At 43.3% G+C, this 123,502-nt stretch overlaps 1 protein-coding gene across 2 annotated transcripts; it reads left to right on the forward strand.

The window, feature by feature from the left end:
* Nucleotides 1–22,240: 22,240 nt before the first annotated feature.
* On the forward strand, nucleotides 22,241–121,571 carry SLC49A3 (solute carrier family 49 member 3). Of its 2 annotated transcripts, XM_069767665.1 has the most exons (10): nucleotides 22,241–22,659; nucleotides 32,119–32,277; nucleotides 80,892–81,114; nucleotides 81,211–81,287; nucleotides 81,376–81,513; nucleotides 87,983–88,099; nucleotides 104,344–104,496; nucleotides 105,966–106,123; nucleotides 107,753–107,865; nucleotides 119,526–121,571. In XM_069767665.1, exons 1-10 carry the CDS (start codon nucleotides 22,486–22,488, stop codon nucleotides 119,663–119,665), a joined length of 1,452 nt encoding a protein of 483 aa, XP_069623766.1. In that variant the 5' UTR covers nucleotides 22,241–22,485; the 3' UTR covers nucleotides 119,666–121,571. The 2 variants fall into 2 exon arrangements, with proteins under 2 accessions (XP_069623766.1, XP_069623767.1); XM_069767666.1 differs by lacking the exon at nucleotides 87,983–88,099 and having other exon boundaries at nucleotides 22,258–22,659; nucleotides 119,526–119,800.
* The last annotated feature ends 1,931 nt before the right edge of the window (nucleotides 121,572–123,502 follow it).

The raw sequence follows: 123,502 nt of genomic DNA on the forward strand, positions 1-123,502 counted from the left end.
CTGGAATGGAAACCCCCACTTACAGTGGGGCAAAAAAGTATTTAGTCAGTCAGCAATAGTGCAAGTTCCACCACTTAATAAGATAAGAGGCGTCTGTAATTTACATCATAGGTAGACCTCAACTATGGGAGACAAACTGAGAAAAAAAAATCCAGAAAATCACATTGTCTGTTTTTTTAACATTTTATTTGCATATTATGGTGGAAAATAAGTATTTGGTCAGAAACAAACAATCAAGATTTCTGGCTCTCACAGACCTGTAACTTCTTCTTTAAGAGTCTCCTCTTTCCTCCACTCATTACCTGTAGTAATGGCACCTATTTAAACTTGTTATCAGTATAAAAAGACACCTGTGCACACCCTCAAACAGTCTGACTCCAAACTCCACTATGGTGAAGACCAAAGAGCTGTCAAAGGACACCAGAAACCAAATTGTAGGCCTGCACCAGGCTGGGAAGACTGAATCTGCAATAGCCAACCAGCTTGGAGTGAAGAAATCAACAGTGGGAGCAATAATTAGAAAATGGAAGACATACTAGACCACTGATAATCTCCCTCGATCTGGGGCTCCACGCAAAATCCCACCCCGTGGGGTCAGAATGATCACAAGAACGGTGAGCAAAAATCCCAGAACCACGCGGGGGGACCTAGTGAATGAACTGCAGAGAACTGGGACCAATGTAACAAGGCCTACCATAAGTAAAACACTATGCCACCATGGACTCAGATCCTGCAGTGCCAGACGTGTCCCACTGCTTAAGCCAGTACATGTCCGGGCCCGTCTGAAGTTTGCTAGAGAGCATTTGGATGATCCAGAGGAGTTTTGGGAGAATGTCCTATGGTCTGATGAAACCAAACTGGAACTGTTTGGTAGAAACACAACTTGTCGTGTTTGGAGAAAAAAGAATACTGAGTTGCATCCATCAAACACCATACCTACTGTAAAGCATTGTGGTGGAAATATCATGCTTTGGGGCTGTTTCTCTGCAAAGGGGCCAGGACGACTGATCCGGTTACATGAAAGAATGAATGGGGCCATGTATCATGAGATTTTGAGTGCAAACCTCCTTCCATCAGCAAGGGCATTGAAGATGAAACGTGGCTGGGTCTTTCAACATGACAATGATCCAAAGCATACCGCCAGGGCAATGAAGGAGTGGCTTCGTAAGAAGCATTTCAAGGTCCTGGAGTGGCCTAGCCAGTCTCGAGATCTCAACCCTATAGAAAACCTTTGGAGGGAGTTGAAAGTCCGTGTTGCCAAGCGAAAAGCCAAAAACATCACTGCTCTAGAGGAGATCTGCATGGAGGAATGGGCAAACATACGAACAACAGTGTGTGGCAACCTTGTGAAGACTTACAGAAAACGTTTGACCTCTGTCATTGCCAACAAAGGATATATTAAAAAGTATTGAGATGAAATTTTGTTTCTGACTAAATACTTATTTTCCACCATAATATGCAAATAAAATGATAAAAAAAACAGACAATGTGATTTTCTGGATTTTTTTTTTTCTCAGTTTGTCTCCCATAGTTGAGGTCTACCTATGATGTAAATTACAGACGCCTTTCATCTTTTTAAGTGGTGGAACTTGCACTATTGCTGACTGACTAAATACTTTTTTGCCCCACTGTATATGGGATGTCTCTTTCTTTGAGGAGTGATAATAGAGGCCGAAGTGCTCTTCTGAGCGGTAGTGTACGTCTAGATAAGTCTGAAAGTAGTAAGACTTGGGATCCACAGTAATTAATGGTGCCTTTCTGTCTGGCCGCCAGCATGATAGCTTCCTTGACTTTGTAGTAATGTACTCTGCAGATGACGTCTTTAGGTCTTGATTCCGATGTCGGTTTGGGTCCAAGAGATCTGTGTATACGGTCAAATTCTGTTGAGCCCGCCCCTTCATCATTCAATATTTCCAGGAACAGTTTTTGAACTGTGGAGTCTAGCTCAGATGGGCTCACAGATTCAGGGAGGCCACGAATTCTAATGTTGTTTCGCCTATTGCGGTTTTCTAGGTCTTCCATTCCTGTCGTACACTCCTCCAATCTCAAAGCGTGGCTAGTGATCACCTCTCTGTGAGTTTAGAACTCTTGTAAGATAATTTCTTGGCACTTCTCCACGTCTTCTACTCGAGATGTAAATTTTGATTTTAGAGCGTGCAGTTCTTTTTTGTAGGAATTTTCAATGCGGCAGCCAAAAATTTCCAGGTCTTTTTTTTTTATGGGGAGCTTTCTAATAAATTTTGCTCAAGTCATTTACAGTCATGTCGTCTGAAAATTCACTATTGTCATTCCCCTCCTCTGTTGTTCTTTCTGTTGATCCCTGAGAAGCTGAAGGATCATGTAATAAAGAATAGTCATTTGAGGTCTTAATGGAAGATTTTGATCTTGTGCTCCTGTGCTGGCTGTTTGTATTTAGGAAACGATCCATATTGTCAGAATGAGTTGCAGAATCCGAAGGTGGACCAGTACGTCTTTTGGATTTGCCCATATACCTCAGCTGGTCTTATTGGTTAATATATATGGCTGTGGGGGGACTTGTGAGGCAAAAATAGCTACATCATATGGCCAGTTCCTCCTACAGCAAACACCTCTCCCCAAATAGGATCCCCCACTCAGGTAGGGATATGGCCTGGAATTGTGTGTAGTCCGAGCAAAGCAACTGGTATGTAGTTATTTTCTGGTGAGTACCTGTCCGTCTATATAATGGCGGTGTTTGGCACCAAAAAGAGAGTCGGGGGGGGGGGGGGGGTAAGGGGGGAAATCAAGGCAAGATCTCTGCAGCTTTGCCAAGGAACGGTCCCCAGGCACTTCACCTGGGGTAGGTTGGTAAAGTATGTTGTAGCACACCGTGAGGGGACGATAGAGAGTGGGAACAGGGGTATGCTTCAGGCAGCCCGGTTCACGAGCAGCCAGTTCCCAGCGGCTCCTGCACTAAGATGGCCGCCGCAGCAGATAGTGTCCACCACCTGTCCCGCCGGCACTCCCACACTCACCGGGATCGTTCCATGCTGTGCCGTGTTCTCCCTCCCTGCCTCACGTGTCGGCGCCGATCCCGTGCTCCCTTCCTCCTCCGCTGGCAGGAGGATCATCTCCGGGGATCAGCAGGAGAGCAGCAATGGCGTCTCTTCCTCCGGGTGCTGCGCACACTATCTGGCGTCCCGCTGCTGCAAGATTTTCCTCGGAGCAGGCCCCGGGTGGAGGCAGGTGAGAAACCTAGTGGTCACCGGTCCTGGCGCGTGTTTTCCAGTGGTTAGGCGTGCGTTTAGGGTCTTGGGTGAACAGGGTCTCAGGAGCTCCTTCCAGACACGTCTGCTCGGTGTGAGGTCCAGGCTCTTCCTCTGGAGATTTTGATAATTGTTTACTCTTGCATAGCTATATTTCGTGTGTGCTCTCAACCTCTCTTTTATGGGTACAATATTTAATTTTTTCGCCATTGATTTAACATATGATCTTTTTTTCCTGATTGTTTCCCTCCATTAAGCATCTTGATAGGTATATTTTGGGCATCTATAATCAATTATGGTTTTAGACTGCATCATTTAGCATTAGTATGCACATACATCAGAGAAATATGTAACTGCGTTTTATTTTTTTTTTTAGATCATATGTACACATACATTCTAATTTGCCTATCTGCCAATTAGATCGTAGATCTATTACCTCTTGTTGACAGTAGAGTTGCCTGTTTTATCACGGATGAGTGTGTAGAGTTATACATATGCACACTGTGAAACGTAATGCGCTCCACTGGGCACACAGTCCCTTTTGGGACAGGAACTAGACAGAAGATGGAGGGAGCAGGAGCTGTGCCGCCGTCAAGGTAAGACAGCCGTGCACAACTCCCAGAAAGCTCCCGGACACCAGCATCGACGTGATGGGGCCCAGATGGACATAAGCACATAAGTGGGGCCCAGAACCTGAGGGCCCCTCTGTGAACTGCTGTTCACTAGGCCCCATACAGAAGTGAAGGCAGTAATGCCCTGATGGCGGCCCTGAGTGTGTATACACTGTCTGTATGCCGTATGTATATATAATGTATGTCTCTATGCAGTGTTTATTTGTACTGTGTGTCTGTATTCCGTATATGTATATACTGTCTATGTATGCATGCAGTGTGTGTATATACTGTACTATGTATGAAGTGTGTGTGTGTTGTGACAGGGTCACTGGTGTCGTACATGAGGGCAGATGTGTCACAAAGGTTGCTTTTCTGTGTGATGTGAAAGCCATAAGTGTTTTCTCCAGCATGATATATGCTGAGAGCAATCCAGTTGCTATATGGGCATGGCTTTTATGGTGGGTAGGTCAGAGATGGGTGAGACGCCTACCCACTATATCTCCACCTCCAGGGTGTGGCTGGAGGGAGTTAAATGTCCAGCTAGTTTTTTTTTCCTCTGCCTGTGTGTGGAGAAAGGAAGCCTCCAGAGCCCTTGTGAGAGCTGCCATATGCGTTGTCCTAGAAGTAATGGGCAGGACTGTATATGAACTGATTATTTTCTTTTGAGCCGGGCAGGCTGTTTTTCTGTTACCATTTTGGGTTTTTGGTTACTGATACAATAAACCACCCAAAGACTTTAACCCCACGTGAGTCTGTGTCTACCTTGAGTAGAAGCTAAGCGTGTCGCAGCTACGCGTGTCAACCCCTCACAATGTATATACTATGTGTGTATACACTGTATGTCTGCATGCAGTGTGTCTATGTATAGTCCGAAACTTTTGGCACCCTTGAAATTGTTCCAGAAAATGCAGTATTTCTCCCAGAAAATTATTGCAATTACACATGTTTTGTTATACACATTTATTTCCTTTATGTGTATTGGAACAACACATACAACTGAGGAAAAAAAGACAAATTTGACATAATTTCACACAAAACCCCCAAAATGGGCCAGACAAAATTGTTGACATCCTCAAATTAATGTTTGGCTGCACACCCTTTGGAATAAGTAACTGTAATCAATCTGTAAAGTAGTGAGAAGGTACTATGGGCACCTACTCGATCCTTCAAACTAGGGTCACCCTCAGGGGTGAACCTAGCCTCTCTGCCGCCTGAGGTGAACTGCAAAACGGCACCCTCCCATAATAAATTATTAAAATCGGTAGAAATTAATCTGATTCTTATGGTATGTGTGTGTATATAGTGAGATATTTATGGTTCATCCTCATTCATTTTTGGTTTTCTGTTCATTGCTTAATATCACTTCAGTGGACTCAATGTGACCTTTGATTTGTCTTCATACCCAGATTTGTAAGTTTACGCTCTATATGAATAAGATAGTTGGAGGAAAATGAGGGTGTAGAATTTGCTGGCCTATATTTTATGGAATTGCCATACTGTGATTCTCAGTGTCAGGTCCATTATTACCTGGAACATTCTGTTATTTCCTTGCATTACCAGAACGCACCGATACGTGTTGCCTGGCCTACAGTCATCGTTGGAGCCGAGTTGGAGAGATCATTCTGATCTCTAAGGCTACGTTTACATTAGCGTTGCGCGCCGCTGCGTCGGCGACGCTTCACACGACGCACAAAAAAACGCACGCAAAAACGCTGCGTTTTGCGACGCGTGCGTCGTTTTTTGACGAAAATCGGACGCACGAAAAATGCAACTTGTTGCATTTTCTTGCGTCCGACGCTAGCGTCGGAAACGACGCACGTGTCGGAAAACGCAACAAAAAAACGCACGCGTCCCCCATGTTAAACATAGGGGCGCGTCGCCGCTGCGTCGCCGCTGCGTCGCCGACGCAACAGCGACGCACATTAGCGGAACGCTAATGTGAACGTAGCCTTTGCTCACCAGCCCATTGAGGTTTCCATGTTTAGTAAACGCAAAAAATCATCATGTATCTACTTTTTATCTCAGTCATTCCTTAATACATGACTTCCACAACTTTAAAATATATTTTATGTGTTTCCTTGTTGGGCTTTTCTATATTTATGATTGATTCAATGATTGATAGAAATAAAATCTGTTACGGTCATGGACAAAGGTGCATGACTTGATACAAAGGAGAGCTCCTCGCCATGATACACCACGTACATGTGTGATCATCACCTCTTCAAGATACATTGTCATCTTCTGAAAGTAACCAATGTCCCACAACCCTAAACAGCTTTTCAACACTTTCAATTCTCTACTCCGTCCCCCCGCACCTCCTCCCTCCCCCCTCATTTCTGCTGATGACTTCGCCTCTTTCTTTAAACAGAAGATCGATACGATCAGAGAAAGCTTTGGCCCACAGCGCCCACTGCCCCTCTTAGCTCCTCAACCCTGCTCCTCCAAAACCAGCTTCTCCACCATGACAGAAGATCAGCTCTCCACCCTCCTGTCAAGATCACACCTCACCACCTGCACGCTTGACCCGCTCCCATCCCACCTCATCCCTAACCTTTCCACGGTCTTCATCCCAACCCTAACGCACCTCTTCAACCTCTCACTCACAACAGGTGTCTTTCCCTCATCCTTCAAGCATGCCAAGATCACACCCATCCTCAAAAAGCCCTCCCTCGACCCATCCTCTGTGTCTAGCTATCGCCCGATATCTCTTCTCCCTTATGCCTCCAAATTGCTGGAGCAACACGTCCATCTTCAACTGTCCTCCCACTTCTCCTCCTGCTCCCTCTTTGATCGGTTACAATCAGGCTTCCGTTCCCATCACTCAGCTGAAACTGCCCTAACTAAAGTCACCAATGACCTACTAACTGCCAGGAGCAAGCGACACTACTCTGTCCTCCTTTTCCTGGACTTGTCTTCTGCCTTTGACACTGTAGACCACTCCCTTTTGCTACAAATCCTCTCATCCCTTGGCATCACAGACTTGGCCCTTTCCTGGATCTCGTCATATCTGACAGACCGAACATTCAGTGTCTCCCTCCCCCACACCACCTCCTCACTTCGCCCTTGTCAGTCGGTGTTCCTCAAGGCTCTGTTCTAGGACCCCTTCTCCATCTACACTTTCGGCCTGGGACAGCTCATAGAATCCCACGGTATGCAGTACCATCTCTACGCTGACGACACGCAGATCTACCTCTCCGGACCTGACCTCTCCTCCTTGCTTACCAAAATCCCGCACTGTCTGTCTGCCATTTCAGCCTTCTTTTCTGCTCGCTTTCTACAACTGAACATGGACAAAACAGAATTCATCATCTTTCCCCCATCTCACTCTACCCCTCCACCAGACCTATCCATCAATGTCAATGGCTGCTCACTATCCCCAGTCCCACACGCCCGGTGCCTCGGGGTGATCCTCGACTCTGCCCTCTCTTTCAAGCCACATATCCAAGCCCTTGCCTCCTCCTGTCGTCTCAAACTCAAAAATATTTCCCGGATCCGTGCTTTCCTTGACCGCAACACTGCAAAAACGCTAGTGCATGCCCTTATCATCTCCCGCCTCGACTACTGCAACCTCCTACTCTCTGGACTCCCCTCTAGCACTCTGGCACCACTCCAATCCATCCTACACTCTGCTGCCCGACTAATCCACCTGTCCCCCCGCTATTCCCCAGCCTCTCCCCTGTGTCAAGCCCTTCACTGGCTTCCTATCGCCCAGAGACTCCAGTTCAAAACCCTCACACTGACATACAAAGCCATCCACAACCTGTCTCCTCCATACATCTGTGACATGGTCTCCCGGTACCTACCTACACGCGACCTCCGATCCTCCCAAGACCTCCTTCTCTACTCCCCTCTCATCTCTTCTTCCCATAACCGCATCCAAGACTTCTCCCGTGCTTCCCCCATACTCTGGAACTCTCTACCCCAACACATCAGACTTGCGCCTACCATAGAAACCTTCAAAAAGAACCTGAAGACTCATCTCTTCCGACAAGCCTACAGCCTGCAGTGATCCTCAACCTACTGAACAGCCGTACAGCCAGCTCTTCCCTCTCCTAGTGTATCCTCACCCACCCCCTGCAGACTGTGAGCCCTCGCGGGCAGGGTCCTCCCTCCTTATGTACTCGTGTGCCTTGTTATCTGCTCATGTTTAATGTATTTGTCTATATTTGCCCCGTATTCACATGTAAAGCGCCATGGAATAAATGGCGCTATAAAAATGTATAATAATAATAATAAAAATTCATACAGATTTATATCTCTCCTGTAAAAATTTGTGCAATAATGGACCTTTTAATTTAAAGAAATAGAGAAAAAGGTGTCCGAACAGAAGTATGTCAGCGCCATCACTGCACATACAAGAACCACACAGAAGAATCCAGAACAAGGGTCATTAATGGAAATGGCAGCCTTGGCACAAGCATACAGAAACACAATGACGGCTGCAGAGCTGTGGTCCTGTAGGCAGACACAGTCCTGAATCCTTATAGCACAGGAGGCAGCACTGATTTCCAACCTTTTATCTCTGGCACACGCCTACAAAACTCTGGGCAGCTCCAATGTGGCCGCTGCCTGGCACGAACTAGTCAGACATGTCCACCATGCAGCACCGTCCACACACCACATGCAACAACCTGCAGTCTGAGCATCAACAAGCCGCCACTGCACTAAGCTGGTAAAATGGTGCGTCTTCCCCAACAGACCTCATTCTCTTAGCCAATCACAAACGCCACACACAGGGCTGTCCGGAGTTAATAGCAGAGGCCTTCCAATTAGGTTCAGCGAGGGATGTGGGAGCAGGAAGTGGGATGAGCGCCACTGACCAACCGCTGATCGGGAGAAACATGTCTGGATGCCTGTATGTACTGAGGGACGGCATTGGATGTGATGTGTAAGTTATGACCAATCAGTCCTGCAGCAGAGGCGTATGTGAAAGGGACAATGCATCCTGCATCAGAGGCGTACATAGAAATCATGGGGCCCCATAGCAGTTCTAATTGGGCTCCCCCACATAGATACATATCTCACAACTCTGCAACCCTTACAAAGTAATTCTCCTCCTATTGAAGTCCCTACATTCTTTTTTAATTGCCCCATGAAGTATGATGCCAACAAAAGTGCCCCACAAAGACTGTATAATCACGCACAGTGAATTCTTCCTCAGCACCCTCCACAAATACTGTATGATGATCCTACTGTACCCCCTCAACTACTCTAATACAGTATGATCCCCAACTGTGACCCTTACACAGCCCTCCATGTAGTATAATGGACCTACATACAGTATAATGTCCCCTACACCTCTTCACACTGTATAATGGCCCCCAACACAGTAATCAAATAGCCCTCTATAATGTATAAATGCTGACTCATAGCCCTCCAAGTATTGTCATGGCTTCCATATAGTATAGTTGGCTCCATATAATATAATGCACCATCCATAGTCCTCCACATAGTATAATGCACCCCATAGTCCTCCTTATAATATATTGCACCCCCATAGTCCTCTATATAGTATATTGCACCCCATAGTCCCCCATATAGTACAATGCACCCCCATAGCCCTCATATACTATAATGCACCCCCATAGTCCAACATATAGTATAATGCACCCCCATAGTCCACCATATAGTATAATGCACCCCCATGCAGCAGGAATTTCAGTTCCCAGGGTTAAAGTGGTATCAATATAGACGGGTTCAGCATGCATTTCAGGCACAAAAGAGGAGAGGGCTTATAGTGATTCAGACGGATCTCATGTTGGACTTTATATTAAATAACAATGGAACAAAGGGGGCAATATCGGAAGTATACGGGGATCTACTGCACACCTTTCTAGTAGATCACCCTATTAAGGCCAGAGAGAAGTGGGAGGCTGAACTGGGGGACATAGACGATGATAGATGGGAGTCTATTTTAGAATACGTACCCAAATTGTCGATGAGTGAACCTGGGAGATTGTCGCAACTGTATGTGGTAAATAGGGCCTATAGGACACCTGACATGTTATTTAAAGCTGGGTTGAGACCTGATTCTGAGTGCCCTAGATGCTCTCAGTCTCGGGCGGGTATACTGCACATGATATGGCTTTGTCCCAGACTCTTTTCGTATTGGGTTGTAGTGCTGAACCAAATTGGGGTGATTTATGGGTGTTCGATTCCCAGGGATCCAGTGGTTTGTGTACTTGGGTATGTGGAGGAAATCTTGGCCGACGAAACTGCAAAAATGGCAATTGCTAGATTACTGTTCATTGCGAGGAAAGTGATTGCAAGGTATTGGATTAGGGAGGAACCTCCAACCAGACGAGAGTTTATTGCGCAAGCGAATCATATTGTCCAGCTCGAAAAAAAAGTATATATAATAAGAGGAATAGGATGGGTTTTTTTCCGAAGCTATGGCAGCCATGGCTGGATGGGAATAAATTGAGGGACTGTGGTAAACGATGCTAATGGTATAACATGTCTGTAATGTGTAATATCTTCTTTCCAAGAGTTTTGTATGGTTGGTGTTGGTCTTCTGAGGGGAGGGGAGGGAGGGGTTATTTTCTTGTTAATCAAAAACACGAATGTACTTTTTTATATGAGTGGATACCATTTATTATGCTCAATAAAAATCTATCTGATTTAAAAAAATAATGCACCCCCATAATTCTCCATATAGTATAACGCAACCCCATAGTCTTCCATATAGTATAATGCATCCCGTAGTTTTCAATATAGTCCTCCATATATTATCATGCCCTGCCTCATAGTCTTCCATCAGTCTCCTCAGCGTGTGTCTGCCGCACTGCACGGCTCAGTACAGGGGCGCTCAGTGATGACGTTTTTCTCTCCTCGTCGTGCTGAGCTGCAGAGGTTAGACAGCGGCGTCCAGCATCTGGAAGAATTCATTCACACTATAGAAGCAGGCGTGGCATCCACGGGGGGGCCCGTGCTGCCACTAGGCCCCTTGCGGATGCTGCCCTCTGTTTACCAGCAGGTTGAGGTGCCTGAGGCAACCAATTCAGGTCGCCCCTGATTCATGATAGGTGCGCCCCTGTCTCCCAGATGCCTAGAGATTAGCAAATCCCACTGAAACCTGCTGGATTTGATGAGGCCGAGGTGTGAGGAGGGTGAAATCGAGGTATGGAGAGGAATGAAAAGAGGCAGAGGCGGATATACCATGGATGCTGCCTGTGCAGCTGCACAGCAGCAAAAGAGGCAAGGGGGTCCATGTTTATGTCCAAATCAGGAGGAATTGTGCATTATGAAGAGTTATTGGGTTCTAAAGACCCCTTATATTGTTCTTGTGGGGCGCCCCCCAGGCGCAGGGCAATGGAGTACTCGGTACTGGGTCCTTCAGTTCCCTCGGCTGGGATGTCACGGTGGCCCGACCCGGTCCGTGGCCCTGCTAAGGGGCGCCCAATTAAAAGGTGATATAAGTTTGTCAAGTGTTCGTGATGCCACCTGTGGTATTCGGTCAGGGTGACCGACGCTGCTTAGGGGTCTGCTGGGGTGATGTTATGGCAGCTAGATGGTATACCTTCCCACAGGTGAAGTATATCCCCAGGGCTTCCCAGTAGTGTAGATGGTGATGGTGGATGGTGCAAGGCGCGGTGAATAACGAGGACACAATGGGTGCAGTTTCTTTACCTTTACTGAAGGCTTCAGCATCCACAGTCCAGGGTGCCGGATGACAGGGTAGGCAGAGTCCGGCCGGTCTGATGGCAATTCCAGAGTCCCCTTGTCCAGGTGGAAGTCAGTAGCCTTCCCCTTGCGCACAGTAACGTAGTAGGTCCCTACGTGCATTAGCTCCCATAGGGTCCTCACTCTTGTTACTCTTCTCTCGGTCCCCCAGATGGATAGGACCAACCCGTATGACGGTGGTGGCCTGAGGCTATTTTATAGGGACCCTAGCGTCGCCCTTCCTCCGCGTTGCCACCTTGTCTGCTTAGGTTCTTAGGTCGGGCAGCCAACTTGAAATCGACTGTCCTGCCAGTCTCTGAAGTAAAGCGTAGAGTCTATTACTCCCTCGGTGTTCTGGCTACTGGATCTGCGCACAGTGGGAGGCAGCCTGCTCCTAGCTAGTCTCCCACTGGTGTTAAACTCCTGTTGCTACGACTTCGGTGCTCACTCACTACGACACACTTCCTTTCTTGTCCTTTCTTAGGAGTCTGCCGCAATCAGGTGCAGGCACAGCTCCGTATTCTTCTTTCCTTCCTGGGCCGAGCCCAGTCTGCTCCTCTCCTCCTCTCTCCAGTCAGAACTGACCTTCTGCCTCGCTTCCTAACCAAACCCCCAGTTTTACCCAAGTGTGAGGAGTAGCCTAATAGATAGCACCCTTAGCTCCCCCTGGTGGCTGGCGTGTGAAATGTGTGTGTGGCTGTGATACCTGGCAGGGTGAGCTCCTTTGGTGCCATCAGACGTAACATCGCTCCCCCTGGTGGAAGAACGATATTACTGCAATGACCAGGACTCTGGGGCGCTGCACTCCTCCCCGTTAAATCCAGCACTCCCGGGCTGGGAAAAGAACACAACAATTACAGTTTAGTAAAAGACATGCAAAATTTTTGATATGCTTTAAACAAATAAATTAACAGTGCTTCCCTTTATGGGAGGTGAGAACACTTGAACGTTACAAAAAAGAACATATTTACATTATGCATATTATAAAAGAGAACAGTTACTAACTTACTATGAAATACAATTACCCATACAGGTATTCTATCTTACTAAGTGCACGTACCCTCTAAGGGTATACTATCATTAACCCTTAATGTGCAATTTTAACCTTTTCTTTATTCTTTTTCCTAACATGCAGGACTATCTGTCTACCCCCACGGGTCTACTGCATTTTTCTTCATAAAACCTTACTTTTATCTAAAGTACGTCATTAACATTCTATCATTTACTAACTTTCTAGCTACATACTATCTGCTATGTAAACATTATCAAAGTGCAACAAGTAAACATTCCCTTTAAGAGGAAAAATCAGTCTTTTCTGAGGTAGCGCAAACAATCAACAAGTCACTAATAAACTTTAAGACAAGAGAAACTTTCACGTCGTCATCAGGAACAGTTTCTTCGCAAAGTCTTCTTTCTTTGTAAAACCAGTAGAGAGCACCTTTAAGAAGGTGCAAACTATTTACAGAGGACAGTTCGGGAACCATTCACCGTCCATGATTCCAATGTTCTTTTAAAACCATGATGAACTGGAACAAGGTAGGGATCCTGGGTAAACTAAGGGATCCCTTTAAGAGTTAACCCTAAACGGGTTTAAAGCAGCAAAAGCAGGAAACAGTTAACTATGTACATATTCGGGGTTTCGAGGTTTCCTGAAGTTCTGGCGGTAGTACCGGTGGGGGTAGCCCTGTTGGGTACTGGCAGCTACCAGGTGCTACATGAGGGACTCCTTCACTCTCGGTGGAAGCATGAGCACCCACAAAGTTCCGCTCGGGCTCAGGTGAAGCACGGGCCATCGCGGGCGTTAGTTCCGTAATCACCACAGTGGTAGCTGGATATACAATAGGGGTGATGTTCATCTGCAGGACCCTCGGTGGTTCAGCAGTGGTAGCAATCGGGGTCATTTCTTTAACACTAGGTGGCGCTGTCAATGGCGCGCACCTCTTAACATTTCGGGCATACCAACCTTTGTTCCCCCAATGACGGGTGTAAGTCATCGGGTCCCTGGGGTGCAAGTCTCGGTCTGGATGCCCCCTTCCAAGATGCGACTCCACTTCGCATCTGTCAACCCGAACTTGAAATCGACTGTCCTGCCAGTCTCTGAAGTAAAGCGTAGAGTCTATTACTCCCTCGGTGTTCCGGCTACCGGATCTGGGCGCAGTGGGAAGCAGCCTGCTCCTAGCTGGTCTCCCACTGGTGTTAAACTCCTGTTGCTACGATTTTGGTGCTCACTCACTATGACACACTTCCTTTCTTGTCCTTCCTTATGAGTCTGCCGCAATCAGGTGCAGGCACAGCTCCGTATCCTTCTTTGCTTCCTGGGCCGAGCCCAGTCTGCTCCTCTCCTCTTCTCCTCTCTCCAGTCAGAACTGACCTTCTGCCTCGCTTCCTAACCAAACCCCCAGTTTTACCCAAGTGTGAGGAGTGGCCTAATAGATAGAACCCTTAGCTCCCCCTGGTGGCTGGCGTGTGAAATATGTGTGTGGGTGTCAGGTACGGACTGGGGCTGAAATTCAGCCCTGGCATTTGAAATCACACAGGCCCATGTTGTCCCTGTCCCCAAGCACCAGATGGGATATATTACTAATATTACCCTGGATGGAGGTAAGTAAGATTTACAAGACCAATATTTCTAATGATACCCGTGGCCTGCTGAGGTAAGTGACGGAGTCAGCGACTTTGTGCTCCTTCACAACTCTTAACAGTATGGTATCTTGAGAATACCGATTTTATTTACAATGTAGCAGACAATGCGGCCCACGACCTGACTGGCCCTTCTGGCATTTGCCAGAATTGCCAGGTGGCCAGTCCAGCCCTGGTGGCTGTGATACCTGGCTGGGTGAGCTCCTTTGGTGCTATCAAACGTAACATCGCTCCCCCTGGTGGAATAACAACATTACTGCAACGACCAGGACTCTGGGGCGCTGCACTTGCATAGGACCCGCTTCTGTCTGTGTCCGCTCCTGAAAAGGGGTGTTTCTATGGGTAACATTTTTGGTGGCAAATGTGGAGACACAATCTCTTACCTCTTAGGATGGTTTCACACTTGCATATTTTTCTATGCGTGTGAATCCATCACAAGCTGGATGTCCATGGATCAGTTTTCGGCCCCATTGAGTTTCAAGGCATCCAGGTGTCACCGTTTTGCCCTGGATCTGTGTGGATCCATGGCAAAATGTATTTTTTACGTAGACAAAATCTGCATTGAGATGCATTTTTGGTCTCCATTAAAAGTAACGTGATGCCGTGGATCCACACGGATCCTTAGCACCATGTGAAAATTTACAACAGGTACCTATGGACACGGAAACAGCCGGACAGGTACAGACCCCGGCGGATCTGTACTTCCGGGCTACAATGCACGAACTGTGCATGCACAGGGACACAGCTCTAAATGACACGCACCCTGGGGAGGGTCTGTCATTACAGATTTTACAGATCAATGAAAGATACGCAAATGGATGCCGCTTGCAGCATCTAGTTTGTTTAGTGCGTGGGTTTTCCTGTATGCCCACGGATTAAAAAATATGCAAGTGTGAAACCAGCCTTAGTTGTTTGATCTAAAATGTTGGTAAGTATGGGTTGGAAAAGTTACTATAAAAGTACAAATGTGCAAAACTACACAGCCTGCTCCACAGAACCAGCACTTGCAGTATCTGTTTATAAAGCTGGTTTGCTGGAATCTTCTCGCCTTTCTTCTCTGATCCATTCAGAGCGGTAATTTGGATAAAATGACCCGTGGGATTCTAGTGCAGGGGCATTTGGTAATCACACACAAATCAATGGTATACACTGTATACTGCACATACCGCACTGTACCCTACATAAATGGCCAGTATGTGAGCTGAAAAGTTATCTGAAGTTGTACTGAGGGCAGGAGCTGGTGTTATGCTTGGTCACCATGTTCTGTGAGCAATCTGTCCCTTCACAAAGCTGCCAGTCAGTGTCAGACTGAAGAACACTGGGCCCACCAGAGGATTTGATTTTGAGGGCCCACCTTTCTCCCCCACTAAAGAGCTCCATAGCAGCTGCAAGGTTTGCAAAATGAACTCTCCTGAAGAAGAAGCCAGGGCCCACCGGAGGATTCTCCGGTTCTCTGGTGGGCCAGTCCAACCCTGCTGTCAGTGCATGGTGTGTGAGGTAACACAACCATGGGGACTCATCACTACAGAGGAGAATAGAAGAGGGAGCATCTTCTGAAGGTCAGGTATGTGATGAACAACACAGACACAGTCACTTGCTTCAGAGAGGTAGATGGCCTATCACACTTGTGGAGCTGGAGGGGGTGGAGGAGCCAGAGCCAACTGAAGTTTGCATTAAAAGTAAAAGTAGTCAGGCAGCCTCCTCCCCGTCCTCCCTCCCAAGTTCTCGCAGCTCTTCACTGTTATCTTCTTCTTCTCACACAGTGACTCACACTGACAAACAGGATTGCCAGATCCACATTATCTGACTGCAGGGCGGCTGCTGCCCTCTTTCTCCCTGACACTTGAGGCCAAATGCTCAACTGGCCTCATTATAGGTGTGCCCTTGAGCTCTACCCTCACCTATTGTATCCTCACCCATCCCTTGTAGATTGTGAGCCATCGTGGGCAAGGTCCTCACTCCTCCTGTACCAGTCGTGATTTGTATTGTTTAAGATTATTGTACTTGTTTTTATTATGTATACCCCTCCTCACATGTAAAGCGCCATGGAATAAATGGCGCTATAATAATAATAAATAATAATATTAATAATAATAGTAGGGATGAGTGAGCACTAAATTGCTCTGCTTTTTTGCTCGATCCGAGCAATTACTAATATTAGCACGTGCATTTCAAGTAACAAGTTTAATGGGAATCAATGGGAAAGCTGAGATTTTCTCCGACAGACGCTGTAAAGAGGTCTGGGGGGGGGGGGGCAGTGAAAATGTTCAAATGGATGGGAAAAGTGCTGAATGGAAGAACAGCATGGGGAAGAACCTGGAAGTATCTCTGACTGCCAAATAGCTGCAGAGAACAATGGTGCCACACTTTTACTCCACTTTAAGGACTGACAATAAAACATTCCAAACCAAAACCAACAAGAAATTGCATCTTACAGGAAAAAAAAGTTAAACATTTTTCCTCTATAATGACTTGTATATAAGGCAAAATGTAAAGGATTTAACAAAAATGTAATTTAAGTAAACCAAAACTGATTTTTTTAAGATTAGAAAATAGGAAATTTCTGTTTAATTTATGACGGAAGAAAGAACTGCCAAAAATTAGGGACTCAGTTACACCCTGTATTAGATATAAAGAAGGGCCTCTTACACATTCTGTTCAAATTGTCAAGTATTGGTCTCCTAGACTCATAAAGGCTATGCACTTTTGAGGGTTATATACCAAAGAAATGCACTCCAGACCATGAAATATTCTATGGGTGAGCAATATAATTCTGATAAGGGTATCAGTTGAGTAGAATTTCTGCACCATTTCTGCATCTTTTGGTAGGAAAAACGCAGCTGCAAAAACGCACATTTTTGGAGCATTTTTGTCCTGCGTTTTTGAGTGAAGTAAATTGTAAAAAAACACAGTGCAAAAACCCATAGAGATTTAACATGCTGCCGATTATTTTCTGCACCAAATTTTCAAGTCAAGAATACTCAACGTGCGCATGACACGTCAGGCATCTCGGTAACTTTGCTGGCATCAGGTTTTGCTTCAGGTTTCGTCACAAATCTGTGCAACAAAAATGCAGCAATTCTGCAATGAGTGCACACAGCCAAAATTTTGGAACAATTCTGTTAAGGGTTGTATGCAAACGAAATGTACCCAAGAATATTTATTACTCTATGGATGAGCAATATAATACCGATATATTTTAAAACAAGTTTTTTGAGGCTTTTATAGCAACAATACGAACTCAAGAAGATGTAATACCCTATGGGTGAGCAATATGATTCCAATAAATTTGGAACAAGTTTTTGAGGGTTATAAACCAACTAAATGTACTCGACAACATGGTATGGGCTATAGGTGAGCATTATAATACCGATAAATTTTAAACAATTTTTTTGAGGCTTTTGTAGCAACAAAATGTAACAAAGAAAATGTAATACCGTATGGGTGAGCAATAACGAAATGTACTCCAGAACACAGAACAATCTATAGATGAGTACTATAATAACCATACATTTTTTAACACGTTTTTTGAGGCTTTTATAGCAACAAAATGTACCCAACAAGATGTAATAACCTATGGATGAGCAATATAATACCAATAAATTTTGAAGACTTTTTTGAGAGTTATATACCAAGGAAATGTACTCTAGACCATGGAATAGTCTATGGGTGATCAATATAGTAACGATAACATTTTGAAGAAGTTTTTTAGGTTTATATACCAACAAAATGTACCCAAGAGCACGTAATACTGTATGGCTGAGAAATGTAAATAGGCAACATTTTTAAATGGTTTTTTTTTTTGTGCTATATATCACTAAAATGTACCCCTGAACATGGAATAGTGTATGGGTAAGAAATGTGAACAAACAAGCAATTTTAAAATGCTTTTTTCTACTGTTATATGCCACCAAAATGTGACATAAAGCACATAATATTGTATGTATGAGTAATCTAATTCTGAACTATTTTTTTACGCTTTTTGTAAGTTTTACATACCATCATAATGCAGCAATACACTTGTTAAACTGTATTCATGAGTTGTTGAATCCATGAAAAATTTTCGAAAGAAAATAATTTGTAAGTGTAGTTGATGTATTTCTAAAGATATAAAGGCTTTGAAGAAAGTGCAAAGCCAGACAGAAATTATGAGGAGGGCCATCCATAGTCCCCTGAAAGGCAATAACTGGCGGGCCTCATTAAAATATTGAATATTATAAACACTTTATGTGCTGCTGTCATCTGGTTGTGTGGAAAAGTGTGGGCTAATCCAGGCTTTGATAATTTTTAGGAGAGTGAGCCTGTCTGCATTTTCAGTTGACAGGCAATATGTGTCAAGTCCCATACAACATCCACCTCCTCATTGTTACCCAATCCCCGTTGAGCAGATGATATGAGGCTGGGCTGGCTACAATCTTGCTGTGTTATGTCTTCCTCCATCCCCAGATGATCCATATGCAAAGTTTCATGTTTAATTGTGAGAAGCGACTGTTTAAATAGGCAAAGAAGTGTGATAGTTGCGCTGACTATGACATCATCAATGCTGCCTTTTCCATGAGAATCATCTTGGCCAAAAAAGTACTAGTTGTTCACCCTGCTAGACCCACGCTACAAGGAGAACTTTGCATTTCTTCTTCCTGAGGTGGATAGGTCTTCTAAAATTCTGCTATACCAGAAGGTCATTGTGGAAAATATGTTAAAAAAATTCCCAACAGACAATGCTAATGGAAGTGGGCAATCTTCTTTGCCCAACCAAGTACGAGATGCTAGGAAGACACACAGCAGAGGCAGGGGTACATTGACTAAGGCATGGGCAATTTCATGACAGCAGCCCAGGGCCTGATGACCGGGTACTTTTGACAAGAAGAGAAAAGTTTTTAAAATGGTCAAGCAATACCAGACTGACCAAACCAGCATACTCTCTAGTTCCGCTGTGACTTTCAACTACAGGGTCTCAAAGCTGGACACCTGGCATGAGCTGTCCCTCTATGCCTTGGAGATGTTGTACTGTGATGGCGCTATCATCTTGTCTAAGCGCGTTTTTAGAGCCGCCGGGGGGTCATAACAGACAGGCGCTTTCACCTGTCAGAGAATGCAGTCAGGCTCACTCTCATAAAAATGAATAAAGCATGGGTTAGCCCACACTTTTCCACCCACACCACTAGATGACAGCAGCACATAAAGTTGTTGTAATATTCAATATTTTAAAGAGGCCTGAAAGTTGTTGCCTTTGAGGGGGTCTAAGGATGACCCTAATCATATTTTCTGTCTAGCTTTGCACTTTCTGAAAAACCTTTATGACAGTATAAGTACATCAACTAAACTTTCAAAACATTTTTGATAAAAATGTTCTTATGGATTCAATGAGTCATCCATACAGTTTAACAAGTTTATTGTTGCATTATGGTGGGATGTAAAACGTACAAAAAGCGTACAAAAATAGTTCAGGATTAAATTACTCATTCATACAGTATTGCATGCTTTGTGGTATATAACAGTAGAAAAAGCGTTTGAAATTTTTCGTTGTTTTTCTTCACATTTCTTACCCATACACTAATCCGTGTTCTGTGGCACATTTTTGTGATATACAGTATATAAGACTAAAAAAAAGTTAAAAAATTTACCTAGACTAAAGTTCTCAGCAATACGTGTTCCTGAGTACATGTCATTGGTATATAACCCTCCAAAAAACGTTTTCAAAATGTTATTGTTATTATACTACTCACCCATAGTCTATTCCTTGGTCTGGAGTACATTTTGTTGCTTATAAACCTCAAAAAACTTGTTCAAAAATGTATCAGTATTATATTGCTCATCCACAGGGTATTACAAATTCTTGAGTAAATTTTATTGCTATAAAAGCCTAAAAAAATGTGAGCAAACATTTATCAGTATTATATTGCTCATCCATAGAGTAGTAACTCTTCTTGGGTAGATTTCGTTGCCATGAAAGCTTCAAAAAATTGTCCAAAATTTATTGGTATTATAATGCTCATCTATAGAATATTCTGCGGTCTGGAGTACATTTACTGGCAATATAACCCTCCAAAACTTGTATCTGTATCATATTGCTTACCCGTAGACTATTCTGTGGTCTGGAGTCCATGTCGTTGGTATATAACCCTCAAAAACTTGTTAAAAATGTATTGGTATTATATTACTCATCTATAGACTGTTCCGTGGTCCGTAGTACATTTCATTGCTATATAAGCCTCCAAAAACTTGTTCAAAATTTTAGACTGTGTGTACACGTTGCGGATTTGGTGTATTTTTGTTGTGCTTATTCGGTGCAGATTTGTGACAAAACCAGAAGCCAGCAAAGTGAATGAGAAACCGGAAGTGTTATGCACACGTTAAGTATTTTTGACTGATAGATTTGGTGAAGAAAATAATCTGCTGCTTGTCAGTTCTCTGTGCGTTTTTGTCCTGCATTTTTTCACCATTGATTTCACTAAAATAAACCAAAAACACTGGGCAAAAAAAAAGCACCAAAAACGCACAAAAAACGTGCGTTTTGCAGCTGCGTTTTTCCTGCCAGGAGATGCTAAAATGGCATTTTGGTTTACTTAAAATATATTTTTTTACATCCTTTTTAAATTATACAGGGAAAATGTTACTTAACATTGTCATTACTGTAAAATGCAATTTCTCATTGGTTTGGAATGATTTATTGTCAGTCTTTAACCCCTTCACGACCAGAGGTATTTTTGTTTTTGCGTTTTTGTTTTTTGCTCCCTTTCTTCTCAGAGCCATAACTTTTTTATTTTTTGGTCAATATGGCTGTGTGAGAGATTGTTTTTTTGCAGGAAAAGTTGTACTGGAAAACGGGAAAAAAATCCAAGTGCGGTGAAATTGCAAAAAAAAGTGCAATTCCACAGTTATTTTTTTTTTTTTACCATGTTCCCTAAAAAATAAAAGTAACCTTCCAATATGATTCTCCAGGTTATTACGAGTTCATAAATACCAAACATGTCAAGGTTCTTTTTTTATCTAAGTGGTGAAAAAAATCCAAAATAGTGTCACCATTTTTTGTGATCTGGGGCTGTGTGAGGGCTTATTTTTTGCGCAACAAGCTGACATTTTGATCACCTGTTAGTGCATTTTATTGCAATGTGGAGACCAAAAAAATGCAGTTCTGACGTTTTGAATTTTTTTCTTGTAATGTCATTTAGTGATCGGGTAATTTTTTTTTACATATTTATAGATCAGGCGATTCTGAACGTGCCGATACCAAATATGTGTATATTTTCTTTCATACTGTGTTTTGTTGGCAGAGACCGTCAAATCACCAAGAATTAACACAATATGAGAATCTTGCCAAATCTGATACTTCTGGGAGTCAAATGATGGCAGGGCCAGTGGAGGAGCGAATGGGACCCATGGGTCAGATACAGACAGATAACGAGAAAGACAAAGAGACAGGGAAATACAGAGAGAGACCAGGAGAAGGTGAAGAGGGAAAGAAGAAAAAGAAAGAAAGAAAGAAAGAAAGAAAGAGAGAAAGAAAGGAAAAAGAATGAAAGAAAGCAAGATGAAAAAGAGAAAGAAAGAAAGAAGAAAAAAGAAAGAAAGAAAGAAGAAAAAGAAAGAAACAAGGAAAGAAAGAAGAAAAAGAAAGAAAGAAGAAAAAGACAGAAAGAGAAAGAAAGAAAGAAAGAAAGAAAGAAGAAAAAAGAAAGAAACAAGGAATGAAAGAAAGAAGAAAAAGAAAGAGAAGAAAAACACAGAAAGGGAAAGAAAGAAAGAAAGAAAGAAAGAAAGAAAGAAAGAAAGAAAGAAAGAAAGAAAGAAAGAAAGAAGAAGAAGAAAAAGAAACAAAGAAGAAAAAAAGAAACAAAGAAGAAAAGAAATAAGAAAAAAAAACAAAGAAAAAAAAGAAATAAGAAAAAGAAACAAAGAAAAAGAAACAAAGAAAGAAAAAGAAATAAGAAACAGAAAAAAAGACAGATGAAAAAGAAAGAAAGAAAGAAAGAAAGAAGAAAATGATAGAAAGAAAAAGAAATAAAGAGAAAGAAAGAAAGCCGAAGCAGCTGCCGTCCTCCATACTGCACAGCAGGGTGTGAGGAAAGCCTGCCTAGTTTCCGTGTCTGTGCTGGGGGCAGGACTGAGCCGGTGTCATCATGAGGCTCCGGTCACAGCCATTACACGGTGATTTCACGGTGTGTGTGTGGATTTCCCGCTTCCTAGTCAGAGCCGGGGTGCGGAGGGCGGACAGATCAGTGAGGGCACAGTCTCCGGTGACTCCCTGGCGGCGGCCTCTGTGCCCGGCATCACTGAGGGCGAACTTGGTGACTGTTACATTGGGCATGTGTTACTTCCGTGGGCGATAGACCCCTAGGAGAGGCATGGCTGAGGCTGGCATCCACCATGAGCCGGTGCACAATGCCCATGACGTTGCTGAAGAAGATCCCAGCTGCGAGCGGTGCCAGGCACTGGGGCAGCTCAGCCAGGTCAGGCTGTACAACAAGAGGTGGTTCGTCCTGGCTGTAGTGTGTTTGCTCAACTCCTCTAACGCCATGGTAAGTGCTTGTGAGGACGTGCTCCATGTACACTTGTGGTGACAGAGTATCACTGATTCCTTATGTCACCTTCTCAAGAGGTTCTGCAGCAGCAAGTTTATATATGAAATTGTGTCCATTAACAAAACTATGTATATCAGTATAACCATGGCAGCTTTACTACTGCTTTACTTATATGCTATATTTATAAATAAAATAATATACTGTATATACTATAACAATACACCGACACTGTATATAGTATAAGGATGTATACCACACAATACACTGATACTGTATATACTATAACAATACACCGACACTGTATATAGTATAAGGATGTATACCACACAATACACTGATACTGTATATACTATAACAATACACCGACACTGTATATAGTATAAGGATGTATACCACACAATACACTGATACTGTATATACTATAACAATACACCGACACTGTATATAGTATAAGGATGTATACCACACAATACACTGATACTGTATATACTATAACAATACACCGACACTGTATATAGTATAACGATGTATACCACACAATACACTGATACTGTATATACTATAACAATACACCGACACTGTATATAGTATAAGGATGTATACCACACAATACACTGATACTGTATATACTATAACAATACACCGACACTGTATATAGTATAAGGATGTATACCACACAATACACTGATACTGTATATACTATAACAATACACCGACACTGTATATAGTATAACGATGTATACCACACAATACACTGATACTGTATATACTATAACAATACACCGACACTGTATATAGTATAACGATGTATACCACACAATACACTGATACTGTATATACTATAACAATACACCGACACTGTATATAGTATAAGGATGTATACCACACAATACACTGATACTGTATATACTATAACAATACACCGACACTGTATATAGTATAAGGATGTATACCACACAATACACTGATACTGTATATACTATAACAATACACCGACACTGTATATAGTATAACGATGTATACCACACAATACACTGATACTGTATATACTATAACAATACACCGACACTGTATATAGTATAAGGATGTATACCACACAATACACTGATACTGTATATACTATAACAATACACCGACACTGTATATAGTATAAGGATGTATACCACACAATACACTGATACTGTATATACTATAACAATACACCGACACTGTATATAGTATAACGATGTATACCACACAATACACTGATACTGTATATACTATAACAATACACCGACACTGTATATAGTATAAGGATGTATACCACACAATACACTGATACTGTATATACTATAACAATACACCGACACTGTATATAGTATAAGGATGTATACCACACAATACACTGATACTGTATATACTATAACAATACACCGACACTGTATATAGTATAACGATGTATACCACACAATACACTGATACTGTATATACTATAACAATACACCGACACTGTATATAGTATAACGATGTATACCACACAATACACTGATACTGTATATACTATAACAATACACCGACACTGTATATAGTATAAGGATGTATACCACACAATACACTGATACTGTATATACTATAACAATACACCGACACTGTATATAGTATAACGATGTATACCACACAATACACTGATACTGTATATACTATAACAATACACCGACACTGTATATAGTATAAGGATGTATACCACACAATACACTGATACTGTATATACTATAACAATACACCGACACTGTATATAGTATAACGATGTATACCACACAATACACTGATACTGTATATACTATAACAATACACCGACACTGTATATAGTATAACGATGTATACCACACAATACACTGATACTGTATATACTATAACAATACACCGACACTGTATATAGTATAACGATGTATACCACACAATACACTGATACTGTATATACTATAACAATACACCGACACTGTATATAGTATAAGGATGTATACCACACAATACACTGATACTGTATATACTATAACAATACACCGACACTGTATATAGTATAACGATGTATACCACACAATACACTGATACTGTATATACTATAACAATACACCGACACTGTATATAGTATAACGATGTATACCACACAATACACTGATACTGTATATACTATAACAATACACCGACACTGTATATAGTATAACGATGAATACCACACAATACACTGATACTGTATATACTATAACAATACACCGACACTGTATATAGTATAACGATGTATACCACACAATACACTGATACTGTATATACTATAACAATACACCGACACTGTATATAGTATAACGATGTATACCACACAATACACTGATACTGTATATACTATAACAATACACCGACACTGTATATAGTATAACGATGTATACCACACAATACACTGATACTGTATATACTATAACAATACACCGACACTGTATATAGTATAACTATGTATACCACACAATACCCCGACACTGTATATAGTATAACTATGTATACTACACAATACCCCGACACTGTATACAGTATAACGATGTATATCACACAATACACTGATACTGTATATACTATAACAATACACCGACACTGTATATAGTATAACGATGTATACCACACAATACACTGATACTGTATATACTATAACAATACACCGACACTGTATATAGTATAACGATGTATACCACACAATACACTGATACTGTATATACTATAACAATACACCGACACTGTATATAGTATAACTATGTATACCACACAATACCCCGACACTGTATATAGTATAACGATGTATACCACACAATACACTGATACTGTATATACTATAACAATACACCGACACTGTATATAGTATAACTATGTATACCACACAATACCCCGACACTGTATATAGTATAACGATGTATACCACACAATACACTGATACTGTATATACTATAACAATACACCGACACTGTATATAGTATAACTATGTATACCACACAATACCCCGACACTGTATATAGTATAACGATGTATACCACACAATACACTGATACTGTATATACTATAACAATACACCGACACTGTATATAGTATAACTATGTATACCACACAATACCCCGACACTGTATATAGTATAACGATGTATACCACACAATACACTGATACTGTATATACTATAACAATACACCGACACTGTATATAGTATAACGATGTATACCACACAATACCCCGACACTGTATATAGTATAACGATGTATACCACACAATACACTGATACTGTATATACTATAACAATACACCGACACTGTATATAGTATAACTATGTATACCACACAATACCCCGACACTGTATACAGTATAACGATGTATATCACACAATACACTGATACTGTATATACTATAACAATACACCGACACTGTATATAGTATAACAATGTATACCACACAATAGCCCGACACTGTATATAGTATAACGATGTATATCACACAATACACTGATACTGTATATACTATAACAATACACCGACACTGTATATAGTATAACTATGTATACCACACAATACCCCGACACTGTATATAGTATAACGATGTATACCACACAATACACTGATACTGTATATACTATAACAATACACCGACACTGTATATAGTATAACTATGTATACCACACAATACCCCGACACTGTATATAGTATAACGATGTATATCACACAATACACTGATACTGTATATACTATAACAATACACCGACACTGTATATAGTATAACTATGTATACCACACAATACCCCGACACTGTATATAGTATAACGATGTATACCACACAATACACTGATACTGTATATACTATAACAATACACCGACACTGTATATAGTATAACTATGTATACCACACAATACACTGATACTGTATATACTATAACAATACACCGACACTGTATATAGTATAACTATGTATACCACACAATACACTGATACTGTATATACTATAACAATACACCGACACTGTATATAGTATAACTATGTATACCACACAATACAGCGGCACTGTATAAAGTATAACTATGTATACCACACAATACACTGATACTGTATAAACTATAACAATACACCGACACTGTATATAGTATAACTATGTATACCACACAATACAGCGGCACTGTATAAAGTATAACTATGTATACCACACAATACACTGGCACTGTAGATAGTATAACGATGTATACCACACAATACACTGGCACTGTAGATAGTATAACTATGTATGCCACACGATACACTGGCACTGTATATAGTATAACTATGTATACCACACAATACACTGGCACTGTATATAGTATAACTATGTATACCACACAATACACTGGCACTGTATATAGTATAACTATGTATACCACACAATACACCGGCACTGTATATAGTATAACTATGTATACCACACAATACACCGGCACTGTATATAGTATAACTATGTATACCACACAATACACCGGCACTGTATATAGTATAACTATGTATACCACACAATACACTGGCACTGTATATAGTATAACTATGTATACCACACAATACACTGGCACTGTATATAGTATAACTATGTATACCACACAATACACCGGCACTGTATATAGTATAACTATGTATACCACACAATACACTGGCACTGTATATAGTATAACTATGTATACCACACAATACACCGGTACTGCATATAGTTTAACTGTATACCACACAATACACCAGTATGTACTGTATTTAGTATGACTATGAATACCACAAATACACCGATACTGTATATAGCGCCAACATATTCCGCAGCGCTTTATAAATATGTATACCACACAATACACCGATACTTGTATATAGTATAACTATGTATACCACACAATACACCTGCACTGTATATAGTATAACTATATATACCACACAATACACCGGCACTGTATATAGTATAACTATGTATACCACATAATACACCGGTACTGAACACAGTGTGACTATGTATACCACACAATACCGGTACAATGTATAGCATAACTATGTATACCACACAATACACCAGTATAATATATACTTTAACTATGTATACCACACAATACACCGCCACTGTATATACAGTAGTATATCTATATATACCACACAATACACTGGTACTTTATATAGTGTAACTGTATACCACACAATATACCAGTTATGTATATAGTATAATTATGCATACCACAATATACTGGTACTGTATATGGTATAACTATGTATACTACACAATGCACCTGTACTGTATACAGTATAACTATATATACCACACAATACACCGGTACTGTATATAGTATATACCGTATTAGTATCTGGTGATTACCCTCTAATAGCAGACCTTTTTATCATGCATGCATTTACAGTATATACTCATGCATACGCCGACCTGAGTATAAGCCAAGGCACCTAATTTTGCCATGAAAAACTGGGAAAGGTTATTGACTCGAGTATAAGCCGGGTATGCATTGTCCCCTCATCCCTATCCTGGAATGCATGGTTCCTCATCCCCATCCTTGTATGCATGGCTCTTCATCTCCATCCTTGTCTGCATGGCTCCATATCCCCGTGCTTGTCTGCATGGCTTCCCATTCCCATCCCTGTCCTTGTCTGAATGGCTCCCCATCTCTGTCCTTGTCTGCATGGCATCTCATCCCCGTTTTTGTCTGCATGGCTCCCCATCCCTGTCCTTGTCTGCATGGCTCCCCATCCCCGTATTTTTCTGCATGGCTCCCCACCTCTGTCCTTATCTGCATGGCTCCCCATCCTTGTCTTCATAGCTCCCAATCCCTGTCCTTGTCTGCATGGCTCCCCATCCCCGTCCTTGTCTGCATGGCTCCCCATTCCCGTCCTTGTCTGCATGGCTCCCCATCCCCGTCCTTGTCTACATAGCTCCCCATCCTTGTCTGCATGGCTCCCCATGCCTGGCCTTGTTTGCATGGCTTTCAATCCCTGTCCTTATATGCATAACTCCCCTGTCCTTGTCTGCATGGCTCCCCATCCTTGTCTTCATAGCTCCCCATCCCCATCCTTGTCTGCATGGCTCCCCATCCCCGTTCTTGTCTGCATGGCTCCCCATCCCCGTCCTTGTCTGCATGGCTCCCCATCCCTGTCCTTGTCTGCATGGCTCCCTATTCCCATCCTTGTCTGCATGGCTCCCCATCCCCGTCCTTGTCTGCATGGCTCCCCATCCCCGTCCTTGTCTGCATGGCTCCCCATCCCCGTCCTTGTCTACATAGCTCCCCATCCTTGTCTGCATGGCTCCCCATGCCTGGCCTTGTTTGCATGGCTTTCAATCCCTGTCCTTATATGCATGACTCCCCCGTCCTTGTATGCATGGCTCCCCATCCCTGTCCTTATATGCATGGCTCCCCATCCTTGTATGCATTGCTCCCTGTCCCTATCCTTGTATGCGTGGCTCCTTATCCCCGTCCTTGTATGCATGGCTCCCCGTCCCTGTCCTTGTATGCATGACTCCTTAAAAAAACATCCTACTTACCTTCCCTGCGCGCCCCCACTGCATCTCGTTCCGATGCCAGCAGATCTACTGGCCGAGCGATCACATGTCCCCACAATTAAGGTAATGAATATGCACCTCTCCCCACGCCCACGCGAAAATGGGTCTTCCAAATGGAAAATGACCCAAAGCATACTGCCAAAATAGTAACAAAGTGGCTTAAGGATAGCAAAGTCAATATTTTGGAGTGGCCATCACAGAGCCCTGATCTCAATCCTATTGAAACTTTATGGGAAAAGCTGAAAAGGCAGGTGCGAGGAAGGTGACCTGCAAACCTGAATCAGTTCCACCTTTTTTGTCAGGAGTAATGGGCCCAAATTCCAACCAACTATTGTGAGAAGCTTGTGGAAGGATATCCTCAACATTTGTCCCAAGTCATTCAGGTTAAGGGCAATGGTGCAAAATACTAATGAAATGTTTGTACACTTTTGACTTTGCAGTAAGTGATAAAAATGCTTTAAAATATTCTCTCTCTCATTATTCTGGCATTTGGCATAGTGAGTCTGAAAATGACACTACGGGCGTGTTCAGATGAGCATACAATCAGTCTTTGTGCTTTATAAAAAAACTAGCTATTGAACCCGTTCTACGCCCGGGTGGCGAGCATTTATATTGGTATATGGTCTCCATCCTGGTATGTGCTGCTCCATCCTGCATCCTCATCCTGTCATGTGCTGCTCCATCCTGCCATGTGCTGCTCCCATCCTGCGCCCCATCCTGTCATGTGCTGCTCCCATCCTGCGCCCCCATTCTGACATATGCTGCTCCCATCCTGCGCCCCCATTCTGACGTGCTGCACCCATCCTTCGCCCCCATTCTGACGTGCTGCACCCATCCTTCGCCTCCATTCTGACATGTGCTGCACCCATCCTGCGCCTCCATTCTGACATGTGCTACACCCATCCTACGCCTCTATTCTGACATGTGCTGCACCCATCCTGCGCCTCCATTCTGTCATGTGCTGCTCCCATCCTGCGCCCCCGTTCTGTCATGTGCTGCTCCATCCTGCACCCGCGTTCTGTCTTGTGCTGCTTCCATCCTGCACCCCCGTTCTGTCATGTGCTGCTTCCATCCTGCACCCACGTTCTGTCATGTGCTGCCCTATTCTGTCATGTGCTGCTCCCATCCTGCACCCCCGTTCTGTCATGAGCTGCTGCCATCCTGCACCCCCGTTCTGTCATGTGCTGCTGCCATCCTGCGCCCCGTTCTGTCATGTGCTGCTGCCATCCTGCGCCCCCGTTCTGTCATGTGCTGCTGCCATCCTGCGCCCGCGTTCTGTCATGTGCTGCTCCCATCCTGCGCCCCCGTTCTGTCATGTGCTGCTCCCATCCTGCGCCACCGTTCTGTAATTTGCTGCTCCCATCCATATGCCCCATACGCTGCTCCATAAAGGTTTATGGCCCCCATAAGATGCTCCATAGTATATGCCCCCGTACACTGCTCCATTATGGTTGATGGCCCCATAAGATGCTCCATAGTATATGCCCCCTTACACTGCTCCATTATGATTGATGGCCCCATAAGATGCTCCATAGTATATGTCCCCGTACACTGCTCCATTATGGTTGATGGCCCCCATAAGATGCTCCATATTATATGCCCCCGTACACTGCTCCATTATGGTTGATGGCCCCCATAAGATGCTCCATAATATATGCCCCGTATGCTGCTGTGATATATAAAAAAAAAAATACCATACTCACCTATCGTCGCTGGGCGCTGAGTGCTGGGGGGCCTGAGCAGGCGGGGACACCGACACGCTGTGGGGGTCAGGTGCAGGTATCGCAGCCAGCTCAGGCCCCCCAGCACTTGCTATACTCACCTGTTTGTCCCGTTCCAGCGCTGCCCGCCTCTTCTTTCGGCTCCTCTGGCTGTGACTGTTCAGTCAGAGGGCGGCGCGCATTAAGCGCGTCATCGCGCCCTCTGAACTGTGAACGTCACAGGCAGAGGACCGGGACACGGAGCCGCACGCAGCGCTGGAACGGGGGACAGGTGAATATACTTACCCTCCTGGCGCGTCCCTGCCTCTCCTTTGGAGATCGCGGTGTGCGTTCAATGTTTACGCATACCGCGATCTCCTGGGAGCATCACTCTGTGCGGTCCAGACTGCGCCGGCGCTTGGGCTTGCGCAGTCTATAAAGGCTTAGGACAGAGTGACGCTCCCAGCGTTATATTATAGATATGAACCTGTCGGAAAAATATTGGTTCAAAGAAGACAAAATAGGAATCAGTGTAAAATTGCTGTTTCTCCTAGATGCATATCAGTGGGGTTTAACTTTTCCATAGTTACATTTTTGTATTCTTTGGCTTGGGGCGGTAAAAATGAATGAAAGTAGACATTTTTACATATCACTGTTCTGTCCATGTCTCTTCACTGCTGTTTTCGTTGACAGGCTGCAGCGGTGACAGCATACATGACAGCTACAGACAATCACTGGACCCAGTAGTCTTGTGATCTACACATTGACACGACTTCTGAGCCCAGTAGTATCTATTAGATTTCTTATGTGGTCTATGAAGCGTGTGTCATGTACTATGTCCTCTACTTCTTCCTCTTTTTTTTTGCCTCGTTAGCATGTTTTCTAATTTGTTGGTTAACTTTTCTGCTTAAACTTGATAAAGGAATCCAACTTCTCTTCTACGTAAATGCTTGGTCTCATCTTGTTGCAGATCACTGACTTTTTTATGACAGTCTGTAATGTTCTCATTGGAATCCTTTCTTACAACTGTATAATTCGCAGTCTCAATGAGCCCTTGTCTGGGTTGTCAACTTTTCCGGTGTCTTTTCAGTAAGCTATAAGGGATTTATCTCGTCGTCAGAGCTTTTCTTTTGCTATTTTGTTTGTTATTTCAGGATCAGTTATAAAGTATAACATTTCTTCTTTGTTTCAGTTGTGGATCAGCTTTGCTCCCGTTGCCGATTTGGCTGCCGTTAATTTAAAGTGTTCTCTGGATACAATCAACTACTTGTCCCTTGTGTACCTAATTATATCGATACCATTCGGCTTTATTGCTTCCTGGCTGCTGGACACATTGGGCCTGAACTATGCTGTAAGTTCTTTTTAAATGTTCTTTTTATACCTGCGAATCACTTTAAGGCCTTATTCCGATTTTCATCCATTATTTTTCTCTCTTATTTGTTCATTTTTATTATCAGTGTGACGATCGTTTTTCTCATATGCAAATAAAAAATTTCCAATCTTCGATCCATCAGGCCTCATTCAGACATCTATTTTTAATGAACGAGTGCTATCCATGATTTCAACGGATGACACTCATACGTGTGATATTGAATGTGCCCGTTCATATGTGCGTGATTTTTCATTCATTTTTTTTTGGCAATACAAGTCAGTGGGTCAATTAAAAAGAACAGATAGGGCTCAGATGCCATCCAAGTACTGTGCGTTTTTCACTGGCCGATGTATAAGAAAAGATAGAGAATCCTTTTTACTACTGTTTAGTTGCTCTCCTGATGAAACTTGTACCAAAGTGTGGTGGGAAACTGACACACTGACCAAACTGGTAAAAACAGTGATAAAACTCCGAAGTTTTTTATTTGTACAAGAAAAATCACTGACGCTTGAAGGAGCCCTTAAACAGTTAAAAAAAGCACAGCAAAAATGATGACATCCGTGTGCTATCCGTTTTTGGTTTGAATGGGTGATTTTGATTCTCAAATTTTATCAAAATCAGACGTTTATAAAATAAAGAAATATTGTTATTTTTATGCTGCTTTGCTTATATAGCAGCAACATATTCCACAGTGCTTTACAGACATTATTGTCACTGTCCCCATTGGGGCTCACAAACTATGTTCCCTATCAGTATGTCTTCTGAGTGTGGGAAGCCAGAGAACCTGGAGGAAACCCACGCAAACACGAGGAGAGCATGCAAACTGCTTGCAGATGTTGTCCTTGGTGGGATAGGAAACCAGGACCCCATGGCTGCGATGCAACAGTGCTGACCACTGAGCCACCGTGCCATGTTAATGTGCCCACATACTATATTTTGTATGTCACACAGACATATCACATACTAAAGGGGCATGAATTATGTCATTTACTTTAGCCCCTTCATGACTTTGGGATTTTCCCTTTTTCCTTGTTTGTTTTTCGCTCCCCTCCTTCCCAGAGCCATAACTTTTTTATTTTTCCGTCAATATGGCCATGTGAGGGCTTATTTTTTGCGGGACGAGTTGTACTTTTGAATGACACCATTGTTTTACCATGTTGTGTACTAGAAAATGGGGAAAAAATTCCAAGTGTGGTGAAATTGCAAAAAAAGTGCAATCCCACGCTGGTTTTTTGTTTGGCTTTTTTGCTAGGTACACTAAATGCTAAAACTGACTTGCCATTGTGATTCTCCACGTCATTACAAGTTCATAGACACCAAACATGTCTAGGTTCTCTTTTATCTAAGTGGTGAAAAAAAAAATCTAAACTTTGGTAAAAAAAAAAAAATTGCTCCATTTTCCGATACGCGTAGCGTCTCCATTTTTCGGGATATTGGGTTGGGTGAGGGCTTATTTTTTGCGTGCCGAGCTGACTTTTTTAATGATACCACGATTGTGCAGATATGTTCTTTTGATCGCCCGTTATTGCATTTTAATGCAATGTCGCAGTGACCAAAAAAACGTAATTCTGGCATTTCGAATTTTTTTCTTGCTACGCCATTTAGTGATCAGGTTAATCATTTTTTTTCATAGATCGGGCGATTCTGAATGCGGCGATACTAAATATGTGTAGGTTTGATTTTTGTTTCTATTTTAATTTGAATGGGGCGAAAGGGGGGTGATTTAAACTTTTATATTTTTTTTTATTTTTTCTCACATTTTTTTTTACTTTTTTTTTAACTTTTGCCATGCTTCAATAGCCTTCATGGAAGGCTAGAAGCTGGCACAACTTAATCGGCTCAGCTACACGGGAGCGATCATCAGATCGCTCCTATGTAGCTGAAATCCTGCATTGCTATGAGCACCGACCACAGGGTGGCGCTCACAGGAATCCGGCATCAGCAACCATAGAGGTCTCAAGGACCTCTATGATTACTATACAGACGCATCGCTGACCCCCGATCATGTGACGGGGGTTGGCGATGCGCTCATTTCCAGCCGCGTGGCCTCAAGCGCCGGTTAAATGCCGCTGTCAGCGTTTGACAGCGGCATTTAACTAGTTAATAGTGGCGGGTGGATCGCGATTCCACCCGTCGCTATTGTGGGCACATGTTAGCTGTTCAAAACAGCTGACATGTCCCGGCTTTGATGCGGGCTCAGCGCCGGAGCCCGCATCAAAGTGGGGGTTCTGACCTCGGACGTACTATCCTATCCGAGGTCAGAAAGGGGTTAATGGGAGATTCAGCTGAATAGTATGCTGATGTTAAAGGGAACCTGTCACCTGATTTTGGCGGGACAGGTTTGCGGTCATATGGGCGGGGTTTTCGGGTGTTTGATTCACCCTTTCCTTACCCGCTGGCTGCATGCTGGCTGCAATATTGGGTTGAAGTTCATGCTGTGTCCTCCGAAGTACACGCCTGCGCAAGGTAGAGTAGAGTAGCAGCCAAATCCGCAGTCATCTCCAACTCTGCCAGGAGGGCTCTGTGGCTGAAGTCCTGGAGTGGCGACATCACATCCAAAGCGAAACTTTGTGCCATTCCGTTTCAGGGTCGCTATTTGTTCGGTCAGGCCCTTGATGATATATTAGACAAGGCCACAGACAAAAAGGCACTACCCGAACAGAGGAATCCAAAAAAGAGGTTTTTTTCGTCGTTCAAAGGATCAGACCTCTCAAAGAGATTTCAAAGGCAAGGGCAAATCAGGCCGCTGGAGCTATCCTAAAGGGGGGAAGGGAAGAAATATACTTGTTCCCCAAACCCAGCAAACCCCTGATAAACAGTGACTACTCCCAGGGAGTCGGGGGTCGGCTCTCGAGCTTTATCGGCCAATGGCGGTCCATCTCCTCAAACCCGTGGGTACTCAATACCATTCAGTACGGGTTAAAGCTGGAGTTCGAGAGCCCTCCCCCTTGCCTCCTAAGGGTTACCTCTTTACAAAATCTCCATCCACGGGACGCATTTTTCTCTGTCCTTCAGGAATTACTCAGGACAGGAGTAATTTCCCCAGTACCTCAACAGGAGATAGGCGAGGGTCACTATTCTCGCCTGTTTCTAATCAGAAAGCCTTCAGGGAAGCACAGGATAATTATCAATTTGAAACCCCTAAATCGGGTAATTACATACAAAAGATTCAAGATGGAATCTATAAGATCTGCAATTCCCCTGATAGGTCAGGACTGGGTGATGGCTACAGTGGATTTGAGGGACGCATATTATCACGTCCCCATCCATCACAAATTCTGAAAATTCCTAATGTTTGCAATTTCCCAGAACAAACTGATCACACATTATCAGTTCAATGCCCTCCCATTCTGAATCTCGTCGGCACCTCGCGTGTTCACAAAGATCATGACGGAGGCAGTGATTTTCATACGACTTCAGGGGATTTGCATTATGCCATATCTAGATGACCTGCTCATTGTCGCTCCATCTACTTCCCGTCTAAGCACGGATGTGGCAAGGAGCCTATAAATCCTGGAATCCTTGGGGTGGATCCCGAACCGAGAAAAATTGGACCTGCTTCCTTCCACAAAGAATACATTCCTAGGGGTCCTTCTGAATTCAGAGTTAAGAAATCCCTTTCTGCCCAGGGAGCGACAGCTAGATCTGGTGCAGAAGATAACAAAATACAGAACCCCGAAGGCTCCCAGTCTGAGACATTCCATGTCCATTCTGGGGTCCCTAACATCCTGTATCCAGATAGTATCTTGGGCCCAGGCCCACGCAAGAGTCCTTCAGACACATGTATTGTCATCTTGGGACAGACAGCAGAGCTCCATATCCAAAAAAGTCCTCCTCCCCAACCATGTCAGGATATCTCTGGCATGGTGGCTGTGTCTCCGGAACCTTCAACAGGGTCAGCTGGGACCAGATCCCACTGAAGATACTTACATCAGATGCCAGTCGGAGGGGATGGGGAGCCATAGTAGAGAAATCTCACTTCCAGGGCATATGGTCTCCAGACACCAGAGCCTGCTCATCAAACTTCAGAGAACTGAAGGCGGTGGAAGAGGCCTTAAAAGCCGCATCAACTCTTGTCCAAGGTCACCATGTCAAAATTTACTCTGACAACATGACCACGGTAGCGTACCTCCGTCATCAGGGGGGCACGAGGTTCGAAAGATTAAAATCTCTGGCTGCAAGAATTTTTTCCTGGGCAGAAAGAAACCTCTTATCCATCATGGCAGTCCATCTAAAGGGGTCTGCCAATACCCAGGCAGACTTTCTCAGCAGAAGGGATATACATCTGGGAGAATGGTGCCTGGATCAGGAAGTATTCCTCTCCCTAGTTTCTCGATGGGGGATCTCGGATGTAGACTTATTCGCCAATAGCCAGAATACCAAACTGCAAACATTTTTTTCCTTAAACATGACAGACAGAGGGCTGGGCATGGATGCTTTCTCACACCCCTGGGAGTTCAGCCTTGCTTATGCTTTCCCTCCGATCCCGGTTCTGTCAAAGATGCTGCAGAAGATCCGATCCAAGCTGGTCACTACAATTCTGATTGCCCCCATGTGGCCGGGAAGGAGTTGGTACAGCGCACTGTTGGACATGGCCCAGGAGGGTCCAATACGATTACCTCAGAAGAGCAACCTTCTTCTTCAGGGTCCTTTATTTCATTCGAACCTACACAGGTTGAACCTGGCGGCATGACTACTGAAGCCGAAATTCTAAGAGCAAGAGGTCTTTCCTATGATGTAATTCAGACTCTTCAGAGAAGTAGGAAACCCGTAATTAATGCCATCTACGGCAAAATTTGGAAGAAATTCTCTTCTTGGTGTTCTCCGAGTATTCCTGACCCATTCCATCCGGATGTTGCCCAGATCTTAAACTTCCTCCAGAGATGTCTGGAGTTAGGGCTTAGAACTAGTACCTTAAAAGTTCAGGTTTCAGAGCTTAGTTCATTTTTTGACCAGAACTTAGCCAACCACCGTTGGATAAAACGCTTCATGACTTCAGCCAGTAGAATCCGTCCGAGAGTCCGTAATTGTGTTCCTCCTTGGGACCTACATCTGGTACTAAATAGTCTAACACAAGGTCCATTCAAGCCTTTATCAGAAACTTGCTTAAAGGTTCTCACACTCAAAACTGTCTGTCAAGTGGCTATTACTTCCGCTAGACGGGTAGGAGAACTACAAGCACTATCCATGCAAGAGCCTTATTTAAGGGTAACAACGGACAGTATAATCCTTCGTCTAGACCCTACATTTTTACCTAAGGTAACATCAGATTTTCATAGAGGTCAGGACATAATGCTGCCCTCATTCTGCCCAAATCCTTCCAACAGAAAGGAAGAGTCCTTCCACACCCTGGACGTCCGAAGGGCGGTCTTTTATTACCTTCAACAGACGAGTTGGAGGATTGATCGAAGCACTCTGGAAGGAATAAGGGCAAAAAGGCGGCAAAGAACACAATTGCCAATTGGATCAAGCAAGCCATAGTTCTAGCATACTCGTCTCAGAACTTATCTCCTCCTTCATCACTAAAAGCCCACTCTACACGGTCAGTGTATCATGGGCAGAGAGAGGAGACGCATCTATGGAGCAGATATGCAGAGCCGCCACCTGGTCTTCGGTTCACACGTTCACCAGGCACTACAGACTAGACTATAACAGGGATTTATCATTCGGCAAAAGAGTTCTGCAGGCTGTTGTCCCCCCCTAAGAAATTATTTGTTGGTACTACTCCTGTACCGCTGTCGTGGAAGGTGACTACAGAAAATAGAATTAGTCTTACCGGTAATTCGGTTTCTAGGAACCTTCCACGACAGCACTAATTTCCCTCCCTATCTGATACTTGAGTGGTAACTATACATGCTACTGTGTCCAGAAAAAAACACTGGTGGTTGCAGGAAAGGGAGGGTATTTAACCTCTTTGTGTTTCCTGTCCTCCATTGGGGCGGGGAGACATCCTCCTGTACCGCTGTCGTGGGAGGTTCCTAGAAACCGAATTACCGGTAAGACTAATTCTATTTTTGGTCTGAATGAAATTTTTTGTGAAAGTAAAATGTTTATTATTTTTTAAACATTCCAAAAATTTCTGTGAAGCACCTGAAGGGTTAATAAACTTCTTAAATGTGGTTTTGAATACCTTGAGGGGTGCAGTTTTTAGAATGGTGTCACTTTTGGGTATTTTCCATCATATAGACCCCTCAAAGTGACTTCAAATGTGAGGTGGTTCCTTAAAAAAATGGTGTTGTAAAAATGAGAAATTGCTGTTTAACTTTTAACCCTTATAACTTCTTAACAAAAAAAATGTTGGTTCCAAAATTGTGCTGATGTAAAGCAGAAATGTGGGAAATGTTACTTATTAAGTATTTTGTGTGACATATCTCTGTGATTTAACCCCTTCCCAACTTGTGACACAGCATATGCGTCACGAAAGTTGGTGCCAATCTGACCTGTGACGCATATGCTGCGTCACAGAATGATCGCTCTCCAGCAGGTCGGGTGAAAGGGTTAACTCAAATTTCACCCGACCTGCAGGGACAGGGTGAGTGGTACTTGAGCCCAGGGGGGTGGCTTCGCCCCCCCCCCCCCCCCCCATGGCTATGATCTCCTTCACTTTCAATCAGAGCAATCGTAATATTTCACCAATGAAAATTGGTGAAATATTAAAAACCAGCCATGGCCGATGCTGCAATATCATCGGCCATGGCTGGAGACTGCAATCTGCCACCGCCACCGATATCCTCCACTCCATCCTCCGTCCTGTCCTCTGATGTGCTCCGCTCCCCTCCGTCCTCCCGTCCGCTCACCCCCGCGGTCTGATCTCACCCCCATGGTCCGATCTCACCCCCACTTACCTACCAAGCTCCGGTGTCTCTCCCAGTGTCCGTCCATCTTCTCCATGGGCGCCACCATCTTCCAAAATGGCCAGCAGATTCATTCCAGGTATATTTTGATCACTGTGATAGAACCTTTTTCTATCACAGTGATCAAAATAAAAAAAATAGTAAATAAACCCCCCTTTATCACCCCCATAGGTAGGGAAAATAATGAAATAAAGAAAATATATTTACTTTTATTTTTCCACTAGGGTTAGGGTTAAAACTAGGGTTAGGGTTGCAATTAGGGTTAGGGTTAGAATTAGGGTTAGGGTTGCAATTAGGGTTAGGGTTAGAATTAGGGTTAGGGTTGCAATTAGGGTTAGGGTTGCAATTAAGGTTAGGGTTAGAATTAGGGTTAGGGTTGCAATTAGGGTTAGAATTAGGGCTAGGGTTAGGGTTGCAATTAGGGTTAGAATTAGGGTTAGGGTTAGAATTAGGCTATGTGCACATGGTGCGGATTTGGCTGTGGATCCTGTTGTGAATTCTGTGGCTGAATTCACTCCTGTGGTCACAAGTGGTACTGCAGCTTCTGAGCTTCCTCCCTCAGGTGTTCTGGTGAGCTCGTTGGCTGCTTTGTTATTTAACTCCACCTGATTCTGTCTTCCTTGCTCCTTGTCAATGTTCCAGTGTTGGATCTGAGCTTCTGGATCGTTCCTGTGGCCTGCTGCTCTGCTTAGATAAGTGCTTCTTTGCTTTTGTTGCTGTTTTTTCTGTCCAGCTTGTCTATTCGTTTTTGCTGGAAGCTCTGAGACGCAAAGGGTGTACCGCCGTGCCGTTAGTTCGGCACGGTGGGTCTTTTTGCCCCCTTTGCGTGGTTTTTTGCTTTAGGGTTTTTTGTAGACTGCAAAGTTCTCTTTGCTATCCTAGCTCTATCTAGAATATCGGGCCTCACTTTGCTGAATCTATTTCATCCCTACGTTTTGTCTTTTCATCTTGCTAACAGTCATTATATGTGGGGGGCTGCCTTTTCCTTTGGGGTATTTCTCTGAGGCAAGTCAGGCTTGTATTTCTATCTTCAGGCTAGTCAGTTCCTCAGGCTGTGCCGAGTTGCATAGGTAGTGTCAGGCGCAATCCACAGCTGCCTTAAGGGTACCGTCACACAGTGGCATTTTGATCGCTACGACGGCACTATTTGTGACGTTCCAGCGATATATCCGTGACGTTCCAGTGATCTCGCTGTGTGTGACACTCTCCTGCGATCAGGGACCCCGCTGAGAATCGTATGTCGTAGCAGATCGTTTGAAACTTTCTTTCGTCGTCTAGTGTCCCGCTGTGGCGGCATGATCGCATGGTGTAACAAAGGTGTGCACGATATTGTATACGATGTGCGTATAGTAACCAACGGCTTCTACATCGCACATACGTCATGAAATTATCGCTCCAGCGTCGTACATTGCAAAGTGTGACAGCAGTCTACGACGCTGGAGCGATATTGTTACGATGCTGGAGCATCACGGATCGTGCCGTCGTAGCGATCAAAATGCCACTGTGTGACGGTACCCTTAGTTGTGTTTAGGATAGGTTCAGGTATTGCGGTCTACAGAGATTCCACGTCTCAGAGCTCGTTCTATTGTTTTTGGGTTATTATCAGATCACTGTATGTGCTCTGATTGCTGGCACACTGTGTCACTGGATTGCCTACATAACAGTACAAGGAGCCAAACTAATGATTCTCAATAGAGGGAGAAAAGAAGTTCTGACATCATTTTTTTTTCTCAGCTCTGTGTTCAGTCTTTTTTTCCCCTAGACATTTGGGTGTTTCAGGACACAGGTGTGGACATGGATATTCAGGGTCTGTGCTCTTCAATGGATAATCTCGTTACAAATGTACAAAGGATTCAAGATACTATTGATCAGAAATCTATGTTAGAACCAAGAATTCCTATTCCTGATTTGTTTTTTGGTGATAGAACTAAGTTTCTTAGTTTCAAAAATAATTGTAAGCTATTTCTGGCCTTGAAACCTCATTCTTCTGGTAATCCTGTTCAACAGGTTTTGATTATTATTTCTTTTTTGCGCGGCGACCCTCAGGACTGGGTATTTTCTCTTGCGCCAGGAGACCCTGCATTGAGTAATGTCAATGCGTTTTTCCTGGCGCTCGGATTACTGTACGATGAGCCTAATTCAGTGGATCAGGCTGAGAAAAATTTGCTGGCTTTGTGCCAGGGTCAGGATGATATAGAAGTATATTGTCAGAAATTTAGGAAGTGGTCAGTACTCACTCTGTGGAATGAATCTGCGCTGGCAGCTTTGTTCAGAAAGGGTCTCTCTGAGGCTCTTAAGGATGTCATGGTGGGTTTTCCTATGCCTGCTGGTTTGAATGAGTCTATGTCTTTGGCCATTCAGATCGGTCGACGCTTGCGCGAGCGTAAATCTGTGCACCATTTGGCGGTATTATCTGAGATTAAACCTGAGCCTATGCAGTGCGATAGGACTATGACCAGACTTGAACGGCGAGAACACAGACGTCTGAATGGGCTGTGTTTCTACTGTGGTGATTCCACTCATGCTATTTCTGATTGTCCTAAGCGCACTAAGCGGTTCGATAGGTCTGCCGTCATTGGTACTGTACAGTCCAAATTCCTTCTGTCCATTACCTTGATATGCTCTTTGTCATCGTATTCTGTCATGGCGTTTGTGGATTCAGGCGCTGCCCTGAATCTGATGGATTTGGATTATGCTAAACGTTGTGGGTTTTTCTTGGAGCCTTTGCGGTGTCCTATTCCGCTGAGAGGAATTGATGCCACACCTTTGGCCAAGAATAAACCTCAGTACTGGGCCCAGCTGACCATGTGCATGGCTCCTGCACATCAGGAAGTTATTCGCTTTCTGGTGCTACATAATCTGCATGATGTGGTCGTGTTGGGGTTGCCATGGCTGCAAACCCATAATCCAGTTTTGGATTGGAACTCTATGTCGGTATCCAGCTGGGGTTGTCAGGGGGTACATGGTGATGTTCCATTTTTGTCAATTTCGTCATCCACTCCTTCTGAGGTCCCAGAGTTCTTGTCTGATTATCAGGATGTATTTGAGGAGCCCAAGTCCGATGCCCTACCTCCGCATAGGGATTGTGATTGTGCTATCAATTTGATTCCTGGTAGTAAATTCCCTAAAGGTCGATTATTTAATTTATCCGTGCCTGAACACGCCGCTATGCGCAGTTATGTGAAGGAATCCCTGGAGAAGGGACATATTCGCCCATCATCATCACCACTGGGAGCAGGGTTCTTTTTTGTAGCCAAGAAGGATAGTTCGCTGAGACCGTGTATTGATTACCGCCTTCTTAATAAGATCACTGTTAAATTTCAGTATCCCTTGCCATTGTTATCTGACTTGTTTGCTCGGATTAAGGGGGCTAGTTGGTTCACTAAGATAGATCTTCGTGGTGCGTATAATCTGGTGAGAATCAGGCAAGGAGATGAATGGAAAACTGCATTTAATACGCCCGAGGGTCATTTTGAGTATCTAGTGATGCCGTTCGGACTTGCCAATGCTCCATCTGTGTTTCAGTCTTTTTTATGCATGACATCTTCCGTGAGTATCTGGATAAATTCCTGATTGTTTACTTGGATGACATTTTGATCTTCTCAGATGATTGGGAGTCTCATGTGAAGCAGGTCAGAATGGTTTTCCAGGTCCTGCGTGCTAATTCTTTGTTTGTGAAGGGATCAAAGTGTCTCTTCGGTGTGCAGAAAGTTTCATTTTTGGGGTTCATCTTTTCCCCTTCTACTATCGAGATGGATCCGGTTAAGGTCCAAGCCATCCAGGATTGGACTCAGCCGACATCTCTGAAAAGTCTGCAAAAGTTCCTGGGCTTTGCTAATTTTTATCGTCACTTCATCTGTAATTTTTCTAGCATTGCCAAACCATTGACCGATTTGACCAAGAAGGGTGCTGATTTGGTTAATTGGTCTTCTGCTGCTGTGGAAGCTTTTCAGGAGTTGAAGCGTCGTTTTTGTTCTGCCCCTGTATTGTGTCAACCAGATGTTTCTCTTCCGTTCCAGGTCGAGGTTGATGCTTCTGAGATTGGAGCAGGGGCGGTTTTGTCACAGAGAGGTTCTGGTTGCTCAGTGTTGAAACCATGTGCTTTCTTTTCCAGGAAGTTTACGGCTGCTGAGCGTAATTATGATGTGGGCAACCGAGAATTGCTGGCCATGAAGTGGGTATTCGAGGAGTGGCGTCATTGGCTTGAAGGAGCTAAGCATCGCGTGGTGGTATTGACTGATCATAAGAACCTTACTTATCTCGAGTCTGCCAAGCGCTTGAATCCTAGACAGGCCCGTTGGTCGTTATTTTTTGCCCGCTTCGATTTTGTGATTTCGTACCTTCCGGGCTCTAAAAATGTGAAGGCGGATGCTCTGTCTAGGAGTTTTGTGCCCGACTCTCTGGGTTTATCTGAGCCGGCGAGTATCCTCAAGGAAGGAGTCATTGTGTCTGCCATCTCCCCTGATTTGCGGCGAGTGTTGCAAAAATTTCAGGCGAATAAACCTGATCGTTGTCCGGCGGAGAAACTGTTCGTCCCTGATAGGTGGACTAGTAAAGTTATCTCTGAACTTCATTGTTCGGTCTTGGCTGGTCATCCTGGAATCTTTGGTACCAGAGAGTTAGTGGCTAGATCCTTCTGGTGGCCATCTCTGTCACGGGATGTACGTACTTTTGTGCAGTCCTGTGGGATTTGTGCTAGGGCTAAGCCCTGCTGTTCACGTGCCAGTGGGTTGCTTTTGCCCTTGCCGGTCCCAAAGAGGCCTTGGACACATATTTCGATGGATTTCATTTCTGACCTTCCCGTTTCTCAAAAGATGTCAGTCATTTGGGTGGTCTGTGATCGCTTTTCTAAAATGGTCCATCTGGTGCCCTTGGTTAAATTGCCTTCCTCCTCTGATTTGGTGCCTTTGTTCTTCCAGCATGTGGTTCGTTTGCATGGCATTCCTGAGAATATTGTTTCTGACAGAGGTTCCCAGTTTGTTTCAAGGTTTTGGCGAGCCTTTTGTGGTAGGATGGGCATTGACCTATCTTTTTCCTCGGCTTTCCATCCTCAGACTAATGGCCAGACCGAACGAACCAATCAGACCTTGGAAACATATCTGAGATGTTTTGTTTCTGCTGACCAGGATGATTGGGTGTCCTTTTTGCCAAGTTGGCTGAGTTCGCCCTTAATAATCGGGCCAGCTCGGCTACCTTGGTCTCTCCATTTTTCTGCAATTCTGGGTTCCATCCTCGTTTCTCTTCAGGACAGGTTGAGTCTTCGGACTGTCCTGGTGTGGATTCTGTGGTGGACAGGTTGCAGCAGATCTGGACTCAGGTAGTGGACAATTTGACCTTGTCCCAGGAGAAGGCTCAACTTTTCGCTAATCGCAGACGCCGTGTGGGTCCCCGACTTCGTGTTGGGGATCTGGTTTGGTAATCTTCTCGTCATATTCCTATGAAGGTTTCCTCTCCTAAATTTAAACCTCGTTTTATTGGTCCGTATAGGATTTCTGAGATTCTCAATCCTGTGTCTTTTCGTCTGACCCTCCCAGACTCCTTTTCCATACATAATGTATTCCATAGGTCGTTGTTGCGGAGATACGTGGCACCTATGGTTCCATCTGTTGAGCCTCCTGCCCCAGTTTTGGTGGAGGGGGAATTGGAGTATATTGTGGAGAAAATTTTGGATTCTCGTGTTTCTAGACGGAAACTCCAGTATCTGGTTAAATGGAAGGGTTATGCTCAGGAAGATAATTCCTGGGTTTTTGCCTCTGATGTCCATGCTCCAGATCTTGTTCGTGCCTTTCATGTGGCTCATCCTGGTCGGCCTGGGGGCTCTGGTGAGGGTTCGGTGACCCCTCCTCAAGGGGGGGGTACTGTTGTGAATTCTGTGGCTGAATTCACTCCTGTGGTCACAAGTGGTACTGCAGCTTCTGAGCTTCCTCCCTCAGGTGTTCTGGTGAGCTCGTTGGCTGCTTTGTTATTTAACTCCACCTGATTCTGTCTTCCTTGCTCCTTGTCAATGTTCCAGTGTTGGATCTGAGCTTCTGGATCGTTCCTGTGGCCTGCTGCTCTGCTTAGATAAGTGCTTCTTTGCTTTTGTTGCTGTTTTTTCTGTCCAGCTTGTCTATTCGTTTTTGCTGGAAGCTCTGAGACGCAAAGGGTGTACCGCCGTGCCGTTAGTTCGGCACGGTGGGTCTTTTTGCCCCCTTTGCGTGGTTTTTTGCTTTAGGGTTTTTTGTAGACTGCAAAGTTCTCTTTGCTATCCTCGCTCTATCTAGAATATCGGGCCTCACTTTGCTGAATCTATTTCATCCCTACGTTTTGTCTTTTCATCTTGCTAACAGTCATTATATGTGGGGGGCTGCCTTTTCCTTTGGGGTATTTCTCTGAGGCAAGTCAGGCTTGTATTTCTATCTTCAGGCTAGTCAGTTCCTCAGGCTGTGCCGAGTTGCATAGGTAGTGTCAGGCGCAATCCACAGCTGCCTTTAGTTGTGTTTAGGATAGGTTCAGGTATTGCGGTCTACAGAGATTCCACGTCTCAGAGCTCGTTCTATTGTTTTTGGGTTATTATCAGATCACTGTATGTGCTCTGATTGCTGGCACACTGTGTCACTGGATTGCCTACATAACAGGATCCTGTTGTGAATTCTGTGGCAGAGCTCCCTCCTGTGGTCTCAAGTGGTACTTCGGCTGATTCTCTCTATGAGCTTCCGTTTGTGGAGGAAAGTGGTACTGCGGCTTCTGAGTTTCCTTCCTCAGGTGATGTGGTGAAGTCGTTAGGTGCTGCTCTATTTAACTCCACCTAGTGCTTTGATCCTGGCTTCCAGTCAATGTTCTAGTATTGGACTTGCTTCCTCCTGGATCGTTCCTGTGGCCTGCTGCTCTGCATAGCTAAGTTCCGCTTTTGTTATTTTTGTTTGCTGTTTTTTCTGTCCAGCTTGCTTATTTGGTTTTTTCTTGCTTGCTGGAAGCTCTGGGACGCAGAGGGTGTACCTCCGTACCGTTAGTCGGTACGGAGGGTCTTTTTGCCCCTTTGCGTGGTTGTTTGTAGGGTTTGTGTTGACCGCAAAGTTACCTTTCCTATCCTCGCTCTGTTCAGAAAGTCGGGCCTCACTTTGCTAAATCTATTTCATCTCTGCGTTTGTCTTTTCATCTTACTCACAGTCATTATATGTGGGGGGCTGCCTTTTCCTTTGGGGTATTTCTCTGAGGCAAGGTAGGCTTATTTTCTATCTTCAGGCTAGCTAGTTTCTCAGGCTGTGCCGAGTTGCATAGGGAGCGTTAGGCGCAATCCACGGCTGCCTTTAGTGTGGTTGGAGAGGATTAGGGATTGCGGTCAGCAGAGTTCCCACGTCTCAGAGCTCGTTCTGTGTTTTTGGGTTATTGTCAGGTCACTGTATGTGCTCTGACTTCTATGTCCATTGTGGTACTGAATTACCTAATCATAACAGTACTGGAAGCCATAAGTACTAATGATTCTCAATAGAGGGAAAAAAGAAGTTCTGAGACCATTTTTTTTTCTCTGCACTGTGTTTTGCCTTTTTTTTCCCCTAGACATTTGGGTGGTTCAGGACACAGGTGTAGCGATGGACATTAAAGGTCTGTCTTCATGTGTGGATCAGCTCACGGCAAGAGTACAAAATATTCAAGACTTTGTGGTTCAGAATTCTATGTTGGAACCAAGAATTCCTATTCCTGATTTGTTTTTTGGAGATAGAACTAAATTTCTGAGTTTCAAAAATAATTGTAAACTATTTCTGGCTTTGAAACCTTGCTCCTCTGGTGACCCAGTTCAACAAGTTAGGATCATAATTTCTTTTTTACGTGGTGACCCTCAGGACTGGGCATTTTCTCTTGTGCCAGGAGATCCTGCATTGTGTAATATTGATGCGTTTTTCCTGGCGCTCGGATTGCTGTACGATGAACCTAATTCAGTGGATCAGGCAGAGAAAAATTTGCTGGCTCTGTGTCAGGGTCAGGATGAGATAGAGGTATATTGTCAAAAATTTAGAAAGTGGTCCGTACTCACTCAATGGAATGAAGGTGTGCTCGCAGCTATTTTCAGAAAGGGTCTCTCTGAAGCCCTTAAGGATGTCATGGTGGGATTTCCTATGCCTGCTGGTCTGAATGAGTCTATGTCTTTGGCCATTCAGATCGGTCGACGCTTGCGTGAGCGTAAATCTGTGCACCATTTGGCGGTATTATCTGAGCATAAACCTGAGCCTATGCAGTGCGATAGGACTTTGACCAGAGTTGAACGGCAAGAACACAGACGTCAGAATGGGCTGTGTTTCTACTGTGGTGATTCCACTCATGCTATCTCTGATTGTCCTAAGCGCACTAAGCGGTTCGCTAGGTCTGCCACCATTGGTACGGTACAGTCAAAATTTCTTTTGTCCGTTACCTTGATCTGCTCTTTGTCATCTTATTCTGTCATGGCATTTGTGGATTCAGGCGCTGCCCTGAATTTGATGGACTTGGAGTATGCTAGGCGATGTGGGTTTTTCTTGGAGCCCTTGCAGTGTCCTATTCCATTGAGAGGAATTGATGCTACGCTTTTGGCCAAGAATAAGCCTCAGTACTGGACCCAGCTGACCATGTGCATGGCTCCTGCACATCAGGAGGTTATTCGCTTTCTGGTGTTGCATAATCTGCATGATGTGGTCGTGTTGGGGTTGCCATGGCTACAAGTCCATAATCCAGTATTAGATTGGAAATCCATGTCTGTGTCCAGCTGGGGTTGTCAGGGGGTACATGCTGATATCCCATTTCTGTCTATTTCGTCATCCACCCCTTCTGAGGTCCCAGAGTTCTTGTCTGATTACCGGGATGTATTTGATGAGCCCAAGTCCGATACCCTACCTCCGCATAGGGATTGTGATTGTGCTATCGATTTGATTCCTGGTAGTAAATTCCCAAAAGGTCGACTGTTTAATTTATCTGTGCCTGAGCACGCCGCTATGCGGAGTTACGTGAAGGAGTCCTTGGAGAAGGGGCACATTCGCCCGTCATCGTCGCCATTAGGAGCGGGGTTCTTTTTTGTGGCCAAGAAGGATGGTTCGCTGAGACCTTGTATAGATTACCGCCTTCTAAATAAGATCACGGTTAAATTTCAGTACCCCTTGCCGCTGTTATCTGATTTGTTTGCTCGGATTAAGGGGGCTAGTTGGTTTACCAAGATATATCTTCGTGGTGCTTATAATCTTGTGCGTATTAAACGAGGCGATGAATGGAAAACTGCATTTAATACGCCCGAGGGCCATTTTGAGTACCAAGTAATGCCATTCGGACTTGCCAATGCTCCATCAGTGTTTCAGTCCTTTATGCATGACATCTTCCGAGAGTACCTGGATAAATTCCTGATTGTATACTTGGATGATATTTTGGTCTTCTCGGATGATTGGGAATCTCATGTGAAGCAGGTCAGAACGGTGTTTCAGGTCCTGCGTGCTAATTCTTTGTTTGTGAAGGGATCAAAGTGTCTCTTTGGTGTTCAGAAGATTTCATTTTTGGGGTTCATTTTTTCCCCTTCTACTATCGAGATGGACCCTGTTAAGGTCCAAGCCATCCATGATTGGACTCAGCCGACATCTCTGAAAAGTCTGCAAAAGTTCCTGGGCTTTGCTAATTTTTATCGTCGCTTCATCTGCAATTTTTCTAGTATTGCTAAACCATTGACCGATCTGACCAAGAAGGGTGCTGATGTAGTCAATTGGTCTTCTGCTGCTGTGGAAGCTTTTCAAGAGTTGAAGCGTCGTTTTTCTTCTGCCCCTGTGTTGTGTCAACCAGATGTTTCGCTTCCATTCCAGGTCGAGGTTGATGCTTCTGAGATTGGAGCGGGGGCTGTTTTGTCGCAGAGAAGTTCTGATTGCTCGGTGATGAAACCATGCGCCTTCTTTTCCAGGAAGTTTTCGCCTGCTGAGCGAAATTATGATGTTGGCAATCGAGAGTTGCTGGCCATGAAGTGGGCATTCGAGGAGTGGCGTCATTGGCTTGAAGGAGCTAAGCATCGCGTGGTGGTGTTGACTGATCATAAGAACTTGACTTATCTCGAGTCTGCCAAGCGGTTGAATCCTAGACAGGCTCGTTGGTCGCTGTTTTTTGCCCGTTTTGACTTTGTGGTTTCGTACCTTCCGGGCTCTAAGAATGTGAAGGCGGATGCCCTGTCTAGGAGTTTTGTGCCCGACTCTCTGGGTTTATCTGAGCCGGCGGGTATTCTCAAAGAGGGAGTAATTGTGTCCGCCATCTCCCCTGATTTGCGGCGTGTGCTGCAAAAATTTCAGGCTAATAAACCTGATCGTTGCCCAGCGGAGAAACTGTTTGTCCCTGATAGGTGGACGAATAAAGTTATCTCTGAGGTTCATTGTTCGGTCTTGGCTGGTCGTCCTGGAATCTTTGTTACCAGAGAGTTAGTGGCTAGATCCTTTTGGTGGCCATCTCTGTCGCGGGATGTGCGTTCTTTTGTGCAGTCCTGTGGGATTTGTGCTCGGGCTAAGCCCTGCTGTTCTCGTGCCAGTGGGTTGCTTTTGCCCTTGCCGGTCCCGAAGAGGCCTTGGACACATATCTCTATGGATTTTATTTCAGATCTTCCAGTCTCTCAAAAAATGTCAGTCATTTAGGTGGTTTGTGATCGCTTCTCTAAGATGGTCCATTTGGTACCCTTGTCTAAATTACCTTCCTCCTCTGATTTAGTGCCATTGTTCTTCCAGCATGTGGTTCGTTTACATGGCATTCCAGAGAATATCGTTTCTGACAGAGGTTCCCAGTTTGTTTCGAGGTTTTGGCGAGCTTTTTGTGCTAGGATGGGCATTGACTTGTCTTTTTCCTCGGCTTTCCATCCTCAGACCAATGGCCAGACCGAACGAACCAATCAGACCTTGGAAACATATCTGAGATGCTTTGTTTCTGCTGATCAGGATGACTGGGTGTCCTTTTTGCCTTTGGCTGAGTTCGCCCTTAATAATCGGGCCAGCTCGGCTACCTTGGTTTCGCTGTTTTTCTGCAACTCAGGGTTCCATCCTCGTTTCTCTTCAGGGCAGGTTGAGTCTTCGGACTGTCCTGGTGTGGATACTGTGGTGGACAGGTTGCAGCAGATTTGGACTCATGTAGTGGACAATTTGACCTTGTCCCAGGAGAAGGCTCAACGTTTCGCTAATCGCAGACGCTGTGTGGGTCCCCGACTTCGTGTTGGGGATTTGGTTTGGTTGTCTTCTCGTCATATTCCTATGAAGGTTTCCTCTCCTAAGTTTAAACCTCGTTTCATTGGTCCGTATAGGATTTCTGAGGTTCTTAATCCTGTGTCTTTTTGTTTGACCCTTCCTTCTTTTTCCATCCATAACGTATTCCATAGGTCATTGTTGCGGAGATACGTGACACCTATGGTTCCATCTGTTGATCCTCCTGCTCCGGTTTTGGTGGAGGGGAAGTTGGAGTATATTGTGGAGAAGATTTTGGATTCTCGTGTTTCAAGACGGAAACTCCAGTATCTGGTTAAGTGGAAGGGTTATGCTCAGGAAGATAATTCCTGGGTCTTTGCCTCTGATGTCCATGCTCCCGATCTTGTTCGTGCCTTTCATATGGCTCATCCTGGTCGTCCTGGGGGCTCTGGTGAGGGTTCGGTGACCCCTCCTCAAGGGGGGGGGTACTGTTGTGAATTCTGTGGCAGAGCTCCCTCCTGTGGTCACAAGTGGTACTTCGGCTGATTCTCTCTATGAGCTTCCGTTGGTGGAGGAAAGTGGTACTGCGGCTTCTGAGTTTCCTTCCTCAGGTGATGTGGTGAAGTCGTTAGGTGCTGCTCTATTTAACTCCACCTAGTGCTTTGATCCTGGCTTCCAGTCAGTGTTCTAGTATTGGACTTGCTTCCTCCTGGATCGTTCCTGTGGCCTGCTGCTCTGCATAGCTAAGTTCCGCTTTTGTTATTTTTGTTTGCTGTTTTTTCTGTCCAGCTTGCTTATTTGGTTTTTTCTTGCTTGCTGGAAGCTCTGGGACGCAGAGGGTGTACCTCCGTACCGTTAGTCGGTACGGAGGGTCTTTTTGCCCCTTTGCGTGGTTGTTTGTAGGGTTTTTTGTTGACCGCAAAGTTACCTTTCCTATCCTCGCTCTGTTCAGAAAGTCGGGCCTCACTTTGCTAAATCTATTTCATCTCTGCGTTTGTCTTTTCATCTTACTCACAGTCATTATATGTGGGGGGCTGCCTTTTCCTTTGGGGTATTTCTCTGAGGCAAGGTAGGCTTATTTTCTATCTTCAGGCTAGCTAGTTTCTCAGGCTGTGCCGAGTTGCATAGGGAGCGTTAGGTGCAATCCACGGCTGCCTTTAGTGTGGTTGGAGAGGATTAGGGATTGCGGTCAGCAGAGTTCCCACGTCTCAGAGCTCGTTCTGTGTTTTTGGGTTATTGTCAGGTCACTGTATGTGCTCTGACTTCTATGTCCATTGTGGTACTGAATTACCTAATCATAACAGGATCCTCAGCGGATTGGCCACTGCGGATTTGTAGCAGTTTTCAATCACATTTACAGTACCTTGTAAACCTGTGGAAAACCTAATCCACTGTGCCCATGGTGCGGCAAATACCGTGCGGAAACGCTGCGTTGTATTTTCCGCAGCATGTCAATTCCTTGTGCGGATTCCACAGCGTTTTACAACTGTTCCTCAATAGGAATCCGCAGGTGAAATCCACACAAAAAACACTGGAAATATGCGGTAAAACACACTGTGCTTTACCTGCGGATTTTTCAAAAACGGTGTGAAAAAATCCTCACACGAATCCGCAGCGTGGGCACATAGCCTTAGGGTTAGGGTTGGAATTAGATTTGGGGTTTGAATTAGGGTTAGGGTTGGAAATAGGGTTAAGATTAGGGTTATGGGTGTGCTGGGGTTTGGGGTTAGGCTTGTGGTTAGGGTTATGGTTAGGGTTGGGATTAGGGTTAGGGATATGTTGGGTTTAGGGTTGTGGTTAGGGTTAGGGCTGGGATTAGGGTTAGGGGTGTGTTTGGGCTAGGGTTGTGGTTAGGGGTGTGTTGGGGTTAGGGTTGTGAATAGGGTTATGGCTAGAGTTGGATTAGGGTTAGGGGTGTGTTAGGGTTAGTGTTGGAGTTAGAATTGAGGGGTTTCCACTGTTTAGGCACATCAGGGGTCTCCAAACGCGACATGGAGCCACCATTGATTCCAGCCAATCTTGCGTTCAAAAAGTCAAATGGTGCTCCCTCCCTTCCGAACCCCGACGTGCGCCCAAACAGTGGTTTACCCAAACATATGGGGCATAAGCATACTCGGGAAAAATTGCCCAACAACTTTGGGGGTCTAATTTCTCCTGTTACCCTTGTGAAAATAAAAAATTGCTTGCTGAAAAATAATTTTTTAGGAAAGAAAAATGATCTTTTATTTTCACAGCTCTGCGTTATAAACTTCTGTGAAGCACTTGGGGGTTCAAAGTGCTCACTAGACATCTAGATAAGTTCCTTGGGGGGGTCTAGTTTCCAAAATGGTGTAACTTGTGGGGGTTTCCACTGTTTAGGCACATCAGGGGCTCTCCAAACGCGACATGGCGTCCGATCTCCAGTCAATTTTGCATTGAAAAGTCAAATGGCGCTCCTTCCCTTCCGAGCTCTGCCATGCTCCTAAACAGTGGTTTATCCCTACATATGGGGTATCAGGGTACTCAGGAGAAATTGTGCAATAACTTTTAAGGTCCAATTTCTCCCGCTACCCCTGGTAAAATAAAAACTTGGGGGCAAAATTATCACTTTTGTGAAAAAACTATGATTTTTTCCTTTTAATAATGGGGTCACTTGTGGGGGGTTTCTACTGTTTAGGCACATCAGGGGCTCTGCATACGTAACATGATGCCCGCAGACCATTCTATCAAAGTCTGCATTCCAAAACGTCACTACTTCCCTTCCGAGCCCCGACGTGTGCCCAAACAGTGGTTCCCCCCACATATGGGGTATCAGCGTACTCAGGTCAAACTGGACAACAACTTTTGGGGTCCAATTTCTCTTGTTACCCTTGTGAAAATAAAAATTGTGGGCTAAAAAATATTTGAGGAAAGTAAAATTATTTTTTATTTTCACAGCTCTGCGTTATAAACTTCTGTGAAGCACTTGGGGGCTCAAAGTGCTCACCGCACATATAGATTAGTTCCTTTGGGGGTCTAGTTTCCAAAATGGGGTCACTTGTGGGGGTGCTCCAATGTTTAGGCACACAGGGGCTCTCCAAACGGGGCATGGTGTCCTCTAACGATTGGAGCTATTTTTTCATTTAAAAGTCAAATGGCGCTCCTTCCCTTCCAAGCCTTGCCGTGTGCCCAAACAGTGGTTTACCCCCACATGTGAGGTATCGGTGTACTCAGGAGAAATTGCCCAACAAATTTTATTATCCGTTTTATCCTGTTGCTCATGTGAAAATGGAAAAATTGAGGCTAAAAGAATTTTTTTGTGAAAAAAAAGTACTTTTTCATTTTTACGGATCAATTTGTGAAGCACCTGGGGGTTCAAAGTGCTCACTATGCATCTAGATAAGTTCCTTAGGGGGTCTAGTTTCCAAAATAGGGTCACTTGTGGGGGATCTCCAATCTTTAGGCACACAGGGGCTCTCCAAACGCGGCATGGTGTCTGCTAAAGATTGGAGCCAATTTTTTTATTCAAAAAGTCAAATGGCGCTCCTTCCCTTCTGAGCCCTGTCGTGCGCCCAAACAGTGGTTACCCCCACATCTGGGGTATTGGTGTACTCAGGACAAATTGTACAATAACTTTCAGGGTCCAGTTTCTCCTTTTAGCTTTGGGAAAATAAAAAAAATGTTGCTAAAAGATAATTTTTGTGACTAAAAAGTTAAATGTAAATTTTTTCCTTCCATGTTGCTTCTGTTGCTGTGAAGTACCTGAAGGGTTAATAAACTTCTTGAATGTGGTTTTTAGCATCTTGGGGGGTGCAGTTTTTAGAATGGTGTCACTTTTGGGTATTTTCATCTATATAGACCAGGGGTGTCAAACTGCATTCCTCGAGGGCTGCAACCAGGTCATGTTTTCAGGATTTCCTTGTACTGCACAGGTGATAATTTAATCACCTACACACATAATGATTGCAGCACCTTGTGCAATGCTAAGGAAATCTTGAAAACACGCATGGTTTGCAGCCCTCGAGGAATGCGGTTTGACACCCCTGATATAGACCCCTCAAACTGACTTCAAATGTGAGGTGGTCCCTAAAAAAAATGGTTTTGTAAATTCTGTTGTAAAAATGAGAAATCGCTGGTGAAATTTTAACCCTTATAACTTCCTAGTAAAAAAAATAGTTTTGTTTCCAAAATTGTGCTGATGTAAAGTAGACATGTGGATAATTTTATGTATTAACTATTTTGTGTCACATAACTCTCTGGTTTAACAGAATAAAAATTCCAAATTTGAAAATTGCGAAATTTTCAAAATTTTCACCAAATTTCCATTTTTTTCACAAATAAACACAAAAAATATCAACCTAAATTTACCACTAACATGAAGCCAAATATGTAACGAAAAAACAATCTCAGAACCGCTAGGATCCGTTTGAAGCGTTCCTGAGTTATTACCTCATAAAGGGACACTGGTCAGAATTGCAAAAAATGGCAAGGTCTTTAAGGTCAAAATAGGGGTTAACGGCATGAAAATTCAAATATGGAAAATTAAAAAATTTGCAAAATATTCACCATATTTCCGTTTTTTTCACAAATGAACGCAAGTAATATCAAAGAAATTTTACCATTAACATGAAGTACAATATGTCAGGAGAAAACAGTGTTAGAATCACCGGGATCCATTGATGCGTTCCAGAGTTACTTCATAATGGTCAGAGTGGTCAGAATTGTAAAAACTGGCCTGTTCATTAACGTGCAAACCACCTTCGGGGGTAAAGAGGTTAATGCAGGTAACAAGTTGATTAGGAGCGTCTAAGGCTGTACGCATACGATGCGGATTTAGTGTGGATCCGCAGCGGATTTTTCCACGCAGAAACGCTGCAGTTCTGCAAAGTGATTTACGGTACAATGTAAATCAATAGAGAGAAAAAAAAGGCTGTGCTAATGGTGCGAAAAAATCCGCATGAAATCCGCTGCGGGTCAAAAGAAGTAGCATGCTACTTCTTTTGTGTGGAACTGCAGCGTTTCTGACCCCTTCCATTATAGAAATCCGCAGGGGTAAAAAACGCAGAAAATCTGCACAAAATCCGCATCAATTCCGCAGCAAAAACGCACAAAATCCGCAGCAAATCCGCACCTGCGTTTTCTGCCAGGAAATGCAGATTTTGTGCGGAAAATTCTGCACCCAAATCTGCAATGTGTGCACATAGCCTAATTGTTCTGTAGGAGCCAGAACTCTAAATGGTTGATAGGGGATCAAATACTTATTTCTCACTGCAAAATGCAAATACATTTAAATAATTTATACAATGTGATTTTCTGGATTTTATTATTGATATTCTATCTCTCAATGTTAAAATTAACCTACCCTTAACGTTATAGACTGTTCATGTTTGTCAGTGGGGAAAACTTACAAAATCAGCAATGGATCAAATACTTATTTCCCCCACTGTATATGTGGTCAACTACATTTTTGGGGGAAATAAATAAACAATCTGATATAATGTGGATAAATCGTAGTAAGTTGAAGATGAAATAATCTCTAAAAAGCCCAAGGTTAAAGATGATACATTTCTTTTGTATTTTAACCCCTTTCTGACATTTGTCATAATATGTTCCTGTGCCCTGGGCCTCTCTGACAAGGGACGTATTAGTACTGCATGGTGATCCCCCGCGCCTATGGGCTGTGTGCGAGCGGGTGTCAGCTGATTCTGACAAACACCACTCCTGGCACTTTAGCCCCCTAAATGCAGGGATCGAAAGCTGCTGCATCCCCATGCTGTACAAGTAATCAGCCTGCTAAAAATGATAGTCAGGTATTGGGATGAAGTAAAAAAATTTTTAAAAATGTAAAAATTTTAAATATATATACAAATATAAAAAAATATAAAAAAAATAATAAAAAATCAAAAGATATTGTATCTATAAATAAATATTTGTATGAAAAAATATAAACAATACAAGTACATATATTTGGTATCACTGCTTCCGCAACGACCCGATCTATAAAACTGTCCCACTAGTTCACCCCTTTAGTGAGCACCATAAAAAATTTAAATTAAAAACAAGGCAAAAAACAATGCTTTATCATTATACCGCTGAACAAAAAGTGGAATAAATCGAGATCAGAAAGACAGATGTAAATAAACATGGTAACTCTGAAAATGTAATCTTGTCCCACAAAAAACAAGTTGCCATACAGCTCCATCAGCGGAAAAATAAAAAAGTTACAGCTCTCAGAATTAAGCAATGGCAAAAATAATAATTTTTTTATAAAGTTTTTATTGTTTAAAAGCGCTACAACAAAAAAAATATATAAATGGGGGTATTGCTGTAATCGTACTGACCCGAAGAATAAACCTGCTTGATCAATTTTCCCACACATGAAACGGGATAACCCTCCCCAATTAAAAGAAATTCCTGAATTGCTGGTTTTTGTTCATTATGCCTTGCAAAAAATCAGTACAGAAAGCGATCAAAAAATGTCATGTGCCCAAATATGGTACCAGTAAAAACATCAACTCGTCCCTCAAAAAACAAGCCCTCACGTGACTGTGTGGGCCAAAATATAGAAATATTATGGCTCTCAAAATGTGGTGATGCAAAAACAATTTTTTGCAATAAAAAGTGTCTTTTTGTGTGGTACAGCAGCCAAACATAAAAACCCGATATAAATCTGGTATCACTGTAATCGCACCGACCTGAAGAATAAAGTCATCTAATCACTTATATTATACCTCATGAGGAACAGCGTAAAAAATAAATAAAGCCAATTATTCAACTTCATGTTGATTTTTTTCCGTTTTGCATCCCAAAGATCGCAGTAAGGCTCAGCGCACATTTATCCTGTGCGCTACGCTGAGCGCTTACACCAGAGTTTCCATGTAAATCTCTGAAATATGTCTTTTGGAAGGTTCCCCATAATGAGGCAGATGGAGGCACTGTGGACGCCATCTGACCTGTGATCTGGCAGTGTCCATCTTTTTAGGATTGCATAAAAGTGCACTGCTGAACAGAGGCCAGACGGAGTCCAGAGTCCAGAGTAACTGTGCTGCCTAATTATAGTGAATGAATCTCTCGGAGGTTTCATCTGAATCACGTAACTCAGAGATTTAGATGGAAACCCCAAAGTAAGTGGTCAGCATAGAGCGCCGGATAAATGTCATCCCAGACATGTAAAATATTCCTAATAAAAGCTGGAACTCAATCCACAAAAAAAAACAAGCCTTCACTTAGATCTGTCATCTGTTAATGAAAATATAGGAGGCTTCCTTGTTACTGGTAGCACAAAACAAGCGAAAATGGCTCCTCACCACATATAGCATCCACATGTTTGACATTTCAGAAGCCATGGTAGCCCACCTAACTTAGGAGTTCATGTCTCCAGAAGCACGGCTTGGGCATAACATACTGGCAACTACAGCATACTGGTTACTATAGCATACTGATCACTACAACGGCAGTTTGCAATTTTCACTCGGCAACATTCATTGCTGCTTGTTTCTGGAAAATACCCATAGAGTCAAAATCGTCACTACTCCTGTAGATAGATTCCCCAAGAGTATAGTTTGCAAAATGGGGTTGCTTCTCTAGCAATTAGGGTGTTCCGTATATGGAGTCCGCAAACTATTCTAGAAACACCTGTGCTCCAGGAGGCAAATAGCGCTCCGTTCTTCCCAAGTGTCTTCGTATGGCTAAGTAGTACTGTACAGCCGCATATGGGGTATTGCCACATAGAAATTGTGGGACAAATTTTGGTGCCATTTTTACCCATTGAAAATGTAAAATCTGGGGCTAAAACTAAATTTTGTTGGTAAAATTTTTTTCTTCCCAATGGTATAAAATTTTGTGACACACCCGTAGTGTCAATATGATCACTGCACCCCTAGATGAATTCATTGAGAGGTGTAGTTTCTAAAATGGGGTCACTTATGGGGGGTTCTGTTGTTCTGGCACCTCATAGACTCTGCCAGTGGGTCATGGCACCCACAAACCATAGCAGTAAAATCTGGCGCTCCTTGCCTTCTGAGCTTTGCACTGTGTCTGAAAAATATTTCCCTATTATATGTAGGATATTGGCGCACTCAGGAAAAAATGGACCTCAGTTTTTTGTAAAAAAAATTTCCTATTAGCCCTTAGAAAAATTTAAAACTTGGAGCTAAAACAACATTTTGATGGTAAAAATGTAATTTATTCTTTCTTCATTGCTCAGTGGTATAAAATTCTGTGAGGCACAATGTGGTGTTAATATGATCACTGCACCACTAGATGAATTCACTGGTGAGTAGTTTGTCAAATTAATTCACATATAGGGGGTTTCTGCTGTTCTGACACCTCAGGGGCTCTGCCAATGTGACATGACACCCCCAAACCATTCTAGCAAAATCCAAACTCCAATATGGTGTCTCTTCCCTTCTGAGCTTTGCACTGTGCCTCAAAAGTTGTATTCCCCCACATACGGGGTATCGGCGTACAAATTGTATGATGCAATTTTTCCTATTACCCTTATGAAAATGCAAAATTTGGGGCCAAAATAACATTTTTGTGGGAAAAATGTGCCTTTATTTTTCATGACTCAACATTATAAACTTTTGTGAAGCACCTGGGGGTTCAAGGTGCTCACCACACATCTAGATCAGTTCCCTGAGGGGTCTAGTTTACAAAATGTTTAGGCATTTCACACGTTGCTTCATCAGGGAGTGAAGCAACGTGTGAAACGCGCGTTGGAGTGCAGGGTGCCGGTGCCAGCATACGCAGCATGAACTCCGGTCAGTATCACCTATCTTTACAATTTATCTAGTGTATATTTTTGCTACTGACAATGCTCCTTATGATGATGATTGCTGACCATACTTTTGGTGTGGGTCTCAGGGATAGCAGTGAAGCAGTAATATAATAACAATTAAGCAAAAATACATGTGCACTGCAGTTTATATTTATTCAGAGTATTGTGGATTGGCTTTCCCTGCTTTCTTAGTGTCTCACACCATAGGATTCAAATGCTTTGCAAATGCATTTGATAATTACTGGTGGTGTTGTGTATGCTGACCTTTTTCCTTTTTTTACTATGTCTAATCAAATTGTTTTTAAAATATCTCTCCTTGATTGGTGTCTATATCTAATAAAATAAAATGCAATATATCAAATGATCTCTTGCTATTATTTTTTCAAGTAGTTGTTACCTGCAGAAATATAGCCTTCATAGAAGAGTCATCAGAAGAAAACATCTCCTATGTCCTTACCATAAAATTCAGCTAAGACTCTGATGAACACGACCCCGATCACGTATTCAATGAATAATAGCGATCACGTAAAAAGAAACTGTGCCATCTATTAAAATTTCTCTCTTCTGACATGTTATACACGTCAGAGGAGAGAGAAATGATGTCCGCAAGCCCCCCCCGTACCTCCATCATATTCGGGTCTCTCCTGCTCCATCCCCCAGCCCTCTGCCCTCTGCCTCTTCTTCCGGTCGGCGCCCGACAACAGCAGGGATTTTCCCATTGGTTCCTTTTGAAAAAGAAAACAAAACCAATAAATAGTATGTCTTCCACCCCCCACCCCAGCATGGCTGGGAGGATAGTAGTTGGTGGTTTTTGGAGGAGGCGTTTGGTGGATTTATCTGGGACAGTTGCTTGGTTTAGTGAGTGTGATAATTCCCTTTCTTCTCCTACTTTGGTTTTACCCCAGTGTATGCCAGGTATTTTCTGTCTCCTCTGTTCGTGTTACCTTATTCCTCTGGTTGGTGCACAACTACTCCCCTTCCCTGGATGGGGGAAGGGTACAGAAGGAGGGCGAATTCAGGAGATAAAGCGAGGTACGTGGTCCCGGCATCTTCACCTTCAGAAGTAACCTGGGCAACAGGACTAGCTAGGGCGCCCCTAGCGTTAGGGACAGGGAAAAAGCCCCTGGTCCTGGGTCACCCGACAACAGAGTTGTGACAGGTGTAGTTTGTAAAATGATGTCACTTATGGGGGATTTCTGCTGTGACACCTCAGGGTCTCTGCCGGTGTAACATGGCACCCTCAAACTATTCCAACAAAATCTGAAATCCAATATGACCCTTCTTCCCTTCTGAGCTTTGCACTGTGCCTCAAAAGTAGTTTTCGACAACATATGGGGTATCAGTATACTCATGAGAAATTGCATAAAAATTGTATGGTCCATCATGCTCCATTACCCTTGTGAAAATGACAAATTTGGGGCAAAACAAAAAACAAAATCACACAAGCGCTACCTGACCATGCAGCAGAAAAACACAGCGAGAATCCTCTCAGCTGCTAAGGTCATTAAGGGGTAGGTGTCACCCTTATGGAAAAATAGACAAGTGTTAAATAAACTGACCGCGTTCCAGGAGAGAATTGCACAGAGCAAAGTAAGTGGATCCAATGAACAAAGAATATATAGAGACTGGTAGTCATCCAATAAAACAAACACTAGCACCAGATGGCACTCCAATAGAGAATAGCAAAAGAACAAGCTAAGTAGATTCAACCAAATGTATTTTTTCATTTTCACAGTTAAACGTTAAAACTTCTGTGAATCACCTGTGGGTATCTTCATTCCTTGATGGGTCTAGGTTCCAAAATAGGGTCTTTTGTGGAGGTTGCCACTGTTTAGGCATATCAGGCGCTCTCCAAACATGTCATGGCATCCGCTAATGGTTTCAGCAAAGTTTGTGTTCAAAAAGTCAATTGGCACTCCTTCCCTTCCAAACCCTGCCATGCACCTAAACAGTAGTTTTCTCCTACATATTGGTTATCATCGTACTCAGGAGAAATTGCATAACAAACTTTGGGGGTTTATTTTCTTTTGTTACCCTTATGAAACTAAAAAATTTGGGTCTAAAGGACAGTTTTTGTGAAAAAAAAAAAAATGTTTGTTTTTTTTCCTTCCACATTCCATTAATTCCTGTGAAGCACCTGAAGGGTTAATAAATATCTTGAATGTGGTTTTGAGGACTATGAGGGATGCAGTTTTTAGAATGCTGTCAATTTGGACATTTTCAGATTTTCTGTCATATTGGCTCACATCCTAAGTCACTCCAAATTTGATGTGGTCCCCCATAAAAGATGTGATGTGGAGAAACGGGGAGGTCAGTGGGCGCCCAGGTCCGCTAGCCGAAACCGCATGGACCAGGGATCGTCCTGCCGAAAGCCCGCTCTCCCTGTAATGGGGAATAACGCTACTCAGACAACACAGGGTGATGGTAAAACAGTGTGGCAATGCTTTATTGAACCACAAAATAGGCAGGTAACACATAGAACAGTCCCAGCAAAATACCCCAAGATGGTGCATATTACAGAGTCTCACTCTTGTACTGACTTGCCGGGATAGTTTCAGCTGTTACTTCAGAGCTCCCAGGGTCAACTACCCCACCTGTGGCAAGCACACAGAGTGTAGGTAACAACAAGAGTAGGAAGATGACAGTCCATTCAGGTACATGGCCAGTTGACCAATGGGTCACAACCTGGCTTCATTTTCCAGGGACGACTACCCAACCTCTGACACACACACAGAGAAGAGGTAACTACAAGCTTAGGAAGATGACAGTCCATTGAGGTACAAGGCCAGTTGACCCGAGTGTCACAACCTGGCTTCTCTGAATATTTCCATTGAGCCAGGTGACCGTCAGTTCCCAATCCTGGCTTTCTCCAAACCTATCCATGTTTCAGCGATGGTCAATGGAGTAGATCTGTATTCTTCCACCCGGAGTCGAGGTCCCCTAGGATGTTTCCTGTAGAATGATAGATCCGTGTCCCTCATGATGGAGCCATGATATATTGGCAGCAGTCCTGTAGCGTCCCCTGGATGTTTAGATGTCTTGGCAGAATCTCTGGCTGTCTCTCTATACAGAGGCATGTAACCTCTTTTTATACTGTACTTAACAAGTGTCCTTCATGTGCACACGTCAGGATTTCTTGCAGAAATTTTCCTGACAAAAATCGGACATTTCTGCCAGAAATCCGCATGCGTTTTTACCGCGATTTTACTGCGATTTTGATGAGTTTTTGGTGCGGTTTTTGTGCGTTTTTCCCAAATGCATAGAATTTCGGGAAAAACGCAGAAAAACGCAAAAATAATGAACATGCCCATTTTTTTTACAGCGATGCGTTTTTTTCACGGAAAAAAACGCATCCATGTGCACAAAACATGCAGAATGCATTCTAAATGATAGAATGCATAATGTATGCGTTTTTAATGAGTTTTTATAGCCTTTTTAGCGCGAAAAAACGCAAAAAAAAGCAAAAAAACCTGAACGTGTGCACATGGCCAAAGGGTAAGATGAGAGATGAGATCAAGTAGCATTACTTTATTATTTAATCTATTTGAATAGTTTTTCCTCCTCTGTTTTCAATGTTACCAAACTATCTAGCTTACACAATGCATAATTAACATATGAGTAACATCACTAGTCATCAAGGATAAGAGCACGATATGTTATATCAAATATCAGCTTACAAGTCAATATTCCCGGCTTACACAAACAAAAGTCTGTTTTCTTGACCAACCAGAAATCAACATAGATAACAGTCAATTCTTCTTGGCTTGCTAAAAATAGTCATCTGGTTAATTAAGATACAATGCTGTGTCTCCACAAATGGTTTTGTACATTTTGTTGGAAAAATGAGAAATTGCTGATAAACTTTTAACCTATTTAACTTCCTAATTTTTTTTTTCTTATGTTTCAAAAATGATGCAGATGTAAAGCAGAGATGTGGGAAATGTTAGCATAGCGACCTAAGCGTTTTGGCTTTCAAAACATTACTCTTGGTTACACATCCTTACATAGAATAAAAGTCAATCACTTGTCAGTTGTACTCCAGTCAGGAGACCTGCAGTTGATTGTAGAATTGTTACAGGTGAAACAGTGAACGAGAAAAAAAAATTGTACAGCCAACATATTGGAGGTGGCATAGTGTGCAATTTATTAAATATATGACTCCTGAGATGTGCAACATTAGGACTGCTCAAAAAGCGGATCAGAAGGCACTTGTCAGACGCTGTGAGCACCACCGCTATAAACATTTCAGTGGTATCATGTAATTTTGCACAAGAACATAAAGATGATTTATCCTCCTAAATTTTCAAAGCCATTGAAAAAGTTCATAAACTCATCACAGGTGGCAATTATAAAAGAAAGATTCTCAGAGAATCTTTCTGGATATTTATGCTGAATACTAGGTTTCCATCTGGTCTTAATGTCACACAGGACCTGATTTTACAATATTCATAACAAGTCCCTAATAATAGGTTTCTTTCATTTACAATTTGTGATCTTTTTTTTCTCGTTCACTGGGCCAATGGAAATGCCCAAGTTTCCTAGAAAGAGGAGCATATCATCTGCATGCAGGGATCTGCATTCTAGAGATCCACATTGAAAGCCAATAATGTCAGAGGATACATGTACCAGACAGGCCAATGGTTCTATCGCTATCGCAAAGAGAAGAGGTGACGGGGCATCCCTGCCTTGTTCCCCTTTCCAACACGAATGATTTGGAAATGTGACAATTTACCCTGAGTTTTCCTGTGGGAGATTCATATAACTTAACCATTTTTCCCAGATAAATTTCCACTAGAGGCTATCAAATGCTTTAGCAGTGTCAAGTGAAAGAATATCCCTAGTATCAGGGGCACCCGAACTTAGTTGTAATCTCATATATAACCGTCTCAAATTAACTGATGTGGATTTAATTGGCATGAAACCAGTTTGAACTTCATGTATTATTTTAGTGATTTTTTTTAGATAGCCTATTCGCTAGAATCGTGATGAATAGTTTAAAGGGGTATTCCAATCTCCAAGATCCTATCCCAATATGTCGTAGGTGTAGTAATAATATTAGCAAATACCTCCAATTAGAAATGTAGTATAGTTTTTCTGATTTGCTATACAGTTGTACTCAAAAGTTTACATACCCTGGCAGAATTTTTGCTTTCTTGGCCTTTTTTTCAGAGAATATGACTGATAACACCAAACCTTTTTCTCCACTCATGGTTAGTGGTTGGGTGAAACGATTTAGTGCCAAACTACTGTGTTTTCTTTTTTAAATCATAATAACAATCCAAAACATCCAAATGACCCTGATCAAAAGTTTACATACCCTGGTGATTTTGGACTCATAACATGCACAGAAGTTGACACAAATGGGTTTGAATGGCCACTAAAGGTAACCTCCTCACCTGTGACCTGTTTGCTTGTAATCAGTGTGTGCGCATAAAAGTTGAGCGAGTTTCTGAGATCCAGACAGACTCTTACATCTTTGATCCAGCCACTGGCATTTCTAGATTGTGAGCCATGGGGAAAGCAAAAGAATTGTCAACGGATCCACGAGAAAAGGTAGTTGAACTGTATAAAACAGGAAAGGGATACAAAAAGATTTCCAAGGAATTGATAATGCCAGTCAGCAGCATTCAAACTGTGATTAACAAATGGAAAATCAGGGGCTCTGTAAAAATAAAACCACGGTCAGGTAGACCAACAAAAATGACATCCACAACTGCCAGGAAAATTGTTCAGTATGCAAAGACAAACCCACAAATAGCATCAGCTGATATACAGGACTCACCTGTAATGTGCTGCTGCAGTGCAGTATAGAGCAACCTCCACCAGGGGGTGCTGGTTAAGAGAAAGAGGTTGTACACACAGAGCAGCAACACTGAACAACAACACAGGTGTCACAGTTAATGAAAGAGACGTGAGACAAGCCAAGGTCATACACAGAGATAGCAGCGCAGTACAGAAGGGTCGAGCAGAGAATAGTCAGGGACAAGCAAGACGTCAGAACCTCCCGGGAACGTGGTAACCAAAACGTGTCGGACATAAGACGGAGTCGGGGTACAGGCCAGAGGTCAGAACAAGTCATAAACGGGTGCAGGCCGTCAGAGGCAAACAGGAACACTATTAAAGGGATCAGGTCAGGAGCTCAAACAGTGCAGCATGAACTGTAGCTGACAATGGCCCACAGGCTGCAGAGGACTTAAATAGCTCAGCAGGTTTCAAAGTGAGGCAGAGAGGATTAACTCCCACCTGACCAGTCCAGAAACAAGACAGCTGAACACAACCTCAGAATTGGATCATGACATCACCGAAAACAAGTGGTGTGGCTGTTTCAAGATGCACAATAAGGAGGCACTTGAAGAAAAATGGGCTGCAAGGTCAAGTCACCAGCAGAAAGCCAATACTGCGCAAATGCCACAAAGTATCTCACCTACAATACGCAAAACAGCACAGAGACAAGCCTCAAAAATCTGGAACAATTTAATTTGGATTGAACTTTTTGGCCACCACCATAAACGTTACATTTGGAGAGAGGTCAACAAGGCCTATGATGAAAGAAACACCATTCCTACTGTAAAGCATGGAGATGAATCGGAGTTGTGTGAGCTACAAAGACACAGGAAACTTGGTCAAAGTTAAAGGAAAGATGAATGCAGCACGTTATCAGCATATACTGGAGGCAAATTTACACTCATCAGCCCAGAAGCTGGCCATGGGACGTACTTCAATGTTCCAACATGACAACGATCCAAAGCACAAGGCCAAAGCAACCTGTCATTGGCTACAGCAGAGCAAAGGGAAAGTTCTGGAGTGGCCATCTCAGTCTCCTGACCTCAGTATTATTGAGCCATTCTGGGGAGATCTCAAGCGTGCAGTTCATGCTAGACAGCCCAGGAATTTACAGGAACTGGAGGCTTTTTGCCAAGAAGAGTGTGCAGATTTACCATCTGGGAAAATAAAGAACCTCATCCACAACTACCACAAAATACTTCAAGCTGTCATTGATGTTAAAGGGAGCAATACATGGTATTACGAAATGGGGTATGTGAACTTTTGATCTTAGCTTGCCGAATCGTAGCTTGCTGACTAAGCAGGAACCCGATAAAATTCGCTCATCTCTAATTATGACACTTATAGCTTACCTATACATCGCATTAATAAACGTTATTACACATTGAATTGGGAAGATAAAATTGACCACGGCCTTTAATTATAATTTATAATCATATAAATGCAACATTTATATTCAACTATTCTAGACTTTTCAAGACTTTCTATATCCAACAGTTTACCACCAATAACCACAAAAGCTAAAGCCCGTTAACCAAAAAACTTTCTATCCATTCAGATACCGGAATTACTAAGCCTACCTGGCCATCTTGCTTAACCAGGCAAACATGGCCCTACCCCACCAAGAGCTATTTCTACCATTGCTTGCAAGTCTAGGTTTATCTCCGATAAATGTACCAAGTCATATCTATAAAGGTCTGGTAACTTACCTTCCAAGTCAACATGAGTAAATGAAAAACCTCCAATTAATGGCAAAAACTTATAAATTGACCTATTCAAATATTTCCGTATCTTTTCACAGTATCTAAGATCCAATGACTTAACCAAGATTAACCTAGGAATAATTTCAGAAAACACTATTTTAACCCTTGGAAACCAACTTCTGATTTCTGACAACCCTCTTTTTATTTGAAATAACTCTACTGTCCCCATTGTTCCAATGTCGTTTCCTCCAAGGTATACCATAATGATATCAGGGGCTGGAAATTTGTCACTCATCATCATTACCTGGTCGATCAGGCCATCCGATCTTTGCCCTCTGATCCCTAGCCAACATACTTTCACTCGATCAGGAGACAACGACAGGTTGGGCCTGTAGCACTGATGTTGTGCTTTGTTCTACTCGCAATAGATAAACGAGTGCCCCAGAATCCAGACTATATAACCTGTAAAAACTATATTTAAACAAAATTAGCACAAAATTACTTTCTAATGTACAGCTGATAACAGACTCCCACCTCCCCAATCTTTTTATTACCTTTTTACGCAGTGCTATCCTAGTGACCTCCGATGCTTCCCCAATACTAAATAAGTGGGTTGAGAAATATGTATCCCTTAATCCCAAATTTGGCAGACATTTTCTTAGAATACTTCTAAATTGATACTGCGTTAAAGGCATTCCAGACTGGTGCAGCTGGCTGCACACCTGAGTATTCTCTTGTTAAACAAACTGGACACATAACTTCAGGGAAACACATTAGCCTTAGACTACTGCACTTCCCGAAAGGATCAGCTTAGATCTAGCTATGTGAATCAATAACTAACCTGTTTTAGCCTATACATGTTTTAAAACCAACCTGTCCCATCCTCGCTTGTTTGTAGGCAACAGCTCCCCAATTCACAGCATGCCGAAAAATAGCAGCGAGGCAGCGCCTGAAAAAAGTAATGATTCAAGTGTGCCAAAAGTACCAATACCTGGTTTAAAAACAACAGCATCACTGTGCTTGATTGGCCAGTAAACTCGCCTGACCTTAACCCCATAGAGAATCTATAGGGTATTGTCAAGAGGAAGGTGAGAGACCCCAGACCCAACAGTACAGATGAGTTGAAGGCTGCTATCAAAGCAACCTGGGCTTCCATAATACCTCAGCAGTGCCACAGGCTTATCGCCTACATGATGTGCCGCATTGATGCAGTAATTGATACAAAAGGAGCCTTGACCAAGTATTGAGTGCATTTACTGAACACACATTTCAGTAGGCCAACCTTTCGGATTTTGAAAAAAATTTTCAAGCTGGTGTTATAAAGTATTCTAATTTACTGAGATAATGACTTTTGGGTTTTCATTGGCTGTAAGCCATAATCATCAACATTAACAGAAATAAACACTTGAAATAGATCACTCTATTTGATAGAAGCAATATAACTGCTGTAATATAATTGTAGGTGTTGTAATATAAATGACTGTAGTTCAAAATTTCCAATACATAAATTCTATGTAACGGACAGAACTGTCAGGCACATAAAAAATGAAGAAAAATGGGTGTATACACTGGAACATGCAAATAGACAGATAAGGATTGTACACCACAGAATACATGTAATGTAGCTGGAGCGCCCTTGTGCAAGTGGAGCCCATTCTATGGTGCAGGATTTGCACTAACTCTCTACCTGCCCTCCATGTGTAGTGTGGGTTCTGTCACCTTATACCTGCCCTGCATGTGTAGTGTGCTGACTGTAGGCTTCTACCTGTTCTCTATGAATAGTGCAACATCTTTATTCCTGCTGTCCATTTGTAGTGTGGGGTCTGTCACTCTCTACCTGCCCTTCATGTGTAGCTCAAGATCTGTCATACTTGACCTGCCTTCTATGTTTAATGCAGGTCAGTCACTCTTTACTTGCCGCCAATGTGCAGTGCAGGTCTGTTGCTCTCTACATCCCCTCCATGTGTAGAGTGGGGACTGTCACTCTACCTGCCATCCAAGTATGGTGCAGGGTCTGTAATACTGTACCTGTTCTTCATGTGTATTGTGGGGTCTGTCACTCTCTTCCTGCCCTCAATACGTAGCTTGTGGTTTGTCACTCTCTACCTGCCCTCCATATGTAGTGCAGGGTCTGTCACTCTCTACCTGCCCTCCATATGTAGTGCGGGGTCTATCACTGTCTACCTGCAATCCATATGTAGTGCGGGGTTTGTCACTCTCTACATGCCCTCCATATGTAGTGCGGGGTCTGTCACTCTCTACATGCCCTCCATATGTAATGCAGGGTCTGTCACTCTCTACCTGCCCATCCATGTGTAGTGCAGGGTCTGTCACTCTCTACCTGCCCTCCATATGTAGTGTGGTAATTGTCACTGTCTACCTGCGCTCCATGTGTAGTGCGGGGTCTGTCATCTCTCCCTGCCCTTCATGTGTAGTGTGTGGTCTGTCACTCTCTACCTGTCCTCCATATGTAGTGCAGGGTCTGTCACTCTCTACCTGCCCTCCATGTGTAGAGCAGGGTCTGTAACACTGTACCTGCTCTTCATGTGTAGTGTGGGGTCTGTCACTCTTCCTGCCCTCAATATGTAGCTTGTGGTTTGTCACTCTCTACCTGCCCTCCATATGTAGTGCGGGGTCTGTCACTCTCTACCTGCCCTCCATGTATAGTATGAGGTCTGTTATTCTCTACCTGCCCTCCATATGTAATGCAGGGTCTGTCACTCTCTACCTGCCCTCCATGTGTAGTGCAGGGTCTGTCACTCTCTACCTGCCCTCCATGTGTAGAGTGGGGTCTGTCACTCTTTACCTGCCCTCCATGTGTAGCGTGTGGTCTGTTACTCTACCTGCCCTCCATGTATAGTGTGTGGTCTGTCACTCTGTACCTGCCCTCCATGTGTAGTGTGTGGTCTGTTACTCTCTCCCTACCCTCCATGTGTAGCGTGTGGTCTGTCACTCTGTACCTGCCCTCCATATGTAGTGCAGGGTTTGTCAATGTCTACCTGCCCTCCATGTGTATTGCGGGGTCTGTCAATCTCTACCTGCCCTCCATGTGTAGTGTGTGGTCTGTCACTCTCTACCTGCACTCCATATGTAGTGCAGGGTCTGTTACTCTCTACCTGTCCTCCCATATGTAGTGCGGGAATTGTCATTGTGTACCTGCCCTCCATGTGTAGTGTGGGGTCTATCACTGTCTACCTGCCCTCCATATGTAGTGCATGGTCTGTCACTCTGTACCTGCCCTCCATATGTAGTGCGGGGTTTGTCACTGTCTACCTGCCCTCCATGTGTAGTGCAGGGTCTGTCACTCTCTGCCTGTCCTCCATATGTAGTGCGGGAATTGTCACTGTCTACCTGCCCTTCATGTGTACTGTGTGGTCTGTCACTCTCTTCCTGCCCTCCATATGTAGTGTGGGGTCTGTCACTCTCTACCTGCCCTCCATATGTAGTGTGGGGTCTGTCACGCTCTACCTGCCCTCCATGTATAGTATGAGGTCTGTTATTCTCTACCTGCACTCCATACGTAATGCAGGGTCTGTCACTCTCTACCTGCCCTCCATGTGTAGTGTGTGGTCTGTCACTCTCTACCTGCGCTCCATATGTAGTGCGGGGTCTGTCACTCTGTACCTGCCCTCCATATGTAGTGCGGGAATTGTCATTGTGTACCTGTCCTCCATGTGTAGTGCAGGGTCTGTCACTCTCTACCTGCCCTCCATGTGTAGTGCAGGGTCTGTCACTCTCTACCTGCCCTCCATATGTAGTGTGTGGTCTGTCACTCTCTACATGCCCTCCATATGTAGTGTGTGGTCTGTCACTCTCTACCTGCGCTCCATATGTAGTGCGGGGTCTGTCACTCTGTACCTGCCCTCCATATGTAGTGCGGGAATTGTCATTGTGTACCTGTCCTCCATGTGTAGTGCAGGGTCTGTCACTCTCTACCTGCCCTCCATGTGTAGTGCAGGATCTGTCACTTTCTACCTGCCCTCCATATGTAGTGTGTGGTCTGTCACTCTCTACATGCCCTCCATATGTAGTGTGGGGTCTGTCACTCTGTACCTGCCCTCCATATGTAATGCGGGGTTTCTCACTGTCTACCTGCCCTCCATGTGTATTGCGGGGTCTGTCAATCTCTACCTGCCCTCCATGTGTAGTGTGTAGTCTGTCACTCTCTACCTGCACTCCATATGTAATGCAGGGTCTGTCACTCTCTACATATCCTCCATATGTAGTGCGGAAATTGTCATTGTGTACCTGCCCTCCATGTGTAGTGCAGGGTCTATCACTGTCTACCTGCCCTCCATATGTAATGCGGGGTCTGTCACTCTCTACCTGCCCTCCATGTATAGTATGAGCTCTGTTATTCTCTACCTGCGCTCCATATGTAGTGTGGGGTTTGTCACTGTCTACCTGCCCTCCATGTGTATTTCGGGGTCGTCACTCTGTACCTGCCCTGCATATGTAGTGTGGGGTTTGTCACTGTCTACCTGCCCTCCATGTGTATTGCGGGGTCTGTCAATCTCTACCTGCCCTCCATGTGTAGTGTGTGGTCTGTCACTCTCTACCTGCACTCCATATGAAGTGCAGGGTCTGTCACTCTCTACCTATCCTCCATATGTAGTGCGGGAATTGTCATTGTGTACCTGCTCTCCATGTGTAGTGCAGGGTCTATCACTGTCTACCTGCCCTCCATTTGTAGTGGGGGGTCTGTCACTCTCTACCTGCCCTCCATGTATAGTATGAGGTCTGTTATTCTCTACCTGCCCTCCATATGTAGTGCGGGGTCTGTCACTCTGTACCTGCCCTCCATATGTAGTGCGGGATTTGTCACTGTCTACCTGCCCTCCATGTCTAGTGCGGGGCCTATCACTGTCTACCTGTCCTCCATATGTAGTGCGGGGTCTGTCAGTCTCGACCTGCACTGCATGTATAGTGTGAGGTCTGTTATTCTCTACCTGCCCTCCATATGTAGTGCAGGGTCTGCCACTGTCTACCTGCTCTCCATGTGTAGTGTGTGGTCTGTCACTCTCTGCCTGCCCTCCATGTGTAGTGTGTGGTCTGTCACTCTCTACCTGCTGTCCATGTATAGTGTGAGGTCTGTTATTCTCTACCTGCCCTCCATATGTAGTTCAGGGTCTGCCACTGTCTACCTGCCCTTCATATGTAGTGTAGGGTCTGCCACTGTCTACCTGCCCTTCATATGTAGTGTAGGGTCTGTCACTCTCTACTGGTCCTCCATGTGTAATGCAGGGTTTGTCACTCTCTTCCTGTCCTCCATGTGTAGTGAGAAGTCTGTCACACTCTATCTGCCTTTCATGTGTAGTGCGAAGTCTGTCACTCTCTACCTGCCCTCCATGTGTAGTGTGAAGTCTGCCACTCTCTACCTGCCCTCCATGTGTAGTGCGGGGTCTGTCACTCTCTACCTGCCCTCCATGTGTAGTGCGAACTCTGTCATTCTCTACCTGCGCTCGATGTGTAGTGAGGGGTCTGTTTTTCTCTACCTGCCCTCCATGTATAGTGCAGGGTCTGCCACTCTCTAACTGCCCTCCATATGTAGTGTGGGGTCTGTCATTCTGTGCCTGCCCTCCATATGTAGTGCGGGAATTGTCACTTTCTACCTGCCCTCCATGTGTAGTGTGATGTCTGTCACTCTCTACCTGTCCTCCATGTGTAACGTGTGGTCTATTACTACCTACCTGCCCTCCATGTATAGTGTGTGGTCTTTCACTCTGTACCTGCCATCCATGTGTAGCGTGTGGTCTGTTACTCTCTACCTGCCCTCCATGTATAGCGTGTGGTCTGTTACTCTCTTCCTGCCCTCTATGTATAGTGTGTGGTCTGTCACTCTGTACTTGCCCTCCATGTGTAGTGTGTGGTCTGTTACTCTCTCCCTACCCTCCATTTGTAGCGTGTGGTCTGTCACTCTCTAACTGCCCTCCATATGTAGTGTATGGTCTGTTACTCTCTACCTGACCTCCATGTATAGTGTGAGGTCTGTTACTCTCTACTTGCCCTCCATGTGTAGCGTGTGGTCTGTTACTTTCTACCTGCCCTCCATGTGTAGCGTGTGGTCTGTCACTCTCTACCTGCCCTCCATGTGTAGCGTGCGGTCTGTTACTCTCTACCTGCCCTCCATGTGTAGCGTGTGGTCTGTTACTTTCTACCTGCCCTCCATGTGTAGCGTGTAGTCTGTCACTCTCTACCTGCCCTCCATGTGTAGCGTGTGGTCTGTCACTCTCTACCTGCCCTCCATGTGTAGCGTGTGGTCTGTCACTCTCTACCTGCCCTCCATGTGTAGCGTGCGGTCTGTTACTCTCTACCTGCCCTCCATGTGTAGTGTGTGGTCTGTTTCTCTCTACCCACCCTCCATGTATAGTACAGGTCTGTCACTCTATACCTGCCCTCAATGTATAGTAAACTCTCAAGCAGCCCCCCATGTGCAGTGCGGAATCTGTTACTTTTCATGTACCCTCCTGGTTATCAAACTGAAAACAAAGTTCTTTAGTTATGAAGAATCGTTTCTCCACTGACTGCTATTATTTTCTGTGGGACCCCAGAGACAGGGTGATAGCTATGGCTCAAATGGTGACCAGGCGAGTGAGGGTGAAAACGGAGGGACTCCCTGTAACACTTGATGGGTTGACATGTGTGTAATTACACTTACAATGGCCACATTTTTACAAGTCTGGAAATAGCCACCTTACAAAAGTATCTCCCCAGGCCCTTAGTATTGCATGATTGGGTAAAAAGCAGAATTGTTTCTCTTAGGTCCACTGAGCACATATCCATGTTTTTCTACTGTTACCACTTGGCAATCACCCTTGCAAGAATGTAAAGTGTACTTAAATGGGCACAAGTTAAAAACTTCAATATAATCTAATGAGCCACATCACTGTATGTGTTGTGTTACTGGGACACACACAACTAAATGTTTTGACATTGTAGATCAATAAAAATGTTTTATGCACTGACAGCAAACACATTTTTTATTAAAGAAGCATCAACATTTTTATCCTCTTAATATATTGCAGTCATAATATTATATAGCACTGTATACTTACAATTGCTCATTTTGCATTTCTACCAGCTATTTCTTCTCTTTTTTCTGCTCTATGTAGAAACAGGAAGTCTCTTGTCCCTGCATTTATCATCCCCCTCGTCAGCTCCTGATGTAGCTGCTAACTCCCTCCCCCCACTATAGACTTTTGCACTGACTCATAACTTCTGTTGAGAAAATAGACCTCCTGTTTTTACATAGAGCTAAGAAGGAGTCAGCTAGTCAGTTTTTAATCACGTGATGTCATAGACCCAATGGAAAACAGATTAATTAGCTGGTAGAAAGTCAAAATGAGCAATTGTCAGTGCACAGTGATATACAATATTATGAGTGCAATGTATTAAAAGGATAAAAACTTTGATGGGAGGAGGAGTGCTTCTTTAGTGATTAATCTTTACTTGAATAAAACTTTCCAGGCACCAAGTTGTGCGGTTTACTACTTTTATATATACTGATTCTTTATGGATGAGAAAACCAAATATAAGAAAATTGAAGGATGATAATTATATCCCTAGCCTGAAAACATCTTCTTAACAAGAATGTTTCCAGTCTCTAACAGCAAGCAGAGATCTATAGATTGAATAAAAAGTTATGCAACTTTCTCAAAGAATAAACTTTCTTCTACATTCAATTGGACAGACTGTTAATTAAAAACAATTGACCTGTCATGAAGAGTTTCTTCTCCAAAAACACAGTAAAAAAGACTCGGGCCCCGATTCATCAAGACCAGTGATTTTTCTTGCCAGCCTTGATGAAAGGACTTGTTTGAGTCATAGCTCTTGATTCATTAGGAGGCCCAATTCTCTTAATGAATCTAGATCATTTGACAAGTAGCCTGTGCCACACTAGAAATCTTACTCCAGTCCTAAGGAGCGCCACAGCTCATCTTTAATTAGACAAACTATGGCATTGGGCCCCTGTCCCAGCTTTGCCCATTTGGGCTGAGTTAGGAGAAGCTGGAATGAAAAGAACAAACTTCACCAGATTTTTGCATAACTCTGAGTTGCGAAAAAAAAATCCTACTTTTCAAAGCAATTTACGGCAGAATTCTGGTGAATTTGGTCTGATGAATCAGGACCTGCAGTGCACACATAACCTTGCATTGCATCTATATTGGTATTTACTTGCCATAATTGATATAGTGTGCTTTTGCATTCTATATATCCCCTGGACAGGGCCGGTTTTAGGCAAAGCAGGGCCCTAGGCAAAAGTTTAAAATGGGGCACCAAATGCTAACATATTGCACATCACAAGGAAGCATTTCTGTTGTATTTACATGCATTGAGTACAGGCCGCTAAACGAGTGTGATCGACAATACTGAAGTCGTTCGCTTGTTTCCCGGCCTCTTTACACCAACTGAGAAAGAATGACGGGAACAGAGCAATCATTATTAGATCAATCTGTTCCCACACAGAATCATGTTATCAGCAGCATATCTGCAGCTTACACCGACGACGTGCTGCTGAGAACACTGATTTCTGTTCCGGCATAAACATTCCAATCACTCGATGAATATGCAGCATTTTGCTTGTTTAGTATAATACACCCCATAGTACTCCATATATTATAATGTGCACCACAGTCCTCTATATTATACAAAGCACACTCCATAGTCCTCCATATAATATAATGTGCCCCATAGTCCTCCATATAGTATAATACACTCCCTATAGTCCTCCATATAGCATAATACATCTCCCTATAGTACTCCATATATTAAAATACACTCCTCAGTCCTCCATATAGTATTATACACTTCACATAGTCCTCCATATAATATAATACACTCCTCATAGTCCTCCATATATTAAAATACACTCCACAGTCCTCCATATAGTATAATACACTCCTCATAGTGCTCCATATAGTATAATACACTCTTCAGTCCTCCATATAGTATAATACACTCCTAATAGTGCATATAATGCACCGCCATAGTCATCCATGTAGTACAATTCACTTTCCATAGCATAATGCACCTCATAGTTCTTCATATAATATAATGTATTCTCCATAGTCCTCGATACAGTATAATGCAGCCACCCCACAGAGTATAATGCAGCCACCCCACAGAATATAATGTAGCCTCCTCAAGAGTATAATGCAACCCCACCATGCAATATAATGTAACCCCCATAGAATATAATGCAGCCCCCCTCATATAGTATAATGCAGCCCCTCCATAGAATATATGGTAGCCCCCTCATAGAGTATAATGCATCCCCATAGAATATAATGCATCCCCTCCATAGAATATAATGCAGCCCCCTTATATAGTATAATGTAGCTCCTCCATAGAATTAATTGTAGCCCTCCTCATATAGCAGGGGTGGGGAACTTCAGGCCCAAGGGCCATTTACGGCCCTCGATGACATTTTATCTGGCCCCGTGCAGATTCTCGGGGACCGCATTCTTGGGCAGGGAGGTGTATTTTGATTGCCACCAGCTCATTAATTTCTTCTTATTCTGTTAGCACACACACACACACACACACACACCATTCACTACTGAACACTGAAGGGCATGCAATGAAAGATTATGACCTGACACCAGTGCCAGAGTCAGGATGTACTTTGTGGGCGGAGTTTGTACGTCCCCCGAAGGATGATATAAACATCCAAATGGCCCTTGGTATAAAAAAGATTCCCCACCCATGTCATATACAGTAGTATAATGCAGCCCCCCATAGACTATAATGTAGTTCGATCACAGAGTGTAATGAAGCCCCCATACAATATATTCTAGCCCCCCATAGAATATAATGCAGCCCCCCATAGAATGCAATGTAGCCCCCTCATATAGTATGGTCTGCCTGCTGCTAACACCGGCCCTGGCCCTGGGAAATGCTGTAGCACATATGGCTATTATGTTTATATTCCCATAAGGGTCAGCTCTCAATAGTTGTCCCTTTAGCATTTGGCACTTTGGTGTATGCCAGTATAAGAAAACAGAATCTTCCACTGATAAGATTATATACCCTATAAAAGAAATCATCCCTGGACATTCTTATAGAGAATCACAGTAACAGCTTTTAAAGAGTAACCATTGTTTTAATTTTTATTTCATAAATCAATAATGCACATGAAAATAAGCAACTTTGTAATATACAGTTAGGGCCAGAAATATTTGGACAGTGACACAATTTTCGCGAGTTGGGCTCTGCATGCCACCACATTGGATTTGAAATGAAACCTCTACAACAGAATTCAAGTGCAGATTGTAACGTTTAATTTGAAAGGTTGAACAAAAATATCTGATAGAAAATGTAGGAATTGTACACATTTCTTTACAAACACTCCACATTTTAGGAGGTCAAAAGTAATTGGACAAATAAACATAACCCAAACAAAATATTTTTATTTTCAATATTTTGTTGCAAATCCTTTGGAGGCAATCACTGCCTTAAGTCTGGAACCCATGGACATCACCAAACGCTGGGTTTCCTCCTTCTTAATGCTTTGCCAGGCCTTTACAGCCGCAGCCTTCAGGTCTTGCTTGTTTGTGGGTCTTTCCGTCTTAAGTCTGGATTTGAGCAAGTGAAATGCATGCTCAATTGGGTTTAGATCTGGAGATTGACTTGGCCATTGCAGAATGTTCCACTTTTTGGCACTCATGAACTCCTGGGTAGCTTTGGCTGTATGCTTGGGGTCATTGTCCATCTGTACTATGAAGCGCCGTCCAATCAACTTTGCAGCATTTGGCTGAATCTGGGCTGAAAGTATATCCCGGTACACTTCAGAATTCATCCGGCTACTCTTGTCTGCTCTTATGTCATCAATAAACACAAGTGTCCCAGTGCCATTGAAAGCCATGCATGCCCATGCCATCACGTTGCCTCCACCATGTTTTACAGAGGATGTGGTGTGCCTTGGATCATGTGCCGTTCCCTTTCTTCTCCAAACTTTTTTCTTCCCATCATTCTGGTACAGGTTGATCTTTGTCTCATCTGTCCATAGAATACTTTTCCAGAACTGAGCTGGCTTCTTGAGGTGTTTTTCTGCAAATTTAACTCTGGCCTGTCTATTTTTGGTATTGATGAATGGTTTGCATCTAGATGTGAACCCTTTGTATTTACTGTCATGGAGTTTTCTCTTTACTGTTGACTTAGAGACAGATACACCTACTTCACTGAGAGTGTTCTGGACTTCAGTTGATGTTGTGAACGGGTTCTTCTTCACCAAATTAAGTATGCGGCGATCATCCACCACTGTTGTCATCCGTGGACGCCCAGGCCTTTTTGAGTTCCCAAGCTCACCAGTCAATTCCTTTTTTCTCAGAATGTACCCAACTGTTGATTTTGCTACTCCAAGCATGTCTGCTATCTCTCTGATGGATTTTTTCTTTTTTTTCAGCCTCAGGATGTTCTGCTTCACCTCAATTGAGAGTTCCTTTGACCGCATGTTGTCTGCTCACAGCAACAGCTTCCAAATGCAAAACCACACACCTGGAATCCACCCCTGACCTTTTAACTACTTCATTGATTACAGGTTAATGAGGGAGACGCCTTCAGAGTTAATTGCAGCCCTTAGAGTCCATTGTCCAATTACTTTTGGTCCCTTGAAAAAGAGGACGCTATGCATTACAGAGCTATGATTCCTAAACCCTTTCTCCGATTTGGATGTGGAAACTATCATATTGCAGCTGGGAGTGTGCACTTTCAGCCCATATTATATATATAATTGTATTTCTGAACATGTTTTTGTAAACAGCTAAAATAACAAAACTTGTGTCACTGTCCAAATATTTCTGGCCCTAACTGTATCTTATCAGAAAGATCTGCTTCTTTCTCTGCCAAAATTGATGAGTCATTATGTATGAAAATTCTCAATTCATGGGTAAAATCTGTATTCAGTGACGACCGACTTTCCCATTACTGAGATAGGAGATGGCAGCTGCTACTGATAAGATTCTATGTAGATAGGAAGGGGAGGAGCTATGTCAAATAGGTAATTATAATACCAGATTTAAAGGGCATTCTAAAGCTGCCTGGCCTCCACATTGAAAACACAGCTACCATGAGGAAATTATCCCTCCCGGCAACTTCCAGCTTTCAGTCATAAAGGAACGGCCGCAGTGACTTCCATCACCGCTCAGTATACTGTGAGCAGCAGCGGTAAGCACACCCTGTCACTGACTGACAGATGTCTCTGCAGCATATAAGAGCAGTGACAGCTGTCAGTCAACGTGCCAGGGTGTGCTTACCGCTGCTGCTAACAGAATACTGCGTGGTGGTGGAAGCCACTTCAGCATGCCCTTGTGACTGTAAGCTGGAGGTTGCCAGGGGGAATGAAGTTTGTTTACGCCCGTTATTTGCACTTTCAGTCGGCCAAGCAGCTTTGGAATGCTATTACTTGCAGATTAACCTCATAATAGCGTTTAGGAACATGAAAGATTCCCTTTAAAAGGAATCTGTCACCAGGTTTTTGACACATAATCTGAGAGAGCAGCATAATATAGAGGCAGAGACTCTGATCCCAGCGATGCGTCACTTGCTGTAGATTTGATAATATGATTGATTTATCAGCAGGAGATTATCACTAGACGACTACTAAACCTGCTGCCATGAAGTCCTCCATATTCATGAGCTCTGCATAACCCCACCCACACAACTATGCATAGTGTACACAAAAGCTACCAATCAGAGGTGTGGGTGGAGTCAACGGAGCTCAGCATTTAGAGAACTGCTAGATCTGCAATACAGAAACAGTGATTTTATCAAAATGACAGCCAGCAGCTGTATGTATTCAATTTGTATCTTGTTTAAGCCTTATGATCTCTGGTGTGATCAGTGATATTGCAACTGACATTTTTTTGTTGTTAATCCAGTAACTAGAGATATCATACTGTGGCAACCATGAGTTCGGTTGCCATGGTGACATTGCCTCCCTGTAAGAGGTGATGTCATGCCTGGAGGCAAGAAGGAAGGTCCCCATGCCAGGTAACACAGTGTACATGTCAATTCCTGCTCCATGTCAGAAAGGGGAGCTTCCTTATAAATTAAATTCTGCCCAGCAGGTGGAGATAGTGAGTCAGAAAGAAGTCAGCTGAGAGAGCGAGCTGGAGCTGGTGACAAGACAGTGAGAGAGGAGAGTTGGCAGTTGGTCTGTGGAGAGGGAAGGGACAGGAGCAGAGACAAGAGCTCAGGGGAATAAAAACTGCATATAGCTGACCCCAGAGCGGAGCCCGGACCCCAGGGCTGTGGGGTACTTGGACAGTTCTATGGGGGAGGTCACGGGGCCGTGGGGTACTCGGACAGTTTTATGGAGGAGGTCACGGGGCCGTGATCTGTTTCCGTGGCCCTGGCCGTGTCATAAAATGGAGGATAATTATGTGGTGTTTGGTCGTGACGCCACCCGTGGTGTGTTGCAATGGGTGGCCGACGCTGCAGTTTAGATCCACTGGGGCTGATGGTGACGCAGCAAAGATGGTTCAGCTCCCCACGGGTAGAGCGGGGCCCCAGGGCAAATATATTTGATTGTTCAGACGGTGGTGAACGTTGGGGTGCAGAGAATAAGTGAAGGACACAGAGAGGAGCAGTTTTCTTTATCCTTTTACTTGAAAGTAGATGAATCCGGGGCACCAATTACAGATGACGGATGACGGATTGAGTTCGGCTTGCCTGGAGGCTTTCAGGGGATCCACCTTCTGCGCTCTCTTTTAGGGCGCTAAGCTGCGGCCCTCTCCTGCGTGATGATTTCTAACTGGTATGGCAGACAGCGTGAGCCTATGTCACGGGCACTGTCCTTTTCACTCTCTGCCCCTGGGCTCTTGGTCTGCTACCGTGCCTTCAGGTGTTCGGTGTGGCCAGGGAACTTGCAGTCCCTGCCCTCCAGATTCGGCTGTCCGGGCGTAGAGCACCCACCCAGCCATGGACTCTGGCGTCCCTTTTTATCAGTGCTCCACTCTGGGGTCAGCTATACACAGTTTTTATTCCCCTGAGCTCTTGTCTCTGCTCCTGTCCCTTCCCTCTCCACAGACCAACTGCCAACTCTCCTCTCTCACTGTCCTGTCACCAGCTCGCTCCTGTTTCCGTGACAACTCCCGTTTACTCTCTCAGCTGACTTCTTTCTGACTCACTAACCCCACCTGCTGGCCAGAATTTATAAGGAAGCTCTGGAGCAGGAATTGGCATGTACACGGTGTTACCTGGCATGGGGACCTTCCTTCTTGCCTCCAGGCATGACATCACCCCTTAGAGGGAGGCAATGTTACCGTGGCAACCGGACTCTGGGGTGCCACAATACTGTCCCCTCTTTTCTTATATTTGAGCAGTTTAATTACCCTGCAGTCCTGTAACTGAACATTTACTCTTGTCCGTGCAGATAATTATCAGTTCCTGGTTGAACATGACGGGCAGTATAGTACGTTCTGTGAGTGCGGTCACATTTCTGATGAATACCGGGACGAGTAACTTGGTGTGGCTGTTTGTGGGACAGAGTATTTGTGCGGTGGCCCAGCCTCTTGTGCTCTTTGTTCCTGCTAAACTTGCTGCCGTGTGGTTTCCAGAACATCAGCGTGCCACAGCGAACATGATTGCCTCTATGTGTAAGTAATATCTCACTTCTAGCATTCATTGTGTAGGATGTCATCTACAAAAATATACCTTGTTTATCTAAACTCATTTTGTTCTTCCTTATTCAGCGAATCCATTTGGCATATTTCTGGCAAACATATTGTCTCCGGTAATTGTATCTAGAGCCGAAGACCTTCCAATATTGGTAAGTAAAATCAGATCTTTACATATTAATCATACAAAATTCATACCAGCCACATAAAAGTTAACTTTTCTATGCTTTTGATTTCAAGCATTGTGTCTATGGCATTCCTGCTGTACTCGCCTGCATTTTAGCGACAGCAGGAGTTCATGAAAAAGCCCCTCCAACCCCACCTTCAGTCAGCGCTGTCAATTCTGCCTCTGAGCCTTTCTTTGCTGGTTTAAAACAGGTAAGCTTTGTAGTCATGTGCCATTCGTTTGTCTTTGATGCCTTAAAAGGCAGTTCAGCAGGTTTAAGCTGTGGATTCTGAGAGCATCATCACATACAGCCAGAGACCCTGATTCCAGTGTTGTATCACGTACTGGACTACTTGGTGCAATGTTGATAAAATCTCTGGTTTCTCTGCTATAGATGTTTTAATGCTTTGTATGCCGAGCTCTGTGTCACCCCACCACTCACCACTGATTGGCAGGTTCCTGTCAACAAGCTGCTAATCCATCAGTGGTAGAGGCGGGGTTACACAGATTAGCTGGACTGCCTGGCACAAGACATCTAGTCCCGCAGTGATAATCTCTTGCTGATAAAATACTGATTGGATTGAAACTACAACAAGCTGCTGAACAAGTGATGCATCCCTAGAATCCGGGTCTCTGTCCCTACATAACCATTTTATAATGGGCAGTAAGTAAATGGCCAATAAGCACAAAACAAGAAAACCTACATAAATAGAGTGCAAGGCACAATATCTATAGAAAGTGTATTTATTAAGTTTAATTCAATCTACTATATAAAGCTGAATGTGTGTGTGTGTGTGTGTGTATGTCCGGGATTGGCATCTGCACCGTCGCAGCTACAGTCACAAAATTTTACACAGTCACACGTCTGGACCCCGAGAGCGTCATAGGCTATATTGTGAGGTGAAATTTTAACCCCGCGCTTTCCAATTCACCAAACAATTTTGCCCCTATCTACATAATGGGGAAAAAAGTGAAAGGAAAAGTGTTGGAAGCGTCGCAGCTACAGCAACAAAATTTTGCACAGTCACACGTCTGGACCCTGAGAGCGGCATAGGCTACGTTGTGAGGTGAAATTTTAACCCCGCGCTTTCCAATTCACCAAACAGTTTTGCCCCTATCTACATAATGGGGAAAAAAGTGAAAGGAAAAGTGTTGGAGGCGTCGCAGGTACAGAAACAAAATTTTGCACAGTCACACGTCTGGACCCTGAGAGCGGCATAGGCTACGTTGTGAGGTGAAATTTTAACCCCGCGCTTTCCAATTCACCAAACAGTTTTGCCCCTATCTACATAATGGGGAAAAAAGTGAAAGGAAAAGTGTTGGAGGCGTCGCAGGTACAGAAACAAAATTTTGCACAGTCACACGTCTGGACCCTGAGAGCGTCATAGGCTATGTTGTGAGGTGAAATTTTAGCTCCGCGCTTTCCAATTCACCAAACTATTTTTCCCCTATCTACATAATGGGGAAAAGGGAAAGGAAAAGTGTTGGAGGCAAATTGACAGCTGCCAGATGTGAACAAGGGGGACTTAAAGAATGAGAGCGATGGCGCCAAAGAGTATATACCGTACAGTTGCTAAGGTGGGACCCCGACATGGGATACTCACCACACACGGGGATATGAACACACATACAAAATGCGCCACACACTACCACGAGCTTGAACACATATACCACCCTCAGTACACATTTCACCACACATACACCAACCTCGCCACATAAAAGTCGAAACACAAAAGTCGCCGCTCAAAACTCACCACGCGCAAAACTCGCCACATGCAAAAAATAGGCTCACGCAAAACTCGCCACAAGTGCAAAACTCACCTCATGGAAAACTCGCCACACGCAAAACTTGCACATGCGGAAAAATTGCCACATGCACAAAATTTGCAACACATGCAAAAGTTGCCTCACACAAAACTTGCACATACTCAAAAGGCACCAGACATAAAACTCACCACGTGCAAAACTCGCCATGCGCAAAACTTGCTGCACACAACTTGCTACACTAACCTGTCACATGCAACTCGACACACAAAAAGTTGCTACACGCATGTTGCCACACAAAACTCATCTCACAAATGTCGCTACATGCATGTCGCCACACACAACTCAACACACACAACTTGACAAACGAAACTCGCCCTAAAACACACACAAGTCTGGTATTAGCCTTCAAAAATAAAATTCTGATTAATAAGCAGATAAACTACAAGAGCAACAAATGTACCATATAGGAAATACGGCAGCTGTCAGTCACATGACCTGTCTATTATGTGTATGTGTGAGCTAATATATACTGCCAGGGGGAGGGCTTCCTGTTGGCTGGGGATTTATCAGGCTGCCAATTTATCTTACAAATACTGAGGTAAAAATACTGAGCAAATAACGTGTTAACGAGGTCTAATACAGGAGATCACACAGGTATATACTATGTACAGGGGACATGACACACAGGTATATACTATATAAAGGAGGAGATGACATACAGGTACATACTATATACAGGAGGAGATGACATACAGGTATATACTATATACAGGAGGAGATGACACACAGGTATATACTATATACAGGAGCAGATTACCTACAGGTATATACTATATACAGGAGGAGATGACATACAGGTATATGCTATATATAGAAGATGACACAGGTATATACTATATACAGAAGGAGATGACACACAGATATATACTATATACAGGGGAGATGACACACAGGTATATACTATATACAGGAGGAGATGACATACAGGTATATACTATATATAGAAGGAGATGACATACAGGTATATACTATATATAGGAGGAGATGACATACAGGTATATACTATATATAGGAGGAGATGACATACAGGTATATACTATATATAGGAGGAGATGACATACAGGTATATACTATATACAGGGGAGATGACACACAGCAGGTATATACTATATACAGGGGAGATGACATACAGGTATATACTATATAGACAGGAGATGACATACAGGTGTATACTATATATAAGGGAGATGACAAACATGTACAGTTAGGGCCAGAAATATTTGGACAGTGACACAATTTTCGCGAGTTGGGCTCTGCATGCCACCACATTGGATTTGAAATTAAACCTCTACAACAGAATTCAAGTGCAGATTGTAACATTTAATTTGAAGGGTTGAACAAAAATATCTGATAGAAAATGTAGGAATTGTACACATTTCTTTACAAACACTCCACATTTTAGGAGGTCAAAAGTAATTGGACAAATAAACATAACCCAAACAAAATATTTTTATTTTCAATATTTTGTTGCAAATCCTTTGGAGGCAATCACTGCCTTAAGTCTGGAACCCATGGACATCACCAAACGCTGGGTTTCCTCCTTCTTAATGCTTTGCCAGGCCTTTACAGCCGCAGCCTTCAGGTCTTGCTTGTTTGTGGGTCTTTCCGTCTTAAGTCTGGATTGGAGCAAGTGAAATGCATGCTCAATTGGGTTTAGATCTGGAGATTGACTTGGCCATTGCAGAATGTTCCACTTTTTGGCACTCATGAACTCCTGGGTAGCTTTGGCTGTATGCTTGGGGTCATTGTCCATCTGTACTATGAAGCGCCGTCCAATCAACTTTGCAGCATTTGGCTGAATCTGGGCTGAAAGTATATCCCGGTACACTTCAGAATTCATCCGGCTACTCTTGTCTGCTCTTATGTCATCAATAAACACAAGTGACCCAGTGCCATTGAAAGCCATGCATGCCCATGCCATCACGTTGCCTCCACCATGTTTTACAGAGGATGTGGTGTGCCTTGGATCATGTGCCGTTCCCTTTCTTCTCCAAACTTTTTTCTTCCCATCATTCTGGTACAGGTTGATCTTTGTCTCATCTGTCCATAGAATACTTTTCCAGATCTGAGCTGGCTTCTTGAGGTGTTTTTCTGCACATTTAACTCTGGCCTGTCTATTTTTGGTATTGATGAATGGTTTGCATCTAGATGTGAACCCTTTGTATTTACTGTCATGGAGTCTTCTCTTTACTGTTGAGTTAGAGACAGATACACCTACTTCACTGAGAATGTTCTGGACTTCAGTTGATGTTGTGAACGGGTTCTTCTTCACCAAATTAAGTATGCGGTGATCATCCACCACTGTTGTCATCCGTGGACGCCCAGGCCTTTTTGAGTTCCCAAGCTCACCAGTCAATTCCTTTTTTCTCAGAATGTACCCAACTGTTGATTTTGCTACTCCAAGCATGTCTGCTATCTCTCTGATGGATTTTTTCTTTTTTTTCAGCCTCAGGATGTTCTGCTTCACCTCAATTGAGAGTTCCTTTGACCGCATGTTGTCTGCTCACAGCAACAGCTTCCAAATGCAAAACCACACACCTGGAATCCACCCCTGACCTTTTAACTACTTCATTGATTACAGGTTAACGAGGGAGACGCCTTCAGAGTTAATTGCAGCCCTTAGAGTCCATTGTCCAATTACTTTTGGTCCCTTGAAAAAGAGGACGCTATGCATTACAGAGCTATGATTCCTAAACCCTTTCTCCGATTTGGATGTGGAAACTATCATATTGCAGCTGGGAGTGTGCACTTTCAGCCCATATTATATATATAATTGTATTTCTGAACATGTTTTTGTAAACAGCTAAAATAACAAAACTTGTGTCACTGTCCAAATATTTCTGGCCCTAACTGTATATACTGAGGTGAAAATGAGAGGTGTGAGGTGAAAATGAAAAGGTGTGAGTGCAAAATGAGAGGAGTGAGGGAAAATAGTGTAGTGATCGGAAAATGACAGATGTGAGGTTGAAATGACAAGTGTTAGGCGGGAATGAGAGGAGTGAGGGAGAAAATGAGAGGAGTGAGGGAGAAAATGAGAGATGTGAGGGGGAAAATTAAAGATGTGATTGGGAAAATGAGAGGCGTGATGGGAAAATAAGAGAAGTGACGTGCTATAACTAACCACAGATATTTACTATGCCCAGGCAACGCCGGGCTCTTCAGCTAGTACTAATTAAAATTGTACATACAATGTTAAGACATTAAAATACTACAGACCGATGAGCATTGACATTATCCACTCACAAGTAGGTAGAAAAAAAGGATAAAATAAAGGACATGAAACATGCATATATAGTCAACAATATTGAAAACAGATACTTCAATAGAAAAAATGGTCACTATGGTTAAACACATAGTAAGTAAAAGCAGAAAATAAACAGGAATGGAGAAAGATGTCAAAGCTAAAGAAATATAAATATGCACAGTGGCATATAAGAGACCCGCTTCACTCCTAGCTTTGTCATTCTCGCCTTTTAATTTATTTCTCCTTGCAGTATTTACTGTACAGGGAATTCAATTCTATATTTTCACAGATCCAACTTTTACAAATGCGGCGATGCCAGATATGTCTATTTTTTTTTCTTTTTTAAATTGCTTTTATTCTTAATGGGGAAAAAGTGGATGATTTGAATGTTTTTATAGATTATATTTTTTGAAAAACTATCCATTTTTTACTCTTATTTATTAGTTTTTTAGGTTTTCTTTAAAGGTCAGCGTATGGCGGGAAGGACCAAGATGATAGAGATAGGTGCCTTCTAAAGGCTCTCGGCTACCATATAAACTCATTGATGCACTTCGGTCACGTCATAGGAAGCTGATGGAAACCAATCCATGCAAGCACCAGCATGTGTTCATTTTAAATGTTTAATAGCCACTTTCAGAAGTCAACTTTGCAGCTGTTAGACGCAACCGAAAAACTAATGAAATGAGCCGGTTCACATGCTGGAATAAGTGCAATGTGTGGGTGTACATTCCCACTGTGGCCATTAACAACATAAAATAAGCAAATGCCCTGCAATAAGTAAAATAATAATAGTATATGCAAATAATATAAGGTACTTGTTAGACACAGATGCTAGCTTATGCCGCGTTCGAAGCGGGCTCAGCACCTGAGTCTGCTCCACACACTCCGACCTGCTCCATGAAATCCACGATACATAGATCCATCATTAAGGGGGGACCTCTCTCCTATGTACACCCCTCCTCACATGTAAAGCACCATGGAATAAATGGTGCTATAATAATAAATGATAATAAAGAGAGATAAGATGCTACCAGTGGAAGCAGCATTCTTCTCTCTCCTGGTTTAAAAATAAGTGAGCACTTGTCTGTACTGAGTGCTCATTTGTAAGGGGATTGGAAATTGAAGGGAACAAACATTTCTCCGACACCCATCTCATGTGCATGGCCAGCTTTACTTACCATAAGCTTGTGTCATGAATACAACCCATTTTTATCCAGAAGTCGGCCTGGCAGTCAGTGAGAGGAGATGCATACGGCTGTATATTTTCACTAGCGTCAAGCAGAATTTCATGTCAGCCAATGGCAGGCCATTACCTAGATTGGACCTCTTCTTTAGCTGAGAGCCAGACTAGCGAACATGATCCAGAGTGTTCTAATTCACTTTAGCACACTAATATCAAATCTGCTAATATGGTTTTTATCGAAGTTTTTCACAACTACAAGAATAATACATAGTTAAATCACTGCACTTGGAAACACATTTAACCCTGTCACATTGAAGCCATATTTTATAATGTTGCACAAAATCGTTAAAAAAGGTACAAGAAAGGGCAAATGAATGCACATGAACAGTAAATTTTAGATTTGCAATTGTCTCCTTATCTCTTACAGCTCATAAAAAATAAAGCTTACATTATACTAATGATTTGCTTTGGAAGTGGTCTTGGCATTTTCACTGCCTTCTCTGCATTCCTGGAACAGATACTATGCTTCAATGGCTATTCAAATGTAAGTCTAACATTTATTTTCCTATTCTTAAAGCACCACTCCAGCATTTTTTTATTTTACAGCTGAAGTGGTGCTTCTAATATTCAGTAATCCTCGCCAGTCTTGTCAGTCTCCAACAGTGTGGTTACTGGGTGAGCCAGAGGTCACTTTACAATATAAGTCTATGAAAGCCTCCTTCTAGCTCTCCTAGACTTGCATTGAGAGCTTATGATCGTTACTTCTGGCCAGTGAGAAGTTGCAGTCAGAAGATGACAACACTTAACTGGAATGACGCTTAGAAAAGGTGAAGACAGCGGCAGCAGGTATGTATAAGACTACAGTCGGGAACCTTAGTATGGAAGCACCACTCCAGCGCTGAAAAAACAACAAACGCTGGAGTGGTGCTTTAAATTTAATCTCAGATGTAGAATAGTATGAAAAGTCAATAACCCCTGCATAATATCACCTGTAATAAAATATTTGTCACATTTAAACAATTCATACATGTACTTTGGCCCTGATTCATTAAGACTGGCGTTTTGTCTTTATGAACTGTGTGCTGCAGTAAGATGCATCAAATTCAGTAACATGTGTGACTCTTAATTAATGTAACCCATGTTTCATCTGCTGTGTGTCACCTCTAAAAATGTAGGCCAGTCAGTGAATGGAGTACTTTTTTGTCTTAATTTACCCCACTTTTGTGGCTTAATGGGAACATGTCAGGCAATTCATGCTGCCTAAACCATGAATCGCAGACTGGCTGCCCTATTGTAGCCAGGTATGTTATTCTCTGAAATGTTTCGGTGTTTCAGAGTAAGTATATATTGAAGATCCAGTCTGGGACCATTGCCAGAGTCTACAGCTAAAGCCAGCTTCTCTCAATGCTGCTCCATACATAAGGGAAATACAGGTGCTTCTCACAAAGTTAGAATATTTATTTCAGTTCTTCAATACAAAATGTGAAACTCATATATTATATAGAGTCATTACAAACAGAGTGATCTATTTCATGTATTTATTTCTGTTAATGTTGATGATTATTGCTTACAGCCAATGAAAACCCAAAAGTTAGAATACTTTATAACACCAGCTTGAAAAATCCGAAATGTTGGTCTACTGAAATGTGTGTTCAGTAAATACACTGAATACTTGGTCAGGAATCCTTTTTCATCAATTACTGCATCATTGTGGCGTGGCATGGAGGCGATCATCCTGTGGCACTGCTGAGGTGTTATGGAAACCCAGATTGCTTTGATAGCAGCCTACAGCTCATCTGCATTATTCGGTCTGGTGTCTCTCATCTTCCTCTCAACAATACCTCGTAGTTTGCTGGCCATTCAAGCACAGTGATACTGTTGTTTTTAAACAAGGTATTGGCACTTTTGGCAGTGTGGACACGTGCCAAGTCCTGCTGGAGAATGACATTTCCATATCAAAAAAGCATGTCACCAGAGGGAAGCATGAAGTGCTCTAAAATTTCCTGGTAGACGGCTGCACTGACTTTGATCTTGATAAAACACAGTGGACCTACACCAGCAGATGGCATGGCGCCCCAAACCATCAATGATTGTGGAAACTTCACACTACACCTAAAGCAGCTTGGATTGTGGCCTCTCCACTCTTCCTCCAGACTCTGGGACCTTGATTTCCAAATGAAACGCAAAATTTACTTTCTTTCATCTGAAAATAACACCTTAGTCCACTGAGCACCAGTCCAGTTCTTTTTCTCCTTGGCCCAGGAAAGACGCTTCTGATGTTGTCTATTGGCCATGAATGGCTTGGCACAAGGAATGCGACACTTGTAGCCCATATCCTGGATACATCTCTGTGTGGTGGCTCTTGAAGCAATGAGTCCAGCAGCAGTCCACTCCTTGTGAATCTCCCCCAAATTTTTGAATCGCATTTTCTTAACAATCCTTTCATGTCTGCGGTTATCCCAGTTGCTTGTGCACCTTTTTCTACCACACTTTTTACCTATACTCAACTTTCTATTATTATGCTTGGATACAGCACTCTGTGAAGAGCCAGCTTCTTTAGCAATGACCTTTTGTGGCTTCCCCTCCTTGTGGAGTGTGTCAATGACTGCCTTCTGGACGTCTGTCAAGTCAACAGTCTTCCCCATGATTGTGGAGCCTACTGAAACAGACTAAGGGAACTTTTTAAATGCTTAGGAAGTCTTTGTAGGTGTTTTTTGTTAATTGTTCTAATTTACTGAGATAATGACTTTTGGGTTTTCATTGGCTGTAAGCCATAATCATCAACATTAACAGAAATAAACACTTGAAATAGATCACTCTGTTTCTCTATTTGTATTGAAGAACTGAATTTAACTTTTTGATGACATAATTTTGTGAGAAGCACCTGTACTTGTCAATCACCAGTAGCAGTGCTGGGACGAGCCGGCAAAGGGAAAACCTGGACTAGTCTGGTCTTCAAGTATGGTCCCTGGCTCAATCTTCAAAATATATGTTCTCTGAAATGCAAGCGCTATCATGCAATCAGGCTACAAAACCATAGGTTCCCTTTAGATTAAAATGAGTTTGTCAGGTGTGATCGTCCACTTTTCAAAAAATTGGTGGAACTTGCCAGGACTCGCATAAAAATGATAAAAGTCCCAAATATTTTGCACTTTTCGACCACTTTAATTCCAGATATTAGCATGAATTGCTAGGTGAATTGGCTCTTTAGAAGATTTTTTAAAACAATATATTTTGAAGGTTGTCATAAAAATTTTTTAATTCATAAGATTTAACACTAACAACTGGTGTTTTCCCCTCATGCTTCAAACATGCCTCAATCACACCCATCCTTAAAAAGCCCTCCCTTGACCATTCCTTTCCGTCTAGCTATCATTTCTCCTCTATGCCTCAAAACTACTGGAACAACACATCCATCTTGAACTGTCCTCCCACTTCTCTTTCTTTTCCCTCTTTGACCAATTACACATAACTATGTACAACTATAAATATCAAGACTTAATACTATGTATAATGGGATTGCACTGTACATAACAGCAGAGAAAGCTATACACTCAAGGATGGCACCATATATAACTACTGTAGAGAGGATGGTACATAATAAGGGACAGTGTTATACATAATAAAAAAGGAAACTATGTAACTAAGTACAGCACTATACATAATAAGTGAGTACACTATATACTAAGGGACTGTGCTATACAAAATAAGTGAGTACACTATTTATAATGAGGGGGAGAGAGGACTGTCGCATACTCACCTAGTCTCGGCGCTCCTGGCACTCCCCCTGCCCGTCCCACAGTCTTCGGTGCCGCAGCTCTTCCCCTGTTCAGCGGTCACGTGGGACCACTCATTAAAGTTATGAATATGGATTCCACTCCCATAGGGGCGGAGCCGCATATTCATTCCTCTAATGAGCGGTAACGGTGACCGCTGACAGAGGAAGAGGCTGCGGCACCCGGAGACCAGCTGTCCGGGATAAGGAGGCAGGGACGCCGGGAGCAGGTAAGTATGTGATATTTACCTGTGCGCGTTCCACCCGCCGGGCGCCGCTCTGTCTTCTGCGTCCTCTTGCAGTGACTGTGCAGGTCAGAGGGCGCGATGACGTACTAGTGTGCGCGCCGCCCTCTGCCTGAACAGTCAGTGCGGAGAGACGCCGAGACGGGATGCTGAGGAGCTGCAAGCAAGAGAGGTGAGTATGTGATTTTTTTTTTTATTGCAGCAGTAGCAGCATTATATATTGCACAGATTTATATGGAGCATCTATGGGGCAATAATCAACGGTGCAGAGCATTATATATGGCACAGCTTTATGTGGAGCATCTATGGGGCCATACTGAATGGTGCAGAGCATTTTATATGGCACAGCTTTCTATGGAGCATCTATGGGGCAATAATCAATGGTGCAGAGCATTATATATGGCACAGCTTTCTATGGAGCATCTATGGGGCCATACTGAACGGTGCAGAGCATTTTATATGGCACAGCTTTATATGGAGCATCTATGGGGCAATAATCAACGGTGCAGAGCATTATATATGGCACAGCTTTCTATGGCGCATCTATGGGGCCATACTGAACAGTGCAGAGCATTATATATGGCACAGCTTTATATGGAGTATCTATGGGGCCATAATGAACGGTGCAGAGCATTATATATGGCACAGCTTTATATGGAGCATCTATGGGGCCATACTGAACGGTGCAGAGCATTATATATACAAAGCACAACTTTATGTGGAGCATCTACAGGGCCATACTGAACGGTGCAGAGCATTATATATGGCACAGCTTTATGTGGAGCATCTATAGGGCCATAATGAACGGTGCAGAGCTTTATATATGGCACAGCTTTATATGGAGCATTTATGGGACCATAATGAACGGTGCAGAGCATTATATATGGCACAGCTTTATGTGGAGCATCTATGGGGCCATAATGAACGGTGCAGAGCATTATATATGGCATAGCTTTATATGGAGCATCTATGGGGCCATAATGAACGGTGCAGAGCATTTTATATGGCACAGCTTTATATGGAGCATCTATGGGGCAATAATCAACGGTGCAGAGCATTATATATGGCACAGCTTTCTATGGAGCTTCTATGGGGCCATACTGAACGGTGCAGAGCATTATATATACAAAGCACAGCTTTATGTGGAGCATCTACGGGGCCATACTGAACGGTGCAGAGCATTATATATGGCACAGCTTTATGTGGAGCATCTATGGGACCATAATGAACGGTGCAGAGCATTATATATGGCACAGCTTTATGTGGAGCATCTATGGGGCCATAATGAACGGTGCAGAGCATTATATGTGTCACAGCTTTATATGGAGCATCTATGGGGCCATAATGAACGGTATGGAGCATCTATTTTTATTTTTGAAATTCACCAGTAGCTGCTGCATTTTCCACCCTAGGCTTATACTCGAGTCAATACGTTTTCCCAGTTTTTTGTGGCAAAATTAGGGGGGTCTGCTTATACTTGGGTCGGCTTATACTCGAGTATATACGGTACGTATATCTTTTCAAAAACCCATATTCAACATGCAGAGTTCTAGATGTAAATAAATCACACATGCTTATACTAATAATGGACTAGTGCCATGGATCCTTGTAACATATTTTTAAAAATACAAGTAGGCTGTATACATACCAGAGTGGGAAGTCAAAGCACACATGCACGCCACTCCTGTCCCCCCCGACGCATGTTTCGGCGATTACCTTCTTCAGGGAACATATATAAGGCTTCATTTCTGTGTCCGTGTGCAATGTCAGTGTGCTACTCGCTTTTACAGATGCATTGAGCATGTCCTATTCTGATCCTTAAAATCGAAACAGAGAAGGACATTCTCTGAGCATCACGGATCTCATTCTCAGAGCCGTGATTTTAATTTATGTGTGAATGGACCTATAAAACTCTACGAGTATGAGTGCTGTCCGATAAAAATGCAGCCTGAGGGATTTTACAGATAACATTATACCTTATTTTTCGGACTATAAGACGCACCGGACCATAAGACGCACCCCAAATTTTCAGAATAAAAATAGGGGAAAAAAAAAAATGTTTCAAATGGCGGTACGTCTTACAGTCCGAATTCAGCTTACCAGTGAAGGGATCGGCACAGGTGGAGAAGTGGTCACAGGTGTCTTTCGGTGGTCCAGGCTGGTGCGTTGGCCTCCAGGAAATCCCATCCCAGGCTGGTGCTCTGTGCTTGGGCAGGGGTGGAGGCTCTGTGCTTCGGGGTAGTGGCTGTGCTCCGGGGCAGGGGCTGTGCTCCGCTCCAGAACAGTGGCTGTGCTCTGGGGCAGGGGCTGTGGTCTGGAATAGTGGCTGTGCTCCAGGACAGGGGCTGTGCTCCAGAACAGTGGCTTGGCTCCGGGTCAGGGGCTGTGCTGCGGGGCAGGGGCTGTGCTGCGGGGCAGGGGCTGTGCTGTGGGGCTGTGGCAGCAGCTCTCTGGGCTCAGTGAGGGCTCCGACGGCATTTCGTCAAAGCCCGGTGGCCCCCCGCTCATCCATTAATGGCATGGCCATGTTGCGGTGGCCTCCGAGAACATGGGCGCCAGGAAAATGGCCGCCGGCTGGCGCACGCTCAGTTTCAGATCTTGTTGCCGAGATCTCGCCCCGAGATCTCAGGAGACGAGATCTCGTTGACGAGATTTGAATCTGAGCGTGCGCCGGCCCGGCGGCCATTTTCCCTGCGCCCATGTTCTCGGAGGCCACCGCAACATGCCATTAATGGATGAGCGGGGGACCTCCGGGCTTTTTCGAAATGCCGTCGGAGCCCCCACTGAGCCCAGAGAGTTGCTGCCACAGCCCCGCAGCACAGCCCCTGCCCGCAGCACAGCCACAGCCGCACCAGCATGGGAAGGGAGGCTGCATCGGGACCGCCGCCGCTGCCGCATGATTTGTAAGTATATTGCGACTACAAGACGCACCCCCATTTTCCCCTAACATTTTTGGGGAAAAAAGTGCGTCTTGTAGTCCGAAAAATACGGTAACTCCAAGTCACACAGTGCAGATACAGAATAATATTTACATACAGGAATTTACCGCTGACATCTCATCTGATTAGAGTCAATTTCTGCTGTTTCTTCTCCATCTGGTCAGACCTTCATGTCGACATCCCCCTGCCACGACTTTTCTTGTCACGAAGATCGTCACAGCCCTGAATATAACAAGGTCACATATATTGTATGCATACATGTGTTTCCCCCTGAATACAGATACTGTATGTACGCCACCATTAATATACTATTAGCCACGCACCATTAAAATATAAAGTGATAAGCAGCACTGTGCTCCTCAGTAACTATAATCTCTGCCACCCAATAATATAAATTATTCAGTCTTTTACTCTCCCCAATTAACTATAAGGTTGTGTGCACAAGGAAAATATGGAAGGTTTTACAGTACAAGCAAAGTGAATGAGATCACTGAAGTCTCATGCACACATTGCTTATTTTTTTCTTTGCAGATTTGCAGCAGATTAAAATCTACATCATTTGAATTCTTGCAGCATATTTAACCCATGTTAATGAGTGGGGAAAATATGCAAAAAAAAAAGTATGCAAAAATTGTAGCAAAAAAGTATTTTACACAGCTTTTTTCTTGCCAACACATTAGAACATGCAGCAGAATTTTCTTCTGCAAATCCTGAATGTGTTCATATAGCCTTAGTCCCTGTCCTGTGCCCTCAATCCATTATAAGTACTTGATAGCATCATAATAAATTTGGGGGTGGGAAAAGACATTATCTGGTACTGAGCATCCTCTGCCACTTACCAATTCATTATAGGTCCCTGACAGCATCTTCTCCCACATATCAATTCAATATAAAGTGTCCTATGCACTTTACCCCCTACATTCCCACTCCCCAATAAATTTTAAGTCCCTGATAGAGTCCTCCCCATCTCACAATTCATATCAGGGGCTTAGCACCCTCCTCCACACCTAATTCATTTTACATCCTTATATAACATCCTCCTCCCCTTCCCCCTGTTCATAAGTTCATTATATGTCCCCATCCCAATCCCCTACCCCCTCATTGCTCTTTTCCACCTCCATCATTGTCCTCTCCCCCACCTCCACCATTGTCATCTCCACCATCCCCCTCATTGTCCTGTCCCCCTCCTCCATCATTGTGGTCCCCATCTCCATCATTGTCCTCCCCCAACCTCCGTCATTGTCCTAGCCACCTGCATCATTGCCATCTCCTCCACTTCCATCATTGCCTTCTCCCCCCACTTCCATCATTGCCTTCTCCCCAACCAACATCATTGTTCTCCCCCACCTCCATCATTGCCCTCTCCCCCACCTCCATCATTGCCCTCTCCCCATCTCCATGATTGCCCTCCCCCACCCACATCGTTGCCCTCTCCCCCACATCCATCATAACCTTCTCCCCCACCACCATCATTGCCCTCTCCCCACCTCCATCATTGCCTTCTCCCCCATCTCCATCATTGCCTTCTCCCCCATCTCCATCATTGTCCTCTATGTATGGTTTTTTAAAAAAAGCACCACCACTCACCTTTCCGTCTGTTCCCCTGCAGCATCATCATCACTGGCAACTTTCTCTCTCACACAGGCAGGCGCTGCTGCTTGCTGACATCATTCAGTTGCGCCTGTGTCAGACATAAAGCATCGGGCATGATGTAGAGGACAGATCCCTGAAGCTCAGCTATGCTGCCAATTTCTCTTGTAGGCAGCAGAGCTGCAGGGATCGCTCCCTGCCCATCGTGTATGATGAGAGCAATCTGGCCATGGGCCCCACAGAGTCTCAGGCTCTGAGAAACAGGTCAGATTGCTCTCAGTATTAGTCGCCCTGCAAGGGCCCCATACACCTCCGGATCTATCCATTATAGTAAATGGCTGCTCTCTCTCACCAGTCTCACAAGCTTGCTGCCTTGGGGTAACCCTGGACTCATTCCCTCATCATCTCCTGCCTTGACTACTGCAACCTCCTGCTAACACTCTCGCACCCCTCCAATCTATCCTCAGCTCTCATACTCGACTAGTCCACCTGTTCTCCCACTATTCCCCGGTCTCTTTGTCAATCCCTTCACTGGCTCCCTATTGCCCAGAGACTCCAGTTCAAAACCTTAATCATGGCATACAGAGCCATCCACAACCTGTCTCCTCCATACATCTGTGACCTAGGGTACCGTCACACAGTGGCACTTTTGTCGCTACGACGGTACGATTCGTGACGTTCCAGCGATATCCATACGATATCGCTGTGTCTGACACGCAGCAGCGATCAGGGATCCTGCTGAGAATCGTACGTCGTAGCAGATCGTTTGGAACATTCTTTCGTCGCTGGATCTCCCGCTGTCATCGCTAGATCGGTGTGTGTGACACCGATCTAGCGATGCGTTCGCTTGTAACCAGGGTAAACATCGGGTTACTAAGCGCAGGGCCGCGCCTAGTAACCCGATGTTTACCCTGGTTACCAGCGTAAATGTAAAAAAAAACAAACAGTACATACTTACATTCCGGTGTCGGTCAGGTCCCTTGCCGTCTGCTTCACGCACTCACTGACTGCCGGCCGTAAAGTGAAAGCAGAGCACAGCGGTGACGTCAGTGAGTGCGGGAAGCAGACGGCAAGGGACAGACACCGGAATGTAAGTATGTACTGTTTTTTTTTTTACGCTGGTAACCAGGGTAAACATCGGGTTACTAAGCGCGGCCCTGCGCTTAGTAACCCGATGTTTACCCTGGTTACCCGGGGACCTCGGCATCGTTGGTCGCTGGAGAGCTGTCTGTGTGACATCTCTCCAGCGACCACACTACGACTTACCAATGATCACGGCCAGGTCGTATCGCTGGTCGTGATCGTTGGTAAATCGTATAGTGTGACGGTACCCCTAGTCTCCCGGTACTTAACTGCACACAACCTCCGATCCTCACAAGATCTCCCTCTCTTATCTCCTCTTCCCACAATCCCCCTACTCTGGAACTCTCTACCCCAACATTTCAGACTCTCGCCTCCTGTGGAAACCTTCAAAAGGAAACCTGAAGGTGAAGACCTACTTCTTTTGACAAGCCTACAACCTGCAGTAATCCTTGTTCCATAACCACCAATCGTTTATACAGTCTGATTAGTTATCTCAGACGGTTCTTGTTGACATAAGCGCCGCAATTATGCCGCTAACACCACTGAGAAAACATGGTATAAGAAGACTACACATTCACCTATTCCTCACACAGGAAAAAAAAAACCAGGAAGAAGCTAATGTGAAATGCGCACATAAATAATCCCCTTATTTACTACCTATATGGTTGCACATTTGCATTATTACCTAGTCTCTAATTATGTTATCTGACTCACATTGAGCACTTTACTATGTCTGGAATAACTAATGAGTTACTGAATTAGCTAAGAGTGATTATGCAAATATTAACTCTTTACAGGAAGGCAAACTGTTATGCATTGGGACTGCTATGGTATCTATCCTAGTAATTATTAATTGGTAACTAGGCTGGACCAGCCTGTCTATTTCTCCCTTAGGACTCTCAGTTCATCTAAAATTTTTATGACCTTTATATTTTCTATGACCCTTTTATCATTATAATTTATCTAAATTATTTGAAAATATGGGTACATTTTTTTCAAATAGAGTAAGAGTTATACATAAATTATGATATGAGATGATATACAGCTTTGGCAAAAATTAAGAGACCACCACACCAAAACCCTGTCATGGGCAGCCCAATCTCCAGAACTGAACCCCATTGAAAACCTCTGGAATGTAATTAATAGGATGATGGATAGTCACAAGCCATCAAACAATTAAGAACTGCTTAATTTTTTGAGCCAGAAACAGTGTGAAAGCATGCTAAGATGCATGAAAGCTGTGATAAAAAAATCATGGTTATTCCACAAAATATTGATTTTTGAACGTTTCCTGAGTTAAAACATTGGTATTGTTGTTTCTTAAATGATTCTGAACTTGTTTTCTTTGCATTATTTGAGGTCCGAAAGCACTGTTTTGTTTGCTTTTTTTACCATTTTTCTTTGTCAGAAAAAATGCAAAATGTATTGCTTGGAAATTTGGAGACATGTTGTCAGAAGTTTATAGAATAAAAGAACAATTTACATTTTACTCAAAAATATACCTATTGTAAAAGGGATGGATTTTCCCCCCCAAATACTAAATTTATAGTTATGAAAGGAGGAACTCTCCTTGCACCTCTAAGGAAGTCCGATATCAACTATTAACGCCAAAATTGACTACTAATAATTAATATCCACTTAATAATACCTCAACGTTATCTATTCCTTATACTATATACTAACTGAGACAAAACAGTGTAACAATAAAGGATATTTATTACACACACACACAAGTCTGCAGTCTATGACATACATATATATTTATACTCAAGCTGGTGACTATAAATATATATATATATATATATATATACACACATCTACGGATACTACAACTCTAATACAGTAATCTCACTACAGTATACAATAATATAACAATATTACACAGTAAAAAAAACCCACCCTGAATTACCTGTCTAAATTACCCAAGTCACACATACAATATCAGCCCTCCCACCTATGTCTCAGCTATCCCTGAGGCCTAGTATACTCAGCCATGTGTGTAAGTTCATCCTTGTCCCAGGAATCCAGCAAGACCAGAGAGAGAGAACCACCTGGTCTTGTCCCTTACATGTGACCAACTAAAAGAGGTGTGACCAGGTGTGGGGGATGCGGTCACGGTCAATTGTCCACTAAGATACATCCCCTCAGTCCTAAATGAAACTTGGTTTTCTAGCTCATGGCAGCTTTGTTTTACCGCAGGCTGGAAGGGGGGCTTTGCTCCATGTGGCATAAATGTGTATATAAATGTGTATATACATAAAACATGCACTAAACACATCTCTATATAGAGATATACATTTTGGGGCATTTCCCTTCTTCTACACTTATAAAGAGAAAAATCAGACAAACTGAGCATTTTACAGTGGTTTCTTAATTTTTGCCAGAGCTGTATATATCCCTTGCGTAAGCAGCTATTTTGTATTCGTATCCCCAATCTTTTAAAATTTGTACTGTACTCTATATGTTTAATAAAGAATGTAAAAAAAATGTTTTTCAAAAACTTTTTGTCATCTGTTTCCTTGTATTTGTAGGATTATATTGCTAATAGGGGTTTATTGAATGGTGTTATTTTTGATTTTATGTACTCTTTATATCTATATAGTGTAGTTTATGTGTAGGTCTGTAATTTTGCTGTAATGAATGACTACTCTTAGGCTCGCCAAACAAATTAGATAAAAAACCAGCAGGGAGCTGGATGACCAGTCTGTCGGTTGTTTCTGCAAAAGAACATAACTGATTTATTGAAGCGTGTTAGGCTACTTTCACACTAGCGTCGGTACGACGTACCGACGCATGCTGTGAAGTAAAATCACAACGGGGGCAGCGGATGCAGTTTTACAACGCATCCGCTGCCCCATTGTAAGGTCCTGGGAGGAGGGGGCGGAGTTCCGGCCGCTCATGCAGCGGTTGGAAAAAGCGGACCCGACGGACAAAAAACGTTGCAAGCAACGTTTTTTTGCCCGGACGGACTGCAAAAACATGTTGCATCCATCGCACGACGGATGCAACGTGTGGCAATCTGTCGCAATGCGTCGCTAATAAAAGTCTATGGAGAAAAAACGCATCCTGCGGGCAACTTTGCAGAATGCGGTTTTTCTTCAAAACGACGCATTGTGACGTGCGTCGAACGACGCTAGTGTGAAAGTAGCCTTGGACTGTTTATGCTGCCCTCTCAGAGTAGGGTTGCACCTTTTACAGGTTAACACCAGGCACCTCAATATTATTCACTGAAAATATCAATTACCAGTAGTTTTTAGAAAGCGTGTCCATTTATGTGCACTTACCTTTGTCATGTTTGAGAGACTAAAGGGCTAACTCCTCCTTCCGTGTTGGGACACGCTAGAGAATTCTAACTTTGTCTTTCCTGTTGAGGGAGAAGTCAGTCACTCATTGCTAGCCCAAAACTGTGTTTCCTCAGTTACTTGCCTGAGGCTTTTAGCTGTACTCTCATCTTGTAATATTCATCCTGCTGTCTTGTATAGTACTTTCACATTTCTCCACTGCACAGTGGAATTTAAGCTGGATATACACCATGGTTGCCAGCTTGACTTTTTATTTTATCTGGACAGTTCATCAAAAACTCAAGGACAGGCACTATTTTTACAGACAGATTTGAAAACCATGATAAATCCTGATAAATGATACATGTATACAACCCATAATTCTGATATTAAGACATCAGCTGCATTCACTGTAAAATGATGATAATTACAGTCAAAATAATCTGTATAGATTTCTTTAGCTTAAAAAATCACGGATGCCTGAAAAAAAATTTAGACAGGGCAAAAAAGTGCCCAATTTTGATGGACTTTCCTAGAATTTCTCAAAGGTTGGCAACCCTGATATCCATATAAGATTAGTCTTAAATGGGCAGTTCAGGTAGGTAGTATAGAAAAAGAGGAATAACAACCAAATGGAGCAGACGATAATGCCATGCAAATGTAGTTTTATTGTACAACTGTAAAAAAAAAAAAACAACCTGACAGAATCTATTTTGCCATCATGAATGATTGGTATAATTTTTAATCAATGGTCGGCTTAAATGGTCAATGTCGGCCATTTCTGCCGACCATTATCTTATGTGTATGGGCAGCTCTAGTATTGCAGCTATAACACTGACCCCTACATGATACTGGAAATCTAATAGTTGGCATTAATCTTATTTTTGGGGGGAATGGGCAGTCCAAAGGTGTTCCTTTTTAATACATTTTTTTGTATTTTACTTTGGCGGGCTTCTCCCATATGTGCTATCATAGAACTAAGAAGCACTTTATTTTTGGCATCTCTAGCTTTGGCATTTTTTTCTGTTTTTCAGTACACTATGTGGTACAATGAATGCCGTCATTCAAAATTACAACTCATCCTGCAGCCAACACGCCCTGATTTGTCTATGTCAACAGAAAAATTAAAGAGTTATGGCTCTTGGAAGATGGGGAGTAAAAAAAACAAAAATAAAAAAACCTGAAAATTGCCCGGTGACGAATAAGTTAATGTAGCCAATTCAGACAGGCAGACTCTGCTTCCATGTACTTAGAACTATTGTTAATACAGTCGTTCTGTGTGCCTAGAAAAAAAATAGTTTTTGACAGCGCTTATCTTGTTTATAGGACAATGTGCTGATGAGAATGATGATATTTTATGCAAGCTTTAGATAATTTCACCCAATGAATGAGTGCTTTGCTTGTTCATCAGGTTTTTAGACTGGCTTATAATCAAAAAACTAAAATTTTTAGGAATGGTAATTCCCTTATTATCACCCAGTGTAAATGCACCCTAAACCACTTGACCTGGCAGAAGCAGGAAGTGATTTCTTCTTCACCCCTGGTTTGGCTTGTTTAGTTGTTTGTCTTGTATATACAATTACTCCAGGACTTCCCATGCTTTTTTCCCTAAACACAAAACCACTTATTAGAAAGTTATTTTTATCCCTGGTAACGAGTTAGCTCTTTTTCAGGCCCATTTTGAAATTATAAAACTATCATTAAAGGAAATCTGTCATCTCCTTGGATGTACCTAAGCTATTAACCCCTTCACGCCGCAGCCCTTTTTTGTTTTGCGTTTTCGTTTTTCGCTCCCCTCCTTCCCAGAGCCATAACTTTTTTATTTTTCCATCAATATGGTCATGTGAGGGCTTGTTTTTTTGCAGGACAAGTTGCACTTTTAAACAACACCATTGGTTTTACCATCTTTTGTACTAGAAAACGTGAAAAAAATTCCAAGTGTGGTGAAATTGCAAAAAACTGCAATCCCACACTTGTTTTTCAATAGTGTGAGAAAACAGATAGACCGCACCACCGCCCATTGATCTTAGTGCAAACTGCTCACCTGCAGTGGAAGTCAGATCTTCAGATCTCGGGTGCTGTGCCAGACATCCATGTAGACTTGTTCAATTGCGAAGAAGAAAGAGGCAGCACTCACCGATCATCCGAGACAGGTTAATTAATTCACACACGGTAAAAATCTTCACGGCCGGGGGTGCTGTACAATGAGAGCGGCAAGCCTGACGACGGCCGTTTCGCGCCTGATGGGCGCTTCTACGGGTCTACTTGTTTTTTGTTTGGCTTTTTTGCTAGGTTCACTAAATGCTAATACTGACCTGATATTATGATTCTCCAGGTCATTACGAGTTCATAAATGCCTTACATGTCTAGGTTATTTTTTATCTAAGTGGTGAAAAAAATTCAAAACTTTGCTAAAAAAAAAAAGCGCCATTTTCCGATACCCGTAGCGTCTCCATTTTTCGTGATCTGGGGTCAGGTGAGGGCTTATTTTTTTCATGCCGAGCTGACGTTTTTAATGATACCACTTTTGTGCAGATACTTTTTTGATTGCCCGTTATTGCATTTTAATGCAATGTCGCGGCGACCAAAAAAACGTAATTCTGGCATTTCTAATTTTTTTCTCGCTACGCTGTTTAGCGATCAGGTTAATGCTGATAGAACGGGCGATTCTGAACGCGGTGATACCAAATATGTGTAGGTTTCTTTTTTTTTTTTATTTTGGATGGGGCGAAAGGGGGGGGGGGTGATTTAAACTTTTATTTTTTTAAATTTTTTTCATATTTTTAAAAACTTTTTAAACTTTTGCCATGCTTCAATAGCCTCCATGGGAAGCTAGAAGCTGGCACAACTCGATCGCCTCTGCTACATGGGAGCGATCATTAGATCGCTGCTATGTAGCTGAAATGCAGGCTTGCTATGAGCGGCAACCACAGGGTGGCCCTCACAGCAAGCCCGCATCAGTAACCATAGAGGTCTCAAGGACCTCTATGGTTACTATCCTGACGCATCGCCGACCCCCGATCATGTGATGGGGGTCGGCGATGCGCTCATTTCCGGCCGCGCGGCCGGAAGCGGTAATTAAATGCTGCTTTCAGCGTTTGACAGCGGCATTTAACAGGTTAATAACGGCTGGTGAATTGCGATTTCACTCGCCGCTATTGCGCGCACATGTCAGCTGTAGAAAACAGCTGACATGTCGCGACTTTGATGTGGGCTCACCGCCGGAGCCCACATCAAAGGGGGAGACACAACATGCGCCGTACTAGTATGGCGCATGTCGTGAATTAATATGGGCATACAGGTGCCAGAATACTAAAAATAGTCATACCTATGTGCCTTATATTTGCAGTTTTGTTCTTTAGAAATCTTTTAATCCTTCATGTTAATGCATTCTTCCTTCGGTCTCCATTTGCGTGCCTGTCGCCTCCCATCAGCATCACAAGGCCCTGTAACGTCTAGTGGTTGTCCCACGCCTGCGTCCTACAATTGCGATATTCCGCACATCTACGGGCATGTCTTCTTGTTTCTTCTGCGCATAAATAGCTTAGGTACGTCCAAAAGGATGACCGATTACCTTTAAATGAACTGTGTGTCTATATTCTAGACACTTTTATCAACCAAAATGATTGTCAGTAATTCTATTGAGCGAAAACAGAATACAAATCACACTAAGCAGTGGTGGACATAACTAGGTACAATCTGGGGTGGTTCATGGAGTGTACAGAATATTTCCCTCTACCTGTTAGTACTAGTGGATGGGCCCAAACGTATACCGGTATAACAATGTGTTAAACGCTGTTGATGGTTCCTATGTGTATTCTTCTGCTCCATATGTAATTTTCTAAGAAAGGTTAATTCTGTCTCCCTTTTCCCAGTTTATTTCAGGTTTATGTGGAGCCCTTTTCATTGTATTTGGGGCTATTGGTGCCTTATTATGTGGACTTTATGTTGACCGGACAAAGAAGTTTACAGAAGTTGTAAAAATTAGTTTTGCGTTGACAGCTTTAACGGTTATAGTCTTCGCTGTGGTAAGTATGCAGATCATCAGAAAATGAGCCCAGGTATAGCACATCCTTGTGTTCCTGTGTCTGATCCCCCACTGTGTAAAGCTTTTGTTTCATGTGACTTCTTCTCAGCTCATATTCAAACACTAAAGTCCAGGAGAGGAAGCCATGAAGAGCAATACGTCACCCATAAAGATTCCTATCAGCTGACCATTATTCCAACTCAGAATGATCAAGCTGTTGTTATGTTAGTTTGTGATGCACAGGAGAATAGGCTGCAGCCAGATATCACTGGTTTTGATTGTCTCCAAGATGAAAAATTACCCACTAGGAATTGCTGAGATGGCATATCAGATTAAAGAAATCTCACCTATCTTTTGCCAAGACCCAGTCTTCCTCTAAGACCATACAAAGGGTCTTAAAGTTAGCAACATTTATGCTCAAATGGTTCTGGGAAAAAAGAAGCCAAATCCCCCCCCCCCCTTCCCAGGAAACGGTCTACCCACCTGGAAGGTTTTTACTTTGCATGGTGCAGAGATGTTCCATCATCTGGTGAAGCCCAAAAGTCTAACTGCCCTCTGGAGTCTGCCACACTGCAGTCAAATAAGGTGGCAAGTATGATGCCAGTTTTCATCTGAAAGCAATGCCTATCCATGCAGGTACTTGAATGGGCACTCTGTCCAAGCACCTCTGTATGTACCTTTGTATGTAGGTGGGAAAACTTGTAGTGTATCAAATACATATCTTCCCCACTGTATGTGTTCTGTGTATACATGTGGGTGTGTGTATGCGCTATGTGTATATACATAGGTGTGTGTAACATACAGTGTGTGTCACATATTGTGTGTAGCATCCATTTTTATGAATAATATCAGCACAGATGAGAGTTCATAGGTGTAAACATGTTGACAATCGCTCAACAAATGAGTAAAATTCTGCTCATTGATTGGGTGATTGGGTTGTTTATGGCATGACAAAAATCTGTTTTCCAGCCGTACAACACCTGGTGCAAACTGCAGATATGCTGCTGATAACATGATCCTGTATGGGGACAGATTGATCTACTGGTGATTGTTCTGTGCCCGTCATTTTTCCTCAGCCGATACAAAGAGGCTGTAAAACATGCAACAAATGACTTCAATATTGTTGATCACGATCATTTAACGGCCTGAACTCAGCGCATGTAAATACAACCTAATTGTTGGTGTGTGATTTTGCAATGTGTTAGCATTTAGGGACCCACTCTAAACCTTTGCCCAGGGCCCCACTTTGTATAAAACTGGCCCTTCTGCAGAGCTACTTTTTTCAAAGAAATTCATTTCATAAGAGCAATTTTTATTGCCAACATAAATATGAAAGTGGGTACCATCGTGACACTCTCAACAGGTAGTTGAGCTCTGTAAATTTGTGCAGAGTAGCTCTATCTTTGGTTAGTCGTATCTTGTGGTCCGGAATGTGTAATAATCTGGTCGATGTGTTTGCTTCATCCTCAGGTGTCTAATTTGAAGAAAGTAGCACCTCTCTTGGTGGTTATTTGTTCTTTGCTGGGATTTTTTGGGTTTGCAATTTATCCAATTTCTATGGAACTGGCTGTGGAGTGCTCCTACCCAGTTGGTGAAGGCAGCTCGACAGGATTGGCTTTTATATCTGGGTAAGTGGAATTGTCCACGCTTGCTGAGCCTATGTGCCAACTGCTACTGTTGTAACATGTTTTACAGGGACCCGAGGGATTGGCAGCATAAAATGGGGTGCCTGCTGGTCTGATCATAAGCTCTGAACACAAGTCATACCAATATATAATATTCCTAACTATTCACTAAGAAAAACTCACAGAAAACTATTTTTCCTGGAGTTGACCAATTAGCTGTAGAGACGGAAAATGGCCTAGTTAGATGCAAACGGTGACAAGGAGAAGACGTGACAGTGACAGACTGTCCCTCTCTCTATTCTCTCCCTTTTTATAGATTCACAGGAAGCTAAACGCTCATTCTGCCCCAGCTTCAAAGTAATGCGCCACACATACTTTCCAATATTTAAATAGCCAAAATCAGGATATTTGAAGGGATTATCCAGGACTTCTTCTTTTTTTACTATGGTTCTAAAAGCTAACAGAGGCAACTGTTGTACCTGGCGTCAGTGATACAGCTGTTCCATGTCCAGAGGTCAGCTCTTCTTCTGGACTGCTCTGTAGATAGGGAGTGACTTATTTTGTCATGCTGATTGACAGCTCAGGGACGCTAGAGATCGGTGCTGGGTACAACAGGCAGATAGTTAGCAATAAAAAATAATAGTCCCAGATAACCTCTTTAAGTCCCGCTTCAATGGCGTCCAATCAAAACTGTCCCTCGTACAGCAAGTTTGCAGGAATGTAGGCAATTGTGCCTAGATATTGTGCCTTACAGCTTTGATACTGGTTTTATTGAAATCCTTGGGATATATCAGGCCTAAAAACAAAGAAGACCTGTGTTTTCAATGGCCCATGTCATTCTTATTTCTCTGTATTCCATATTTCTTTCCAGCATGCATTTGTTAGGTTAGCAAAAAGTAGGGAGCAGATGTAAGAACTGCAGGATCAAATGAAACAATGTGTTGCCTGTTGTCATGTTGAATGTTTTCTCTAAAGTGTCACAGCCAGTGTCTGGCTCATTCTGCCTGTCATAGGGGCTTTATGAATCAGCTAACAGGTTCCCTTTAAGAAAGTTGTACCCAAGTGGATACTTCCAACAGAATGGTAAAAACAGCACTGTACACAAAGGGGCCTATTCAGCAAACAGTTTCCACCGGAAAACTGTCATATACCAGTTTGACATGTGTCCATATTTTTGCCCCGCTTATTGAACAGTGGGTGGTGCTTAGCTGGTGGAGGTGTGGCCCAACAAATTAATTTTAATTCATAAAAGTAGAGTTAATGTATGCCAGGAATGTGGTAGAGGCCGTGAGTGGCTACAGCATATATTTCTGACACTGCCGCATGGCAGCTTAGAGATGGACCAAGTCCATTAAGAGCCACGCACCTTTTGATGAATTTGGCACTCCTTAGTCCAGCACACCCGGCATCAGTACTGGTGAACAAAATGCTATGCCGGCTTACATAATGCTGGGATCTTCTGAGAGCGAATGACTTAACTTTGAAATGATATTTCAAACATGTTTACGACGCAGTTTATGACCAGCCTGAATTATTACACTTACTGAATGTATCGGTTATCCTCTGATATGTGTAACATATACCTCATTAAAAAAATCTGTTTTAATGCCCCATGTTTTTTCTACTTTCTAGTCAGGTGCAGGGATTAATATACATGGTGCTATTCCAGTCACTTACCAAACCTTATGCTGCTTCTCCACTATCCCAATGTGGCAAGAATCAGACCGAAATTTACGACTGGTCAAGTAAGTAGCATTCTATTTCTCATGGGCCTGTTCAGATGCCGTATTTTCAGTCAGTGTGCTTAAAGGGAACCTGTCATCCCCCCCCAGGTTCTATTAAAGTAAAATAGCCACCTTCGGCAGCAGTAAGGCTGCATTCTGTGAAGGTGGTTCTTATGTTTCTGATCCCTAGGAACACTGAAATACTGACTTTTATAAATTTCCCGCTATACCTCTATTGAGTCAGGGAGGTATGTTTTCTCCCCCTGACTCAACCGCCTCGCAGCCGTCCATCATCCCTCCTCTCTTGCTCGTGACGTCACCGGCGCCTGCAATCAGTTCTCGGGCATGTGCCGTGCGTGCTGCCCGTGAACTTACATCAGATGCCTGCGTGTAGCGGAAGCCCCAGATCCCGCCCAGCAGTGTTATGATGTATTCACACTGTGGGGCTGGGAATCTGGCGCCTGCACAGAGGAACGAGTCGCAGTGCTCCAGTCAAGATAGTGCCGATGTCTTGCGAGACTTCCCCCATTTTAATAGCCAGTAAAGGCTAAGTATACAGTTGTGAGCTAATATTAATAGTTTGGGAAGCTCCATGGGTATTACCCCCTTCCCAGGCTATAAACATCTGCCATTGGCTTTCCCTCTGCTGGTTACGAAAATTACGTGGGAGCCCATGCTATTTTTTTCAGAAAAACAATCTTTTATTAATTAAATACATGTACAGCAAGCTGCACACACACTGTACTAATTGTATTTGTCACTGACATCTTTATATCTACCTATTTTATTTGTATTTACTGTATGTAATCCATCTATTCTATGCTGTCGGCTCCTGCAGCAACTTTACGCTACGTGGCTGCCGAATTGCCGACTTTTCATCTATCTATCTATGTAATATATATACATATGTATATATGTGTCACTGACATCTATATACTGTATATCTATGTGCATATATCTATTCTATTCTAACCTGTCACTCTGTAATTTTACTGTACGCTGCAGATGAATTGCCGGCTTTTCAAAGGATCTAGAGGTATGGTTCTACATGAAGTACAGTGGGTACGAAAAATAATCAGACCCCTTTAAATTTCACTCTTTGTTTCATTGCAGCCATTTGATAAAGTCAAAAAAGTTCATTTTTTCTCATTAATGTACACTCTGCACCCCATTTTGACTTAAAAAAACAGAAATGTAGACATTTTTGCAAATTTATTATAAAAGAAAAACTGAAATATCGCATGTTCAGAAGTATTCAGACCCTTTGCTAAGACACTCATATTTAAGACACATGCTGTCCATTTCCTTGTGATCCTACTTGAGATGGCTCTACTCCTTCATTGGAGTCCAGCTGTGTTTAATTAAACTGATAGGGTTTGATTTGGAAAGGCACTCACCTGTCTATATAAGACCTGATAGCTTACAGTGCATGTCAGACCAAATGAGAATCATGAGGTCAAAGGAACTGGCTAAGGAGCTCAGAGACAGAATTGTGACAAGGCACAGATCTGGCCAAGGTTACAAAAGAATTTCTGCAGTACTCAAGGTTCATAAGAGCACAGTGGCCTCCATAATCCTTAAATGGAAGAAGATTGGGACCACCAGAAGTTTTCTTAGACCTGGTAGTCCAGCCAAACTGAGCAATCATGAGAGAAGAGCCTTGGTGAGAGAGAGGTAAAGAAGAACCCCAAGATCACTGTGGCTGAGCTCCAGAGATGCAAAAGGGAGATGGGAGAAAGTTCCACAAAGTCAACTATCACTGCAGCCCTCTACCAGTTGGGCCTTTATGGCAGAGTGGCCCGACGGAAGCACCTCCTCAGGGCAAGACATATGAAAGCCTGCATAGGGTTTGCTAAAAAAATCACTTGAAGGACTCCCAGATTATGAGAAATTGGATTATCTGGTCTGATGAGACGAAGACAGACCTTTTTGGTGATAATTCTAAGCAATGTGTGTGGAGAAAACCAAGCACTGCTCATCACCTGCCCAATACAATCCCAATAGTGAAACATGGTGGTAGCAGCATCATGGTAAAGGGGTGTTTTTTAGCTGCAAGGACAGGACGACTGGTTGTCATTGAAGGAAACATGAATGCGGCCAAGTACAGAGATATTCTGGATGAAAACCTCTTCCTTTGTGCTCTGGACCTCAGGCTTCGATGAAGGTTCACCTTCCAATAAGACAATGACCCCAAGCACACAGCTAAAATAACAAAGGAGTGGCTTCAGAACAACTCTGTGACTATTCTTGACTGACCCAGCCAGAGCCCTGACCTAAACCCAATTGAGCATCTCTGGAGAGACCTGAAAATGGCTGTCCACCAACGTTCACCATCCAACCTGATGGAACTGGAGAGGATCTGCAAGGAAGAATGGCAGAGGATCCCCAAATCCAGGTGTGAAAAATTTGTTGCATCATTCCCAAGAAGACTCATGGCTGTACTAGCTCAAAAGGGTGCTTCTGCTCAGTACTGAGCAAATGGTGTGAATACTTATGACCATGTGATATGTCAATTTTCTTTCTAATAAATTAGTAAAAATTTCTACATTTCTGGGGGGTTTCGGTCAAGATGGGGTGGAGTGTACATTAATGAGAAAAAAAAGAAGAACTTTTTTGAATTTACCAAATGGCTGCAATGAAACAAAGAGTGAAAAATTTAAAGGGGTCTGAATACTTTCTCTACTCACTGTAGTTATTTTTACTCTGGGGGTGCTCAACTTTATTAGCATGCACAAAGAGACACAAGTTAGCTCCAAAAACGCATGAAAAAAATGCACCAAAACATGCTTTTTTGCAACAGCTTCTTTCCTGCCAAGAAATCAGGTTTTGCTGCAGAAAAAAAGCAGCAAAGTCCAGTATGAACATACCCTAATAGGTAGTTGAAGATTCCAAAATTTACATTTTGTTGGTTCCACATGAGAAAAACAAACAGTGTCGCAACTGATAAAAAAAGTGGTAATTTTTTCTCACATGTAAAAAAATTGGACTTCTAATTTGTATGGGGAGCTTAAATGGGCTTTCCGTTTTCAGGAAGTTGTGTCCCCAGGCGCAATTTATTGTAAAAAATAAACAAACAATGTGGCTTACGCACCCTCCCCAGTTCCAACACTGAGGTTTTGCCCCTACTCCGGTGTCTGTTGTCTGCAGCACTAACATCACGACAGCACTGCCCCCAATCAGTGAGCACAGCAGCTCTGCCCATTTTGCTGGCATGAGGTAATGAGCTCATCGATTGGCTGCAGCACTACCAAAGTGATGACAGCACTGCACACAACATACATTGGACCAGTGGTAGAGACTTATAGCTGGACCTGTGGAATAAGTAGCATTTTTTCCAAGTTGTTTTTTTTTTTTTTTTTTTACAATGAACTGCAACTGGGGACACAACTTTTCTGAAAACAAAAAAACCCTTTAAGCTTTCCATACAGCTTTCTCCCCTGACATCCGCTCACTCAGAAACATTCAGCCTAGCCAAGCACTCCTCTGTTATCTAGGATAGATCAGCTGCCAATAGAGTTTCAACATTCTCACCCAACATCATCTTTTGCATTAGAGTTTGGAGACCTCCTTACACATAAGACTAAAAGGTTCAGCTGATTGTAGTTCTAAAAACCAGAGCAATACATCACCAGAACTACCATCAGTACAGGAATACAGCACCAGAACCACCATCAGTACAGGAATACAGCACCAGAACCACCATCAGTACAGGAATACAGCAACAGAACCACCATCAGAACTGGAATACATCATCAGGACTACCATGAATAAATGAATACATCATCAGAAACACCATTAGGTCAGGAATATATTGCCAGACTCACTCATCATTATATGAATACATTAGCAGAACCACCATCAGTACATAAATACATCACCAAAATCACCATCAGTATGTGACTACTTCACCAGAACCACAATAAGTACATGCATACATCACCAGAACTAGCATCAGTACATGACTACATCACCAGAGCCACCATCAGTACATGCATATATCACCAGAGCCACTATCAATATATGACTACATCACCACAACCAGCATCAGTATAGAACACTATGACCAGAACCACCATCAGTACAGGAGTATATCACCAAAATGATCATCAGTATAGAAAAAAGTGTTAATTAACCCCTTCCCGACCCATGACGCCACGTAGGCGTCATGAAAGTCGGTGCCATTCCGACCCATGACGCCTATGCGGCGTCATGGAAAGATCGCGTCCCTGCAGATCGGGTGAAAGGGTTAACTCCCATTTCACCCGATCTGCAGGGACAGGGGGAGTGGTAGTTTAGTCCAGGGGGGGTGGCTTCACCCCCTCGTGGCTACGATCGCTCTGATTGGCTGTTGAAAGTGAAACTGCCAATCAGAGCGATTTGTAATATTTCACCCATTATAACGGGTGAAATATTACAATCCAGCCATGGCCGATGCTGAAATATCATCGGCCATGGCTGGAAATACTAGTGTGCCCCCACCCCACCCCACCGATCGCCCCCCCAGCCCTCCGATCTGGCCGGTACACTGCTCCGGCTCCCCTCCGTCCAGTGCTCCGCTCCCCCCCGTGCTCTTGTCCGCTCCCCCCGTGCTCCAATCACCCCCCCGTGCTCCAATCACCCCCCCTGCACTCCGATCCACCCCCCCCGGTGCTCCGTTCCACCCCCCCGTGCTCCATTCCAGCCCCCCCGTGCTCCGTTCCACGCCCCCCGTGCTCCGTTCCACCCCTCCCGCACTCCGATTCCCCCCCCCCGTGCTCCGATCCCCCCCCGTGCTCCCCCCCCACCCCATCATACTTACCGATCCAGCCGGGGTCCCGTCCGTCTTCTCCCTGGGCGCCGCCATCTTCCAAAATGGCGGGCGCATGCGCAGTGCGCCCGCCGAATCTGCCGGCCGGCAGATTCGTTCCAAAGTGCATTTTGATCACTGAGATAGATTATATCTCAGTGATCAAAATAAAAAAAATAATAAATGACCCCCCCCCCCCTTTGTCACCCCCATAGGTAGGGACAATAAAAAAATAAAGAAATTTTTTTTTTTCCACTAATGTTAGAATAGGGTTAGGGTTAGGGGTAGGGTTAGGGGTAGGGTTAGGGGTAGGGGTAGGGCTAGGGTTAGGGCTAGGGTTAGGGTTAGGGCTAGGGGTAGGGTTAGGGTTAGGGGTAGGGTTAGGGTTAGGGCTAGGGTTAGGGTTTCGGTATGTGCACACGTATTCTGGTCCTCTGCGGATTTTTCCGCTGCGGATTTGATAAATCCGCAGTGCTAAACCGCTGCGGATTTATGGCGGATTTACCGCGGTTTTTCTGCGCATTTCACTGCGGTTTTACAACTGCGATTTTCTATTTGAGCAGTTGTAAAACCGCTGCGGAATCCGCACAAAGAAGTGACATGCTGCGGAATGTAAACCGCTGCGTTTCCGTGCAGTTTTTCCGCAGTATGGGCACAGCGATTTTTGTTTCCCGTAGGTTTACATTGAACTGTAAACTCATGGGAAACTGCTGCGGATCCGCAGCGTTTTCCGCAGCGTGTGCACATACCTTTAGAATTAGGCTATGTGCACACGGTGCGGATTTGGCTGCGGATCCGCAGCAGTGTTCAATCAGGTTTACAGTACCATGTAAACATATGAAAAACCAAATCCGCTGTGCCCATGGTGCGGAAAATACCGCGCGGAAACGCTGCGTTGTATTTTCCGCAGCATGTCAATTCTTTGTGCGGATTCCGCAGCGTTTTACACCTGTTCCTCAATAGGAATCCGCAGGTGAAATCCGCACAAAAAACACTGGAAATCCGCGGAAAATCCGCAGGTAAAACGCAGTGCCTTTTACCCGTGGATTTTTCAAAAATGGTGCGAAAATATCTCACACGAATCCGCAACGTGGGCACATAGCCTTAGGGTTAGGGTTGGAATTAGGGTTGTGGTTATGGTTAGGGGTGTGTTGGGGTTAGGGTTGTGGTTAGGGGTGTGTTGCGGTTAGGGTTGTGTTTAGGGTTATGGCTACAGTTGGGATTAGGGTTAGGGGTGTGTTGGGGTTAGTGTTGGAGGTAGAATTGAGGGGTTACCACTGTTTAGGCACATCAGGGGTCTCCAAACGCAACATGGCGCCACCATTGATTCCAGCCAATCTCGTATTCAAAAAGTCAAATGGTGCTCCCTCACTTCCGAGCCCTGACGTGTGCCCAAACAGTGGTTTACCCCCACATATGGGGTACCAGCATACTCAGGACAAACTGCGCAACAATTACTGGGGTCCAATTTCTCCTGTTACCCTTGTGAATCAAAAAAAATGCTTGCTAAAACATAATTTTTGAGGAAAGAAAAATGATTTTTTATTTTCACGGCTCTGCGTTGTAAACATCTGTGAAGCACTTGGGGGTTCAAAGTGCTCACCACATATCTAGATAAGTTCCTTGGGGGGTCTAATTTCTAAAATGGGGTCACTTGTGGGGGTTTCTACTGTTTAGGCACACCAGGGGCTCTGCAAACGCAACGTGACACCCGCAGACCATTCCATCAAAGTCTGCATTTCAAAAGTCACTACTTCCCTTCTGAGCCCCGACGTGTGCCCAAACAGTGGTTTACCCCCACTCATGGGGTATCAGCGTACTCAGGAGAAACTGGACAACAACTTTTGGGGTCCAATTTCTCCTGTAACCCTTGGGAAAATAAAAAATTCTGGGCCAAATAATTATTTTTGAGGAAAGAAAACGTATTTATTATTTTCACGGCTCTGCATTATAAACTTCTATGAAGCACTTGGGGGTTCAAAGTGCTCACCACACATCTAGATAAGTTCCTTTCGGGGTCTAGTTTCCAAAATGGGGTCACTTGTGGGGGGTTTCTACTGTTTAGGCACATCAGGGGCTCTGCAAACGCAACGTGACGCCCGCAGAGCATTCCATCAAAGTCTGCATTTCAAAACGTCACTACTTCACTTCCGAGCCTCGGCATGTGCCCAAACAGTGGTTTACCCCCACTCATGGGGTATCAGCGTACTCAGGAGAAACTGGACAACAACTTTTGGGGTCCAGTTTCTTCTGTAACCCTTGGGAAAATAAAAAATTCTGGGCTAAAAGATCATTTTTGACAAAATAATTTTTTTTTTTTTTTCATGGCTCTGCGTTATAAACTTCTGTGAAGCACTTGGGGGTTCAAAGTCCTCACCACACATCTAGATTAGTTCCTTTGGGGGTCTAGTTTCCAAAATGGTGTCATTTCTGGGGGATCTCCAATGTTTAGGCACACAGGGGCTCTCCAAACGTGACATGGTGTCCGCTAATGATTGGAGCTAATTTTCCATTTAAAAAGCCAAATGGCGTGCCATCCCTTCCGAGCCCTGCCGTGCGCCCAAACAGTGGTTTACCCCCACATATTGGGTATCTGCGTACTCAGGACAAACAGGACAACAATATTTGGGGTCCAATTTCTCCTATTATCCTTGGCAAAATAGGAAATTCCAGGCTAAAAAATCATTTTTGAGGAAAGAAAAATTATTTTTTATTTTCATGGCTCTGCGTTATAAACTTCTGTGAAGCACCTGGGGGTTTAAAGTGCTCAATATGCATCTAGATAAGTTCCTTGGGGGGTCTAGTTTCCAAAATGGTGTCACTTGTGGGGGAGCTCCAATGTTTAGGCACACAGGGGCTCTCCAAACGCGACATGGTGTCCGCTAACAATTGGAGCTAATTTTCCATTCAAAAAGTCAAATGGCGCGCCTTCCCTTCCGAGCCCTGCCGTGTGCCCAAACAGTGGTTTACCCCCACATATGAGGTATCGACGTACTCGGGAGAAATTGCCCAACAAATTTTATGATCCATTTTACCCTACTGCCCATGTGAAAATGAAAAAATTGAGGCGAAAAGAATTTTTTTGTGAAAAAAAAGTACTTTTTCATTTTTACAGATCAATTTGTGAAGCACCTGAGGGTTTAAAGTGCTCACTAGGCATCTAAATAAGTTCCTTGGGGGGTCTAGTTTCCAAAATGGGGTCACTTGTGGGGGAGCGCCAATGTTTAGGCACACAGGAGCTCTCCAAACGCGACATGGTGTCCGCTAACGATGGAAATAATTTTTCATTCAAAAAGTCAAATGGCGCTTCTTCCCTTCCGAGCCTTAGCATGTGCCCAAACAGTGGTTTACCCCCACATGTGAGGTATTGGTGTACTCAGGAGAAATTGCCCAACACATTTTAGGATCCATTTTATCCTGTTGCCCATGTGAAAATGAAAAAATTGAGGCTAAAAGAATTTTTTTGTGAAAAAAAAGTACTTTTTCATTTTTACGGATTAATTTGTGAAGCACCTGGGGGTTCAAAGTGCTCACTATGCATCTAGATAAGTTTCTTGGGGCGTCTAGTTTCCAAAATGGGGTCACTTGTGGGGGAGCTCCAATTTTTAGGCACACGGGGGCTCTCCAAACGTGACATGGTGTCCGCTAAAGAGTGGAGCCAATTTTTGATTCAAAAAGTCAAATGGCGCTCCTTCCCTTCCAAGCCCTGCCGTGCGCCCAAACAGTGGTTTACCCCCACATATGAGGTATCAGCGTACTCAGGACAAATTGGACAACAACTTTCGTGGTTCAGTTTCTCCATTTACCATTGGGAAAATAAAAAAATTGTTGCTAAAAGATAATTTTTGTGACTAAAAAGTTAAATGTTCATTTTTTCCTTCCATGTTGCTTCTGCTGCTGTGAAGCACCTGAAGGGTTAATAAACTTCTTGAATGTGGTTTTGAGTACCTTGAGGGGTGCAGTTTTTAGAATGGTGTCACTTTTGGGTATTTTCAGCCATATAGACCCCTCAAACTGACTTCAAATGTGAGGTGGTCCCTAAAAAAAATGGTTTTGTCAATTTCGTTGTAAAAATGACAAATCGCTGGTCAAATTTTAACCCTTATAACTTCCTAACAAAAAAAAATTTTATTTCCAAAATTGTGCTGATGTAAAGTAAACATGTGGGAAATGTTATTTATTAACTATTTTGTGTCACATATCTCTCTGGTTTAACAGAATAAAAATTCAAAATGTGAAAATTGCGAAATTTTCAAAATTTTCGCCAAATTTCCGTTTTTATCACAAATAAACGCAAAATTTATTGACCTAAATTTACCACTAACATGAAGCCCAATATGTCACGAAAAAACAATCTCAGAACCGCTAGGATCCGTTGAAGCGTTCCTGAGTTATTACCTCATAAAGGGACACTGGTCAGAATTGCAAAAAACGGCAAGGTCTTTAAGGTCAAAATAGGCTGGGTCATGAAGGGGTTAATGAAAAGAGTGTTAATTTAATAATTCATTTAAGGGGCATGTCATCTTACAACAATGGATATATGCGATTTATACTGCTATGTGGCACCTATCTGTGATTCATACATAAAACTCCCCTTCCAGTAAAATGAAGCCCATCAACTCGAGAAACATGCTCCCCCTGAAATAAAATACCCCTCTGTCCCCATTGCAAGCAAATGCAGTTATTTTCTCCTTAGTAACAACTGCACAAATATATTTGTTTGTTACTTGGGCAGTAATGTAGCCCCCTCCATATACCCCATCATGTTACTCATCCTCTCCCACCAGTGCCCCTGCTGAGTGACCTTACACACTATTTACATAACATAGTAACATAGTAACATAGTTAGTAAGGCCGAAAAAAGACATTTGTCCATCCAGTTCAGCCTATATTCCATCATAATAAATCCCCAGATCTACGTCCTTCTACAGAACCTAATAATTGTATGATACAATATTGTTCTGCTCCAGGAAGACATCCAGGCCTCTCTTGAACCCCTCGACTGAGTTCGCCATCACCACCTCCTCAGGCAAGCAATTCCAGATTCTCACTGCCCTAACAGTAAAGAATCCTCTTCTATGTTGGTGGAAAAACCTTCTCTCCTCCAGACGCAAAGAATTCCCCCTTGTGCCCGTCACCTTCCTTGGTATAAACAGATCCTCAGCAGTGTGGTGCAGTGTGGTGCACCCTGTTACTCACATCATAGCCTGCCTGTCACTAGTAACAGACTGTCACAGGCTGAACCTGGAGCTGGACAGCAGGGGCCCATCAAATAAGTGAGGATGCTTTTCCTGCCCCACACTCTCCGGCAGGCAGAGTAACAGAGTGGGAAGCGCGGCAGACGCTCATTGAAGTGGAGCAGTCGCAGCAAGTGACAGTGAGTTGCTGTCTCCCTGCGGTGCACCCTCTGGTGTCTGTCGGTTGGCGCCCTGCCCTGTGCGACCTCACTGGTCGCACATAGGTAAGGACGGCCATGACACCTGGCAGCTCCTGCACTCTGAGCCAGTCATGTTGGGGCAATTTGCTATGGTGACTGGCCCTAGTTTTAGAATGGCCATCTAAACTCAGTCTTAGGACTCGTGCACATGACTAATTATATCAGTTGAGTGCTATCGTCGATTTTCATGGACAGCACTCGTGCCCATGTTATTTTATAGGGTTGTGCACATGTTTGACTTTTTCCTCGGATTGGGGTCATCTGAGGAAGAAATCGGTTGCATGTCTGATTTTGATCTGAGTGTCGGAGCTAAATCGACAATAAAAGTCTATGGGTCCGTGAAGAACATTTGACCGCACTCAGATGACATCCAAGTGTTTTCCAATTTTCATGGACTGACATAATGGAGAAGGTGGAGAAACTTTTTTTTTATCAACCTAAGAGAAAAATGTATCCCACTCTGATCAATCTCTGATCAGAAAAATTGGACTCTCAGATGGAGAGAGAACAGTCGTGTGCACCTGCCCTTAAGGTGCCTGCAGACAAGTATATGAAAAATCTTCCGAGTTTCATCCAGAAAACTTGGACAATTTTTTTCTAATTTTCATCAGTTTTTCATCAATGTGCCATGCATGTGTCCCTTTTTTACATCTGTGTGATGTCAGTGTGCCTTCCATTTTCATACAACTACATTAAAACATGTACACCTTCACAGACAGTTTCCTAGGAATAATATCAATCTATCTGTAAAAATCCGCTACCATTCTGATCTTTTTTAAACTATATTATCTCATGGGGCTGTTACAAAAAAAAAAGGCTATGTGCACACGTAAGAAAAGAGGTGCAGAATTTTCTGCACAAAATTCGCATCTCCTGGCAGAATCCACAGCTGCGGATTTGCCGGGGTTTTTATGCGGATTTTGTGCGGTTTTTATGCGGAATTGCTGCGGATTTTGTGCGGTTTTTGCCACTGCGGAATTTTAACATGGAGGGGTGCAGAAACGCTGCAGATCCACACAAAAGAAGTGACATGCACTTCTTTTTAATCCGCAGCAATTCCGCACTGATTTTTCCGCACAGATTTTTTTTTCCATTGAATAACATACTGTACATCACAGTGCGGATCTGCAGCATTTCTGCACGGAAAAATCCGCTGCGGATCCGCAGCAAATCTGCATCGTGTGCACATAGCCTAACACATACTAATCTGCTGGGGTGCATCACACATTGGCTTCAGCCTTCACAGTCATTCCAAACAGCGGGAGTATATGGTCTTCTTTGCCCTAGTGCCATAATGCACCTGTTTCGGACATAAAAGGATGCAGTGGGCAATGCCTATAGTGGCATGTCAATTGGAATGTCATAATAGGAAGATCCCTTTTAGCTATGATACTGCAATGTTTTATCACCATTAAATTTTGTCTTGCTCTTTAATTACTTGCATTTTTTTTTCAACAGTTGCAACATTAGTAATGGCGGGGATTTGCAGCATTGGAACCTGCATATTTATCATCTTTTTTCATACGGACTATAAGAGATTAAAAGCAGAATTGGCAGCTGAAAAAGAAGAACATGAAGATCAACTTGTTCATGAATAGCCTGCTAGATGTTTTTTTATATATACTACTGAGCAAATGTTTCTGACTTTAGTGCTATTTCATTTATTGGAAAGATCCATAAATAGGTAAACCACTCACTTACGCTTCTTTCACATTTCCGTCTTCCTCCACACGTCGTGATACGTCGGTCAAGGGAACGTTTTTCTGTACGTTGGATCCTATGTTTCCTACTGCGCATGCCCGGCAGGAAATCTCTCTCCTCCCTGGGATTTTAGACTTTATCATTCCGGACAGCGGACCGTTGAAGCACTGCATCCGCTGCCACTATTTCCCAAACGACCGTCAGTACGTCGTGCCAACGCTTTGTGATGGCTGACTACAGACGGAAGTGTGAAGGAAGCCTTAGGCAACTTTCACAAAAAGATGAACCAGTATGGAACTACTTCTTGATGGCGATAAAAAGAATATTGTTCTCAAGTGGCTGAGATTCTATATACGCCGCCAGCCATTGTTGGTGTTGTCTAGATTGCGCACTGTAGCTATGGTTTCAGGTGAGCACATTTTTTTAGAGATAGCATGTAGTGAGACTTGTTTTTCAAACATGAACTGGACGTTTAGCAGAAAGCAATGCTGCGAGGGTAAGGGTACACTCCCAAGCGGCACATTGTTGCAGCACACTTTAAGGAAATTCATGCACAAGGTGCGGAAACAACAAATTCAGATGTATAAAGGCAAATTTTCATGTTGCAGATTTTCTGGAGGAAATTTCTGCATTTGAAAATTGGTTCCATTCATCTGAATATGATTTCTTCAGATTAATCAGACAGTTGCAGATCTTGTGTATGAAAGCTACAGAACGGCAACAATGTAACCAGACGTGCAACAAATGACACCAACCACTCTGCAAAGATGACGACAGATGATGCTCAGCATGAAAAGAGAGTCCGGTAAAATAAGGAAGAAAAAACATTGGCACTCACCATGAGTATGTTGTATGTCTATTTTGTATAAAAAATGTGTCAGCTGGGATACAGCAGGAGGAAGCTGGTGCATGTAGGCGACGGCCGTTTCGTTCTGCTCTGTGCTTCTTGTGGCCTATGCATGTTTGTGCATACAATTTATCATAGCAGACTTCACTGTCTAAGGCTAGGGCGACACATTTCACATGACAGTAATTTTCAGTCATGCAACTTTTTTAGACATGTGATCTTGCTGTAAATAAAACAGCCAAGCTGAACGTATGTCATGTGTGACTTGTGACCAGAGACAGAAAATTCAACACCAGCAGGTCGCAACGGAACACTACTGGGAATGGGTACTTCCAATGTTGTGGTTTCAGTGTCGCGTGGCACATGTTGCTACGTAGGACGAACCTTAGAGGGCCACTATATGGAAAGTGCACACAGCATCTTTTAGATTTTGGCGTACCCACAAGGTTTTGCTAAAAGAAGATATTTCAGAAACACACCAACAGTGTTTTTTCCTGAAGCCTCTTTTTGTGCCTGCCTATTTTTTTTCTTAATTATATATACCGTAGTGAGTGTCTTCGAAGCCGCCTGAAGAATGGTCAAGTCTCTTCTTTTAGCCGCTGCACATCTTTGCATGAAGTGGTTAAAAAAAGCTCAAAAATACTAAGCACAAGGCCAGGGTCAGACTTGTGAGTGCAATGCAAGAAACTCGCGCATCAATACCCGACACTTGGGACCGGAGCGTTCAGCTTCATAGAAATACATGCAGCCGCACACTCCGATCCCGAGTGCCAGCGGCAGTGCCGGGTATTGATGTGTGAGTTTCTTGCATTGCACTCGCAAGTCTGACCCTGGCCTAACAGTAGCAAGTAGTTTTGACATTGCAGTGTATATGTTATTTTTTTGATAATTTCTTTGGTGCTTTTTAGGCAAGTTATTGTGCGGATTCGCCTGAAAAAAACATATGCACGTAGCCTAAAGCAGACAAGAAAAAAACCCACTATTAGGCCGGAGTCACATTAGACCATAATACGGCCAAGTGCAATGCGATAAAAAAAATCGCATAGTACTCGGCTCAATGTTAATCTATGGGGCAGCTCCTATTATCCGTTGTATCTCGGCCGAGAATCGCCAATGAAAGTCTATGGGGATGAGAAAAAAATCGGATTACACACGGACCATCAGTGTGACTTGCGAGAAATATGCGCCGGCAATTCAGCGCAGTGTACAGTAAAATCACACTGACATGTTTGAATAGAACAAATAAAATTAATGTCTACACACACACACACACACATATATATATATATACACATAGATATGTGTCTCACTGACACATATATATATATATATATGTCAGTGAGACACATATCTCTATATATATATATATATATATATATATATATATACAGTATATATATCTATATATATATATTTATATTTCATACAGAGCTAGATAGCAGAAAAGCCGGTAATTCAATTGCCGGCTTTTGCTATCTCCTTCCTAAACCCGACCGGATATGAGACATGGTTTACATATGGTTTACATTTTAATGAAATAAAGACACAGGATGTTGTAATAGTTTATTAAACGCTCAATCCAACTGAAGACCCTTGTCACCTGAAATAAAGTTAAAATAAAAAATCAACAATATCCCATACCTCTCTGGCATTACAGTCAAGTACCACGAGGTAAATCCATCAGAAAGGGTTAAATAATTTTACAAGCAGGAGCCTGCTAATGCAGCCACCCCTGCCTGTAAAAAATGGGGAATGAATGGGAAGCAGGGGAACGATGCTACCTAGACTTGCGGTGCTGCGCCCCCTGCTGGTATAAACTCATATGAACTCGAGCATGAGAAAAGATTAGGTAGCTACGTTCCCCTGCTTCCCATTCATTCCCCAGTTTTTACAGGCAGGGGTGGCTGCATTAGCAGGCTCCTGCTTGTAAAATTATTTAACCCCTTCAGATGGATTTACAGCGTGGGACTTGACTGTAATGCCGGAGAGGTATGGGATATTGATTTTTTATTTTAACTTTGTTTCAGGTGACAAGGGTCTTCAATTGGATTGAGCGTTTAATAAACTATTACAACACCCTGTGTCTTTATTTCATTAAAATAATTTTTTCCTAATGTGTGTTTTATTAACCATTTACTACTATTGGATTAATAATGGATAGGTGTCATAACTGACGCCTCTCCATTATTAACCTTGCTTAATGTCACCTCACAATAGCAAGGTGACATTAACCCTTTATTACCCCATATCCCACCGCTACTCGGGAGTGGGAAGAGAGTGGCCAAGTGCCAGAATAGGCGCATCTTCCAGATGTGCCTCTTCTGGGGTGGCTGGGGGCAGATGTTTTTAGCCGGGAAGGGGGGGTAATAACCATGGTCCCTCTCCAGGCTATTAATATCTGCCCTCAGTCACTGGCTTTACCACTCTGGCGGAGAAAATTGCGCGGGAGCCCACACCAGTTTTTCCGCGATTTAACCCTTTATTTTAACAGCTAGAGCCCCCAAATTTTGCACACAGACACTTCTAACATTAGTAGTAAGGGATATGTAAAAAAAAAAGGGATATGAAATGGTTTACTGTATGTAAACCATGTCTCATATCCTGTCGGGTTTGAGAAGGAGATAGCAAAAGTCGGCAATTGAATTACCGGCTTTTCTGCCATCTAGCGCTATATGAAAAAAACATATATATATGTATATATATGTGTCTCACTGATTATATATATATATATATATATATATATATATATATATATATATATATATATATATATATTTAGACTGTATATATGTTTTTACTAATATTTGAGGCCATGGAGAAAATCTCGCCGTATGGATGCCATACGGATGTGACACGGATAATTTGATGTGAGGAAATCACATCCTCA

Source organism: Ranitomeya imitator, chromosome 1 (assembly GCF_032444005.1).
Source record: "Ranitomeya imitator isolate aRanImi1 chromosome 1, aRanImi1.pri, whole genome shotgun sequence".
NCBI lineage: Eukaryota > Metazoa > Chordata > Amphibia > Anura > Dendrobatidae > Ranitomeya > Ranitomeya imitator.

What these genes read in the sequence shown, in the direction of transcription:
- SLC49A3 (XM_069767665.1), top strand. Translation starts at nt 22,486, where the DNA reads ATGGCTGAGGCTGGCATCCACCATGAGCCGGTGCACAATGCCCATGAC. An exon ending in GAACATGATTGCCTCTATGT is followed by an intron (nt 81,115 to 81,210) that starts GTAAGTAATATC and finishes TTCCTTATTCAG; the next exon opens with CGAATCCATTTGGCATATTT. An exon ending in CGAAATTTACGACTGGTCAA is followed by an intron (nt 107,866 to 119,525) that starts GTAAGTAGCATT and finishes TTTTTTCAACAG; the next exon opens with TTGCAACATTAGTAATGGCG.